This window comes from Lithobates pipiens, unplaced genomic scaffold (assembly GCF_037356315.1).
Source record: "Lithobates pipiens isolate NorthernLeopardFrog02 unplaced genomic scaffold, aLitPip1_a1.2 Scaffold_22, whole genome shotgun sequence".
Taxonomy (NCBI): domain Eukaryota; kingdom Metazoa; phylum Chordata; class Amphibia; order Anura; family Ranidae; genus Lithobates; species Lithobates pipiens.
The window spans coordinates 192264377-192408555 of NW_027507784.1; the positions used below are offsets into that span (position 1 = coordinate 192264377).

The 144179-nt window shown below is 44.1% G+C and overlaps 2 protein-coding genes across 4 annotated transcripts in view; one reads left to right on the forward strand and one right to left on the reverse strand.

Moving 5' to 3' along the window:
- Positions 1-19334: 19334 nt before the first annotated feature.
- On the forward strand, positions 19335-69525 carry ZC3H15 (zinc finger CCCH-type containing 15). The gene is made up of 10 exons (XM_077448758.1): positions 19335-19500; positions 34304-34396; positions 34547-34646; positions 36385-36537; positions 36626-36717; positions 50290-50472; positions 51749-51895; positions 52348-52449; positions 63199-63325; positions 69045-69525. The coding sequence occupies exons 1-10, from the start codon at positions 19426-19428 to the stop codon at positions 69227-69229; spliced, it is 1257 nt and encodes a 418-aa protein (XP_077304884.1). The 5' UTR covers positions 19335-19425; the 3' UTR covers positions 69230-69525.
- A 30401-nt stretch (positions 69526-99926) lies between these two features.
- ARPC1B (actin related protein 2/3 complex subunit 1B) overlaps positions 99927-144179 on the reverse strand; it is a 91523-nt gene continuing 47270 nt past the window's right edge. For all 3 annotated transcript variants that reach the window (XM_077448760.1, XM_077448761.1, XM_077448759.1), the window contains 6 exons: positions 135567-135674; positions 132228-132434; positions 122747-122822; positions 111714-111910; positions 103274-103364; positions 99927-100687 (listed from right to left, as the gene is read on the reverse strand). In XM_077448760.1, coding sequence (XP_077304886.1) covers positions 100649-100687; positions 103274-103364; positions 111714-111910; positions 122747-122822; positions 132228-132434; positions 135567-135674 — 718 coding nt within the window. In that variant the 3' untranslated portion in view covers positions 99927-100648. The remainder of the gene's footprint in view (positions 100688-103273; positions 103365-111713; positions 111911-122746; positions 122823-132227; positions 132435-135566; positions 135675-144179) is intronic.

Consider the following 144179-nt stretch of genomic DNA (forward strand, 5'->3'; position numbering starts at 1 on the left):
TCTTGTATCGAGCACCCTAACGCCACGGATACTAGAAACAGCCTTTTGCCCAAGACTACTATCTGACCACAGCCCATACTGGACCTCACTGAGCATCCCCGTGGGTAAACCCCCAAAGCCCTGGCGCCTAAACCCATTTTGGTTGTCCCTGCTATCGGATGATGACGAGCTCCCGAACCTATGGAAACAATACTTCGCGGACAACGACCAAACTGCCTCTATTGCGGCGATTTGGGACTTGTTGCCTTATGAGTTTATGTGAAATCTTCATTAATATCTGTAAAATATTGCAATTAGAAATAGATCTCATTTGGCTGGCATCTATGAAAGCCAGGTAAAATGCCTCCCCCCAGGGGCTTGTTAAGAGCAGACAATGCGGGGCCGAGACTTGTATATACCATATGGAGAGCCACTCCCATTGTTCTACACCTACTCACTTCAAAGGACCCCATGCTGGGGTATGCAATGAAGGGAGGCAACCATAATCAATTGCTAAGTTCCTGGGGAAATCCAATTAAATCTTCTTCCTAGTCACAAAGATTTGCATGAAAGGGGGCCGACTTTTGTAGTAAGCCCTCCAATCATGCTCGAGTTAAGGCAGCCAATGGGGCATCAGTATGAAGGAAAGATACTCCGGGCAGAGGGAGAAAACGGTCTCTTTTTGGGAATCAGTGATCGGAGTGGGAACTCTGTAAGGATGGGTAATTATGGTTAAGGTGTTGCTTGTAACTAAATATGCTTGTATGCTTGTGACTAAATATACTGTCTTAGAGAATATACTTTGTATTCCTGCATGTAAATATTATATTTCAACCTAGTATTTTCTTCCTTGATGTAAGACCATAGATAGAGATTTGTGTGTTAGCTAGACTTTCAACTACTTTTAATAAATGGTGTTATGTTAAACCTTTCTTTCCCTTGTCAATAGAATTCTCTTTTAAACCCATATCATAGCTTCTGATTAATAAATCAGAAATATAGATTTTAACCACTTGCTTACTGGGCACTTAAACCCCCCTCAGTCCCAGACCAATTTTCAGCTTTCAGCGCTGATGCACTTTGAATGACAATTGCGCGGGCATACAACACTGTACCCAAATGAAATTTTTATCATTTTTTTCCCACAAATAGAGCTTTCTTTTGGTGGTATTTAGTTACAGCTCGGAGTTTTATTTTTTGCTAAACAAACAAAAAAAGATGCAAAAAAAAAAAAATCATGTTTTAATAGTTTGTTATAAAATTTTGCAAACGGGTCATTTTTCTCCTTCATTGAAGTGCGCTGATTAGGCGGCACTGATAGGCTGCATTGGTGGGCACTGATGGGCTGCATTGGTGGGCACTGATGGGCTGCATTGGTGGGCACTGATAGGCTGCACTGGTGGGCACTGATAGGCATAGTTAAGGCGGCACTAATAGGCACAGATAAGGCGGCACCGATGGGCACAGATAAGGCGGCACTGATGGGCAAAGATGGGCACAGATAAGATGGCACGGATGGGTGGCACGGATAAGTGGCACGGATGGGTGGCACGGATGGGCACTGATAGGTACCACAGATAGATGGGACTGATGGGCACTGATAGGTGGCACTGATAGGTGGCTCTGATAGGTGGCACTGCTGGGCACTGATGGGCGGCACTGCTGGGCACTGATGGGCGGCACTGCTGGGCACTGATGGGCGGCACTGGGGTGCAGCACCTTTGAGGCAGATTTTGGGTGGCACTGTGGGTGGCACTGCTGGGTGGCACTGTGGGTGGCACTGTGGGCACTGCTGGGTGGCACTGTGGGCACTGCTGGGTGGCACTGTGGGCACTATGGGCACTGCTGGGTGGCACTGACAGGGGGGCACTTACTTTATTTCAGGATGGCACTGCGGGTGGCAGGTGGGCACTGGCAGGGGGCAGGTGTCCGTTTAAATTGCTGGCCGTGATCGGGACTGATGTCCCGAACACGGCCGCCGGCGATCGGCTTTTTTTTTTTCTCCTCGCGCTGTCAGCGCGAGGAGGAATACTAGCCGATTACCGGCTCCGTTTTATCACATGATCAGCTGTCATTGGCTGACAGCTGATCACATGATAAGGGGTCGGGATCGACCCCTTACACGGATCGGTGATCAGGCGAGTCTCACGGACTCGCCGATCACAGAGCGCGCCGCGCGCGCCCCTCAGGGGGCGCGCAGGCCGCTCGTAACCGGGACTACGTCAATAGACGTAGTCCCGGAAATGTGGGTCCGCGCTATTGCCGTCATTTTGCAATAGCGCGGTACCCAAGTGGTTAAAGGTTAACAGACTCATTCAAACTATACACGCGCGCGACCCTTACCTCCCACATAAATGTAATTAAGACAAAATCCGCAGATATCTTTGACAGGGCGCTAGCAGAACTAACCTCCACGGAACGGGAGTATGCCATTAATCCTACCCCAGAGATAGCAGCTCGACTCAAGCTGCAATCCAGAGTGGCAACTCAACTTCAGTTTACAAAGGCCAGACAAAAACTGTTTTTCACGAAGCAGAAATTCTTTGAGCATGGAGAAAAGGCAGGCAAGCTGTTGGCTTACCTGGTACATAGTGAGGATAGACCCCCAGTGGTCATCACGCTACATGGACCAGAGGGCCATCAGATAACAGATCCTCAAAGAGTAACTGCTAGATTTAGAGACTTCTTTGCAGATTTATACAAGACAATAATAATCCAGATACAGTTTGTAAGGGTGCTCTGAACTTCAGGACCAAGCAAAAAAAACAGATGTCTTTATGAACCAGAGAGTCTATAATAGGGTATCTTCCACACTTAGGGCTGCACTTATGGAGAGAAGCAATCTCTGAATAGGAAACAGAAAGCAATCTCTAAATAGGAAACAGAAAAACAAAGAAAAAGCGCCTCTAAGTGTAGAATTAAAAGCTGTTTAATTTCCCCAAAAAGGGTTAAAAACACTTACAAGATATGTAGACTGGCAGAGCATATCATTAATATCCATGTAGGTGGTCCGGCATGAATGCAGTCGTCACTGGCATATACCAGTTCTTTAGGCTGTGTGTGTCCAGTAGCAGGGAGGTCCAGGGGATGCCAACAGGAAAAACAGTTCTCTTGGAGCTCCCTGCTGTTTTTCCTGTTGGCATCCCCTGGACCTCCCTGCTACTGGACACACACAGCCTAAAGAACTGGTATATGCCAGTGAGCACTGCATTCATGCCGGACCACCATATCTTGTAAGTGTTTTTAACCCTTTTTGGGGAAATAAACAGCTTTTAATTCTACACTTAGAGGCGCCTTTTCTTGGTTTTTCTGTTTTATACAAAACAATGACTACAGACCCAACGGACCAGAGAACGGCCTTCTTACATAGCATTACCCTCCCTCAACTGACGACAGACCAGCTTGACCTTCTTGAGGCACCCCTCACTACAGACGAAATAGCCACGGCTATAGCCAGTTTTGCCAGATCCAAATCCCCTGGTTCAGACGGTCTCCCAATCGAGTTTTATTCTCAGAACAGTGAACTTCTTACCCCGAAACTGCTCACGCTATACAACCACCTGTTTGAAACCTTTTCCTTACCACCATCCATGAGAGAGGCAGTAATAGTACTCATTCCCAAACCAGGGAAAGACCCGGGATATCCGGAATCATATCGTCCAATCTCCCTACTCCAGGTAGACATAAAAGTTCTCGCCAAGGTACTATCCCTAAGATTGAACAAAGTTATCCTTTCCTTAATACATGTCGACCAGGCGGGATTCATGCCAGGTCGCAACACATCCTTTAACCTACGCAAATTGTTCATCAACCTACAGGCTACACACATGGAGGCAGGATCTAGGGTGGTGGTGACTTTAGACACGGCGAAAGCCTTTGACTCGGTGGAATGGGAGTACTTATGGAAATGTCTGGAGGGGTATGGCTTTGGCCCTAAATTCATCAAATGGGTACAACTGATGTATCAGTCGCCCACAGCCAGGGTGATGGCGAACGGATGGCCCTCCGAGCAGTTTGACCTCACCAGGGGCACAAGGCAGGGCTGTCCTCTCTCGCCGTTGTTATACGCCCTGGCTGCTGAGCCGCTAGCCATATCCATCTGGAATAATCCAGAAATCAAGGGACTATGCTCAGGTAATCTGATTGAAAAAATTAGTATGTACGCGGATGACACCCTTTTATACCTGGCAGATCCGGGTTCCTCCTTGCGGGTGGCACTACATACAATCGAACAATTTGGGACCTTCTTGTCAGTACTAGAATCCCTTTAGGACCCAGCACAACTCACCTGACACAGCCTGTGTCTGGGAAACAACAGTGATTGGCCAGCTCACGTTTAAATCACCTGTATCAGCATTCAGTCAGTGCTCGTGTTAGAGTTCACTCGTGTTTGATCCAGCTGATATTTGCTCTGTGACTTTCGTGTTTGACCCGGCTTGTTTTGACCCTCCTTACTTGCTTCTGATTCGGTACCGTTTGGATTCTGATCTACCTGTGTATGACCCAGCTTGCCTAGACTACGCTTTTCCTGATTCTACTAGGACCCTCATCTGCAGCAGTGAACCACAAGGTCCAGCAATCATCTATCCTCATCTACAGCAGTGAACTACAAGGTCCAGCAATCATCTACCTTCGTCTGCAGCGGTGTACTACAAGTCCCAGCCGACCTGCTCTGCTTAGACCTGCTCATGGTATGTGCTTTGAACTCTTTGTATAATCAGCACACCTGAACTGTTACTTGTTATCTGCTCCTAGCCTGACACTTCTCTGGTTTAAAAATTAACTGGGAAAAATCGCAAATATTACCAATAGACAGTTTCCCACCAACCGAGTAACAGGCCAGTCTGCCACTTCAGAGAGTTAGTACCATCAAATATCTTGGGATCCATGTATCCAGAATGTCGACAGACTTTGTACATCTCAATATTGAACCCCTCATGTCCTATGTAAAAACTAAGCTGAGGACCTGGGCTCGCTTGCCACTGGGGGTATGGGGCAGAATAAACTTAATTAAAATGGTTCTAGTTCCCAAAGTATTATATGTTTTATGGCACTCCCCAACATACTTACCTTTGAAATACTTCAAGACTCTAGAAGCCCTCCTCAAACCTTTCGTATGGGGTCCTAACAGACACAAACTGGCATGGCAGACGCTAAAAAACCCACCTGACCTGGGAGGTATGGCACTACCAGATTTCAACCTATACTATATTTCGTCCCAATTATCACAACTATACCTGAAAGACATTTTGTGCTCTACAAACTATTATTACCTTGTCTCTTCCCATAGTTATCTAGTTTATACAACCCTATAGGCACACTGATATAAAGCTACTTATGAAAACACACACACTGCTGCTAGTAAAACACTATCTTATTTATTTCCCAAGAAATTAGGAAAGCTAACATAAAGTATTAAAAAGACATTACAATATCACACAGCTTACAATCAGAACATATAATACAAGAATATGAAAGATACTTATCACACGGTCCTCCGTGAGGGTTTGCTGCATCGGCTAGGCTCAGACCAGGAGAGGGCCTTCACCATGAGGTTTAGGCCGGAGCCATCACCCAAAGTAGGCCGAGATCACCACATGGCAGGGTCTAGCAGCAAGAACAGAGAGCATTGTCTGTGTGTGAGCCTTTTCATTCAAACATACACACCCACTCGTAGCCACCCCCATTTGCCTTCCATCCAAAAGATTTCTCCAAGAGGTATTCCTTCACATGTATGTCCATTCTTCAGGAAGCATGCTGTATTGTCCACTATTGATCAGTGTCTCTAACGATGAGCCATCCAGCTCGCTCTTACTCCCTTTGAAGCCTGCAATCACACACATCACAGCAGGTGGGTCTGAGTCCAGCTATTGTTCTTCTGATTACAAAGCTTTCATGTGCTTTATTCAACTGAGGCTAAGTGGCTACCTCAACCATGAACAAATACCAGAAGTATTATATGAATTCAATCCAACATAAGCCGCTTTGCGCCTGAAAGGCGCATACCACCATTTTTCAAACACGGCTCCTATTGAACAGACCATACCCGTCTTAACGTGTGTCGCTCCCCAACCTGTGTCCGAACCAGTACCTGTGGCACAGTCCTTAGCTTGTGTAACATGTGGTTGTTTTCAACATCCCCACGGAAGAACGAGGGATCTCCCCAGCATCACAGCAGAGACAGCCCAAGAAGCGACACAGTGGCTTATACTGTGGAGGCTGATCCACCCCGGACGGGGTCATATCTCTGGTGAGAGCAAAATTCATAAACGTTCACTGCAAACGTTCACTGCGAACGAATATCGAAGTCACTCCCTCCACTTATCTCTTATATATAGAAGACCTTTTTCACCATCAAATATTCGTTTCATGTTTAAATATTAATTTTTAAACTTTATTCAATTGGACTTTCACATTTGACTTGTCACCGCAAGATTTTTTCACTTTCTGGACTTAATTTTTATTCTTATCTTTATTTATTTTTCTAATTTTTCTATTTTTATATTGTGCAAATTTTGGCATGTTCTGAGATTTGACACAGTGTGTTTACACCCACAATTCCACTAGTATTCACGTCTGTATAATTTTGAACAATTTGGTTTGTTGTTCCCCATTATGGCCATTCATTTGGTTGTGCCATAATCACAGTCACAAGCACTTTGAGTAGTTTTCACTATTGAATATTGATTGATTCATGGTATTTTTACTAATTATTTATTTATTCATTTTATCTAATTTTTTGTGGATTGTACAGTTTTATTTCATTTTACTAACCAGCACGCTGGAAAATTTATATTCACTTTGCATTCACTATTTAATAAGGACTGACCCCCAGCACTTTATCATTTATTGATTTTATTATTTAGTCCATCTAATGCCCCGTACACACGAGAGGACTTATGTCCGACAGACCTCCAAAGGAGTTCCGCCGGAGTTCCGACGGAGTTCTGGCGGACTTTTCGACCGAACGGACTTGGACACACACCATCACACCAAACTCCGACGGAGTCGAACGTGATGACGTACGACTGGATTCGAATAAGGAAGTTCATAGCCAGTAGCCAATAGCTGCCCTAGCGTCGGTTTTAGTCCGTCGGAGTAGCATACACACGAGCGGATTTTTCGAAGGGGACCGGGTCCGGCGGAGTTCCGTCGGGAAAATTTGAAGCATGCTTCATTTCTAAAGTCCGTCAGACTTTGGCGAATCAAAAGTCCGTTGCAGCCCACACACGATCGAATAGTCTGACGGACTCAGTCCGTCGGAGTTTGGATGTTGAAAAGTCCGCTCGTGTGTACGGGGCATTAGTCTATCCCTGTTTTTTAAAATATTAGCCAGCAAGCTGGAAAATTTGTAGAGTTTTATTTTATGATATATATATTTTTTTAGTGAGTTTAACAAGGTATAGCGCCATATCTATTCTCTTTCCCTCACCTATTTCACTGTTCCATCCATCTGGATGGAAACATAATAGAGGCTGCTCTTACCTACATTACACTACATACTCTCTGTATAACAAATTCCATAGCGCATCCTATCCCTTTGTTTTTATTTGTTTTCAACGAGCGCTCCAGAGACATCTCCCATGGAACAGTACACAATTGTCTTCTTTCAACATGTGCAGAAACAGGTCCTATGGAGCAGTCCATAATTGTTTTACCATGTGATGCTTCCCAACATGTGCCGCTTTGCCACTGTGTGACACATCACCACCATTCTTCAGCGACAGCTTCCATGTCACCATTCTGTAACTTCAGGACGGCAGTACAGGCAAGGGGTGTCCATTCATTCACCATTCACCAGCATACGTTCAGAGCAATATTTCATCTAGCTCCCAACTACTGAGTTCCGATGAGGGCCTTTCTTGCCCATATTACTAGCCTACACTACACATAGGTCACACTCTACCACAGAAATAAATCAACTTATTACCCTAATATATACATACATATGTGTCCCCTCCAATTATGCACCCTGCTCCCAACCTCCTATAATCTATTACTGGGAATATGGGTCGAGATTCGGCACACTTGCTCGCAGCGTTGTTGCAGGGCTTTGACTTGGCAGCAAAGTCTCCAACTTGTACACAGAGAGCCTACCGTCAAATCGTCCCTCAACTTGCATAGACAAATGGGAGACCCTTCTAGATAAATATCGCTTAAAGAGGAAGTAAACCCTTCCAAACAACTTGGACCTATAGGTAAGCCTAGATTAAGGCTTACCTGTAGGTCCAAGCAATATCTCCTAAACCTATATGGTTTAGGAGATATTTGCCCGAAAATGGGCACCGCTGTCTACGGCGCATGCGCCGTAGACAGCGGCGCGCATGCGCACTAAATGCGGCAAATCCAAGAATGGATTTGCCAAATTTGTCGACTCCCGTGCGCATGCGCGGGAGTGACGTCATCGCGGCTTCGCCGTATGACAGCGGCGGAGCTGCGAGGCGCGACTCCCGTGCGCATGCGCGGGAGTGACGTCATCGCGGTTGCGCCGCTGTGATTCGTCGGAGCTGCGAGACGCCACAAGCAACATGGATGCGGCGGACTACAGGGGACAGCGGCGACTTCGCTGGCTCCTGTGTCAGGTAAGTGACACATAATGAGCTACTATGCGATGCATAGTAGTCCATTATGCTTTACCTTTGCAGGGAAAAAAAGAGGAAGTAAACCCATCAGGGTTTACTTCCTCTTTAACTACATATATAAATTGACAACAATGACCAAACCCACACAATTCCACTCCTGTGCCTGGATTTCAGAGATCATGCCCATGGTATACCATGCACCTCTACCTATGGTTAGGCTCAAGGAACCCTCTAGTTCCATGACTAACACTACACCGGTATTCTTTAGGACAAAGAAACAAACTCGCCTATGTCCTAAATAATACCCGGGTGCCTCCTTCCCAGCAATGATCTCTTCATCCAGAACACAGAGAGAAATAACTTCCCCACATTATTAGTTCATCCCCACGTATTGACCTGGCATACAAAGGACATCATGGTCATGCTTCCGACAAAGGGAAATATCCACCTGCCTCCAGCGTTCATCTTCTCTGATCACATGTGTGATATAGCCTCAAATGCAACAAGATAGAATCCCCAGTCAGTAAGCCCATTGATGCCACCAAATATACAGACCGAGTCTGCACTTCTGTATATGAGAACATACAGCATAACACCTTTCACAATCCAACTTAGTACAGCCCATACAGGCATTCGACCACTACTTTGGATTAGTGTAAGTAACATGTTTTGGCAAAATCTTACTGAGCGGTGATGCTAACTCATCAGGCCACTGCCCCTCATACAGAGACGGTACAATCAGCTTGATGTTGGCTGATATTTCCACCTGCCACAGAGTGCACGCCAGAACCAATGACAGGTTTCTGTCCTCTCTACCAACCTCTCAACATGGTTGACAAAATCCAGAGCCATTCTAACCTGAGTGTTTCTGTGACTTCATTGAATGTTATCAAGGATGCCACCAATCTCCCGGGGTAATAAAGTCACGCTCCTTCTCTGAAGCTATGGCTGTGAGTTTGTTCCTCAGGAGGCTGATGTCCCCTCCATTAACAACACCCATCCCAGCTATTGTTCCCCCCCCAATATAGTGCTGAATACATCCCTCCTCTTTCAGGTTACTCCTCAGAAATAAGCATCCTGCATGGACTTGATCGCATCTCTGGGAGTAAGTCACTGGTACAATGACCGCACTTGATTCAGTGTATACTCAGCACATATAGGGTGATAGGTTTTTGTCAACCACCGTGAAATGTTGCAGCGCCATGTGGTGAAGTCCTACGGTACACTGGTAGCCAGCGTTTGTTCCCTTTATTTTAACGGAGCATGCTCCTGTGTGTATTCACTGGCATTATCTGTGCAGGGTTTCAACCTCTCAGGTGAGACACCAACCAGGCGTATCTTCCCCATGTCTAGTTCTGGTGTCCCGCATGTCCAGTAACCGAAAGCTTCTCCCTAGGACCGATAGGATTGAGACACCACCCCTACGAGGAAGTTTTCACCCCATTGATGTGTCACCTGGCACTCTTTAGTCTGGCCAACAGCTACCTTATTATGCATAAGTGCCAGCCTGCCTCCTTGGAACCTGCACCATATTAACTCCGTTACATCAATACATGCCATGTGCTTTATTCAACTGAGGCTAAGTGGCTACCTCAACCATGAACAAATACCAGAAGTATTATATGAATTCAATCCAACTATACCACATTGACAAGACAGACAGGGAGAGGTTCCTCCAGCTGATGTGCCCCAAGTGGGCCAGATACACTAACGACCCTATTTATGCTATAACAATAAACACCGGAAATACTGATTTGAGGACTGGTGAGCTGGCCCTACTGCATCAATATAGACGCATATGGGACATTGCCTCCGCTAAACTAGAGATTCCCCAATATAACGACTTCACCCCATTATGGCACAACAAGGTCCTACTTGAATTCTTGCAAATCCCTGATGTAGATTGCTGGTCCACCTATGGAATCTTCTAGCTCCATCATTTACTTACCAATGGGACTCTTCCACGCACTCCAAGAGGAGTACAATCTTCCCAATCATATGTTCTTTAGATATCTGCAAGTCAAGCATGCAATCCGCACTCAATTCCCATTGTCCCCCCCTAAGCCCACTTCAAATGTCGCTATGGCAATCATCAAAAACACTGATCCTCAAAAACTAATTTCAACCTACTCTCCACCCCAGTAGCAACTAAAATAGCTTATGGACTTAAGCCTCGCTGGGAAAGGGCGGTGGGACCTATCGAGGACGGGGAATGGGAGGAAGCTCTGGAATTCTGTAAGGCAGTTTCGCCAAAACTGTCGGACAGGCTGACCCAAATTTACATACTCCATCAAGCGTACCTTACCTTAGGGTTGCCAGGTACAGAGGCTCCAAGTCCACTTTGTGCCAAATGTGTGGAGGGGAGACAGGAACATTCATTCACTTACTGTGGTCATGCCCCAAAGTACAGGGACTATGGACACAGATAGTAAGATTCCTCCATGACGAAATGGGCTCTCCGGCCACGCTGGACCCAAAAATGTGCCTTTTTGAACTCTTGCCAGACTCGACGGACAGGTACATGAAGACATTTCTACACGAGACGCTATTCACAGCACGAAAGACAATAGCTAGGAAATGGATGAGGACTTGTCCCCCGAGCATTGCAGAATGGAAAGCAGAAATAAACAACACCCTCCCCTACAAAAAATTTATATACACCAATAGAGAATGTCCTGAGAAATACTACAAAATCTGGGACAGGTGGCTGCAGGAGTCTAGCACTTGTTCATAGCCTGCTTATGCACAATACATAGTAATGTAAATGACAAGTAGATCTTCCGGCCCATGGGTAGTGAAGTAACCCAAAACACTGACACAAGGTACCTTTTTGCTTTGTTTATTTCATGCATAAAACGTGATGTGACATTGAAGATTTTAGATGGTTATACAATTGTTATTTGAGGATTTGTACGATATGTACCATTTTTGTAAATGTAATCTATAACATGTATGCACTGTAAATGGAAATAAACCTGGTTGATTTAAAAAAAAAAACATCAGCTAGCACACTACATGCATACCGTTGCGTTGTACTACAGGAATGTTTTTACATTTAACATAAACCTCGTACAAAGACCCTCTAGGCTGTATTGACCAGGGGTCTACAGAGGACAGTAATATAGACTCTGTCCCCAGCCAATACACCTATCCCTCCCAGTACAAATATTAATCCCTGTCCCTGTACACAAAGAGTGAAAATGCAAAAAGGAGTTCTTTTGCTAAGCGGAGTTGCCTGCAACAGTGAGCAGAGAGACCAGATGCTGGTTTTAGGACAACACAATTTTAAAAAACTGAAATACAATCTTACAGTCTTACTACACTTTTCTGGCCTTTTCCTGTCCCAAAACCAAGGACCCAATCTCTCCTCTCAGATCGCTGTGGTGGAACTACCCTTGGCTCCTACCTGGCTCACCAATTGTCATGGAAATTTTCTTGGGCTTTGTACACAAATCCACACCATGCCAAAATGCACACAAAGCACAAAACAATTCCTTCATGCTTAAAAGCAGGTTTGTATCAAGCTCTTTGACATAAGGAAATTGAAGTACTTCAGTGGCACCAGATAGAATGAGAAAAGATGCTGCTTCCCACATAGCAGTAATCCCGAAACCAGAGAAAGACCCCTCCCTGGTCACCAACTATAAACCAATCTCACTTTTGAACGTGGGCCTTAAGTGGATTGCCAAAATACTAGCCAACCGACTTCTCCCCTTACTCCCCCAACTGGTAAGTCTTGACCAAGTAGGTTTTTTTCCAGGCAGAGAAGCAAGGGGCAACACAGTCAAGGCCATCAACATTTACCACTGGCTCACATTCAATCACTGTCAAGGTTTCCTTCTCTCCCTTAATGCGGAGAAGGCATTCGATAGAGTGCCCTGGGACTACATGACGGAAACACTAAAATCCATTGGCCTTCCTCACCGACTACTAAATTTCATACTCACACTCTACTCCAATCCCACAGCCAGAGTTTGCGTGAACAGCCACCTATCGGTTGCCTTCTCAATATTGAACGGAACTCGACAGGGATGACCCTTATCCCCACTGATCTTTTTCCTTACCCTAGACCCACTACTGAGACGCATTAGAGCAAATCCTGATATCAAAGGGATCGAAATAGGCCAACACACATACAAACTAGCCACCTTTGCGGACGGCATCATGCTTTTCCTCACTGAACCATTGAAGGCAATCCCAAACTTGCTTAAAGACTTTACCACCTTCAAAGCTCTAACCAACTTACAAATCAACTTCACAAAATCCAACACCCTCAACGTTACCCTACCACCAGACATCCAGTGACAATGGCAAGCAAACTTCCCCTTTAAATGGGAAAAGCATGCTATAAGATTTTATATGGAACACATCACGCCTGAGATTGAGCTACTCTAGACTCACCATCCCTAAACTCAAAGGAGGTATTGGTCTCCCAGACCTACGAAAATACCACCAAGCATGCCATCTATCGGGAATTATCGATTGGAACATTCACTCCCAGGTAAAAGCTTGGGTTCAACTAGAAAATTACATGACCCCCATCCCTCTATCTCAAACCCCATGGATAGCCCCAAAACACACCCCTCTCAATTTCAAAAACCACCCACTTATTCACCCAACGTTAATCTCTTTTTGTGAATCTTTCCGCAAATACAAAATATCTTCACTCCTAGGCCCCATGACTCCGTTATGCCATAATCCAGACTTTTCACCAGGAACCTCCACATCCTTTCTAGCAGACCTATGGCCACACCATACTGTTCGAGTAGAACAGTGTGAGGGCTTACCTAGGTTGGAGTCCATGGTGCAGAGATGTACGCTCACCCTTGCAAATAGACACAGCCCACAGTAACAAACAGATAAGCTACCTGGGCTGTGAATCTGTGCACGGGAGCTTGACAGGAAAAGCCAAGGGATCGTCGAAGAAAGCCGTTGTCTGGGATTCCAGAAGTCAGCATAAACGAAATACAAGCCAGGGTCAGAAACCGGGGTAAGTCTTGGAACACTGTAACTTGGAACACTGTAACTTTGAACACAGGAACACCTCTGGTGACAAGAGACAATGAACTGACCCAGCCCTCAGAATGAGACAGAGTTTTATACCCAGCTAATTAGGTAACCTGCCACAGCTGATCCAAGTGACAGGTACAAACAGAATTGCCCACAGTTCTAGAACTGAGGTGTTGCTCAGAGGTAAAGAAACAGGAGAAAAAATAAACAGTCATTAGTTCAATACCACCTAGAGCCACTTGGGGCGCGACCACGCTTGGCCATCTAAAAGACACGGTAGGGACCGTGACCAACAGTTCTTCGAAAAAGGCCACCTCATCACTCAATCCAAACTAGTCACACTGAGGGTAAATGGCACATTTCCTTTTTGGACCTTTGCACAAATCGGGCACTTTCTTGACAAACCTAAACCACAACCTGACTGGTCGAGACAACATACCCCCTTGGAATCACTATGCTTACAAACAGAACCCCAAAATCACTTAATCTCCTCAACATACACTTTACTTTTCACAAACCAAAACTCCAAATCTAACTGGTCCAGCCATAAATGGGAACTAGAATTCTCAATTGATCTATTAGATCAAGACTGGGAAAAAATATATACATGCATACACAAAGGAACACGCATTCAAAATATTCTCAAGATGGTATAGAACTCCCCTTAGACTACATATAATCTATCCTTCACTTTCCTAAAAATGCAGGAGGTGTGAGGGGGAGCTGGGATCCCTTTTACATATCTGGTGGGCATGTCCCAAATTACAAACTTTCTGGAAAGAGGTTCACCGACTGATTGCCCAGATAACCACTTACAGACTCGAATACTCACTAGCACAATTCTTACTACTCCACTCCTCAACCCCCAAACACAGCCTACCCTCGCTCACTCGCCATGCATATGGTAAATGCAGCTAAGATGTATTTTCCAGCTAAGTGGCATTCTCCAGAATGGCCTTCTGTAGAAGACGCATACAAAAAAAAAAAAAAAAAGAAGAAATGGAAGAACTGATCCATCAAGCAAAAGACACGCCCTCCAGATTTAGCAAACGTTGATACTGCTGGATATACTTTACCACTACAGACGAATACAAGCAGACGCTGCCCTTATGGGGCCTCGAACGCTGTGGAGGAGTGGCAAACTGGATAATGCCCCTCCCCGCCAACACTTTCTTCAGCATCATTCCAGTCCGGTGGTGGAACTCCAGGGTGTGGTCACAGTTATGACCTTTGTGAGCCCTGTAGTTCCACCACTGGTATCAGTATTTTTTTTTAATAATTGTTAGGTGCCCCATTGGGGGACTGTCCCTAGGCAGGATGGGGTCCCCTTCCCCAGAAGAGATGAGGTCCTTTTCTCCAGGGCAGATGAAGTTACTGCCCCCAGGTGGGAAGGGGTCCCTGTCCCCAGGGGGAGATGGAGGGGGTATGTAATGGTGTGTGGGGGATGGGGTCCTCTCACTCACCATGACCAAGCTGTAGGCCGCACACTCATCCATGTTGGCCTGGGCTCCATCCAGTGTGCTGGACAGGTGATCAGCATATCTCCCAGAAAGACCTTTCATCATCTGTGTATGACGGGGGAGGAGGGGGACTGGCAGACAAGCCTGCAGTGTCCTCCAGGGAGCCGGCTCTCATAGGGCTGAACCGTATCTGTGTGCTTAAAGTTTATTTACCCGGGAGAAGTATGCAGTGCAGTGTGGTCTGGACTCGGGGGGGTGGGACTCTGGCTGGGGAGAACAGACATCGGACTGAGCGGCAATGCATGGAGCAGGAGAGGGGTACTCTGAGGAGCCGGCTGAGGACACAGGTCATGCAGGGAATGCACAACTAAAGAGCAGCCAGTGCGATAGTCGAGCATGGAGCTCTGCTAGTCACCTTCCACCTCCAGCCACCCGTGTGCATGGTGCACTGGTACCCCTAGCTGCCTATGCTGCTGCCGGCCATATGTAGAGGGGGCTGCATGGACCCCCTGCATCACAGGGCCCGGGTGCGGTCGCGACTGCTGCACCCCCTATAGTTATGCCCCTGCCCCTCCCCCATCTCTTTCTTAACCCCCAATCACAATCTACTAGATCCCCACACCAGAATACTAGTTCAAGACCCACTATATAAAATAATAGACATCAGACCACCTGTTGATACCTAAATGACCAAAGACACATCGACTTAAACTTGATGAGACCACTTACCTAATACACAGTGATAAATGATGTGTTTCTATATGAGCATTCTCTCTTGAGCAGCTATATTGTTCTATGTGCGTATTGAGCACAGCAGCAACATCCGCGTTTGTGCTCATATATGTTACATCTGTCATATTCTCAATGTTTTGTTGAGCAACACAAATGGGTTATGTATATATACTATTGTGTTATCTCCTCTAGAGATACTCCCATTTTGGAGCTTTAATATGTAGTACTCATTATGTTACATGTGTTGACCCCACCTGTTCCTTGATATACCGACTATGTACAATTTATAGCAGTTATGTACAATTTATTCCAATAAAGGAGAGGGCATCCACAGGAGTGGGGGGGGGGGGGGGTGTGCACATGTCTCACCCACTTGAGGCATGTACACTGCCCCCTGCCCAGCCACATGCATGCACATCCACCATCCAGGTCAGCATGGAGCCTATTCAATGCTGCTCAGAGTAACCAGTATCTAGTAAGATCATTCTACTTGTTCTGACTGCACCTTCTGAATTCATGGCCTTCGCCTACTGTCAGAAACCATGAATCAGACCGAGACAGAAGTACAATTAATCACACTTGTTTAATAATAACAAAAAGTTAAACAGAGTAAGTGCAGTCAATATATAGCTAGAGTTCAGTAACCAGATCAGGTAATCAGCCAATGCCAATGTCAGAGAGCCAGAGATCAACATAGTAGTACAGCAAGCAGGATAAGGAGCCAGAAGCGATGTCAGCCCTGCAAGTCTTCAACAGGAACGCAGGAGAAAAGTCTCTGAGATGTGACCATAGGTGAAGGCAGAGATGAAGTGAGCTGGGTGGCTTTAAGTAGGCAGGACTGACGAGCAGATCAACAACAGCTGAGTCACTGTGGAGAGAAAGGAGCTGCCAATTAACTGACATCTGAGCGGCCAGGTCAGAGAAGGAAGGGCTGAGTCCAGCATTGACAGTAACCTTACCTGGGTCTCACTTTGTATGCTGTTAGGTTTGGCTATGGTAACAGCACCATATATTGGTAAGTGGTATAAGGGTACAACTAATTAATACTTACCTAACTAATACTTATACTTTCTCTTCTTCTGTCCATCTTTATGTAGAGCAACATTTTTTTTTTTCAGATCGAGAGGTCAGAGAGGTCTTTACAGTGAGGTGTCATGTTGAACGTCTATTGACCAGTATGAGAAAGTGAGAGCGCTAACAAAAAATTGAACACACCTGTTCCCTATTCACACCTGAGACCTTGTAACACTCATGAGTCACATGACACCGGGGAGGGAAAATGGGTAATTGGTCCCAATTTGGACATTTTCACTTAGGGGTGTACTCACTTTTGTTGCCAGCAGTTTAGACATTAATGGCTGTGTGTTGAGTTATTTTGAGGGGACAGAAAATTACACTGTTATACAAGCTGTACATTCACTACTTTACATTGAAGCAAAGTATCATTTCTTCAGTGTTGTCACATGAAAAGGTATAATAAAATATTTACAAAAATGTGAGGGGTGTACTCACTTTTGTGAGATACTGTATGTCCCCAGAAGGTACGAAGGTGCTCCTTGGATTTTGGGTCCCTCTATAAGGCTAGGATGTGAAAAAGTCTCACACATGAGGTATCACCATACTCAAGATGAATAACAGTTATTACACTGTGGTGTAAAGCTATGTATGCCCATGATGTCTATGACATATCTTATTAATTGACAACTTTACATTTTCATTTTCTTTCTCATATTTTCCAGAAACTTGTGGCAAAAAATTACATTTTCAAAAGACTCACTATGCCTTTCAGAAAATACCTTGGAGTGTTTGCTTTCCAGAGTGGGGCATTTTGTAGATGTTTCCACTGTTCTGGTACTCCAGGACCTCCAAAAATTAGATAGTCAGGAAATTAGATGAGTAATTTTTGCTCCTTGAAAGCTCAGAGGTGTTCCTTGGCTTTTCTGCCCCTCTGTGCACCTAGGCTGTGAAAAAGCCTAACACATCTGGTATCTTCATACTTGGGAGGCATAGCATAGGTTTTGGGTGTAAATCTAAGTATGGCTATGCTGTGTTTGAGAAATAACTTGTTAAAATGCCAACTTTGTGAAAAAAAATAAAAAATGTAATTTCTTTATTTTCGAAAAAATTTGGACAAAAAATTACAACTTCAAAAAACTCACCATGCTTCTTATTAAATACCTTGCCTGTCTACTTTCCAAAAGGGGGTCATCTGGTGGATATTTATCCCATCCCGGCTATTTAGGGCCTCAAGAAATGAGACAGGCAGTTTGTACACAGGACTGATCAATTTTAAAATATACTAAAGGAAAATCCACTTTTGACTGAAAGTGCACTTGGAAGTAAAGTCTCTATAGATCTGAGGGGGACATGCAAGGAAAATAAAAAACAGCATTTTAGCTTGCACATGATTGGATGATAAAATCAGCAAAGATTCTGCTTGTTCACCAAGAATCGATCCGCTGAGCTGGTGGATGACAGGTCTGTCTCTGCTCACTGTGCAAAGACAGACCCGTCAGATCTCCACTCTCCTCAATGAGGAGATCGGATTAAAAGGGTCTGTTTTCAGCCCATGTGATCCGCCAGACAGATGAAAAATAGGGTTTCCATCTTTCTGGATTCAGCAGATCGGAGCGGATGTCTGTGGACATGTCGCCGCTGACATCAGTCGCTCCATAGAGGTACATGGAGAGTCCATTCAGGTCCGCCTGAAAAAAATGACAGGCCTGCATGTGTGAAAGGGGCCTAAGCCACTGCAATATATTACAGCTTTATAAATAAAAACAAGTTTTATAAACAAACTAAAATATTGCTTTTTGACAAGTAGAAGTACAACTTGAAAATATAAAAACCCCAAAAAACTGTAAACGCCATTGGCTGTAATGTCATTGCACATATTACCTGAATATATTAGCAACATTAAATATTAAGAAAAGAAATAAAAGCCTTTTTCCTATTTTTCTTTTGGTAGCTTAGTAGATGCCCGTATGTATTCTTATGTGGTAGTGCAGTGTTCATTCTGACATCACATTTCAATTTAGTTTTAGTCATAGTCTTTTGAGTAAAATGCCCTTTTTTAAGTCGTATTTTAGTCATCTGAATTGTTTTTGCTTTAGTTGACTAAAATAGTACACATTTTGTTGAAGAAAATATTTTCGTAGACGGAATTAAAACTAGGCACCTGCTCCCCCCAAAAACGGGCCAAGTGGTAGGGGAGGGAGCAGATAGGCAGAGCTTACACTTTTGTGTGGAGCTGCACTTTAAGCTGGCCATAGACGAGTCAAAAAAGCTTATGTTCTGCCAATGGGAAAAGGTAAATAGTGTGTAGGATTGTGCCATAATTTGTTTCCTGTTTCGAAAAAATCCATCATTTACTGTCACTGCAGATCGTAGCACTGCCGCAAAATGTCCCGCTGGTGGTGAAGAGAAGGGATTTTAAACGCTGTGATGCAGCGTAAGGCAGCTCCAAGCCCCCCCTCCTCTCATTCTACCATCCTGTCAGACTTTCTTTCCCTACATCAACTAATGCCGAGCAGCATTCTGGGAAATGTAGTCCGGCTCACCGGCACTCTCGCGCGGTCTATGAATGGTGACATCACTGCTGCTGTAGCCGTAAAGTGAGGCCTCGTGTGCGGTGGTGGTGGACCAGCGCTTCTTCTATCGCAATGCCACCAAAAAAGCCTCCGGCGCCGCAGCCTGCGAAGAAGACGGAGCAGAAGAAGAAGGAGAAGATCATTGAGGTGGGCTCCTATCCTCCGCTCGGGGCCGGACGTCAGGCGGTGTGATCCTCCTGGCCTGCCGGCTGCTTCCTTCTCATCCTTCCCGGCTACTCTGGGCCCAAGAGTCAAACCACTTCCACAGTGCACACAGGGCGGCCTGGCCGGGGGCTGTGTGTGGGATCATTGGATGGAAGTGATCAGCTCCATATGGGGACATTAGTCACCGGCCAATGGACGTGTGTGATCACAGTGACAACGTGTTGCAGATCTCACCCCTGCCATGTGTCACTTGGAATTATTCCCATCTTTTTATCTCTCTATCCCATCATGCCCGGTGTTTATTCTTCCTTACTTGTACTAACCTGAGCCCCCCCTATCCAGGTTCCTCACCGATGCTTCCCTTGTGCACGGCCAATAGTCCGGTAGCACAGGTTAAAGTGGAGCTAAAACCCCATGTACACGGGGCGCTGGGGCAAACCCCTCATCTAACGTGAAACCGGTGTTTAGAAATGCCCATTTTACTGTGTTTTGCCCCTAGAAGCGTTTATTGATGAGCTCATTTAATGGTGCTGCTCATGAGATCATTTATGGCACCACTTATTTTATGGCTCTACAGTTATCGATCACAGCATGCCTTGAATGTTAAAGTGGAGTTCCACCCAAAAGTGGAAGCTCTGCTTATCCGACCCCGACAACCCCCCCCCCCCCCGCCTCATTTGGCACCTTTCAGGAGGGAGCTGGTACCTATCCCCACTTCCGGGAGATTGTGGCCCCATCACTCGGAAGTTCGACAACCGCCCCCCCCCCAACGCCAGGCTGTTCAGAAACCGCAGTGCACCTCAGACTGCTCTCTGCTAAAAAAAACGGGTCACAGAAGAGCAAGTTGGACTCCTGTGACCCATAGGAGAAGCCCAGCCTTAAAAGCTCAGGCTGGACTTCTCCTTTAACTGCTTTGGGAAACTGTTAAAGCGGATCTTCAGTCTTCTTCCTTTTTTTTTTTTTTTTTTTTTTTTTTCTCCATCTTTTAAAACTTCTGCTCTTGTTGTTTTTAACTTTGGATAGTAAAACATATTTTTTTTTTTTTTTTTGTATGCCAGTAAATACCTTATTCAGCCCACTTTCTTGTCTGGTCATAAGCCTAGGCTTATGACATCATGCACAGCTCTCTGCCAGGGAGGGGCGGTGAATCATAAGAGGGCCAATGAAAGCTACAGAGCTGGAGGTGTGCCTCTGTGTAAATCCAGGAAGTCAACAGGCAGCAGCTTCAGCTGCCCACAGTTAAAATAGCTGCAGCCAGACTTCGTGGAGGGATATTTCTGCAGCATATTTGGTAAGTGCAGAATCGCAGTGTGTGTGTGTGTGTGTGTGTGTGTGTATATATATATATATATATATATATATATATAATATATTTTTTACAAATTATGTGAGCAGACTGCAGTTCCTCTTAAAGAGGAGTTCCCCTTAAAAGAAAAAAAAAAAATTAAAAGTTGGCAGCTACAAATACTGCAGCTGCTGACTTTTAATAATCGGACACTTACCTGTCTCAGGGTCCAGCGATGCTGGGAATGAAGGTCTGCTCGGCGGTGCCGGCATTATAACTGTGGGCACCCAGCTGCTCGAGCGGCACTGTGTGACGTGATTGGCCGTGCAGTCATCTGGGACCTGTGACGTGTCCCAGATGACTGACAGGAGGGAGGGGGCAGAGCTGAGCCCTTGCTGCGCTGAGGGGAAGTAATGTCACCAGCCCAGGCACTGAAGGAGGCAGACTACGAGGGACCCCCTAGCAACAGGCGTTTAGATGTGACATAAAATTTCTTTTATTTTTATTTTTCCCCCCAAAATTTTTTTAATTAGATTTTTTTTTTTTTTTTTTTTTTTTTTATGTGCAACACCACTTTAAAGCCCTTCCTGCTGCTGCCTCTTGGCCCTTTAAAGTGGTTGTATAGTCTATTTTTTTACTTTTACCTACAGGTAAGCCTGTAATAAGGCTTACCTGTAGGTAAAAAAAAAAAAAAATCTCCTAAACCTGTATGGTTTAGGAGATATTCTCCTGGCATTGAGCTGCTGACTGCAGTGGCGCATGCGCACAGGGGTTGAAAGCCCGGTAGATGCCAGATCCAGCCGGAAAGAATTCTCTCGCGCTTGTGCGGGAGTGATGATCTCGCCGCTCTGGCCACTCACAGCGCCGGAGCCGCGATATCTGGAAGACACGCCGAGGGAACGTATCAGCTCCCTCAGCGTGTATCGGGCGATCTGCCGGGGCCTCGTTCTAAGGTAAGTATTTCATAATGAGCTGGTATGCGGTGCATACTAGCTCATTATGCCTTTTTCCTTACAGGTATGAAAAAAATTTCAGTGGGTTTACTACCACTTTAAGAGGTTCTAAATACTGGGAGGTAAACATTCCGATCATTTGATTAGCAGTCAGTGCAGTCACATGATTGGAAAGCGCCGGATTGCAAAAATGCATCAGGAGCTTTATGTTACCTATCAGTTATTGTGCCTGGTGTGTGCAGGGAGTGGGCACTCGGCACAGTAATGTGTGTACATAGGGCTGCATATGTCTGGTGGGAAGAGGTTAAAGGAGAAGTAGGGCCAAAGCTCTTTTGGCCCTACTTCTCCATTCGGTCACAGGAGAAAATAGGAGTTCTGCACTCCTGTGACCTGAATTCAGCTGATGTCGCTCCGGTGCAGACTCCGGAGAGATCCCAACTTGAAAGTGAAACTTAATAATAATTTTTTGTTAAATAACAATTCTGTCATACTTGCCTGCTCTGTGCAATGTTATCGCACAGAGCAGCCGATCCTCCTCTTCTGGGGCCCCCCCATGCCCCCATAGCATAGATACTCGCTATGGGAACGCTCTTAGATGCTCGCTCCTAAGCCCTGCTGTGTGTCCATTGATGCACAGAATGAGCCAATGAGGGGGGTGAGAGCCGGGAGAGCAGCCACTCTCCAGCACATCTTTGGATCAAGATTGGGCTCAGGTAAAGCCTGGTACACACTAGTTTTCTTTTTTGTTCAACCCAGCAGGACTGAATGAAAAATAACTGACAGCTCAGGAGAGGAGCCACTGTACTAACTATGGGATGTTAGTACATCGATCTCCCCTGCTGTAGTGTTCTGTAGTGTTGACTGCCAGATTGGAGATTGTCCATAGCAACCAAAACTGTCCCTTTACATCAAAAGTCGTTTTAGACCAGCTAGAAAACAGTGATATTAAATTAGAATCACTCGCAGAATTGAGCGATAATGATTTGTGGGGAGATCCATCATCAAATACTGAAAAGTAATGACAGTGACAATTCTTCAACTGAGCAAATTTCAGTATTTTTTTTATTTGATTACATTATTGAATAATTTTTATTATTTGGTATAATTATTTATAATATATATATATATTTTAATTTATGATTTTGTTTTTCAAATTTTATCATACCCGGAATGTCTACTAGACTCTGGTTTGAACAGATTTAAGTGAGATATTCCTAAGAATTGCAGGCCTACAATATAAAACGCCAAATTTCCATACAAAACATTGTACCGCTTTCAGTACCTAAAATCCGACATAATCATGCCTCCAGGGAGCTTAATGTCAGTAAGCTGATGCCACTGAGAGCCTGAGCCAACCATCTCCACAGCCCAGTGCTCTAATGAGAGCTGGAGGGTCAGAGCAGAGAGCCAGAGTGAAAGTCACCAGCTCACTGAGGACCGAGAACTGAGCAATTGGCGGTCTTTGATCACTCAGTTCTCGTTGTGGAAGTGGACAGATACAGCATCGGACTAATGTTGCATACAGCTATGTGAGAATTTTTTTTTTTTCTTCTCAAAACCTGCACTTCTTATAAAACATAACTAAACCTATTTATCTCTGGGTCCAGAGAGAACCAATTTGAATTGTCCACATCATGCGGTCAATGACTTAGACACTCTGAAGACAGACCCATCCAAGACATAGACAGAAGGGAACAGGACCCAGAGCTTGTATGATCGCGTGGTTGTAAACCCTTACAAACCACTTTGACCTACAAGTAAGCCTAGATTAAGGCTTACCCGTAAGTCCAAGAAATATCTCCTAAACCTACACGGTTTAGGAGATATTTACAAAAAGACAGGCACCGCTGCCTGCACCGTAGACAGCGGCGCACTGGGCACGTTGCTGCTAATAGCGATATGTGGCGGCTCCCATGCGTGGGAGTGCCGTCATCGCTGCTCAGGCGCTGTGAGTGGCCGGAGCAGCGACACCCGGAAGAAGATGGACGCTCCGTACTACAGGGGACAGCGGTGACTTCGCTGGCTCCTGTGTCGGGTAAGTGACACATAATGGGCTACTATGAGATGCATTATGCTTTACCTTTGCAGGGCGACAAAGAAGTAAACCCATTAGGGTTTATTTCCTCTTTAAGATAAATGAAGGCTTGGATTTAGAAAGTGTTTTGACTTTTAACACGGCAAACTGGGTGGGTGGAAGGGTACTTTACTGTTATCCTACAATTGGGCTTTAAAGCTCCTGCAATTGATCGTTCTTGCATATTTACATGAAGTTCTAAAGAGCATTTACAGCGCTACTAGTGGAAATATATAAGCTGCCAGCACCAACAATAAGATTAACTGTAAATGGAAATGTGATTAAAAAAAGTGCAAGAGTAAAAAGTGAACGTGCACAACATCAATTGTGCTGTAATGTTTTTGGAGAAAAAACGTGCACTAATCGATAAATCTTATCGGACTTGTAGTTCTGCAACAGCTGGAGGTCCGCTAATTAAATTTCCTTGGCGTAGACCAAGTAAAGATGAATTTTTATGGCATCAAATCGCCTCAAAAAAATCTCACCACATCTACCCTAAGCAAATTGCATCGCCCCCAGAATATCAAAGCACATCACATCGCCCCCAGCAAATCACCAATCAAGTTTAGCCAGTTGTGCCCCTGTCAAGTTCAGCCATTTACCTACCACAGGGTCCCCAGAGAGACCCCCCCCCACTCCTCAGCCAGGGTTCCCAGAGAGAGAGAGAGAGAGAGAGGGCAGGCAGCAGAGACATGATGTAATCTCTACTGCCTGCATCTCTGCATAGTGAGGGAGGAGATTCTCCCATACTGTCCGCTCGATCTCCGGTGCTGTCCCCTGGCTCCAGTATTACAGAAAAACTTTCACTTCCTCCCGCCTGATGCATGAACTCCTCCCATTCGCGTCATTTCCTATCTGCCAAAAAACATGAGATTTCGGCAATAGGCAATTCGCAAGGACTCCTGGGGTACATGACGATGCTATCCCAAGAACCCTTGCAAATTGCCTAGTGACTTAATCGCTTAGGCGATTAGGGGCAGAAGTGATGGACAAGAAACGCAAAATAAGGTATTTACAAGAAGAAAAATTAAAATAAATGATCATTGTCAAAAGTATAATCTAAGGGCAGGCAGCACAGAGGAAGTTCTGAAAATGGGTGGAACTCTGCTTTAATATGTATTAAGGTTGATTTAATCACTGATATCGCTCCATTTTGGTATAGTATGTATGTCTATCTAGTATAACTATGGCCTATGGGTCACTCACTCAGCGCCACCTCAATCCTACAGTGCCAGCAGCAGGTAGATGTGTTAAACTATCATATATCGATGTCTCAAACTTTAAAATCAAGAAAATATAAAATCTAAAAAAAATATAGATAAAGCAAAAAATAAAGATATAAAATTACCAATATAAAATAGAGATGAAATCAAAACATAAAATAAAACTAAGCGGCTGTTTTAGATAAATATACAATTGCAGTAGTATCACCAGAGCTAAAGTTGCATCAGATAAATACTAAAATGGCGCTAAAAAGCAAATAAAAATATAAATAAAAAATTGATGGTAATGAAACCATAGGGCAATGGCAAACACCACGGCCAACAATCTTTATGTAGCAGATGGATATGTGGACTCTTAGCGTGCACTCACCACCAGAGTAAGAATGTAATTATCCACATCGTGATGCACACACCCCTCTGGGGTACAAACTCGCCAGACGCCGCTAGAAAGAGAGCTTTATATCAGTATACAAACACCGCTCTGTGCCAACACCCCAATTATCCAGAAGGTCCACTGGTATAGGTACTCTGATTGTATCATAAAACACAAGGATAGATGTACATAGCGTAATCCTGTTTGTTATAATGCAAAAATTCCCTTACAGCAGAAACCCCCCCTTAATCCTCGCTGCTTACATTTATAATGCAATCAACGACCATAAAGAAATAAAATAGAGGGCGCTATCACCATCTCCAACCGTCCGCTGGAAGTGTGCTGTTCCTTGCAGACACTGCATTACACTTCCAGGTAGAGGGCAGAGCGTGGTGGAGCGCACAACATCACTTCCAGTTTCCGTGCTGGTCACGCCCTGACTGGTTTTGTCATTCGACTTCAACAGAGGGCATGACAGCATGGCGTGATAGCTGATATATATACACATCCACCCACTCCTTTTTAGCCAATGAGAATTGCCCAGTAACTGGCGACACATATCTAGCCTCATCGGCCAATTGGACATCATCAGCATGTAGGAATCCACGGGGGAAAATAAGACACAATGGATACAACTTAAAATTGACAGATCACTGTCGGGTACAAACACTTATAAAAATGCATCATTAAGGTGGAGCCGGCACTTATGGGACCATATATGAGACGGATGGGTAATCAATAAGTATACACATTGTTGCTGGTAAAAAGTTATGTGTTATTTATTTATAATGGATCTGCTACATCACAGATTAAAAGCGGTGGGTTATTCGTTCTCCCACTAGAGCCCATTGTAATCGTTTGTGTCAAATATACATAGAAATATCAATAATATTATTTAGACCCCTTTCACATCACACCACCCTTTGCGTCGGCGGTAAAACGCTGCTATTTTTAGTGGCGTTTTACCGGCGGATTTGCGGCGCATTTCGGCCGATAGCGGGGCACTTTTACCCCCCCCCGCTAGCGGCAGCGAAAGGGTTAAAACCGCCGGCAATATGTCACAATAGCGGCGTTTTGCCGGCGGCATTACAGCGCTGCCCCATTGATTTCAATGGGGATCAGCGGTGGAGGAGCGGTAAGCACACCGCTCCTTCACCGCACCAAAGAAGCTGCTGGCAGGACTTTTTTTTCTGACGTCCTGCCAGCGCACCGCTGTAGTGTGAAAGCCCTGGGGGCTTTCACACTACACACAATGGTGCAGCTTCTTTAGGGTGGATTGCAGGCGCTATTTCTAATGCTATAGCGCCTGAAAAATGCCCTGCTGTGAAAGGGGTGTTATTCTCAAAGGCATAGTTTAAAAAAAAAAAAACTATATATATATATATATATATATATATATATATATATATATATATATATATATATATATATATATTTTATTTTTTTTATTTACAGGCATATATCACCCAGCATGTATTAAACATATCCTTATATATGTAAGGAGGACTGTTAACTAATAAAGTAAGGTAAATACCCCATGTTCAAAAGTATTTAGACACTCACGTACGCAGAAGAAAATCCGGACTAATCACCTATATTTAAAAAGAGACCCTTAAATACATCAAGCTTGGCACAGTGTGTTATGTACAGTATATCTCATACCTGATGCATTGCTGGGGAAGCTGACAATTTAAAGTGGTTGTATACCCAAATTTTACACTTTTAACTACAGATGAGGCTTACCTGTAGGTAAAATTAATGTCTCCTAAACCTGTACGGTTTAGGAGATATTCCCTATACATGCAGCCACTGACGTCAGCGGCGCATGCGCTCTGAATGCCCCAGCTGAAGGTCCGGCAGCATTACCGGACCTTGCCGAGAAGAAAACTGCTACTAAAATGTAATTTGTGACATTCAATAAACTTACAATGCAAAGCTTAGTTTAGCTTATTTTAATAACACAAGGCATAGTGTTACTTGTTCACAAAGGACACCAGCCTGCTTGCTAAAATGGACAAATATGGAGAGACCGCACCATCACCAATAAAGTGCTGGTTATGTGTCTTGGACCCTTATCATAAAATGTAATACAAAGCACAAAAATGTATTTGTAGATGTGTGTGTGTGTGTGTGTATGTATTATTAGAGAGAGAGAGATATCTCACAAAAATGAGTACCCCCCCCCTCACGTTTTTGTAAATCTTTTATTATATCTTTTCATGTGACAACACTGAAAAAAAATTACTACAATGTAAAGTAGTGTGTACAGCTTGTATAACAGTATACATTTTTCTGTCCCCTCAAAATAACAACACAGCCATTAATGTCTAAACCGCTGGCAACAAAAGTGAGTACACCCCTAAGTGAAAATGTCCAAATTGGGCCCAAAGTGTCTATTTTGTGTGGCCACCATTATTTTTCAGCACTGGCTTAAACCTCCTGGGCATGGAGTTCACCAGAGCTTCACAGGTTGCCACTGGAGTCCTCTTTCACTTCTCCATGATGACATCACAGAGCTGGTGGATGTTGGATACCTTGCGCTCCTCAGAGGTGGGGTTCAGGTCTTGAGACGTGCTTAGCCAGGCCATCACCTTTACCCTCAGCTTCTTTAGCAAGGCAGTGGTCATCTTGAAGGTGGGTTTGGGGTCGTTAGGTTGGAATACTATCCTGCTTCCCAGTCTCTGAAGGGAGGGGGATCGTGCTCTGCTTCATTATGTCACAGTACATGTTGGCATTCATGGTTCCCTCAACGAACTGTTGCTCCCCAGTGCCGGTGTTCTGTTGGAACTTCTGTATCGAAGTGCCAGAGCCGTACAGAACTGCACAACAGCTCATTTCACAATCGGCTGTTGGGACAATCTTATTGTTGGATTTTGCCATGCGCTCGTGGGGCGTGTTAATTTCGGTGAAGGGCGAGTTTGTCAAAACCTGCCCTTCACTAGACTAAACGCATCCAGGAAAAATAGCATACAAACATTTCCTTTGCAGCACTGCCCATCATCCGATAAAAATCTGCCCTCACCACAATGAAGATGTCCAAACCTGCCCTTCACCGAAATAAGTGCGAGGCACAATCTGACAATAACATTGCCCTGACGGCTATTGTCTGCACAGGCACCATCTTACCGTTGCAGCAGCTGATCCTGAAATCAGCTTTTGTGCAGTTACAAACGGCGCATGCGCATTGCTGCTCGGGCACTTCTCAATAGCGGGCACTATCTGATAGAACACCGCAGCCCCAGACCACACTCCCACCACCATGCTTGACTGTAAGCAAGACACACTTGTCTTTGTACTCCTAACCTGTTTGCCACCACACACGCTTGACACCATTTGAACCAAATAAGTTTATCTTGGTCTCATCAGACCACCGGATATGGTTACAGTAATTCATGTCCTTAGTCTGCTTGTCTTCAGCAAACTGTTTGCAGGCTTTCTTGTGCACCATCTTTAGAAGAGGCTTCCTTCCTTTTAGAAGAGGTAAGCTGGTTGGTGGTTTAACTCTGCTGTCACGCTAATTTTATATGCTCCTGGCGTAGCAGGGTTGCATCTGGTGGTGTTATTCGGGAGTCCTGAGGGTTGTCAGGACCTCTGCTTGGGTGGGGGGAGATGTCAGCATCCTACGGCTGCCATTGTAGGTGGGCGTATTGGTAGGCCCAGTTGTCGTCTGTTCTCATTGGCGCATTAATTTCTCTGTTTGTTACGTGGGGTATCATTCGTTTGGCACGTACGCCAGTATCCTTTCCCGTCGTCTTAAACGTTTCCATGTATCATCGTACTGTCTTCGCTCTGATATTGTTTAATCGCTTTTGCTTATGTTATTGTTTCAGAGCATGGTAGCACCATATATATTATAATATATTTTTAAATTTGGCAGCTACAAATACTGCAGTTGCTGACTTTTAAAATATGGACACTTGCCTGTCCAGGGCGCCCGCAATGTCGGCACCCCAAGCCGCTCTGGCTCTCGGGTGGAGGTGCCGCCATCTTCTGTGAGTGATTTAGAAAATGGAGCCTGATTCTCTACTGCGCAAGTCACGCTGTGCCCCCCCAGAATGGTGCAAAATGTGAAACCGGAGCGGAGGGGGGGGGGGGGGGGATTCTGAAAAGCAGAAGTTTCTTTTTTTTTTTTTTTTTTTTGGTGGAACTCCTTTTTTAATATGCTCTTAATGCCCATGCTACAATTTCTAGACAGTTTGGAGTTGATCAAAGCCGGCTCGGCTAGAAGCTAAGACCTCAGCTGGGCCCCCCAGCACCTGCTCCTGAATGTAATGTTGACATTTCTTTACCGTGGCAGCTCCTTCACATTTAGCAGTGTTACTGTCAGTGTCCCCTACCTATATCGGGTAGGACATTCTAGTAGGCTAAGATGTCAATCTGGCCTCTCTTCCAATAGCATCTCGGGACATTCCGGAGGCCAAAGCTTTTACTTATGGGGAGGTCTTGGTGGTGCTCGAAATGAAGGATCCTAGGCTTAGCCACAAACTTGGCATGGCGGAATTCTTTCTAGCATTTGGTATTTTGAGAGATTTCGTCTGTTCTGTCAGTCCTAGTAGGAGGGTGGATTTAGAGCTATACTTTCATTAGATGGTGGGTTCATTTTCCACAGTTGCCATCGGTTTTGCAGCAAAGGTGGCGGGCACTTGGACATAATTCCAGGTGGTGACATCTTGGAGCAGTTTTGACATGCAACTTTTCCACAGGCATTTCACCAACCAGGAATCCCCTGTGTGTCAACGGTCAATCAAATGGTCCAGTTCTTTCTCCACCTTTCTGCATGTGGAGGGTGAGGCCCATTGGGGTGTTCAGTGGCTATTTTTCAACCAATATCGGTAATTTTGTAATTTTTGTCTGTGCCTCATTCATCTTATATTCCTGGCCTCATTTCCTCATTCCCTCGGTAGAATGTTCATTGAAGTATTCGTCTGTGGGTCTGGCTGTCCAGCACATTCTACAGTTAGGCAGGGGTTCTTGGCTACGCAGGCTGATATTACCAGTGCATTCAAACTACTTTCTATCAGTCCTTCCTCTGGCAAGTTTGCACATACTTGGGCATTGTTCGTTATTTGCCCTATACTGACAGCAAGTGTGTGTGTATATCTCTATCTCTACCCTCTACCTTGTTGGCAAGTGGTTAATGAATGTGGGGCACAATGTAAATGGTAACCACCGTATAATAATGACTATAAAATGCAGTATCTAAGTTCTTCTTCTTTCTTTTTCCTCCTCCTCCTCCTTCTCCTTTTTTTTTTTTTTTTTTTTTTTTTTTTTTTTCTCCTTCTCCTCCTTCTTTTTTCTCCTTCTCCTCCTTCTTTTTTTCTCCTTCTCCTCCTTCTTTTTTTCTCCTTCTCCTCCTTCTTTTTTTCTCCTTCTCCTCCTTCTTTTTTCTCCTTCTCCTCCTTCTTTTTTCTCCTTCTCCTCCTTCTTTTTTCTCCTTCTCCTCCTTCTTTTTTCTCCTTCTCCTCCTTTCTCCTTCTCCTTCTTTTTCTTCTCCTTCTCATGAAAATGGAGTTGCTTTTAAAGCCCAGTATAGACTGCCCTGACAGCTTATGTGCACTACCTGGAAATCTGGTTCTACCTCTACTTCCGGCAGAGGCTTGCCACATAGGACACTATTAACTGCTATGAACAAACTAGGAAGCTGCTGTTAGGAGCCTTTTGGATCTTTGAGCCTCTCGCGATGCACAGGGGATCAGTTCATAATGTGCTCCACAACAACTGCAGGAGGGTTGGTAAAAGGTGCTTGTGCTTTAGGATGTAATGCATATACCCCGATTTTTGAAAGGCTCATATGGCTTTGTTCTAAACTCATGACAGCCATATTTGATGCCTGTCTAGCTTTTAGGCTGGGTTCACATCATTGTGCTGTGGTTTTGGTAGCAGCGCAGGTGTAGCTCAATTGTATCCACTTTTTACACAGTTCCTATTAATATCTATTAGATTTAGCATTTTCTGAAATCAAAGATGGCACATGCTGGATGTGCTTTCATGAAAACACAATGTTTAATAGAAGTCCAAGAGAAGGGCACCTAAAGTGTATAAATCGCGCTGCTGTAGCTCACTGGTGTAAACCCGCTCTTATAAAACTCTCCTCGCTGTTCCTAAATAATATGCTATTCATATGGCTGAGTGTGCAGTCATTTTCACATATGATGAACGTTATTTATTGTGACTGTCAGTATGTGGCAGAAGTACATTATGATATTGTTTTTATCTTTTTATTGCTGGATCCCCAAGTTTTTCAACTTGCCCGTGATTCTTGACTTGGTGTAGTCAGTGGATCTGTGCTAGCACTATTGGTAAATAAGGATGAGCTCCAGTGAGTTCACACAGCCCATGTGCAGAGCCTGCCAGGAAGTCAGCGCTGTGCTAATCACCGGCAGTGAGACATTCATCCAATATCTTGCTCTGCCGCCACAGACATGGGCCACCTTGCAGGTTTGGTGGCCACGATCCCTGTCCTGTCAGGTAGTGAGGTAGTTTTTGCAGCCAGAAAACGCCCCTGCCAAAAAATGCTGATCATGGCCTATGTGTGCATGGACACATAGGATAACATATGGGGGGGGGGGGTGGGGGTTCACTGGCTGCAGAAGAAACTCCTGAAGCTAAAAAACAGCAGCTGTAAAAACGTCCAGTATGCATGAGACCTTAAAGTGGTTGTAAACTCTCCCCCATAACTTTGCCCCATGTAAATCAGCCAGCCCATGTCTACTTTGTCCATCTATTATCACAACTTCCTACTGAAATCCCAGGAGACTGCAGAATCATTCAGCTTCCTCCTATACCCCATGTGACCCTTGACATCACATGCAGTGTAAAGCAGGGCATGGGACAGCATTACTGCAGTCTTATCAGCTGAAGCTGATAAGGCTGACAAGGCCAAACACTAGATAATCGGCACAAGTAAATACTCTGAAATAAAACAAATCGGCTATGAACAGGCAAGCAGGGTTGCCATAGAAATGTTTGAGAAGGAGGCTTGGTTAACAGTACAGGAAGTGCTCAATGTAAGGGTGGAAATAAACTCCACTGTAGACTCCGAAAACAATCCTTAGATGGTGCTGCCTAACCCCTGGAATCAAGTGTGTGTGTTTTTTTTTTTTTTTTTTTTTTTTTTTTTTTTTTTCTTTTTTACGTTTCTTTAAACAGTAATATGCTGTTTGGGCTGGATTACAGTGGCTATAGTTTGATAATTATTGTAATGGACTAAATGAAAAGAAGCATCAGAGTGGGAGAGTTTACTTCCTCTTTGAGAGGTGAGAGAGTTGGAAAGATCTCCAGCGGCAATGCTCACCGACTAGTAGTACCAGTACCCATCCAGGAGAAATGGTGCCTGCTCTCCAATGCAGCCCTGTATTCTCCTGTCTTCCAAGTCATGACCGCAGGGGAACGTGCACCCCCGGCTGCATAGCAAGTGACGTCACCTGGCAGTGCGCCCACTGTGCATACACAATTAATTATTGGCACCTAAACGGCACATTTTATTTTTATTTTTTTGGCAAAATGATGAAAACACAATTTTTGGCCACCAAAATTTTGATGCTATACTACTAAAAATAAATGAAATATAATGTGGAAATGAATATATGATTTTTACATTTTGGCCATTCAACCCCAGGAAGGACAAGGAGCTCCATTGCAAGGGTCTTTTTTATTTTTTCTTATAACCTGGATTTGGGCTTTACACTTGCTTTAACATGCATTTTTGATGCTTCAGTGGTGCTTTTTTGAAGTTTTAATGAAGCTTGGCAGATAGGTGTGTGTGTGTGTGTGTGTGTGTGTGTGTGTGTGTGTGTGTGTGTGTGTATTCTCATACCTGCAATACCAACAAAGAAAGCTAAAGCTGAACAAAAGCCTCTTAAAAGGTGCAGCTTCAATAATCAAGCTTTGCCATAGACTTCTATGGAGGCTTTGAAGCACCAGGGAAGTGACATGAGGTATAATTTTTGACGGGAAGTAAACCTAATGTGTGAAGAGTACTGTAAGCTAACCGTTTTATGTAGTGACATGGGGCTTTGATTGGCATTCAGAGCTCTTCAAAAAGCGCATCCTATGCCACATTTTGAAGCAAGCAACACAAACATTGATGTGATGGCTGGGCTCTCCGTTTTACTTCATAATGCAGTGGAAGCCCATTTGTTATTTCATTGTTCATTTTTCACTCCAGACAAAATCCCACTTTTTTCAAGTGCAATATTAGCTTTTTTCCTTTTTTTATATTGCGTGTGTAGAAGTGCCCCTTCTGTATATCTTGAGGAATTGTTTTCTTTTGAAAAGAAACCATTTTAGAGCCGGTTCACACAGCGGGCGAGGCGACACGACTCGCCTCGCTCTCGCAAGTCGCCCCCGTTCTGTACAATGGAACCGTTCTGAGAGGAGCGACTCGAGTCGCTCCGACTCAGAAAAAAGGTTCCTGTACTACTTTTGGGCGACCTCGGGGCGACTTGCATTGACTTCTATACAGAAGTCATTTGCAAGTCGCCGCTGAGGCCGCGGCAGGTCGCGGCGAGGCAAGTCGGAGTCGCCTCGCCTGCAGTGTGAACCGGCCCTTAGGCTTCCTGTACAATTGGCTGTCACTTACCGCAGTCATGGGAAAATGCAAAATTTGAGTTTTTTGCTGTTTTCCCCTGGCTGGTGGTCAAAATGTTCCTATCCTGAACGCGGTTCTTCCATGTTGAGGAGGAGGAGGTTGAACCTAACCGCAGCAGCTCCTAAATTGTGCTAAAAGTCTATGTGAACATTGATACATAGGCTTTTATGGTTTGGCAAAAAAAAAAACACCAAAAGCTCCTAAATTCAAGTTTGAGCTGGTAGTGTACATGAAGCCTTATTCCCAGCAATAAAATCTTTTAACATGGATGGTTTCTTTATTTAAAGGACAAAACATTCGGTCTAAAGAACAAGAAAGGTGCCAAGCAGCAAAAATTCATTAAGAATGTTACGCATCAAGTGAAGCAGACCCCTCGAGTGGTAAGTGTGTGTGGTTGTGTTTTTTGTGTGGTGGGGGTGTTTTTTTTCATTGCTTGCTTTTTGCTTAATTTTTCAGCAATTGTTGTAATGCAGTCTGGCTTTTGTGACATTCTTTGCAAAATAATCAATGCATGCCTTTCTTTTTAATAGGTTACACAGACTGAGAATGATAAGAAAAGCAAAAAGAAAGAACTTCTAGAACTGAATGATCTCTTTAAGCCGGTAGTAGCTGCACAAAAGGTCAGCAAAGGTAGATAATCTGCACATTTTTCACTAAAATTTGCATATGAAAGTTTTTTTTTTTTTTTTTTTTTTTTATATAGAGATAACGGGTGAAACCAGTCGGTAAGCTAGCAATGCTCTCCAGCAAATGCTTCAATGTTGTAAAAAAAAAACAGTTCTCTTAAAGTGATACTAAAGGGGTGTGTGTGTGTGTGTGGTGTCAGTTATTTTTAATTTGCTCCTGGCCTCTTCCTCCTGTTAAGTGCCCCCACAGCCAGCAGCTTGCTATGGGGGCACCCAAACCGAGCCGTAGCTCCCTGTGTCCATTCAGACACAGACCTGTGGCCCTTACTCACCCCCTTTCTCTGCGGACAACAAAGCAACATGGTATATGATCTATGCTGGGGTTGATCATTCTATTCATTTCTGGGGAAAAGAAAGTTGTGACAAGTCAGACTCCTGATAGAAAGTTTGGGGAAAAGACTGCACTACAACGTAAAACAATTCAAAAGAACAATCTGAGAAAAGAAGCTGCCAAAACTCAAAGTTCAACGTGAATAATAAAACAGTGTAGCTCTAGTATGCACACTAAAATAAAATGGTGTATGTGCCTGAATATGAAAATACACACACACACACACACACACACACACACACACACACACACACACACACACACACACACACACACACACACACACACACACACACACACACACACACACACACACACACACACACACACACACACACACACACACACACACACCCACCCATATATATATATGGCACCAAACCAATGGGGATGTGAAACTGATTGGCTGTAGTCACTCTCAGCAACACTTCGAAGGTAAGTAAATAAATACTCTTACCAACTGGGATGGACACACATGTTGTATGACAGTGGGTCAAAACAGGCTCGAGATCCTATGAGGTCTGGATCAGGTGCTGTACACGGGAGGTGGTGAGGCAGGGCCGATGTGGTATCCCCAACTCTTGGTCCCAAGACTCCACGGGCACTCTACAATCCAAATAGATGTTGCCTCAAAAGAGCACATGGGGGGGAAAAAAGGAGGGCTCCAGATAAGGCAGGTCAAACCAGATGGTTTCTTGAAATATGTCATATATCAGCAATGACACAATAAAAGTGATTACAAAAAATATAAAAAAGGGAATAAAAGCAGTGTGGGGTACAGTAAATGCCAGCCTGATGCATTTCGACACTAGAAGGTCTTCAACTGGGACTCTAATTGCTTCTTGTGGAGTGTTGTGTATAAGGTGACCACACATTACAGCTTGGTATGGTTTCATCCAAACCGACTAAAATGCTCGTTGGAGTGAATTTTGACAGTTTACAGTTTGAGTTACATACAATAAGGAGTTATTAAACATCCATATGAATGACTGAAACTATGCAATCATGTGCATACAAGAGATTACTGTAGGCTCCTGGTCCAGCCAGGGCACTGTAGAAATATCTACTGAAGCAATGTTTGGGTCAGCTTTTTTCTTTCAGAATTTTCTTGTAAGAGAACATATTTTTTTAAACCAGCCTTCTAAAAGCAAACACAAAAGATTTCTATATGATAAAATGGCTATCTGTGCAGTTGGCAGAGGTTTGCATTGAATATTCCACTTGAATGCTGTGGTTGCATGGTAACCACCTTTGCTGGTGTAGGATGGTATGTGGCAGCTTCTGTGCTGTCAGATTTGCATAATATATCTGACTTGTGTCCATATGTGGCTTTTTGACATTTCGTTTGCAGGTGTTGATCCAAAATCTGTTGTCTGTGCATTCTTCAAGCAAGGACAGTGTACAAAAGGCGACAAGTGCAAATTCTCCCATGACCTGTCTTTAGAAAGAAAATGTGAGAAGAGAAGTCTTTATGTTGATGGAAGAGATGACGAGCTTGAAAAAGGTAAGCTATGTTTAGTCTTTATCAAAAATACTAGCTGAGTGGCACAAGTAATGATGATGCATTCCTAAGATTGGCTTTTTGTTTACAGATACAATGGATAATTGGGATGAGAAGAAGTTGGAGGAAGTGGTTAACCAGAAACATGGGGAAGCTGAAAAGAAAAAACCCAAAACTCAAATAGTATGTCTGTCTGTGTGTGGTGGTGTGTTTTTACACTATGCAGTTATTACCTTTCATTCAGGCTGCACACTCCTGATTCTGAAATTTGTTTGCTACACTGCAAAATAACATAAGTAGTTAAAGCAGAGGTTCACACAAAAATTGAACCTCCGCTTTTTGGAAATGTAGCCCCCCCCCCCTCTGGTGTCAGATTTGACACCTTTTCAGGGGGTGCAGATGCCTGTCTAAGACAGGTATTTGCACCTACTTCCGGGCATAGACTCCCACAGGAGTCTATGCCTCTTCCTGTCCCGTCGCGCTGTCTGCTGGGACACACACGGGTCCCAGAGACAGCGCATACAATTCTCATTGCGCTGCATGCGCAGTAGGGAACCAGTAAGTGAAGCCGCAGTGCTTCACTTCCTGATTCCCTCACCGAGACTGGCCTTGGCTGCCGACATCGCTGGCCTCCAGGAAAGGTAAGTGTCCATTTATTAAAAGTCAGCAGCTGCAGTATTTGTAGCTGCTGGCTTTAAATAATTTTAGTTTAGGGGGACTCCCTCTTTTAAAGTGGTTCTAAAGTCAAAAGGGTGTGGTGTGTGTGTTTTTGTTTTTTAAAAACATTCCCTGCGTTACTGTAAAAAAACTGTCACTGGCTGTTCTTGCGTCACCTATCTAGAACCACATGGTCAGCTGAAGCAGTGCTGGTCTTTCTCCCTCATCTCAGGCAGCTGTCAATCAGATCCTGTGAGGAGGTAGTAGGGGCGGGGCCAAGCCACACTCTGTGTGGGTCTATGAATGCCCACAGCCTGGCTTGAGCTTGGCCACACGTGTGCCCCCTTAGACACATCATGCTGTGGGGTAACTTGGAGAAAAGGAGGAGCTGTTAGGGGACTCCAGAAGAGGTGGTAAGGAATTGCTCAATGCAGTATCCTTGCACTGTGCAGGTAAGTTCTCCCCAACCCCCCCCCCCCCCCCCCCCCAAATTGGACAAAAAAAACCTTCCACTCACTTTAAAAACGTTTAAATTTTTTTTAAGTTTTTGAAATTCCAGTTGTGTCTGACTCTGTATATCCAGTTCCAGGTAATTTGTTGCTTTGCTCTGACTCATTGAGGCTAATCTAGGCATGCAGGAATTATATATATTTTTTTGTGTAGTGCTGCATATTCTTTAACCACTTCAGCCCCGGACCAATTTTCAGCCTAAGGACCAGAGGTCTTTTTATAATTTCGCACTGCACTGCTTTAACTGGTAATTGCGTGGTCATGCAATGTTGTACCCAAACAATTTGCGTCCTTTTCTTCCCACAAATAGAGCTTTCTTTTGATGGTATTTAATTGCCTCTGCGATTTTTTTTTTTTTTTTTTTTATTTTTTTTTTTTTTTTTTTTTTTGGCGATATAAATGGAAAAAGACCGAAAATTTTGAGAAAAAAATATATTTTCTACTTTTTGTTATAAGAAAAATCGAATAAACTCAATTTTAGTCATACATTTAAGGCAGGGGTTGACAAATTTGCTTGGAATCTAGGAGCCAGCTTAAAAAGTTCGGAGCCAGGTCCGTGACGACGATCCGGACCTGTCCCTGGCCTGACATGGAGACGAGTGAGGGGAAGATAGCAGCGCCGTCGCCGCCCCCCCGTCTCCAAGTCATTGCCCATAGCTCTTAGAGGGACATTTTATTTTTTTCAAATGACAATTTTTTTTTTCAATTGCATTTTAGTGTAAATATGAGATCCGAGGTCTCTCTGACCCCAGATCTCATATTTAAGAGGACCTGTCATGCTTTTTATATTACAAGGGATTTTTACATTCCTTGTAATAAGAATAAAAGTGACACAACATTTTTTTTAAAAGAACAGTGGAAAAAAAAAAAAGTTAAAATAAAGCAGAAAAAATAATAATTTTTAAACGCGCCCTGTCCTGCCCGCATATAAAAATCGGTGTTCGAACCACACATAGGAGGTAGCGCCGTGATCGGTAGAGCGAGAGCAATAATTCTACCCCAGATCTCCTCTGTAACTCAAAACGTGCAACCTGTAGAATTTTTTTAAACGTCGCCTATGGAGATTTTAAAGGGTAAAAGTTTGTCGCCATTCCATGAGCGGGTGCAATTTTGAAGCGCGACATGTTGGGTATCAATTTACTCGGCGTAACATTATCTTTCACAATATAAAAAATAATTGGGCTAACTTTACTGTTGTCTTATTTTTTTATTAACTAAATTATTTTTCCCAACAAAAGTGCGCTTGTAAGTCCGCTGCACAAATACGGTGTGACAGACAGTATTGCAACAACCACCATTTTATTCTTTAGGATGTTAGAATAAAAAATATATATAATGTTTAGGGGGTTCTAAATAAAGGGAAGAAGAGGCAGGTAATATAATACAGGCAGAGGAATCTTCATTAACATTGCTGGTTTGTCATACCAACGGCGACCACAAGAGGGCGTCAGATTCCATAAGGAATCATAGGACCGCAGAAGGCCTCAAAGCCGCGGCCTAAATTTTCGGCCGCCGGCGGAACGGCCCGACGCGATCACGCTGGGGGGGTCCACAGACACAGGATACCCCCAGCTGTGCTGCCCCAGGCGCGAGGTCGCTATTTCTAGTCGCCAATGCGACCTGGCGACCGGGTTTTGTCGAGCCCTGTTTTAAGGCAAAATTTATTCAGCCACATGTCTTTAGTAAAAAAAAAAATGGCAATAAGCGTATATTTATTGGTTTGCGCAAAAGTTATAGCGTCTACAAACTAGAGTACATTTTCTGGAATTTACACAGTTTTTAATTTACGACTGCTTATCTCATTTCTTGAGGTGCTAAAATGGTAGAGCAGTACAAGCCCCCCCCCCCCCCCCCCCAAAAGACCCCATTTTGGAAAGTAGACACCCCAAGGAAATTGCTGAGGGGCATGTTGAGCCCATTGATTTTTTTATGTATTTTTTTTGTCCCAAGTGATTGAATAATGACACAAAAAATAAAAAATAAAAATAAAAAAAAAGTTTACAAAAAGTTGTCACTAAATGATATATTGCTCACACATGCCATAGTTATATGTGGAATTGGACCACAAAATATATTCTGCTGCTTCTCCTGAGTACAAGGATATCACATATGTGGGACTTTTTGGGAGTCTAGCTGCGTACGGGACCCCGAAAACCAATCACTGCCTTCAGGATTTCTAAGGGTGCAAATTTTTGATTTCACTCCTCACTACCTATCACAGTTTCGAAGGCCATAAAATGGAAAATAACACAACCCCCCCCCCAATGACCCCATTTTGGAAAGTAGACATCCCAAGCTATTTACTGAGAGGCATGTTGAGTCCATGAAATATTTTATATTTTGCATAAGTTGCAGGAATATAAAAATTTTTTTTTTTTTTTTTTTTTTTTGCACAAAGTTGTCACTAAATGATATATGGCTCACACATGCTATGGGCATAAGTGAAATTATTCCCCAAAATAAATAAATTCTGCTGCTTCTCCCGAGTACGGGGATACCACATGTGGGGGACTTTTTGGGAGCCTAGCCGCATACGGGACCCCGAAAACCAAGTACTGCCTTCCGGATTTAAATATAAAACGCTACCAAAGAAAACTGTTAGCGATCGCAGGGATCAGGCCTGACTCTGCGATCGCTGCAGTTATGTGTTTAGTGTTTTGTAAGTGACAGTGATCGATTGATACTGCACTTGGGTGGGCTGGGCGGAGGGGCAAAACGCAGGTGCTAGCAGGTATCTGGGCTGATCCCGCTAACAATGCGTTTTTTTTGGAACTCTAAACTGCTGGGGATGCTAGTATAGATCTGATCAGATATTGATCTGTTCAGATTCTATACCACTACGGGAGGTTTATGCTTTGCGCGTGTGTGTTAGCGGTACTGGCACTAACCTAGCGCTGCCTGGGGCGACGCAGACCCTGACCCTAAAACCTAATTGATATCACCCGCCGGGTGATCAGGGGGTTAAACCTTTATTGGGTAATAAATGGTGGGTGCCCTGATGCTATAAAAAGCAAACTAACCAGAGTCACCCGTAACATTTTATACGGTGATCACTGGTGAAAGGGTTAACTAGGGGCAATCAGGGGGTTCAAATTTTTATTAGGTAGTATATGGGGGTCCCTGGCGCTATATAAAAACCTGACGGGGAATCTAAATAACTAACTGGCTAACCAGCGTCACCAGTGACACTTATACTGTGATCGCTGGTGAAAGGGTTAACTAGGGGCAATCGGGGGGGGGGGGGGGGGGGTTAAAACCATTATTGGGTAGTATATGGGGGTACCTAGCGCTATAAAAACCTGACGGTGAACCTAAAAAAATAACTAGCTACCTAGCGACACTAATGCAGCGATCAGAAAAATGATCGCTTAGATACACTGGCAAAAGGTGGTGAAGGGGTTAACTCTAGGGGCAATCAGGGGGTTAAACCTTTATTGGGTGGTGGTAGGGGGGCTACCCTGGACCTACCACTAACTGCCCTGACAGTTTTTACTGTTACAACTGACACTGAATGCAGTGATCAGTAAATAAATGATCTCTGCAATCAGTGACACTGTGACTGGAGGGGGCGGGGGAGGGTTTGTGTACCTATGTGTGCCTACATGTTAGTGTAGTGTTGGTGCACACTTACTTTCACTTCTCCTCGTAGTCCGGTCCATAAGACCGCCCCGAGGAAAATGACATCACTTCCTCCCTGCCTGTGTTTACTATACACAGTGGGAGGAAGCTTCTCATTCGCCAGGAGCGATCGAGAGGGGATGGCCAGAAACCAACGGCCATCCCCTCATACTGGATCGCTCCTGCAGCGAAACGGACCACCGCATCCAGCGGGAGGGGATCCGATCGGACCCCCCACCCGCTGGAAGGCAAGCACGTGCTTGTGCCTGTACATGCCATTGTGATGACGTACAATGGCATGCGGCGGTCCTTAAGTGGTTAAATTATGTTTTTTTTTTTTTTTAAACTTTCATTAGCAGTATTTGTTTTCAGATTAACTGAAATTAAGTGGTATGCTCTTTTGGTGGCTTTTTTTTATTTATTTTTTTGTGTGTGCAGTAAGTTTACCCCAGCAGTTGTTAATCGGAGTTTGACTTCACTAATGGCCAGGGGAAAGTAGGATTAAAAACATGCAGAACGGAAATAATTTCACCATTTTCACTTTTAAATATTTGAAAGTTAATTGAGAAAACATTGCAAATGAAAGTACGCTGTTGGTTCGGAAGGCTCCCTAGTTTTCAAAGAGGACTTAATTCCTGTTATAGGTAACATTTAGGAATGTAATTGTCTAATCATTACCGTAGAAAAATTGTACTTTCTCATGAAAAAATAGGAGCGTGCATCCTGATATGCAATTATACTTAGACATTTCTGTGCCTACAGTCTTATAGCTGTATATCTGCAGTGTCAATTTTAGGCATTGCTACCTGAGCTAGTCCCATGAGATTTGAGTAAGATTTTGGTGATGTCACTACTGTACTAAGTTCTTTTTAGGCCAGTTTCACACTGCTGTACACTATGGTTTGCATTGCGGGGTGTGTGTATCATAGACCTTACTCCTTTTCCATTTTTGGAGTTTCTGAACCCAAAAGTCCTGCATGTGGCATCTTTGGTGCGCTTTCAGAAAATGCACCAAAAATGTGCAACCTAAAAGAATACCTAATAGGACTGGGGGCAAAATGTGTGAAAACCATGGATGCGCTGTTCTGGGATCGGCAAGAATTCCCCTACTAGTACACACACGCACACACCACTAAACGGTTATTACATTTGTGAAATTCCTTACCATTGAAGAGAAAAGTCTAATTGAATTTTCAGAAAGCCAGCTCTGTAATGCAAAGAATGCATCATGTGTTCTCCCAAGGAGGAGCTGTTAGAACAGTGATTTGCATCATATCCTCCTGCTGCTTTTTACACTATTATCAAACTACATGTCCCTTCATGCTTTGCAAATTGAATGTGGGAGGGTACACTTCAACATAAATCACACCCCTCATTCTGCAGCCAGCCATGCTGCTCCGTAACACACAGCAGGATAGGTAGGCTACAGACTTATAAATGCAAAGCATGTTTGTGCTCTCCCCCTCCAGACACAACGGGAAATAAACATATTGCCCTTACTTTATGTAATCGTTACTGAGCTGTAGAAGCAGGCCCATAACACACACACACACACACACACACACACACACACACACACACTGTACTCTGCTGTAATTCAGTATTAGAAATATTCCTCCTCATGCTGCCGCTTTTGAGATCTTTCTAACGGCAGTCCAGTGCTTGTATGGTGTATATGAGCACACCCCTAGCCGCAACACAGAAAGAGCCGCGACTTGCTGTTTTATATCGGCTCGGCATGTGACACAAGGAAATGTCGACATGAGATAAAAACAAAGTGCAGTGCTAACAATAATGGTGAAACCCTCTAATGTATGGAAATCTCAATAAGCTTCAATATTACCACAATAGCGGTCTCTCTGATATGTAACCTCACATATAATACACATCACACTGAAAATAAGACATAAAAAATGACTGCTAACTTTGCAGGGATGGTGTTAACCTCCTACAGATATTTGCAAGTGGACGGTGCCCACTGCTCACCAGTGCTCATATGTGTAATCATATCAGATATTAGTGCCCGTTAATGCAGTTTATCAGTGCAATGGGTAAAACTTTGTGAGCTGCCACACTTAGCCTAAATTAACCTAAAATAAAAACAAGATACTATAATCAGCTGCCCGCATGTCTCACATGTCCCCAGATTGTGATAATGCAATATATAACACACTGTGCAGTGCTGATATATATGGAAACAATACTAATATAAATCTACCAATCCAATAAACACTATATATAACATGTCTAAAACATAACGTATAAATAAAGTTCTCTGATATTGCACTCGTTTCTCAATGAGGATATTAAACTAAACAGCAACCGTCCATATATATGAAATTAAAGTGCTCGTGCTCCGTGACTTTCAATTTAATCCTTGATGTTTGTTTAACCACTTAAGGACCGCCTCACACCGATGTACGTCGGCAGAATGGCATTCCTGGGCACAAGCACGTACCTGTACGTTGCTTTTTAAGTGCCCAGCCGTGGGTCAGGAGTGTGCCGCCGCCGGCGGCGCGCTCCTGACCCGGTCCTGTGCTCCGTGACCGTGGTCGCGGGACCAGTGGACCCGATCGCCGCTGGAGTCCCACGATCGGGTCACAGAGTTGAAGAACGAGGAGAGGTCTGTGTAAACAAACCTCTACCCATGCTTTCCTGTGTGGCTGTCACCGATCGTCTGTTTCCTTTTTTTTTATAGGGAAGGACGATCAGTGATGTCACATGCCAGGCCACGCCCCCTACAATAAAAAAACATAAGGTCATACATAACACCTACACTGCCCCCTAGCGGTTAATTCCTTCCCTGCCAGTGTCATTTACACAGGAATCAATGCATTTTAAATAGCACTGATTGCTGTATAAATGACAATGGTTCCAAAAATGTGTCAAAAATGTCCGATGTGTCTGACATAACGTCACAGTCACAATAAAAATTGCTGATCGCCACCATTCCTAGTAAAAAAATAAATATAAAATAAAAATGCTATAAAACTATCCCCTATTGTAAATGCTATAACTTTTGCGCAAACCAATCAATCGCTAATTGCAATTATTTTTATTTTTTACCAAAAATATGTAGAATACGTATCAAAATTATCACTCTATTTTTGTTTATAGCGCAAAAAATAAAAACCACAGAGGTGATCAAATGCCACCAAAAGAAAGCTCTATGGGGAAAAAAGGACACCAATTTTGTTTGTGAGCCACGTCGCACAACCGCACAATTGTCAGTTAAAGCGACGCAGTGCCGAATCGCAAAAAGGGGCTTGGTCCTTTGGCTGCAAATTGGTTCGGGGCTTAAGTGGTTAAACGAAATGGCAAAAGTCCATATTAACATCAACCATGTAATAATTGTGTCTTCATGTGTTGTGCACACACAATCCCCACCGGGTGTACCCTCACCTTAGGGGGCTTAAAAAATAAGCCTGTAGTTGATAGCAATAGCCTGCAGAGATCCTCTTTCGCTTCCTTTTTATCCTATGCAGGTTTATGGGACACTTGTATGGAACACAGACCACCTGCTGCTTCCAATAATAACCCAGCTCATAGGTCACGATTTTCTCCTGGTATGTTCAGAGACTCTCCTCATATATTTCTCATGCGTGAAATGACAGAGCCATGCAATAGCAAAAAAAAAAAATGTTTAATCGCAAACAGAACTCCATACGTATACAACTCACATTTCAAATAAATAAAAAAAAAAACTCCTTTTTAAAGTGCTGAGGGGTGATAGCCCCCTGTGGTCTGGTTCTGCAGCCCCAGTTTTCACGGCGTTCCCCCCTGCCCTATGCCAGCTCTGCAACACTTCCTGATACCTCTCTCGTCAGCCAATCAGGCTCCTTGGAATCTTGAAATGTGAGTTGTATATGTGTGGAGTTCTGTTTGCAATTAAAACTTTTTAAACGTTCTCACGCTGTTGCATGCCTCTGTCATTTCCCACATGCGATGCATAGGAGGAGAGTCTTAAAAATGTACATGATGCAGGAGAACTGTCTGTTTGGAACTGGCTGCATTTGGTGTCCTCTCCTCTTAAGCTGGTCATGCACTAATAGAATTTCAGTTGATTCTTCTGGATTGGCAAATATTCTACAGTGTATGATCAGCTTTAGCTGTCCATATGTCTGGTTTTATTTTTATTTCTTCCCAACCAGCTGGTTGAATGGGGGGGAAAAAAACGGACTCAGTTCCCCCAGCCACACATTCTCAAGGTAAATGGGGCAATCCTCCCCGCTGTATTTTTTTGACAGTAGGGAGACTACCCTGCCATCAGAATACACAGATGAACGCTACAGTCTATAGTCTGCAGCACTGATCAAGCAAATTAAATCTGACAGTGCGGTTGAACAGAAGTTGATCGTGGATCAACCACAGTGGCAATACTTGAATCCGAATTGGCTGATCCCTGCAGAACCAGCCAAATTTCTATCTATGTATGGCCAGCTTTAGGGTTGGCCATTCACGCTGCAATCTGATTCACTTCACCCGCTTCTGTAGCAGAGTACTACCCTTATCGATTTAGTTCACTTCCATACTGGTAATGCACTGGATCCTAAATGTCTGACACCAGTTCTGTGGGCCTATTCAGTTCTCCATCCACTAAGCCAACATTGACCGCCTGGATTGATCTTCCCTGCTTGAGTCTTCATTGGCTCCATCCAGAATGGCTTTTTATTTGTTTTCTGCTGCTGTGAGGAGGTTGGCCATGTTCATTCTCTATGGTCCCACTGTATTTAGGAACATAGCCACCTTCTATGCTTGCTTCTGAGGTGAGCTAGGGGCTATGGGATGTGTAGTGTGCATAGAGCAATGCACAAGACCGCAATTGACTTAATCTGCTTGTTCCTAACAAACAGAAGTTTGCAGGGACAGGAGCGTTTGTGTAGCTCACAGAGGACATTCTAAATGGGTACAAAAGTACAGTAAATTAATTTAATGGAAAATTGGGTAGTGGATGCGTATGGATTATCTTTAGAGAATAAGATTTAGGGCCTCTTATGGGATACCACCTCATTGCCTAATGATACCCTGTTGAAGAGGTGTTTGTCAACACCTGGCCTTCCCCACCGTTGATATGGCCCTTTTTATTTTTTTGAAGAAAAAAGAAATTATAAAATCTGACCCTCCCTGTACATTACATTCTTGTGTTTTTAAATATCTGATTGATTTAACGACTAGAAGTCTTTTAGAATTCCTTCCCCCTTCAAATGCAGCGCAGAATTCTATTTAACCACTTCAGCCCCGGAAGATTTTACCCCCTTCCTGACCAGAGCACTTTTTGCAATTCGCGACTGCGTCACTATAACTGACAATTGTGCAGTCGTTTGACTTGCTTTCTTTTGGTGGTATTTGATCATCTCTGCGGTTTTTTTATTTTTTGCGCTATAAACAAAAAAAAGCATCAATTTTGGAAAAAAAAAATGTTTTGTACTCTTTGCAAATATGTATTATTAATGTATTATTGCAAAGGACTCTCATGTTAATTTGCCGAACAGCAGGTAGAATACCTTTTTTGGGTTTCCCTAGACAGCTTTATTAAATGTCGCTGCAGAAAAGGGTATCCTTTGCCCCCCAGCACAAGAATGTGAAGGCTCATTCTGGAAAACCTCCTCCCGCTGGAACTAAGCAGAGTTCCTTTTTTGTTGGCTTATGGATAAGGTTCCATCTGCCCGTCAAGCACATTCTAGATTAGTAAGTGCTCCTTGGGCTTTTAAGCATTGGGCATCTGTTTTTAAATTTTGCAAGGCTGCCACTTGTTTTTTCATTCCATTCCATTCACATATTCTCGATTTTACTAGATGGATTCTCAGGCCTCTGCTGATTGTAAGCTTCAGGAGTAAGGTTCTTCACGCAGCTCTTTGAGCCACAAGTAGACTACACTTTTACTCCACTGTAAAATCAAGATCTTGGAGTTCATTAGGGGCACCGGGTCAGAAGGAATTATGAGATGCTGGGTTATGCTGCTTCCTGCTCACTAGAATTGTTTAAAAAAATATCCAGTTGCAGTCTCCTGTACAGAATTATTTCAGTAGATGGAGGAGTAGAGCTAGAAGCCACTCATATATTCTGAATGCTAATGGACAAGAACATGATGATCGGAGAACGTAGCAGAGTTAAGGGATGACCATCAGTCTGATGCTGGTCCTTCATCCCCATTCAGCATGTTTGATGCGGACCTTTTTTTTTTTTTTTTTTTTTTTTTTTTTTTTTTTTTTCTTCTTCTTCTTCTACAGACTTAAACTGCAGCAGAGGAAGTGGTGCAATCCACTTGGTCAAGCTCAGAGCTTAAAAGTGGTTCTAAGGGCAGAAGGCTTTTTTTTTTTTTTTTTTTTTTTTTCTTTTCTTTTCTTAATGCATAATAATACCTAAGCCCATCTTGATCCAGCATTGTTTTACAAGAGACTCAACTGTCTGGGACTCTCCCTCCTGATTGGCTGAGACACAGCAGCGGGCTCCGCTGCTGTCAATGAGCCAATGAAGAGAGAGAAAAGGCAGGGCCCAACTGTGGCTCCATGTCTGAATGGACACATGGAGCTGTGGCTCGGGTGCCCCATAACAAGATGCATGTTCAGCGGGAGGATCTGGGCTGCTCTTTGCAAAGCCAATAAACCAAGCAGGTAAGTATATACAGTGGTGTGAAAAAGTGTTTGCCCCCTTCCTCATTTCCTGTTCCTTTGCATGTTTGTCACACTTAAGTGTTTCGGAACATCAAACCAATTTAAACAATAGTCAAGGACAACACAAGTAAACACAAAATGCAATTTGTAAATGAAGGTGTTTATTATTAAAGGTGAAAAAAAAATCCAAACCATCATGGCCCTGTGTGAAAAAGTGATTGCCCCCTAAACCTAATAACTGGTTGGGCCACCCTTAGCAGCAACAACTGCAACCAAGCGTTTGCGATAACGTGCAATGAGGCTTTTACAGCGTCCTGGAGGAATTTTGGCCCACTCATCTTTGCAGAATTGTCCTAATTCAGTTACATTAGAGGGTTTTCGAGCATGAACGGCCTTTTTAAGGTCATACCACAACATCTCAATAGGATTCAGGTCAGGACTTTGGTTAGGCCACTCCAGTCTTCATTTTGTTTTTCTTCAGCCATTCGGTGGTGGACTTGCTGGTGTGTTTAGGATCATTGTCCTGCTGCAGAACCCAAGTTCATTTCAGCTTGAGTACACGAACAGATGGTCGGACATTCTCCTTCAGGATCTCTTGGTAGACAGCAGAATTCATAGTTCCTTTTATCACGGCAAGTCTTCCAGGTCCTGAAGCAGCAAAACAGCCTCAGACCATCACACTACCACCACCATATTTTACTGTTGGTATAATGTTCTTTTTATGAAATGCAGTGTTCCTTCTACGCCAGATATACTTGGACACACACCTTCCAAAGAGTTCCACTTTTGTCTCATCGGTCCACAGAATGTTGTCCCAAAAGTCTTGGGGATCATCAAGATGTGTTGTGGAGAAATTGAGACGCTTTGATGTTCTTTTTGCTCAGCAGTGGTTTTCTCCTTGGAACTCTGCCATGCAGGCCATTTTTGCCCAGTCTTTTCCTGATGGTGGAGGCATGAACGCTGACCTTAACTGAGGCAAGTGAGGCCTGCAGTTCCTTGGACGTTGTTGTGGGGTCTTTTGTGACCTCTTGGATGAGTCGTCGCTGCGCTCTTGGGGTAATTTTGGGCGGCCGGCCACTCCTGGGAAGGTTCACCACTGTTCCATGTCTTCGCCATTTGTGGATAATGGCTCTCACTGTGGTTCGCTGGATTCCCAAAGCTTTGGAAATGGCTTTATAACCCTTTCCAGACTGATAGATCTCAATTACTTTCTTTCTCAATTGTTCCTGAATTTCTTTGGGTCTCGGCATGATGTGTAGCTTTTAAGGATCTTCTGGTGGACCTTACTGTGTCAAGCAGCTCCTATTTAAGTGATGCCTTGATTGTGAACAGCTGTGGCAATAATCAGGCCTGGGTGTGGCTAGAGAAATTGAACTCAGGTGTGGACAACCACAGTTATAGTATGTTTTAACAAGGGGGGCAATCACTTTTTCACACATGGCCATGATGGTTTGGATTTTTTTTCACCTTTAATAATAAACACCTTCATTTAAAAATTGCATTTTGTGTTTACTTGTGTTGTCCTTGACTATTGTTTAAATTGGTTTGATGTTCCGAAACACTTAAGTGTGACAAACATGCAAAGGAACAGGAAATGAGGAAGGGGGCAAACACTTTTTCACACCACTGTAAGTATAACCTGTTTTTTTTTTTTTTTTTTTTTTTTTTTTCTGTAAAGCCTTTTCTGCATTATTGGGGGGGGGGCGGGGGCGCGATCGGTTCCAGTCCCCACCCCCATCCCTAAACACTTACCTGAGTCCTGTCTAATCCAGAGCTGTTCTGGCTGCAGCACTACTCTGCTCTTCTCCTGGTCTCACAGGAGACGCTGGCGGCAGTGGGAGTCTTGGGCTTCTGCTGCTGTCGGTCACACTTCTTCTGTGAGGAGGGACTGGGGGTGTCTGTTTCTGTGGACACACACAGCACAGATTGGGAGCCCCAAGGCTTGTTAAGGATCAAGAAAGGGTGCCAGCAGGGGACCAACAAAGAGGAGAACAGGTAAATATAACCTCTATTTTAGCAAAAAAAAAAAAATTCAATCCTTTTTTAGTATCGCTTTAAATCCGTAATCCTCTTTCTGTTACAATGTCCATTGTTGGCCTCTAGCTCACATATAATTTATTGCATATGATTATCTTGCATGCACGTATTGGCCACTCTGGAAAACTTTTGCTCCTGTGCTTTTTATGTATTTTGTCGTTTTTGATTTTGTTTGAACCTTTGGGGGGGGGGGAAAACACATAAAATGTGTAGAAAGACCTTTTATGTTAGCAAAAATGCTAGAAACTACCTAATCTTAAGCATGCTTTTTTTTTTTTTTTTTTTTTTTTTTTTTTTTTTTTTTTTTTTTTATATAAAGGTGTGCAAGTTCTTCCTTGATGCTATAGAAAATAACAAATATGGGTGGTTTTGGGTATGTCCTGGTGGAGGGGACACCTGCATGTATCGCCATGCTTTACCTCCTGGATTTGTGCTGAAGAAAGACAAAAAGAAAGAAGAGAAAGCGGAAGAAATTTCATTAGAAGATTTGATCGAGAGAGAGGTATAGTAGGGTGTTAGTGTTTTTTTTTTTTTTTTTTTATTTATTTTTTTTTTTTTAAATGTACAAAGCAAACTCTTCATCAAATTTGTGTGTGTGTATACAATATAAATATAAATATATATTGTATATGTGTTTGAGAATAATTTTCCTGCACTGTATTTAGGATTGAGTAATTTTTAAATGATATATTTTTAAGATGCAGGATCAATCAAATATGAACAAAGACTAAAAACAGGAGATTTATTCATACATTACATGAAATCAAAATACATATTTTGTGCTGCATACAATTAAGCGTTTCAATTGACACACCCACTAATGGGAGTGTTGTACCTTTTTGAAATGACACAGCAATGATTAACTTCCCAGACATATAACCATACAAAATAGTTTTATATATACATAAAATTAAAATAAATGCTACATAAAAGCTTGAATATTAAGTGAAACGCCCGCTAAATGGGAGTGTAGTACCTTTTTGAAATTACATGGCAATGGTAAACTTCCCTGTAGAATCAATAACCTTGTAAAAATAAAATAAGACAGAACATGTGTGGGCTTTTATTTTTTTATTTTTTATTTTTTTTCCCCCTCATGCTATGGGCGCCTGTGTGACTGGGCACATGAGGGTGCGGGGCATGTACCTAGAGGGTGGTCCTTTAGGTCCTGGCAGGGGGCTGCGCTGGGTGTTAGGGGTCCGTTCGTCCTCTTCCCTGTTTCTGGGCCACAGTGGGGTGTTTGTGCTGTGTCCTTTGCCAAGTAAATTGCGCCGCACTGAGAGGAGACCACAGCCGCCAACAGTTTAGCTGCCGCTGATATGAACAGCGAAAACCCAGTCTCATTGCCACTTAAGCCTGCCAGGAACAAATAACCAGGAGTTTGGAAGCATGCCACCCCAATTACGGTTTTGGCACCATCTTTACATGCCACCGGAAGTGTCATCGGATGCCATCTTGGTACACCCAAGGCAGGGAAAAAGGAGCAGCTTCCAAGTGCACTCAGGCTAACCACAGGCGCCTTTTTGGGGAGATGACGTGTGTGTGTGTGTGTGTGTGTGTGTGTGTGTTCCTGGAGTGTCCAGAAATGCAACGACTGAGGGTCAGATGAAGGGTAGGGCTTTTGAAAAATTGACCCCCCCCCCCGCGCTGTAGTGTCCACCACTGCAGTGACCACTTGTACTGCAAAACTTTTACATGAATATGTTTTTACTGTTTTTTTATCCCTTTTTAATCAGCATTGCAACACAGTGACTTATACTACTTTTCTGTCTGTTTAGCGAGCAGCTCTTGGACCAAATGTTACCAGGATCACCTTAGAATCTTTTCTTGCGTGGAAAAAACGAAAAAGGAATGATCGAATAGTTAAAGCTGAAGAAGAGATGGAAAGAAGAAAAGCAGACTTTAAAGCTGGAAAATCCTTAGGGGTATACTTTCCACTCAAATAATATAAGTTATGTATAGGGAAAATGGTTTGGCGGGATTTGTAAGGGTGCCAACACAAGTCATTACAATGCTGGACAGTAAGTATGTAAAATTGCAAGAATTTTTATTGTTGCATACAAAACATAATTTATATTGTAAATTTTTAATTATGTGCACATGTTCAAGGATACATCTAAGAATTTAAAACAGATGATACAATGTAATCACTGGACACTCCAACGCTAAACCATTTTCCCTTTTTACGTTTACATACAAGGATGTTGGTGCCTTTCATCTTGTTTGTTTGCCACCCACCCGTATTGCCATTTTCCAATTTAAATTGTTAGTTTTGTGTTTTAAAAGTGTGTATATATATATATATATATGTGTGTGTATGTGTGTATATATATATATATATATATATATATCTCAATTTTTTTTTTTTTTTTTTCAGATCAGTGGACGTGAAGTATTTGAATTCCGACCTGAGCTTGTAGATGATGATGATGAAGAAGCAGATGACACTCAGTATACAATAGAGCAGGATGCAGATGAGGTATTTATTCTGTTTTGATAATATCCAATGAGGTTATGTGATTACCATTTTTAAAACTTTACTATAGGGACTAAATGCATAGATTAGTACATTTCTTTTCTTTTTCAGGTGAAACTTGTACATCCCAAACCCCCCCCGAACACCCCCCCCCCCCCAATTAGGGGTTGCAGTGGCTTTTTATTTTCCTATTTCCCCATAGATGTTCTTTTAAATTTCCCTCGCCTCGCCTCGCCTCTCCTCGCCTCTCCTCTCGCTCAGAGCATGTCAGCCATCCGCGATCTAAGGGCTAATTTTAAAAGGCAGAGGGAAGATGTTGGTTGATGGAGGGGGAGTGGCTAGGGTGCAGCGCTGTTTGCAGGACGTAAGTACACGAGGCACATGGCGCCGGAGACGGACTCTCACAACTCAACAGCTGCAGCGTGGGCACGTAAGGGATGCAGACATTTCCAGTACAGGAAATAACATGATGAACAACTAAAAAGCTGAACTTTATTAGCATTGTGTTGCTAAAACTATTTTGCTCAGCGAGTTGTGCATTTAAAAAGTGCCTCTGTTTTTTTTTTTTTTTTTTTTTTTTTTTGTGCTTAGCACTATGGCTCCCAAAAAAGACACCCAAAGATACCAAAAAAAATCCACTCCCTGCGCTGGGAGTTCCTGTCGTATGTTCATACTGTCATCCTCTCCTGAGTTACCAGATATGGCAAGCCAGGGTGAGTCATTGGGACCAATTGGTGCAACTGCTTCTCACATTTCAGCCCCTGTATACGTGACTGAAAATGCGTTTTCTTCTGCCCTGCAGCGCTTAGAAGAATGATTAGCGACTTTATTTGTATCCGCTATCCAAAAGGGTAGAAAGCGTGTTAAATCCCCCCTCTCCCACATAAGACCAATTAACAAGGCAACAGTGGGTACAGGATGAGGTCTTACCCCCAGGGGAATCAGGAAGAAATACAAATGGTTACTCCTCTGCAGAGGAAACAACGGTAGATGAACCTTTTTCAGCCTCTCAATTCGTACCAGCAATTTCTTAATCTCTTACAGAGATGGTTCGTGCCTCTTTCAAGCTACCTCTAGCAGAATTAGCTGATATGTTTCTTTTAGGTTCCTTTAAAACCTTCGCAGCCTTTTCATGCGTTTCCTGTACATGCATTATTAGAAAAGCTTATTTATACTGAATGGGATTGCCCAGATAACGATTTATTTATTTTTTTCCCTCCAAAGATTCACAGCACTCTATCCCATGGAGGAGAAATTCTCCAAAACATGGAAAGTACCAGCAGTTGACGTGATTTCCAGTGCGAATAATAGTCTAGCTTGGCCAGTAGACAATGCACAAATGCTTAAAGATCCAAAATTGGGTTTTCTGTTTTTAAATCTTTTTTTTTTTTTTTTTTTTTTTTTTTTTTTTCCTTGGCAGATGCGGTTACTCGGCCTGCAGTCGCTGCAATAGGTGTCTGTCAGTCCCTAAGGGGCCAGTTTAGATAGGCCCTTAGAGAGGTTCCGGCACAGTAGGCCCGGGAGTTTGCCGAACTACCAAAGGCGCTATGTTTTGCCATAGACGCCATGAAAGATTCTATTCACCAGGTGTCCCGCCTTGCGCTTGTGCTAGTACACATGCCTAGGACCATGTGGTTAAAACCTTGCAAAAGGCTTCTGACTAGTTTGCCTTTTCATGGGGATCGATTTATTTGGGGAGGATTTGGACAAATACATCCAAACGATTTCTAGTGGTAAGAGTACTCTTTTGCCAGTCAAAGTATAAATGTCCTTAATTTAAACTGACTTTCCCCTGCGCCAAGGGCATCTGCCTCTGGGCAGTGGCTACGGCCTCCACTGTCAGACTCCAGAGGAAAGCCTCAGGGTCAGGCACAGAAGAAGACCTGGGGCTGGAAATCTGCAAAGAATACTAAAGCCTCATCGTGAAGAGGCGCACCCCCCCCGCCAGAGTGGTTGAAAGACTTCTGCAATACTCGGAAGTCTGGCAAATTGAATTTTAGGACAGATGGATCATCCCCCCCCCCTCTAGGATACAAACTAAAATTTTGCGAACTTCCCCCATCTCTTTTTCTGAGATCAAATGTTTCCAAAGATCCAGGGAAAAAACTGTCTGTTTCAGGCATTGGACTTATTACTAGCTCAAGGGGTGATCATGCAAATCCCCACAGAAAAGCAAGGTTTGGGGTTTTATTCAAATCTCTTTACGGTACCAAAACCAAATAGAGATGTTAGACCCACTCTAGATCTAAAAAATAGAAATCGGTTCCTGAAGATCCGCTCCTTTTTGCATGGAGTCAATCAGGTTGGTAGTTTCTGGCGTCCCATCAACATCAAGGATGCAGATCTGCATGTCCCTAGATTTCCCGCTCACCAAAGGTTTCTGTGGTTCAAAGTAGAACAGCAGCTCTTTCAGTTTATAGCCTTGCGGGCTAGCCACAGCTCCCCGGCGGGTTCACAAAAGTAATGGCCACACCTCTAGCCAGGTTAAGGGCACAGGGCATAACAGTTTTGGCATATCTAGATCTATTGCTAATAGACCGGTGTAAATCAGTGGCTCGTTTGGAGCAAAATGTACTCATTACAGCCGATTTACTTGAAAAATCTGGGTTGGTTTCTCAACCTAGAGAAGTCTTTCTTGAAACCCCTGAAAAAGCTAGAATATTTGGGTCTGATCGTAGAAACAGAGAAAAAGGTGTTCTTGCCTCAGGAAAAAATCAACTCCATAATAGAATTGGTGCTGATGGTCAGGTCGAAAGGAGATTCCTTCCATTCATGAGGTTGTTGGGAAAGATGGTGGCTTCATTCGACACAGTTCTCTATGCCCAGTTCCATTCGAGACTGTTCCAAGCTGATGGAATACCGTTTTGTAACAAAAGGGTGTCCCAAAGCTTCAATTGTTGGTTACTAACCCAGAGTATGCTGAAAGGAAAATCCTTCAGACCAGTTATCTAGAAAGTGGTAATGACAGATGGCAGCCTTTCAGGCTGTAGTGCAGTACTAGAAAACACAACTGTCCAGGGACAGTGGTCAAGAGCCAAAAGAACCTTGCCCATCAATATCCTAGAAATTCGGGCAGTGCGTCTGGCACTCAAGGCCTGGACTCCCAGGTTATGGGATTATCCTGTCTGGATCCAATCCGACAATGCCACAGCGCTGGCTTGTATCGACCACCAAGGGGGGCACCAAGAGTCTTGCAGCGCAGACATAGGTGAGCCATGTTCTAACTTGGGCAGTAAGGAATATTCCGTGCCTATCGGCAGTCTTCATTCCGAGAATAGAGAATTGGCAGGCGGACTACTTAAGTCACCAGCAGTTATTCCCAGGGGAATGGTCTCTTCACCCTGACATATTTTGCGCTATTTGTCAAAGATGGGAGACTCCAGATGTAGATCTTCTAGCATCAAGAGTCTACATGAAGTTGGTCAACTTTGTGTTTAGGACAAGGGATCCATTCGCATGCGGAACAAATGCATTGGTGACCCCGTGGGATCAGGTCTCACTGATCTATGCATTTCCCCCTATTCAAATTCTGCCTCGACTTCTTCTTTGCCGGATCAAGCTGGAAAGATTTGAAAATTTTGGTAGCAGTAGCCTGGCCCAGAAGATCATGGTATGCAGAAATCCTAAAGATGGCAGTGGAGGATCCATGGTCCCTTCCACTACGGCCAGACCTACTTTCACAGGGGCCGATATGCCATCCTACCTTACAAGCGCTAAATTTAATGGCTTGGCTATTGAAACCCACGTTCTGAAGAAACTTGGGCTTGGGCTTTCCTGGTCGGTTATCTCTACTTTGATTAATGCAAGGAAGCCAGCTTCCAAAACTATCTATTGTAGAGGTTGGAGGGCTTATGTTTTCTGGTGTGAATCCAATGGTTGGCACCCTCGGAGATATATCATAGGCAGAATTCTTGCCTTTCTACAATTAGGGGTAGAGATGAAGTTGGCTTCGAGTACTATTAACAGCCAAGTCTCAGCCAGTTACATCACCTTTGAACCCTTGGGATTTGAACTTAGTTTTGTCAGTGTTACAAAAACAACCATTTGAACCGATGCAGCATATTCCTTTAGTCCTTCTGACAAGGAAGCTGGTGTTCTTGGTTGGAATACCCTCAGCAAGGAGGGTTTCAGAATTGGCTGCTCTTTCTTGTAAAGAGCCATACTTGATTATTCATGAGGACAGAGTGGTGTTACGTCCTCGTCCAGATTTTTTTACCAAAAGTGGTTTGAGGTTTTCACCTGAACCAAGTTATTTTCCTGCCATAGTTTTTTCCAAAACCATGTTCTAGGGAAGAAAAGTCACTGCTCAGATTCAAAAGACCGATGTCTTATTTATTCTGCCAGAGGGTCCTAAGAAAGGACAAGCAGTGTCAAAATCAACTGTCTCGAAGTGGATTCGGCAAGATAAGATTACCCCTTTTCAAGTCAAGGTGCACTCTACCAGGTCGGTTAGTGCTTCTTGGGCAGTGCGTCACCATGCCTCCATGGCTCAGATCTGTACGGTCGCAACTAGGTCTTCAATACATACATTCACAAAATGTTATCAGGTGGCTGTAAGGAGGTATGAGGCTATTGCCTTCGGGCGCAGTTTGCTGCAGGCAGAATTATAGGTCCTCAAGTCTGGGGGGTACCCTGCGGGTTGTCTCTCCCTCCCCTAAAATAGCATTGTTAAGGGACGTCCCATGATGTACGATATAGAAAATAGGATTTTTATAACAACTTACCTGTAAAATCCTTTTTCTTGGAGTATATCATGGGACACAGAGGTCCTGGCCTTATTTTTGGGGTTTAGATATATTGCTCTGCTACAATGAGGTACTCTTGAAAGGAGGACGGGTTGTATAGGGGAGTGAACTTCCTATATTGGATATACCAGTGTCCATCACCTGAAGGTGGCCTATAACCCATTAAGTAATTTACTTAGGGCTTTGTGTCCCATGATGTACTCCAAGAAAAGTATTTTACAGGTAAGCTGTTATAAAAATCCTATTTTTTCATTTATGATTTTGGTTTGGCTCGCCCTCATGTAAAAACCTTTGCACCTGGACCCCATGACTTGGGGACATCCTGTAATGATGCCTTGGCCACTGGATCCTACATGGTTGCTCACAATGGCACTTGTAGTCAGCCACGGTGCTATACAGGTCCCAGGGTCAAGGTCTATCGCTATTGGAACTTGAAGACCCCCCTCAGTTATGCCCAATGTGGTGGGCGAGTTTATATACAGTCCAAGAAAGACCGGGTCTGGCAGTTACTGTTACTGTAAAAACTGGGGCTTTGTTTTGGAATGTGTTCTTTTACAGTGTAAATTTTTTTTTTTAAACTTGATTGGTAATATTCCATAACTTGGAGCTTAATCTCAAGTAGATGACCAGATTTTGCATTAAACCACTGGTCGCAAACTTTACCGCCACTTCTGCCTAGAGCCCTTTATATAAGGGTGCTTTCTCCTGCATTTTCACCACAAGGATTTATTACAGGATGAGTTTCTGCATACTCACTATAGCCCTATATTCCTCACCCTTCTATGTGAGTACCCTACAGGGTAATACTTGCACCTGTAGCTATGGCAGAAAACAGGCAAAAGGCAGCCATGGCTAAACCCCAGGCAAACATTCACTCTCAATCTCCTAGTGATGCTTCCCTAGCACCAGACCAGGAACCACATTTTTTATTTTTTTTTCTGCTTTTTTTTGAGGCATGCAACAAGTCGTCTCCTGACATAAGCAGAATTTTCTGCATCTGTCATAATTTGTTGGACAACGAATAGCCTTGGTACATGTAGCCTTGTCCAGGACTACAAGACGCCACTACTGTTCCATTATAGGAGGGCTGTTACAGTTCCCCAGTCTAAGTCGGATGGCGATATGCCTGTCCTAGAAGATGCAGGTTCAGAAGGAAAGGAGGTTATACAGTGCATCCAGAATTTTTAGTGTTTCACTTTTTCCACATTATGTTACAGCCCTATTCCAAAATGGATTAAATTCATTATTTTCTTCAAAATTTTACAAACAATACCCCATAATGACAATGTTAAAGGGGTTTGTTTGAAATCTTTGCAAATTTTATTAAAAAGAAAAAAAAAAAATATGTACATAAGTATTCCCAGCCTTTGCTCAATACTTTATTGAAGCACCTTTGGCACTAATTGCAGCCTCAAGTCTTTTTTGTGTATGATGCTACAAGCTTGGCACACCTATTTTTGGCCAGTTTCTCCCACTCTTCTTTGCAGGACCTCTCAAGCTTCATCAGATTGTCTGTCGGAGCGTCGGTGAACAGCCATTTTCAGATCTCTCCAGAAATATGTGAAGTCTGGGTTCTGGCTGGGCCACTCAAGGACTTTCAGAGTTGTCCCGTAGCCGCTCTTTTGTTATCTTGGCTGTGTGCTTAGGGTCGTTGTCCTGTTGGAAGATGAACCTTCGCCACAGTCTGAGGTCCAGAGAGCTCTGGAGCAGGTTTTCATCAAGGATGTCTCTGTACATTGCTGCATTCATCTTTTCCTCGTTCCTGACTAGTCTCAGTTCCAGCCGCTGAAAAACATCCCCACAGCATGATGCTGCCACCACCATGCTTCATTGTGGGAATGGTATTGCCCAGGTGTAGAGCAGTGCCTGGTTTCCTCCAGACATGTTTGTCGTTCAGGCCAAAGGGTTCAATCTTTGTTTCATCAGAACAGAGAATTATTTTTTTTTCTCATGGTCCGAGTCCTTCAGGTTCTGTTTTTGGCAAACTTCAGGTAGGCTGTCATGTGCCTTTTACTGAGGAGTGACTTTCCTCTGGCTACTCTACCACACAGGCCTGACTGGTGGAGTGCTGCAGAGATGGTGGTTCTTCTGGAAAGGTCTCCTCTCTCAACAGAGAAACGCTGGAGCTCTCTGTCTGACCACTGGGTTCATGGTCGCCTCCTTGACTAAAGCCTTTCTCCCCTGATTGCTCAGTTTGGCTGGGTGGCCCGCTCTAGGAAGAGTCCTGGTGGGCCCAAACTTTTTCCATTGGGGCCTTCAATACTGCAAAAAAATGTTTCTATACCATTCCCCAGGTTTTTGCCTTTATACAATGTCTTGGTCTACACAAAATTCCTTGGACGTCATGGCTTGGTTTGTGCTCTGACATGCACTGTGGGAGCTTGTATAGACAGATGTGTGCCTTTCCATATCATGTCCAATGAACTGAATATACCACAGGTGGACTCCAAGTTGTAAAAACATCTCAAGGATGATCCGTGGAAACCGAAATGCACCTGAGCTCAATTTTGAGTATAAATGACAAAGGCTGTGAATACTTATGTACATGTGATTTACATATATATTTTTTAACGAATTTGCAAAGATTTCAAACCAACTTCTTTCATGTTGTCATTTGGTGGTATTGTTTGTAGAATTTAAAATGTTTGGAAAATATTGAATTTAATCAATTTTGGAATAAGACTGTAACATAACAAGATATGGGAAAAAATTGAAGTGTTGTGAATACTTTCTGTATGCACTGTAGAAACTATTAGGCTGCTGAAGATTTTTTTTTTTTCTCTCCCCACACTTTTACAACTGAAGCAGGAGCATCACGCAACATGCTTGCTTATGTGGTTGTTGTTTGGTGGTAGGTTATGGTAGTAGCAAGAAATATAAAGTTAGTTTATATATAATATAATATAATATAATATAATATAATTTTTTTTTTTTTTTTTTTTTTTTTCCTTTTTGATAAAATAAAAAATAAAAAAAATCCAAAAGATAGTCATTAACATTTAGCACCAAATGAAAGCCCAAATTGTCCTGAAAAAAAAAGTATAATCCTCCTGGATGCACAAAGTCTTTGATCTATACTGTTTTCCGAACACTTGTCAAAGTTGCAAAATTGGGCTTGGGTATTAAGATTTGTTTTACCCTTAGGCGTGAAAAGCATGCCATTTAAAAAGTGGTATAAGTGCCATAATATACCCATTTTACATTATAGCAGCTGCCAAGTAATTGTAATATCCTTTGAACATTCGTGCTGAAAATCACAAACAGGGAGCTCTAAAATCCTCAATGTCTCAACATTGCCCTATCCACATCAACCATGTCCTCGCTACGCTCCAACTATTCCTTTCAATGGCAGAAAAAAGCATCTCCTATCTAGGCGTAACGATCCCCCATTAATCTCTCTAATCTCTTCACACTAAATTATATCCCCCCTCCTCTCCCATCTCAGGATTTGGCCTCCTGGGGGGAGTATGGCTCTACCCTGGTTTCCAAACCATTCCCAAATTTTTCTCTGCCCTATGCTCTCTTGATCTGTTTTTGTTATGAAATAAGGGACTCTTCAGAGTTGAATACAAGTTGCTCACATGCCCAAAGCTACCCAGTGGCACATGCTTACCAGATTATGAGCTTTATTATAAAGCCACTCTCATGTCCCGTACCCCAGAATGGTTCTCACAAACTTTTCAGAAGGCCTCAGTGATGGTCGAACAAGATATGTCCCCTGTTGATCTACAGGCTCTTCTCTGGGGTTACAAGATCTGTCCCCTGTTGATCTACAGGCTCTTCTCTGGGGTTACAAGGGCAACTTCCCTGATTTTATCATCCTCCTCACCCCTAACCATAGCTATCCTTGTGCTCTAGTATAGGAGAGGACTGTGTGAGATTCTCTCCTCAGATTTGTTTATTCTCCTTATTCCTCTCATTGCAGATCCACTGCCATTATCTGAATTTGAATATCTATAGGTTCCCTCCAGGAGCTACCCAGACATTTGCTCTCCCACATTTACAACTTGATCCAAGCCCTCACCCAAAATGACCTACCCACTTACACCAGGATGTGGTTGGCAGACTTGGGAGAGACCCTCCAGAGCGGAATGGCAGATTGCGTTCCGCTTTGCGCACAAGTCCTCCATCTCCTGTTACTCACAAGAGAAAAACTTCAAAATTATGTCCAGATGGTACAGGGACCCCCGCTATGCTACAAAAAATATTCCCAGCTACCTCAGCCTCCTGCTGGCAATGCAATGCAGCCACGGCCACTTACCTTCAGGTTTGGTGGGAGTGTGATCGAATTGGACCTTTCTGGAAACCGGTATTTCAGGTATATGATAAAATATATAAAGAATCTTTACAACTGACCCCTGAGATAGCTTTTCTCTCCATGCTACCAGGATCAATAGCCTCCCAAAAAAATACTTGTTTTTCTATCAGCGGCCCGACAACTCCTTCCCCTTTTTTTTGGAAAACGGGCACTACTCCCCTGCTATCTCTTTGGGTCTCCACTATGAATGACATCATGTAAATGGAGGAAATGTTGGCGCTTGACAATAACTCCTATGACAAATAACGTTTTATGGTCTGTCTGCGCTTCTCCTTGGATACCCTGGCTGACATACTCCCTGTCTCCCCGAGCTCAACTCCACTCTTACCCTGATCACTAACCAAATTCAGAGGTTGATCCTCAACCGACAAATCAATCTCTCTCTTCCCCAGTCTCTCCTAGAGGATACTCTCCCTTCCCCCTCCTCCTCCTCTGATCCCTTTTTTTTCTTCATCTTCCTTATGCTCTTCTTCTTTTTATTTTATTTTTTTATTTTTTTTTGCTTGACATAAATTGAATTTATGACTACACAAAATCTTAGACACAAGCGCTGCTGTAGGCGGTAGCCATTTGGCGCGCTCAATGACACTTTTCTGTAAAACAATATGTCAATTGTGTTCCTAATATTCTGTTTATCCTACCAATAAAAATGTATTCAACCCTAAGCTCCTCAATGCCTGTCTTGGACTACAAGCTTACTTCCTCAGGAAGAACATGGGAGCAGGATAGCTACATTAGTTAAGGATAGTTTTACATATAAGTGTAGGCGGGGGGAAAAAAAACTCCAATAGAATATCTGGATTTTAATGTTAAAATCACTAAAGGCATCACCATTTTCGGCCGATATTTCGGTGCATCCCTACTTTTAACCCTTAAGGTGCTGGATGTTTGACTGAGGAGGACTAGGAATCTGTGGAGAGAAGATTTCTTAAGGACCTGCGGGACATGGGACATAATTCATTCACTTCATATAAGTTACCCTATTGCAGCTGTAGTGCAAGTGCAACAAAGAAACTACAGTTTTAAAAGAATCTGTAAGGTTACCAATCAAGGTCAGCAATGGCAGCTCCCATATTTGCTAATCTGAGCTTCACTAGGGGCTTTGCTGCTTCTGATAATAGCTGTGTGAGCAAATTAATAGGATTAGATTAGAGTTTGAAGGTTTTCGCTTGGAGAACCAAAAGAAATAAGGATGTACATATCGGCACTAACAAACAGTTGCTGGATGTTTCAAAATACCTTGCATTTTCCTTTTTGCTCTTCAAGGTGAATCTGCCCTTTTCTGCCCCCGGGGTAAAAGAAGGTTCCTTTTATAAGTAACAAGTTGCAGCTCCAGAGAGTTTTGATTCATTACTGTCAGATGGTGTAATTTGCATGCAACTTCATACCCAGATATACCAGTTTTTCTTTTGGCCACTGATGTCAAGGAATGAAGCACTCCCAGTAGCATTTATTTGTGTACATAGTAGACTCCTTTATTGCCATTTTTTTTTATTTTGGAGGAATAATTATCGCCTAAAATAAAGTCTCTCCAGAGTGCCTGAACGCTATGAAATTACAGAAACATTTCACTAATTGTTCTGATTTTGAAGGTACCCTTTTATTCATAAATGTGTTTATCTGTGAAACCAAAATTTTCAGGAAGATCTTCTTCACAAGTGTTTTTTTTTTTTCTTTGTTTCTTTAAAGACTGACACTTCAGATGTTCAGGATATTGATCTCAGTCGATTTGTCCTGAAAGATGTTGACGAAACTGGAATAACCGTAGCCAGCAGTGAACGTTTCAGCACATATATTGCGTCAACCGATAGAGAGGGTAAGTTTAATGGTAATCATTCTGTGTTTGTTTCAGCCGTTCTATCCTTAATTTACAGAATTTGCAATAATGTCCCTTCTCCAACCATGATAAGTTAGCATTTTCCCTTTTTACACGCACCCATTAAGATTAATGTAGAGGTTTAGAGATCTACTTTTTATTTATTTTTTCTGTGCCCTTGATCTCAGAGCTTGTGGACTTGTAGGATGTTGTATGTTAACCACTTCTTGTCTGTAGGAGGTCCTATGACATCCTTCAGTTGACGTGGTAATTTCTGAATGATGCCTGCAGCTACAGGCATCATTCAGATATCTTTCTTTTCAGCCTACGATTCCCTGTAAAGTAAAAGCCATTCTTGTGGCTATTCAGCCACTGGTTTACTTTTACAGGCAGTGGGAGGGGATGTCCCTGGCCTCAGGTGCCTTTCCAGGCTCTCCCGTGAGATCGGGAAGCCAGTTTGCTGATCCACCAGTGAGGCTGGACTACCATTGAGCTGGCTGTGGACAGGATGGTCCCTAGCCATCTCCATGACATGGCTTCCAGCCTCCCAGGGTCGTCATGTCCTTTCCGGCTCTGGCAGATGTAAACACTGCCATATTATTATTTTTTATTTATTTTTTTACAAAAAAAAAAAAAAAAAAAGCTTTTCATCTCTTGCTTTCCAGGGTATAAGGAGGACCTGTCATGCCTCCTTCTTCTTTTTTTTATTTTTTATTTTTTTTTATTTCAAGGGATGTTTAAATTTCTTGAAATGGGAACAAAAGTGATATCCAAAAAATACCCAGAAGCGAGCGCATAGGTAAACTGCGTTTGTCCCACACGTGAGTTATTGCTGCAAACATTAGAATGAGAGCCCGAAGTTCCAGCAACTGGTAACCTGTAAATAAAAAAAATAAAAATAAAACATTTTTTAAAAGTATGCGCCAGTGACATTTTGGGTACTTATTCAGGGTAATATCATCATCTTTCACATCTTATACAAAAAAATTGGTAAATCGTGTTCGTTTAACCACTACAGCCCCAGAAGATTTGGCTGTTGAATGACAGGGCCGTTTTGTCTTTTGTTCATTGACGGACACAGCTCCTTCAAATCTTGACTGTAGGGTTATCACGCCACCTTCAGGTGAGGACTAGGCAGAACATGTAACACATGTAAAAACAGCAGAACTGCATAGTTCCACCCAGGGGGCGGTCCCTCTGGCTATAACCCCTCAGCCTGCTTCCTGCAGCTCCGTGTTTTTTTTTTTTTTTTTTTTTTTTTTTTCTTCCTGCCTAGTGAAGAAGGATCTAGGCTCCCTGAAGGGACCATTGGTCCTGGGGATTTTTTTTCCGCAAGATTTTGATCCTGTGATCTTCTATCAACAGCTGGCTGGATAATATAGATCCTTGTAGTCTCCCCAGCCTGGCCATCAAGCATCAGCAGGTCCTAGCTACGCGCTGGCTGACACGACATGCCCCTTCTGCCCCAGGGGCGACCGGTGAGCTATATGCTCCGGGGCACATATATGAACGGGCTACTGCTGTCTGTGTCAGTGTGCTGCTTGGGCGATGGGTCTGTGATGGAATGCCTCCAGCTATTCCGACCAGACGGGCAAGTACAGCTCTCCATGCCTCGGCAGGACAGAGCAGCTGGGCATTCCCTGGGAGGTCTCCCTTTCCTCTCACCCTGTTTTTCCCTCCTCCTCCCTGCGGGGAACGCTGCATGACTGGGCATGAGGTGCGGTGTGTGTACCTGGGCTGGGGGGGGCTCTGTACCTTGACAGGGACTGCGCTGGCTGTTTGGGTCCGTGTGTTTTTTTTTCTGTGTCTGCGGTGCCTGTGTAAACTTTTCCTCAGCATGTGCTGGTACCACTTTCCGGTGGGCGCCACCATTTTCCCTTCGTTTCTTTGCAGAGCATGGCTATCAGCCATTTTCTAGAGGTCCGGTGGCCATTTTCCTGGTGTTTTTTGTATACAAGAACGGCCGGCAGCCATTTTCTTGTAGCCTCAGAGTGGTTTTACGTCCAGTGCTGGGTCATTTCACCTCAGAACAGCGCGTTTTTTTATTTTTTTTATTTATTTTTTCTTCTTCTCTCTGGGCACCTGTGACTAGACACAGAACTCAGCGGCAGCGCAGCACTTGGTCGGAGTGAATCCTGTGGTGGGGCCCCTCAGTCTGTGAGAAGCTAGGAGGGTGGGATTGTGTACCTTTGTCCTAAGTCCCCAAGTGTGGCAGACAAGGTGGATCAGCATGGCGTCAGAAGCTGGCGCTTCTTCCCAGACATCCCTGTAGTTGCAACTGGCTCATCTACAAATAATGCAGTGCCTATGGATGCTTTGTCCCCACTCCTGGAAAAGTTCATTGTCAGGGTGGATGGGGGGGGGGGGGGGGGGGTTTTGGGGTAAAAAACGTCTGATTCAGACTCTGGCCCCACAGTGTCAGGTGGCCCCTGTTCTGACATGTCAGAGGATGCAGAACAGGACCGTTCAGACAGTGAGGATGATTCTGTGTCTGGGTCAGCGCAGGAAAAAGCTCTAGTTGGAGCACTTATCACCGATGTGCGGGATATCCTGAGGATGCAGCAGGATCTTCTGCTGATGTGTCGGTCCATTTTGGGTCCTGTAAACCGACCCGTACACCTAAAGGTGTTTCCATATTTGACTAATTTTGATAAGTTCATCTACAAGGAATGGGGAAGCCCACAACGGGCCTTTTCAGTCCCAAGAAGCGTGGCAGTGCGTTGGCCCTTTGAGGAGAGCCTCCTTAAGAAATGGACGGCTCCGTTGACACCTCCCCCCCCCCCACTACCACCACGGTATCCAGGTTGAATAAAGTAACCACGATTCTGGTAGAAGGGACTCCTGCATTCAAGGACCCTACCAACAGGAGACTCGAGGCAGTGGTCCAGTCCATGTTTACGGTAGTGGGGGTCAGCATTAAGACCTGTACTGGCCACGGCCTTGGTGTCGCAGACGCTTACTGAGTGGGCAAAGTTAGTGTACTGTGAATTGGTGAAGCAACAGTCTCCCCCAGTCTGCATAGAACTGGCAGACCAGTTTGTGCACAGCCTTATGTATGATTGTGATGCTGCCCTGAATACAATTCCCCCTGCTCTCTAGAGCATCTGTATCAGCAGTGGTGCTACGGCGCCTGATTTGGCTGAAATTCTGGTCTGTGGACCAAGCATCTAAAAATGCTCTGGCGGATTTGCCCTTCCTTGGTGAGAGGCTATTTGGAGCTTCGCTGGATGACATTCTTAAGAATGTTACAGGTGGGAAGAGCATGTTACTCCCACAGTCCAGGAAGGGTAAGGAGCCACGCCGTAGGCAAGGGCCCTCCTTTTCCGCTCAAACGTCTTTTTTGCCCACCCGGGACGACAGTTAAGAGCTCCCAGTCCGACAGGGCGTCTGCTGAAGGACAAAAGTCCCTGGTTTCGCAAGCCTGCAAGCAAAAATGCTACCGCATGAAGCTTTGCCCCCGCCCGACACTCGATGGGGGGGGGGGGGGGGCGCCTTCTGGAGTATGCAGCTCGGTGGACCTCACTGCTGTCTGACCAATGGGTCTTCGAACTGGTTTCATTGGGCTACAAGATAGTTTATTTTTTTGTTCACCAAACGGATTTATTTTATTTATTTTTTCCCCCTCCAGCATACCTTTTACTCCCGGCTCACCGGGAAGCCCTGTTAGGAGTAGTAAAGGACCTGCTCATGCGCAGGATGATGGTGCCTGTTCCGAAGCTGGAACAGTTTCAGGGATTCTACTCTAATCTGTAGTCCCCAAAAAGTAAGGAGTACGTCCAATCCTGGACCTGAAAGCCCTCAACTGCTTTGTGAAAGTACAAAGGTTCAGAATGGAATCGGTTCGCTCTGTGGTCACTGCGCTCCATCAGGGGGAATTCCTGGCATCTCTGGATATCTAGGATGCATACTTGCATATACCCCTATGCCTCAGGCATCAGATGTTTCTGCAATTTTGCAGTTGGGGAAGAGCACTACCAATTTGTAGCTCTTCCTTTTTGGCCTGGCGTCGGCACCCTGAGTCTTTACCAAAGTGTTGGCTCCAATTCTGGCACTGTTAAGACAACGTGGAATCAGTCGTGGGTTACCTAGACGACCTCCTTCTGAGAGCAGCTTCCGCCTCAGAATTAAGGGAGGATGTGGCGATTTACAGGAGTTTGGTTGGGTACTGAACCTAAAAAAGTCGGTGCTCGTGCCAACCCAACACCTGGAGTACCTAGGCTTATTGCTGGACTCCATGGAAACAATTTTTTTTTTCTCCCTTCAGACAACCTGCAGACTCTCCGAGCTGCGGTGATGTTGTTGATGAACCGCAGGTGGTCGTCGCTGTGCTTCTGCATGCGAGTTCTGGGCCTCATGGTAGCCTCCTTCGAGGTGGTACCGTACACCCAATTTCACACTCGAGTCTTGCCGAAGGAGATCCTGTCAAAATGGGACAAATCTTCATTAGACCTGGATCGTCGGATTCGGGTGAGCCAGTTAGTCGGGGATTCCCTCCTATGGTGGCAGAGGTCTCCAGCCCTTCGGTACGGGAGATCGTTCCTTCCTATCTATTGGACGGTGATCACAAAAGATGCAGCCTTACCGGCTGGGGTGGAGTGCTGGGAGTATGTCGACAGAGTCTCTGGTCGTGGGAAGAATCCCAGTTGCCGATCAATGTGCTGGAACTTCGGGCGATCAGGCTATGCTTCTCCACATGGTCAACCAGACTTAAACACTGCGTTTGATACAGGCAAAACCCACTCTGCAACAGCGAAGCAGAATCTGGCAAGTACGCTTTCCCTCCGCTTTTTGCATACGGTCGGATAATGCCTCCAATGTGTGCATGCACTGTGTTGATCAACATATCAGCTGGAGTGGCGTGCGTTCGGCTGGATTCACACCTATGCATTTTTAGTGATTTTTGCATTTTGCAGATTTGCACTACAGAACATGTTCCATAGGAAACCATGTTAAATGTAAACATGCAGCGCAAATCTGCAAAATGCACTAAAACTGCATAGATGGGAATCCAGCCTTCCTGTGCATGTGACCCAAGACATTTTTTGCCGGCATTTCCTGATAGAACACCGGTGGGGACCCCAGAAGAGGAGGATGGGAGCTGCTCTGTGCAAAACCCTTGCACGGAGGAGGCAAGTATAACATTTTTAATAAAAAAAAAAAAAAACTTTTTACTATCACTTTTAACATTCACTCCCCTTAACCCCAATGAAAGGTACCAGTCTTGCATGATTACCAGCCCTGTCATCTTGGCACTGCAAACTGTTGGGTTTAAAGGCTTTGTTCAATTTTGTTACTATATTTTGTATGTATGTTTGCTACACCCATATGTAGGGTGTGACTTAACACATGGTCACATTCCCCAATCCTCTCTCTCAAATTGCTCCCCATTTACCTAAATCATGAGGTTGCTGTCCCTGCAGCCTTCCGTTTTTTTTTTTTTTCTTTTGAATTAGTTGCGGCTCCCCCCCACACAGATTCATTCATAGGATTTGTGAATGGAAAGCCACTGTGGCAGATGGATTTATGGATTTCGATGCTCTGATGCAAACTTTTTTGTAATTGTGAAGGTTCATTTATTATCATTTTGCAAAAGGTAGACTACACCCTTATTTATACTTACTGTTTGCATATTCCTTTAGAAGACCTTATTGCAAGACATTACATTTAACCACTGCTGTTTGAATAAGTCTGTTTACTCTCAACCTATTTTTTTCTTCAGACATAAAGTTAAGTGAAGCATCAGGAGGAGAAATGACAAATGGTGAGCATAGTGACTATGAAGAAGAAAGTGATGCCGAGGATCAAGACGATAATTTGATCAATGATGTGCCTGTTGATGAAAACCTTTTTACTGGAGAAGATTTGGATGAACTTGAGGAACAGCTAAACACACTTGAGGAATGAATCTCACCGTTCACATTTTACATCACTAGTGAGATATTCAGACTGCCAAGCTCTTCAATTTTTTTTATTATTTTAAACAACAAAGTTTAATTGTTCCCTTACTGCTTCTGAAGTGCACATCAAGAAGAAAAATAAACTAATAAAAATCTTATGGTGTTGTCATGAGATTTGCAGACTGATCAAACTCTATGGGAATGACAAAGATCTCTTTGGGTGTAGTGGTATGTGATGTCTTTTACTATAACGCAAATTTCTGTGTTGATTTGTAATGATTTAGTAAATGCATCCAGCAAGAACCTATTGCCTGTTGAAATTTTGACTGGCTGGAAATGCTCTTCATTTTTTACTGTTGCAGCACAAATGTGCACACAGACTTGTTGTGGCCATACACTAACTGTCCTAACTGGTGATAACTCCTTAATAGTGATCACCTGGCAGAACAGGGTTTCAAAAAATTTCTTGAATTGTCTAGGTGAATGGAGAGCCTCTGCTACCTTGTGCTCTTGCTCTCTATGGCTAAGTGGTAAAAATAAATAAAAGCACACATAAATATTCAGCTTTACAAGTCTGGCAGGCTAGTACTCTTCCCAACATTCTCACCAACCTGAACCAGGAAATTCCACAAGGCATGCGACTTAAATTGAGTAGTAGTTGTGCCCTATGTGAGCTCTGCATTGATGATAAAAATGTCAGAAGACACTGTTCACTGTAACATCTGCTGATATCACTGGCCCAGGGTGTGGCTGCCATGCCATCAGGGTTAAATGACAATTTCTATGAAATCTATATACTTAATCTAAAATGTTAAATGTATGTTTGTCCTAATAGACCTGCTTTCTTGCTCTCTTGTTTGAAGACAGTGTGACTTTATTCCATTGACTTGTGACTATCCATTGTAATTTCTAATTATTTTCTTAATTGACACCCTTAACCCGAAAAATTATTATGTCTACCTAGTAGTAGAGTGAATCCTCCATAACCATGCCACATCAGTTGTCTTGTTTGATGGGATATGCGGTGGAGAGTATTGCTCCTGTCTCAACACAGCCATAGCTACCCAACCCATGACCACGTGTGGGGGGTTCTACTCCCCAACAGCAGCTGTCGCTTTTGAAATCTGCTCTGCTGTCCAGGGCTTTGAACAATCGTGTCATTCATTCAGATCTGTGAATGAAGGAACTCTAGGAACTCTAAGTCCATCTCTTCTACTGCAGCAGACGGGCTTCTAGTTCTCAAGAGAACACAAATATTTTTTTATCGAGATTGTATGATGGTTGTGGCGATGCAAATTAAATTTGGACTGTGTAAATCTTGCACTAAATCTGTTTTTGTTTCTAGAGTAAGCATGCTGCTGTGTGAGCTAAAGTATTTTTCTCCTAACTAGAATTAGTCTGGTAGATGAGGCCAAGTGTGTGTGGTTTTTATTATAATATTTTATTAAATTTTTTTTAAATTTTTTTTTTTTTTTGTTTTTTCCTTAACCAGTAGGTTGAACAAAAAAAAAAAAAAAGGATTCTCTTCCCTACTGAGCTATTGTATTCTGACAATGGGGAGACCCCCCCCCCCCCCCCCGTCAGAAAACAGTGATCTGCATTGTAGGCTATAGCCTGCAGCAATGATCAAACAGGAAAGATCTGATAGCATGGTTGACTGAGAGCTCCATGTTCGTTTTTTAGGTGGCCAGATGTAAACAGACTTGAGTCTGTCCAGGTCTGACAAAAGTCCCCCTGCTTTTCTGTTTTCCTGGAGCTAAACACAAGTTTGTTTGTGGTGTGTGTTTGTTAGTTTGTTTTTTTTTTTTTTTTGTTTTTTATTATTTTATTTTTTTAAACTGGCCACCCACATTTCCAACATTGGTCCAGAAAGCTTTATTTTGTAAATGAGGAAAAAAACAATGGATGTGACTGTCAAACATGACTTCCATCGCAGAGGCTGGCATGGATGTTTGTTTGTTTTTGTTTTTTTTCTCCCCAATGCCCATAATTCTCCTTTTTTAATCTGCTACCAAATTTTAGTCTGGCCCTGATGATTTATTAATGGCTGGAAATCAAAAAAAATTACCCGCAGATGTGTAGGGGTTTATTTACTAAAGCTGGAGTGTGCAAAATCAGGCTCACTTCTGCATGGAAATCACTGATGTAATCCAACCCCCTCAGCACAATTGGCTGGAGGAGCATTCTTTTTAAAGGATGATACTTTGTCCATTCTCCTGGCAGGGTTTGTGTCTAGCTTAGAAGTGTATTCGTTTTCATTACAGCTTTGGCCTTTTGAGTGTCTAATCATTTACTTAAGTCACTTTTATGTAATACTTTTTTTCCTGTGTAAATGATTTGTCCAAGTATAGATATTCTGATTTTCATACCCTGTATTATGTCAGTAATTGCGTATCGGTGTTGATTTGCTGTACTCAATGTTATGAAAAGTCTAATTTTAGCAGCCTCCTATATGTATAGCTTTAATTGTACAGCACAGGACAAAAGCTCTGCAGTTAGACCTTGGATTATATGTGGCCTCCTTCACGTCATAGGACACTGGTAAAAGGTTTGTTGGGAATGCCCTTTAGTGCACCTTCATTTAACCCCACCCATGTTCCATAGGACTCCAGTGTTTTGATAGTGTTCTTAGGTTATGGGCCTCTTCCCCTCCTGGAAAAGTTTTTTACTGCAATATTTACTACTTATTGTCTAGATTTGCTAGCAGTATCTGAAGTAATTGCCCTTGATGTACATTCTGGGAACTGTATCCGGACCCCACATTAGTGGGGCTGACCTGCAGTGTTTGCTTTGTGCATTGGATCCTGTACTCGGCATTCACCCTGGCATATGGCGCAAAAAAGTGGGTGGCCACAGGGTTCTATACAGGTCCAGGGTTGTGATCTCTTCCTATGGCATTCAGACCCTGATGCCCACTATCATGGGTGAGGTTTGGTACCCTCTGGGAACCTTCAGTGTGGATAAGGTAAGACAGGGATTCCCTGTAACTGACTTAAATGTGGGATGTTTCTTTACTTGCAGAATGTCTCCAACTCGCCAGCAAACTTCAATGCACTGTTTTTAATTGGGCAACTATGTGGCAAATGAGGCTCAATGTTGATAAATGTAAAGTTATGCACTTGGGGCATAAAAATATGTATGCATCATACATACTAGGGGCAGAACAATGGGAGGAATCATGGGTGGAGAAAGATCTGGGTGTTCTGGTAGACCATAAGCTTAATGGCAGCATGCAATACCAAGTTGCAGTTTCCAAAACATGCCAAATGCTTTCTTGTATTAAAGTGCTAACCTTCAGGGTTAACTTTACATTATCCTCTTTGTTGATTTAATCTAAACTATATACCTTGTTAACTGATCGCAGATCAGCGATCATGTGACATGGCAACTCTCTTGGCCCAACAGATGCAGCGAACGGGGCCGTGGATCCCCTACTGACGTCCTTCAGAAAGAGAGGTGGCCCCACCCACTGCAGCTTTCATGCGAGAGAAGAGGCTGCATGTCACATGATCGCTGATCTGTTGCCCAGTAAACAAGGTATATAGCTGCATTTTTAATAATGCACAGTCACAGGGGGACATTCAATTAATCAACAAAGAGGATAATGTAAAGTTAACCCTAATTTGAGCAGCAGGACAGAAGGAGGCAGTGAGTACACGGAGCAGACGGGAGGGGGAGAATGGAGGAGAGCACACAGAGCAGGGCTGCTGATGACGGAGACACATATGCTGATGACTGGTGGCAGAGCTCAGCAGCCCTGATATATCAGATTCAGCGGCGAGAGGGGAGGGTAGAAACTGTCGGCTCAGCCAGGTATTACAGGGGGCCAAATAACACAGCACAAGCGCTCTACTGTATAACCTGCTTTAAAGGAACAGGATTTTTCTTTTTTGGTTTAAAGCGGGAGTCCACCGTGTGGGGTTTTTTTTTTTTTTTTTTTTTTTTTTTTTTTTTTTTTTTTTTCTTAAAGCCAGCAGCTACAAATACTGCAGCTGCTGACTTTTAAAATAATGACACTTAGCCGCCCAGCACGCCCGCAATGTCGGCACCCGAAGCCGATCTCTCGATCGTCTCGGGTGCTGCCGCCGCCATCTTGGGTATGGGAATCAGGAAGTGGAGCCTTTCGGCTTCATTTCCCGGTTCCCTAGTGTGCATGCGCGAGTCGCGCTGCGCAATAAGGATGGTTCCCCGCTGTCTCTGGGATCCGTATGTTTCCCAGCAGGCAGCGGGGGACCTTCGCAAAGGGGTGTAGATTCTGCGGAAAGGGGCTTACCTTCTGCAAAATCTATGCCGGAAGTGGGTGCAGATACCTGTACTGTACAGGTACCTGCACCCCCCTCCCCCCCCTGAAAGGTGCCAATTGTGGTGCCGGGGGGGGGGGGGGGGGTTCCAATGAGCGGAAGGTCTACTTTAGGGTGGACCTCCGCTTTAAGAGGTATGGACTGCACAGAGAGAGATCATTTTGCCCCTGTACAAATCATTAGCAAGACCTTATCTGGAATATGCAGTTCAATTCTGGGCACCAGCTCACAAAAAGGATATCGGGGAACTGGAGAAAGGTACAGAGAAGAGCAGCCAAACTAAAGAGGCATGGAGGAGCTTGGCTATGAGGAAAGATTGGAGGAACTGAATTCTCTCTTGAGAAGAGGAGATTAAAGGGGGGGGGGGCCATGTGGATATGATCAATGTGTATAAATAAGTGGTCCATATCGTGAACTTGGTGTAGTGTTATTCACTTAGTGTCCCCACTCGTCCTCTGTGATGACCTTTAAAGTCTGGAGGAAAAGAGATTTTATCTCCAAATATGAAAAGGCTTCTTCACAGTAAGAGCTGTGAAAATGTTGAATAGTCTCCCTCAAGAGCTGGTTCTGGCCAGCTCAGATTGTTTGATGCAACCGATGCATTTTTATTTTTTTTTCATGCTTTTTGAAGAAACGCAGCAAAAGCAGTGCAGAAACGCTCAATCCATATATGTGAATCAAGCCTTTTAGTCCTGGTTCACATTTGGTGCAATGGCACTGTCTGAAATCGATGCGGCATCGCAGCAATTAGAAGTTGTTTCTTTACTACTTTTTGTGATTTCGAGCTGCAATTTACATTGATATCTGCACCGATGTCTCTGAGAAAACGGCCAAATTCAGGACTGACATGCTGGAGTGAAATTGTGCATTGAGAACGAGCCCAGCTGCTGTCCTGGTCCTCATTGGACAGATTGATGGCAGCAGTGCCCCCATGGAAAGCGGCTCTCTGTGGAGGCACTCTAGAAAAGCACAGGACCCCAGAAAAGCAGGCTTGGGGTAGCTCTGCAAAACCCTTGCAGAGAGCTGGCAAGTATAAAATGTTTGTGAATTTCTCTAATTCATTGGTGGAAGGTAACCTTTTTATGTTTTTAAATTTTGTAAGGTTTTTCACATGAAACATTGCAGCTAGATGATGAAGTAGTTGCAACTGCCCTCCAATAGAGCTTTCTTATGATATTTCATCACCACAGTTTTTTTTTTTTTTTTGTGTGTGCTATAAACAAAGACTGACAATTTTGGGGCAAACAAATTTTCTACTTTTCTGCTATAAAACGTATCCAATAAAAATATATAAAAAAAATTTAATTTCTTTATAAATTTTGGCTAATATATACTTGCCAAAGTTTCCCCCCCCCCCCTTCTTCTCTCTTCTCCCCCCGTGGTCCTCACTGTTAACGTTACGGTGACAACACCTCATTGGTGAGTGGTTAAGTAGTACCCTCCTCCTGGTTTGCGCAAAAGTTTTGTGTCAGCTGCCGTAACATATCAGCCGAAAATTGCCTTTTCGGCAATTTGCCAAAAGAGAATTCTTGCCATTTAATGGCATCGAAAATATAATATATTTTCACACTCTATATGTATACGACCTCATATTTTTTTTTTTTTTTTAACCACTTCCTGACCAGCGCACAACGATGTACGGCGACAGAATGGCACGGGCAGGCATATTGGCGTACATGTACGTCCAATCTTCAATGCCGCCCTGCCATCGGGAGCGCGCCGCCGGTGCATTTATAGAGCAGTGATTACTGTATAAATGACAATGGTCCCAAAAATGTCCGATGGGTCCCCTACAATGCCGGTGGCGCGCTCCCTCGCTGGTCGGGACCCCCATGAGTCCGGTCGCGGGAACCGCGGACTTAATCGCCGCGGGCATCCCCGCGATCGTCTCAGGGGATGGCTGAATGGAGGAAATGCTGTGTAAACAGCATTTCTCCATTCTGCCTAGCAACTAGTGACGCTGATCTCTGCTCCATGTGATTGGAGCAGAGATCAGTGTTCACTAAATGAAAGCCCAACCCTCCCACAGTTAGTAACACACCCCTAGGAACACTTAACCCCTACACTGCCACCCACTGGTTAACCCCTTTCACTGCCAGTGTCATTTACACAGGAATCACTGCATTTATATAGCAGTGATTACTGTATAAATGACAATGGTCCCAAAAATGTCCGATGGGTCCCCTACAATGTCGCAGTCACAATAAAAATCGCTGATCGCCGCCATTACTAGTAAAAAAAAAAATAATAAAAAATGATTAATAAAATGCTATAAAACTATCCCTATTTTGTAAACGCTATAACTTTTGCACAAACCAATCAATCGCTTATTGCGATTTTATTTTTTTTTTTTTTTTTTTTTTTTTTTTTTTACCAAAAATATGTAGAAGAATACGTATCGGCCTAAACTGAGGGAAAAAATTTTTTTTTAATATATTTTTGGGGGATATTTATTATAACAAAAAGTAAAAAAAAATGTGTTTTTTTTTTTCAAAATTGTCGCTCTATTTTTTGTTTTATAGCGCAAAAAATAAAAACCGCAGGGGTGATCAAATACCACCAAAAGAAAGCTCTATTTGTGGGGAAAAAAAGGACGTAAATTTTGTTTGGGAGCCACGTCGCACGACCGCGCAATTGTCAGTTAAAGCGACGCAGTGCCGAATCGCAAAAAGTGGTCTGGTCTTTGACCAGCAAAATGGTCCGGTCTGAAAGTGGTTAAACTAATATTGGCGACTTATAGCGGGCAATCGGACATGAATTGACACTTTTTGGGAACCAGTGACACTAATACAGTGATCAAAATATGCACTCACTGTACTAGTGACACTGGCTGGGAAAGAGTCAAATCTCTAGGGCAGTGATGACAAACCTTGGCTCCCCAGATGTTTTCGAACTACATTTCCCATAATGCTCATCTATACTGCAGAGTGCATGAGCATCATGGGAAATGTGGTTCCAAAACATCTGGGGTGCTGAGGTTTGCCATCACTGCTCCAGGTTGTTAAGAGGGTTAAATGTTTACTTAAAGCGGTTCTGCACACATTTTTGTATCCTAGTGCTATTGTTTTTCCTAACCTCCACATATTGCACAATGCCCCTTCATTTTTATTTTTATTTCTCCTACCTTTCGTTCTATGCACTTGTTTTCTTCTTCCCCTGCGGCTATGGGCGGGGTTTATGCGGGGATCAGCATCACTTCCGCTGATTCCCGCACTGTCTCCTGGGATCTCGTCCGAGTAATCCCAGGAGTCATTGCGGCTAACACTTGCGAAATCTCGCGAGATTTGGCCGACGTGACGTCATCACGCCGGCCACGTTTGGCTTCACATGAGAACGGGGGCGGTAATTTGCTATGTTGGAACGCACGGCGCGAGTGTTTGGAACGCATCGCGCATGCGCAGTACGCAATTTCTGGCGGCAACGTCACTTCCGCAGCATCCTGTGATAGGCAGCAAAATGTGACACTACACCGCCCGTTGTCCTAACATTCTTGAATTACACCGCTCGTAGCTGTAGCTACTGAGCATGCACGGGAACCGGCAAAGCATGCTGGTTCCTAACAAAGGAAGAAAGGCGGAAGTTATTGCTTGTGGGCTTCAAATGCCCACAAGAAAAATGACATCTGCCGAACAATAAGAATAAAAAGCAAACTTTGGACTAAAAACGGACATGCTTCACTGACAAATGCAGGAAAAGTAAGCGGTTTTATTTAAAGAGATACATTTTAAAGCTTAAACATAAAAAATATTTTTTTTCCCCTCAGTGCAGAACCACTTTAACGTGTGTGTGTCCCTTTTACTAGGGGAAGTAATGGATATTCTTTCCCGCAGACAGGACAGCTTTCTCCTGTGTGTCTTCCTGACGATCATGCATTGGCTGGCATCTTTATATATATATATATATATATATATATATATATATATATATATATATATATATATATATATATATATATATATATATATATATATATATATATATATATATATATATACATATATACACACTCAATCTATATCATTAATACAATGAGTATTAAAACTTAAAGAGGGATTCCACCAAAAAAAAAATATTAAAAGCCAGCAGCTATAAATACTACAACTGCTGACTTAATAAATGGACACTCACCTGTCCCGGGTTCCAGCGATGCCGAGGCCGATCGATCGCTCGGCTCTCGGCTGCTGCCGCCACCATTCTAGGTGAGGGAATTAGGAAGTGAAGCGAATCAGCTTCACTTCCTGGTTACCTACTGCGCATGCGCGAGTCGCGCCGCGCAATAGGAAATCTCTGCGCTGTCACTGGGACCCGTGTGTGTCCCAGCAGACATCGCGGCAGGGCAGGAAATGGCGTAGACTCCCACGGGAGTCTATGCCCAGAAGTGGGTGTAAATACCTGTCTTTGACAGGTATCTCCACCCCCCCCCCCTCCCCCCTGAAAGGTGTCAATTGTGACACCAGAGGGGGGGAGGGTTCCGATCAGCGGAGGTTCCACTTTAGGGTGGAATCCCGCTTTAACTACTTAATGTGAAATTTTAGCTTGCTTGTCTTCACCTGACATTAGACTATTTTAGGTTCTTGATGCTTGTTAAAGCTCTGTTTCCACCTATGCCCTTTTGATTTTGATCCTTTTCTGTGGTGCATTTTTGCCTTTTTGGCCAGTTTTGTTGTTGGATGAATAAAAAAACAAAACAAAAAAAAGCTTAGATTTGAATGTCTCAGAGGAAACTGTTTTAAATGGACTGTAGTGGGTTTCTGCAAAAAAAAAAATTAATAAAAATTAATAAATTAAAAAAATTTAAAAATGCGTAGGTGGGAACCGAGCCTCAACAAGATAAAGTTTGTTCACATATTTAAAGTAGAAAACATTTGCTGCTTTTCCTGTGAATAGCAGCATACTTTTACCTTTTTTAAGTTATTCAACTAGGCAGAAAAACCCAGCCATACACTTGTAGTGAAAGGTTTGAAAAATAATGGTCAATTTTGTTCTGCAATATATACAGGTGGGTTTTAATTGGATGCAAAACTTGCTGATAGTCTTCCTAAAGCTGGATACATGCTGTACAATTTTCTTCCTTTAAGGCCCCTTTCACACTGACGTCCCATTCAGGCCCGCCTGTCAGTTTTTCAGGCGGACCTGAACGGGTGCTCCATAGAGGTCTATGGAGCGTCGGATGTCAGCGGTGACATGTCCGCTGACATCTGACCCGCTCCGATCCGAAAAAGTGTAACGGAGGAAAAAGCTATTTTTCCATCCGTCATCGGATCGGGTGACGACGGGCACTGCGGTCCGTCGTCATCCAATCTCCCATAGGGGAGAGCGGCGCTGTGACAGGTCCGTCCCTGCGCAGTATGCAGAGACGGACCTGTCATCTCCCTGCTCAGCGGGGATCGGCGGAGTGATCCCCGCTGAGCAAACGGATATCCACGGGGCGGATCAGAACTGATCTGCCCCGTGTGAAAGGACCCTTAGACTTTACAAAGCCATATAATATGAAGTCAAATTGGAACGCTTTCAATTTGAAAGCAATCAGGCAAGCCCTTGCACTACATAGCTGAAGGTAAATCTAAAGGAAGCAAACAACAAAAGTTGTATAGTGTGTATCCAGCTTTACTCTCGTGCACAAGCAACAAAACATGCCGAGATTTCCAATTGCACCATGGCTTTTCAAAAGATTCAGCTCTTTTAACTGCTTGACCTTTTGGAAGGTTCTACTCCCTCCATGCCCAGACTAATTTTTGCTGTTCCGTACTGTGCTAGTTTTTTTTTAAAACAAAAATATCCCAATAAATGTTAATTGGTTTGTGTGAAAGTTATAATGTCTATAAACTATGGTGTGTGGTACGTACATACACACTGGAATTTATGTAGCTATAGACCCTATACTGTGATGGAAGTGATCAGCAACTTATAGTGGAACTTTGATAGGGAAGCTGGGAGGGTCACTAACTGACCAGTGATAATACTGACAATGTACTAATGACACTGGCTGGGAAGGGGTTAACTGTGTACCTAACAACAATGTGTAAAGTGTATAAACTTAAAACCAAAAATGCAATCTGCAACCACAATTAATTATGAAACCTAAATGTCTAATATAGTACTTATTAAATAATTTTTGTTGCCACTCAAACACTTAATAGGTGATTCCACAGCACCTCCCTCTCATGGAATTACACTCATTTTGCATGTTATCGCAACAATCTATAATGAATGCAATTAATAGTGTGTGGCATCCAATTTTCAGTTGCTGTTATAACAAACACCACCACTGTGTAACACAACATAAATGGTCACTCTGCTTTCCGTGCCTCCACCATGTGGGTGAAAAACCTGCTCACCTCCTTTTAAGATCACATAAACTGGTCATTGCTTGTCACACAGTCTCAAAAAACTATAGGGTAACTCTGTCACTTCTCCGTGTTTTCCAACTTCAATCGATTCTGTTCTGCACAAAGCTTTGGTATCACAGAATTTAGATAGCATAAAACAAGAAAGCAGAACCAAAGTGCTCGCTCTTTTTTTTCCCCTTTATTCTTATACCTAAAATAGATAAAAACAGTCAAGTTCATAATCCTGTATTGTTCATGGTTCCTCCACATGAACTTCCAAGATGGCCGTGGGCTGTGGGTGCGTTTGGAGGACAGGAGACAGGTCTGGCAGAGATCCTCAGCAGGGGTATTCGAGATCCCTCACACACTATATGTTATAGTGCAGGGGTTGACAAATTTGCTTGGAATCTAGGAGCCAGCTAAAAAAGTTAGGAGCCAGGTCCGTGACGGCGATCTTGACCTGTCCCTGGCCTGACATGGAGACGAGTGAGGGGAAGATAGCCCCCAGCCCCCCACCTGTCTCCAAGTCATTGCCCATAGCTCTTAGAGGGACATTTTATTTGTTTTTTTTTCAAATGACGATTTTTTTTAAATTGCATTTTAGTGTAAATATGAGATGTGAGGTCTCTCTGACCCCAGATCTCATATACAAGAGGACCTGTCATGCTTTTCTATTACAAGGGATTTTTACATTCCTTGTAATAGGAATAAAAGTGACACTTTTTTTTTTTTTTTTTTTTTAAAGAACAGTGAAAAAAATAAAAGTTAAAATAAGAAAAAAAAATGTTTTAAATGCGCCCTGTCCCGCCAAGCTTGCGTGCAGAAGCGAACGCATATATGAAAGCAATGTTCAAACCACATGTGAGGTATTGCTGCGATCGGTAGAGTAAGAGCAATAATTCTAGCCCTAGACCTTCTCTGTAACTCAAAACGTGCAACCTGTAAAAAATTTTAAACGTCGCCTATGGAGATTTTAAAGGGTAAAAGTTTGTCGCCATTCCATGAGCGGGCGCAATTTTGAAGCATGACATGCTGGGTATCAATTTACTTGGCGTAACATTATCTTTCACAATATAAAAAAAAATTGGGCTAACTTTACTGTTCTCATTTTTTTTTTATTAAATAAATTATTTTTCCCCAAAAAAAGTGCGCTTGTAAGTCCGCTGTGCAAATATGGTGTGACAGACATTATTGCAACAACCACCATTTTACTCTCTAGGGTGTTAGAATAAAAAAAAAAAGTGTGTGTGTGTGTATATGTATGTGTATGTATGTATATATATATATATATATATATATATATAATATAATGTAATGTAATGTAATGTTTAGGTGTTCTAAGTAAATGGAAGGAGATCCATTAGCATTGCTGGTTGTAATTCCAACGGCCACCACAAGAGGGCGCCAGATTCCAGAAGGAATAGGATCACAGAAGGGAATAGGATCACAGAAGGCCTCGAAGCCGGGGCTCAATTACCGGCTGCCGGCGGCGCGGCCCGACGCAATCACGCTGGGGGTGTCCACGGAGACAGGATACCCCCAGCTGTGCTGCCCCAGGCGCCAGGTCGCTAATTCTTGTCGCCAATGCGACCTGGCGCCCGGGTTTTGTCGAGCCCTGTTATAGTGTATCCGTGGAGTGTGTCTGTGTAGTGTGAGTCAGTGGCAGATATATAGGGGCCCTCAAGGGCTCCCTGCAGCAAGGGGCCCGGTCGCCATGGCGATCTCAGGGACCGGGCCCCTTGTTGCAGGGAGCCCTTGAGGGACCCCTGTACTCTTCGATAGGAGGAAGGCAGGGGCAGTTGAGAAGAGCTCCCCGATTGTCAGCCGAACTATAATTGGCACTGTGCAGGGAGCTGTCAGGTTAACCTAAAGTGAAAACACAGTGTGTGCTGTGCTCGTTGTCTCCCCCTACAATGCAGTACCCGGCAGGAAGAGCTAAGGTAAAGGACTACCGGGTTTGTTTTTTTTTTGTTTGTTTTTTTAAATAAGACTATCTACTGTGTGTGTGTATATATATGTATGTATGTATATGAGTGCATGTGTTTCTCAGTGGTGATGCGTGTATATAAGGGTGCACAGGCACCGCCCCGTCTCTCTGGCCACCCCCTCTACGACCAAAGGATAGATTCATGCATAGCATGAATCTATCCATGGCCACCACTGCCACCCCCATATTTAGGTGCCCGGCCCTTTTTCAGGCACCAGGCGCCTGAATCACAGTGGTGGGGGGGGATGTTTTTTTGAAGCACCTTATTAGAGCCATAGGCTTCAGAATAGGTGAACTGTGAGGGCCATGCTTGCCTTCACAGTCCACCCAGGTGTTTTAGAAAAGCAAATGAATATTCACTTTCCTAACACTGAACCGCCTCTCCAACAAACAGGTGTGCGGGTCTGTTACCCATCACCTGATTGGCTGAAACGGTATGCGCGGCTAATGGACTCCTATCGGGAGATGAGGACGGCAGGAGACACAGGGAGGACCCCGCTCATGGACGTCACCCGCTGCCCCACGGCGACAGAGTAAGGACCGGGCAGACGGCGAGCGGGGAGGGGAAATCACAGTGGCAGCATTTGATGGCACAGTTGCAGCATTTAATGGGCACGTGCCAGCGCTTGGAAAATGCTGTTCTGAGCATGGATTGCTTTTCAGAGGCATTTGACAGTCGGTAAAGAAGCAATATGTCCTGATCACCTGTTTTAACCTCTTAAATGCATCATCACTATGCTGCAACTGCATGCAGTGCACATAGTTGCAGTGCAGCCCTATTCACCTAGGGGGTATACTTCAAGGATGCCCTGACTGGAAAAAGATTAAGAAACAGCGGCATAGAGGAACCAATCTCTCCATTTTCCTTCTGCAGCCGCTGAATGCCTGTGGGAGGGAGAGGAGGGGAAGCAACCCACTTGCAACCAGGCCCTGGTGTTCTGCCACTGGGCTTGGAGAAAAGGGCCCTTCATGGTTTCTTGCATTGGGGACCTGAGGGTTTTAGTTACGCCACTGGTGTGAGTACTCAAATTAAAGTGCACCAAACCCCTGTTTACATTGATTAAAGTGCATCTATGTACAGATTTCTACTTCTTTACATTTGCTTACAAGCACCGCCCCCTCCCTCCCTCCTTATAATGTCTGGGAGGACAAGTAGAGGCAGATCTTCCCTTGGCACTGTAAGGGGGCCAGAAACAAATGTGTCCACAGGCAAAGGTGGACGGGTTGGTCAGTCCTCAGGCAGGGCATCATTTCCTCTGTTTAGTGAATTTGCCCATGCTATCCAGCCACAGCATGCAGAGGAGGTGGTGAACTGGCTTACTAAACCTTCATCATCCTCTGTCACATAAGCAGAGACAAGTGTGCAGTCCCCTGCAGTTGCCAGAGTGGATAAACCTGCCTCTTTGTCCACATCTATTCCTGCCATAGCCCCAACACCAGCCATTGCGGATTCAGCTGAGTTATTTGACCACAGCGTCAGACACTTGCGCTTTGATGCCCATCCAGTACAGGATTCAGATGTTGGTTCTGAGGTTGAGGATGACAGGAACATGAGCATACAGAGAGGGAGGAACACTGGTAGACAAATTCACATTCATGTTCCCGAAGCAGCAAGGTATTCCCAAGTTGTCTCCAGTGGTAATGACGATGATCGCGACTTGGGTGCCAGATAGAGCAGAGTAGGAATCTGAAGGTGAGGCAGCACACAACCCCAAGGAGGCTGGCATCAAGAAAGAGTAGAGAGCAGCCACCCTATTCCATCACATTCTGCAGCTCTTATCTCTTGACCCATTCCCCAAAGCTCAGCTGTCTGGGCCTTTTTCAGCACATATGCAGCAGGTCGCACTGTTGCTATCTGCAAACTGTGTCTTAGGAACATCAAATGTGCAAAAACACCAACCATTTGGGTACCACATGCTTAACAAGGCATTTAACGTCCAACCACTCAGCACATCAACAAGAGCACCTAAAAAACACACAAGAGGGGCACAAATCTGTCCCTCCTCCTTAACCACTTCAGTCTGCCCCTGCTATACTAAATCATTACCTCTCAGCAGCCTCCACTGCCAGGGATGATGGTATAGCACAGGGTGTCCCAGGTCCTAGCAGCACATCTGCCAGCAGCACAACACCAGCTGTTGACTAACAGCAAATTTCTCTGCCCCATTTGCTACAGTGGAATAAAAATACAGTCCCTGCCTCCCACATGCCCAGCATCTAAGTGCAAGCTTGTCAAAGCTGTGGGCTCTCCAACTTCTGCCTTTCAGCCTGGTGAATTCTGCCCCATTCCGTGAATTTGCACGATGTGCTGTACCACAATGGCTGGTTCCCAGACGCTACTACTTTTCACGTAAGGTCGTTCCAACTCTACCATCACATGGAAGGGGATGTTCTGGCATCATTGGGCAAGGCAGTCAGCCGCAAAATGCTGCTTGCAACTCGGAAGGATGCAGGACAGGGCTCGGTTCTGCGGCTTGTTATGCCTCCACGTCTGCATACAGCTGGTGGTGATGATGCCAGACCTGTTTGATCTACCCCCTCCTCCTCCTCCACCACCTCCATGCCCTCCTCTGCAGAATTGTCCTATGAACATCAGGTACCCCCCTAAGCATTTAAAGGACTATTCCCAGAGACAGGCTAAAAGGTGCCATGCAGTGCTTCAGCGTTTCATAAATACGTACCCAGGGTTGCAAGATTTGCTAAAGCTGGGCAGAAGAGTATGTAGCCATTTCAGGCAGTCATACACAGCCAGTACTCGGTTGGCTGAAATTCAGTGGGAAATCGACCTGCCCATAAACCGCCTGATTTGTGACATCCCACCAGGGGGAACTTGACTTTGTCAATTCTGCAGCGGTTATACATGCAGCAGAGGACCGCCAATGAGTACCTGTGCGATTACGGCACAGTGACAGGCTCAGGCCACCTCTGCTTCCCCCCCCACCAATGGCTGATCATTAAGGATGCATGCACTGTATTGTCACCATTTGAGGAGGCCACAAGGATGGTGAGCCGTGACAGTGCATGCATCAGTGACACAATCCCTGTTGTGTTCCTGCTGGAGCAGACTCTGCATGGCATTATGGACTGGGCACTGGAGGCAGAGCAGCAGGAGGAAGAGGACTTCCTTTCCTCTCAAGGCCTACTTTATCCAGACACCATCATTCCTATGTCACAGAACACACGGGGGGAGAGAAGGGAGGAGGATGAGGATTCTGACACTTTCATAGGCTTTGAAGAAGAGAAAGAAATGCGTCAATCTGTAAGCGAGGGCTTTCCAACCCCAGGACCCTTGGGAGTAGTACATGGCTGGGAGGAGGAAGTTCCAAATGCTGTCACCCTGAGTGACCCAGAGGAGTCTGCTTCTCAAGCCTCTGCAAATTCTAGGCGCATGGGCAACCTCATGCTTCAAAGCCTGCTAAAGGACCCAAGAATACATGGCATAAAGGAGAAGGATGATTACTGGTTGGCAACCCTCCTCGACCACCATTATAAGGGGAAGGTCTCAGAACTCATCCCATCCCCACAGAGTGCAAAGGATAAAATCTCTTGAAGACACATTAAGGAGGATTTTATTGAACGTTTTTCCTGACTCCAGTAAGTTACAGTGTCCTGCCTAAGTGAGGCATTTCGGAATTTTTTTTAGTCCTCGCCGCTCAGGGCTGTGAGCTTCCACATCCCATCGGCAGCATCTGCATCACATGGTAGACAATAACATCAGGGCCAAAACAGAGATGAAGAGCTTTCCAACTGACGATCTACTGACTTACTGGGTCATGAGATAGACCAGTGTTTCTCAACTCCAGTCCTCAAGGCACACCAACAGGTCATGTTTTCAGGATTTCCACTATTTTGCACAGGTGATTTGATCAGTTTTCACTGCCTTAGTAATTACCACAGCCATTTCATCTGAAGGGAAATCCTGAAAACATGACCTGTTGGTGCACCTTGAGGACTGGAGTTGAGAAACACGGAGATAGACCACTGGCCAGAACTTGCCTAGTATGCTATTGAGTTGTTGAGCTGCCTCGCATCCAGCGTGCTTTCAGAACAGGCATTCAGTACTGCAGGGGGTTTCGTTACTGATCATAGAACGCATCTGTCCACTAAACTCTTAAATGAATCAGTCCTGGATTACCAGCCTGATGCCGATGTCACTGGTTAAAAGTCTTTTTGGGATGTGGAATCTCTGCAGGACTTCGAGGCTGCCTAGCTTTGCGGGTGTTCAATCATTTCATCTGGAAGAATGTTTTTGGTATAGGTTTTATGGGCACAATTAACACCCAAAGACCAATTTTTCAGCACCTATTTGACAGGTGCATATCATTGCAATTGTTTTTGCCTTCAGCAAGAGCACATCTATAAGGTTACGGTGGGAAGGTGCCACCGACACTCAAAGACCAATTTTTCTGCACCTGTTTGACAGGTGCATATTATTGCAATTTTTTACAGCAAGGCCAAGTCTTGCTTTTATCAAGATTACCTCTATAGGATTATGGTGGGAAGGCGCCAGCAACACCCAAAGACCAATTTTTCTGCACCTGTTTGACAGGTGCATATCATTGCAACTTTTTACAGTAAGGCCAATCCTTGCTTTCATCAAGATTACCTCGATTGGGTGTCGGTGGCGCCTTCCCACCGTAACCCTAAGACCAATTTTTACGCACCCGTTACTTATATACAAAGTCAAACTGAATGTAACCTAAAAAAATCTCTAATCTTGTTCCCAGTGCACTACATTGTGACCTCATCATACACACTGGCTCCCCAGCTGTTGCTGAGCAAAATAAAGGCAGCTCGCAGGGAAAATTTCATTTTTCTTGGCTTTATAAATGCAATTATTGCTGCAGCAGAGTCTAGAGATGGTACAGATCTGCCACTTTACAAGGGGACCCGCCAGGCACTATATTGGAAGGGATTTTTCATTTTCAGGCCTTCACTTTAAAAATAAAAAAAAACACTGCTCATTTAAAAATTATGTTTTTCACAAACTTTTTTTTTTTTTTTATTGATACATGTCCCCCAGGGCAGGACCCGGACCCCCTATAACCATTGTCTGCCCTATTACTTGCATATAAGTCTTCAAAATGGGCACTTTTGATTTTTGACGTTCGGGTCCCATTGATTTTAATAGGGTTCCTTTATTCGGGTCCAAACTTTTGCAGTGTTCGGAAGTTCTGGTGCGAACCGAACAGGGGTCCGTACAGCCCATTCCTAGTCACCAGTATGGTATTTGTAAATTGAAATCATATCCCCTCTCAAGCGTCTCTTCTCCAGAGAGAATAAGTTCAGTGCTCGTAACCTTTCTTCATAACTAATATCCTCCAGTCCCTTTATTAGTTTTGTTGCCCTTCTCTGTACTCGCTCCATTTCCAGCACATCCCTCCTGGGGACTGGTGCCCAGAACTGGACAGCGTACTCCAGGTGATGCCAATATTCTGTTTGCTTTGTTAGCAGCAGCTTGGCATTGCATACCATTGCTGAGCCTATCATTTACTAGGACCCCCAGGTCCTTTTCCATCCTAGATTCCCCCAGAGGTTCTCCCCCCAGTGAGTAGATTGCATTCATATTTTTGCCACCCAAATGTGTTATTTTTTATTTTTCCACATTCAACCTCATTTGTCATGTAGTTGCCCACCCCATTAATTTGTTCAGATCTCCTTGTAAGTTTTCCACATCCTGCAGAGAAGTTATTACCCTGTTTAGCTTAGAATTGTCTGAAAATTAGATTGAACTGTTTGCCCCATCCTCCAGGTCGTTTATGAACAAATTAAATAGGATAGGTACCAGGACAGAACCCTGGGGGACCCACCTTCCACCCCTGACCACTCTGAGTACTCCCCAATTATCACTACCCTCTGACTGGTCTGTAATTCCCAGGGATGTATTTTGGCACTTTTTTAAATATTGGTGCTACATTGGCTTTTCTCCAATCAGCTGCTACCATTCCTGGCGGTAGACTTTCCATAAAAAGTAGGAACAATGGTCTAGCAATTACTGGCAAAAACAGCATTTAATTGCAATCACTTTACCAGAAGCATCAGGGAGCTATAGACACTCACATAAATGCCCATGAATTTACTTTTTCACAAAGATGAGCCTTCTTTAAATGGTTCCTCCCTAATGCTACTTTCAGACTGGGACGTTGGGGGCATCGGTGGTAAAGAGCTGCTATTTTTAGCAGCGCTTTACTATCATTTCTGCGGCCCTTTTAGGCCGCTGGCGGAACGCTTTTAACCCCTACTAATGGTCGAAAGGGTTAAATGCCCCCGCAAAACGCCACTGCAGCAGGACTTTTTTGGCATCCTGCCAGCGCACCGCTCCAGTGTGAAAGCTCTCGGGCGCTATATCGCCTGTAAATCGCTTCAGTGTAAAAGCAGCCCAAAGGTATTCTTGCTTTTTTTTACAAAACAATATTACTCCTTTCTGTCCACAGACCCAGAATTATAAACTTTAAAAATCAAGAACATTTTAAAATTTATAACAATAAATGTAGGGAATAGATAAAGAACTTTTCATTTAATTTCAAAGCACTGGAAGAAATGAAGGCATCATGCATACTAGATGTTTCCCTAAGGCGATGTTACTGCAATTTCAAGGGATGTCTGTGTAAACTTAAGGTCTATGGACTTCAACTCGCATCAAAGGCAGACTAAAGTAGTACAGGGACGACTTTGAATGGGGTACGTTTCAGGATTTGTTAAAAGTTCACTAAAATAGTTAAAGAATTATGAAGTCCCCTTTATATATAAAATGAAGCAGATGTAAAATGTAAGATTGTCCATCATAGAAAAAACGCTGCAGATAGTAATTCAAAACAATCGCTAGACATGTGCGCCGTCAATAAATTTATTTTGTTCTGTTTCGTGTTAGTCGTTAATTTATATTTAATTCGTGTCCGAAATTCAATTTGGATTCATACGAAATACGAATTTTCGTTCGTAATTGTTACGAAAAGTTAACAAACCTGACGTTCGTTATGATGACTTTAAAAAGCAAAAAATACCTTTCTCAATATGGCAGTCGTTGACTCATTATGAGGGGCTCTCACCATCCCTATGCTGTGCTGACTTCCTCCTGGAGCTGTACCCCTGCTGTGCTCATTATGAGGGGCTCCCACCATCCCTGTGCTGTGCTGACTTCATCCTGGGGCTGTACCCCTGCTGTGCTCATTACGAGGGGCTCCCACCATCCCTTTGTTGTGCTGACTTCCTGGGTTTTTTAACCTCATCATAACGAATAATCGTAATTATTATAACAATAATAAAACGATATTAACGAACATTCTTATTTTGTCTGATTCTGAATCTCTCATCGACTACCAATACCAATCTCCCACTCCCATATTAAAAAAGGTAATTTTCCCAACCCTTACTCAGCAGCAGAAGAAAACCTCTGATTGGTCATAAAACACCAGTCACATTTTGGTTGTAACAGAATTTGGATCAGAAATTTGGCAACAAAATTTCGTATACAATTCTGAAGCATAGAAATTTGTATTTCAGATGCTTCCAAATGTACAAATTTTCGGAAATTCGTACAAAATGAACCGCACATGTCTAACAATCACCTCCTCCACACTGCACATGTCACAATCCCCCTAGGACAGTGATGGCGAACCTTGGCACCCCAGATGTTTTAGAACTACATTTCCCATGATGCTCATGCACTCTACAGTGTAGCTGAGCATCATGGGAAATGTAGTTCCAAAACATCTGGGGTGCCAAGGTTCGCCATCACTGCCCTAGGAAATGTACTTACCAGATGGGTCATACACTTATCTGTCAATGGATGATGTCTGATTCAAAATAAAAGATGTAACAATGTATCAGAAGTCGATATACCAGACTACCTCTTACTGCTCCAGCGGTGTTCCCGGGTAAGGTGAGCAGGAAAGCCAACAATGGTCGTACCCGGGAACACCGCTGGAGCAGTGAGAGGTAGTCAGGAATATCGACTTGTGATACATTGTTGTTACATGCTCTTATTTTGAATTCCAAATATAAGTGTGCAATCTTAAGGAAACCCAGGGCTTTTTTTCCCTCAGAGAATAGGTGCAGGAACTCACCCCTTATGAGTGACCCTTCGTCTCTGCCCCCACCCACCTCAGAGCACTGTCTCTTGGCTCCACCCCCTACCCACCTCCCAGTACCACCCCTTTTTAGAGAATACAGAACAAAGTATCATTTTGTGCTACTAAATTGTATGGAATTTGATAGACCCCACCCAAGAAGCAACAGACCCCAACACAGCAACAATAGATCCCCCCCACACACAACGACAGACCTCCTCGCAACAAAATACCACCCCAGCAACAATAGATCCCCAGTGACAATAGATCCCCCAGCGTTCCCGCTGAAAAAAAGCCCTGAGGAAACTATAATAAATACCTTTTAGTACTGGATTATGCTATGTGTATCTTTGTTCTCTTGTGACAAGCAAACCTTTAGCTGGATTACATGCAGAGAGCTGACAACACCCATTGCAAGCCAAGTGTATAACCCAGGATCATCTGACGGAGTGTACGCAGTGAGCAGACATCATTCATTGACAGAGAAGCGTATAACCCAGTATCATCTGGTAAGTGCATTTCCTAGGGGGACTGTGACATGTGCAGTGTGGAGGAGGCGATTGTTTTGAATTACTATCAAGGGCTAGAAGTCTTTTCTTCCTTTTCCCTTTTCTTCTATCTCCATTTTTATTTGTGTGGTTGTTTCTTTCTCTGTGAGTCTGGAAAGGCGCTGTCCCTCCTTGTGCCACTGGTGTATTTGTAATGACAGATTTGTCTGCCTTTGACCCCTATAGTACACCTCCAACAATATGGCAAAAGGTATCCAAAACTGTTGACAGATTCAGCGCGACAGCGGGCGCACATGAAATGATGTCCAGACTCTACTTCCGCTGTCTGGATTGCAAAAGTAACAAATATGGGGTGAGTTCCATCTGCCGCCTATAGGTATTGCAGCACTCTGAGGTAAATGATGGTGCATAGTATAGTATGAAGTTTAAGAGAGATAAGATCTATTCCCTTGGATGGTTGATTTGATATGGTCTCCGCTGGGTCAGTATGAATGCCAATGCGGGTACCTTTTTTGCTACTGTTGTTTTGTTTGAGTTTGCTCCCTGAGATCTTCTGTGTACAGGCGATTGTGCATAATCTTTGCACACATTTTGCTTGTACACGTGGCCATATGTGTGGGGGCACAGGACTGGCTATCCATGCACTCTGGTATGTCACCTCTTGTGTGGATCTGCTAGTATGTGGTTTTGCTGTGCATATGGGCTAGTTTGGCAACAGGGGTGTTAGATGAGCACTCTTGGGTGCAAGCATGTGCTTCTGTTCTATGCACGGATGCCTTCAACGCATTCGTATGTGTGGGTGTGTGTATGCATATACAGGGGGTTTCCAAGGTGCTGAGCCAAGGTCCGCCTGCAAACTGCCTACCTACATGGGAGGGGCACTGGAGTCAGTCTGATTTGTACCTCCTAGATGAGCACATGTATTCAAGTAGTTGTAAGAAATGAACACTGTTAGGATCTGAAGAAGAAGGTGTAACCTTCGAAACACGTCAGAAGGCAATGGTTTGCACGTCCTCTTCTTAGGATCTGGAGACTGCTATCAGTGGACAGACTGTCACAAGTCAAAGACTATTTTAAGTGTGAATTTCCATTTACCTTTGTGAGTAGTTTTATTATGTTTTTTCTTAGAAAAGAGGGGATGCACCGGCCTTGTGCATTATCCTTTAACAAATTTATTTGTTTTCTTGTTTGATTGCTAGGATATCCCTAGGATAGCCCTATCCTAGAGGGCAGCTAGGCCGAAAGCTATTGTCCACCCTGAACTCTGAACTGTCTGGCTAACACATTGTGTGCAAGAGTATTTGTTTTGTTGTACTGCTTAAGCTAGAGAGTTGACTGAGGAGCTGTCATCCGAAGATTTAGTCTGGTATGACTGAAGAAAGGTGTTGCATCGAAGTTGAAAGGAGGCAATTAACTTTCCGTGGACTTTTGTGAGTACAGATTGATGTGAGAGATCTTAGAGACTTTTTGGCTGCTGCTACACCTCTTGTGCTAGAGCATGGGTGCTCAACCTGTGGCCCTACAGCTGTTGCAGAACTGCAAGTCCTATGAGACATTGCAAGTCTGCTGTAATTGCGCTCAAGGAAAAATCTTGTGTGCTTTAACTGCTTCAACTATAAGATAAATCAGCAGTTTGCTATTACAAGGACTTCTGCATCAGCTTTTTAGAAAGAAGTTTACTGTCCTCAACCTGTACATTGTTCTAATTTTTGGAGTATCCCACTCAATTCCCTCAACCCTAAATCAGTCACTCCAAAAATAAAAAAAGAACATTCCTAGATTGTTTTTTGAGGAAAAGAGTGATTGTGATCCTCGCTGTGGGGGCAATCTACTGGGAAAAGAAGCTGGGTAAATTTTCAGCTGCTCCTTCGGGGGTAGTGCTGCAAGAATACTATGGACTAGTGTCAATAGGCTTTTGTTTGCTTCAGTACCGATATTCTCCCTATACAAGTCTATGGGAATGCTAAAGCAACTTGAATAAGGTCAGATGCAGGTCAGAAGAAGGTCAACAAATGCACCTGCAATTAATTCTGATTGACTTCAGAATAGGGATGAGCTTCGAGTTCGAGTCGAAGTTCGACTCAAACATTGCCTGTTCGGCGAACAGTGAACAATTTGGGGTGTTCGCAGCAAATTCGAAAAGCAGCAGAACACCCTGTACAAGTCTGTGGGAGAAATCTAAATTGCTAATTTTAACGGCTAATATGCAAGTTACTGTCCTGTTTGGGGACCTGGGTCCTGCCCCAGGGGACATGGATCAATGCAAAAAAAAGTTTTAAAAAACTGACGTTTTTTCGGGAGCAGTGTTTTTAATAATGATTAAAGTGAAACAATAAAAGTGTAATATTCCTTTAAATTTCGTACCTGGGGGGTGTCTATAGTATGCCTGTGAAGGGGCGCATGTTTTCCGTGCTTAGAACTGTCCCTGCACAAAGTGTCATTTCTGCAGAAAAAAAAAAAAGTCATTTAAAATCACTGGCAGCTATAATTAATTGTCGGCTCCCGTAATACAGAGAACACTCATTGAAAGTCATTGATAAAAAAAAAAAAAAAAGAAAGCGTGGAGTTCCCCCAAATTCAATTACCAGGCCCTTCAGGTCTGGTATGGATATTAAGGGGAATCCCACATCAAATAAAAAAAAAAAAAATTGACGTGTGGGTCCCTCTAAAAATCCATACCAGACCCTTTATCCGAGCACGCAACCTGGCAGGCCGCAGGAAAAGAGGTGAGGCGAGAGAGCGCCCCCCCCTCCTGAACCATACCAGGCCACATGCCCTCAAAATTGGGAGGATGCTTTGGGGTCCCCCCCAAAGCACCATGTCCCCATGTTGAATGAAGACAAGGGCCTCATCCCCACAACCCTGGCCGGTGGTTGTGGGGGTCTGTGGGCGGGGGGCTTATCAGAATCTGGAAGCCCCCTTTAACAAGGGGACCCCCAGATCCCATCCCCCCTGTTTAAAATGGTAAGGGGGTACAAAAGTACCCCTACCATTTCACACAGAAAGTGTAAAAAATAGTTAAATAAGACACACACTTTAGAAAAATTTCCTTATTAAAAATAAGTAAATAAAAAAAAAAAAAAAAAAAGAAGATTCCAGCGGTGGTAATCCACTCTTGCTATCCAGTGATGGATGATCATCTCTTCGGGGTCCAGCGATGGCTGCTCTGATCCAGGGACGGGTGATCTCTCAGTCCAGCGCAGTCCATCCATACATCCTCTGTCTCCACTGTCGGAGACACTGTGGGATCCCGGCGGCCTGACGTTTCTTATATGAGGAGGGTGGGCCACCCGTCTCCTGACCTTACCCCCCTCTGACGCTAGTGGAGAAACCGGGCTTCCCCAATGACGTATGGGTGACCCCGCCCCCCTCTGATGTAAAGGAAACCTGCGTTATGCATGGATGGACTGTGCTGGACTGAGAGATCACCCGTCACTGGATCAGATCAGCCATCGCTGGATCCCGGAGAGATGATCATCCATCGCTGGATAGCAAGAGTGGATTACCACCCCTGGAATCTTTTTTTTTTCTTTCTTTTAATAAAGGAATTTTTCAAAAGTGTGTTTGCCTTATTTAACAATTTTTTACACTTTCTTTGTGAAATGGTAGGGGTACTTTTGTACCCCCTTACCATTTCAAACGGGGGGGGCCGGGATCTGGGGGTCCCCTTGTTAAAGGGGGCTTCCAGATTCTGATAAGCCACCCGCCCGCAGACCGCCACAACCACCGGCCAGGGTTGTGGGGATGAGGCCCTTGTCCCCATCAACATGGGGACATGGTGCTTTGGGGGGGACCCCAAAGCATCCTCCCAATGTTGAGGGCATGTGGCCTGGTATGGTTCAGGGGGGGCACTCTCTCGTCCCCCCCTCTTTTCCTGCGGCCTGCCAGGTTGCGCGCTCGGATAAAGGGTCTGATAGGGATTTTTAGGGGGACCCCCACGTCAATTTTTTTTTCAATTTGACACGGGGTTCCCCTTAATATCCATACCAGATCTGAAGGGCCTGGTAATTGAATTTGGGGGAACCCCATGCTTTTTTTTTTAATCAATGACTTTCAATGAGTGTTCTCTGTATTATGGGAGCCGGTGTTGTGCCATATAGTGTCCGGCCATCATATAGCATCCGCCCCGTACTGCGCATGCGCAGTACGGGGCGGACGAAGCTTCGGAAAATCTCTGAAGTTGAACGGCGCCTGCGCCATGAGTGGAGGTGGTGGCCCCACCATCCAAGTGGACATAGGGTTGTGAATATTAGAGGGCTCCTCGCGGGCGAGCTTCGCTCGCCTCGCTGCGCTCGGCTCTTTTATATTCCTACTCTATGTCCACTTGAATAGTGGGGATGGAACCTGGACTCACGGCGCAGGCGCCATTCATCCTCGGCAATTTTCGGAATCTGTCTAGCTGTGTACTGCGCATGCGCAGTACACAGCGGACACTATCGGATGGGGGACCTTATATGACAAGACACCAGCAATTCATTATAGCTGCGAGTGATTTTAAATTACTTTTTTTTTCTGCAGAAATTACACTTTGTGCAGGGACAGTTCTAAGCACGGGAAACATGCGCCCCTTCACAGGCATACTATAGACTCCCCCCAGGTATGAAATTTAAAGGAACATTACACTTTTATTTTTTCACTTTAATCATTATTAAAATCACTGCTCCCGAAAAAAACGCCAGTTTTTAAAACTTGTTTTTGCATTGATACATGTCCCCTGGGGCAGGACCCAGGTCCCCAAACACTTTTTAGGACAGTAACTTGCATATTAGCCTTTAAAATTAGCACTTTAGATTTTGAACATTCGAGTCCCATAGACTTTAATAGGGTTCTAAAGTTCACACGAAGTTTAGGTCTGTTCGCAGGTTCTGGTGCGAACTGAACCTTACTTCAGAAGCGTTTTAAACTGCATGCTGGATTTGTCCACCAAAGCCTGCAGACACTGACCCTATAGAGACCTATTTATGAAGCAGTCTTTAGCTTGGCACTGGCAAAAATCCTTAGACATATTTATAAAGCACAGACATATTGTTTACAAAAGTGTTTTATGTCATCTTCTGATGTGAAATGAAGCCCCATTAATTTTAATGAATTTGTGGGGAGCCTGGGAGGTAAAAACAAAAATGGTCACGTGACTTGGACAGGTCATGTGGCAGGGCTCTCCTATACTATTTGCATGTCAGAAGCGTGTAATGCTTCGGTTCCTTGATAGCTGCTGGTCTCATTTCAGCATCTGCAAGGTGACAGTCTCTGGATAGAGACCAAAACCTGATTTAAGCCAGCCAAGCCTGCAGTCTCATGCTTGTAATAGCGTGTGTAATACCTGATCAAGCTCCCCGTTTGTCTGCCCTGCTAAATTGGATTACCTCGTTGACAACCTTGGATGGGATCAGGGCCGCTGATAGAAATCATGGGGCCCCGTACAACCTACCTGATGGGGCCCCCTTCAGCTCCACCCTGGCCCTGCCCCTGGTCCCTCCTTCAGCCCCACCCCTGGCCCCACCCATTGCCCCTTCCCAGACCCCGCCTTGAAACAATTGGCGGGGTATGTATTGCAGAGTATTGGCGGGGTATGTATTGCAGAGTATTGGCAGGGTAAGTATTGCAGAGTATTGGCAGGGTAAGTATTGCAGAGTATTGGCAGGGTAAGTATTGCAGAGTATTGGCGGGGTATGTATTGCAGAGTATTGGTGGGGTATTGGCAGGGTAAGTATTGCAGAGTATTGGCAGGGTATTTATTGCAGAGTATTGGCAGGGTATGTTTTGCAGAGTATTGGCAGGGTATGTATTGCAGAGTATTGGCAGGGTAAGTATTGCAGAGTATTGGGTATTGGCAGGGTATGTATTGCATTTGCAGATGTTGAACTTCAATCCCCCCCAAGCAAGCATACACCTCACCTTGTCACCTGTAATTGTCCACAAGATCTCGACTCAATCGATTCGCCCGACCCCTGCTCTCTCTGCTCGCCTGAGTCGTCTCTCACTCTGCTACTAAGTTCTTGTCACGCGGAGAGAGAGATAGAGGATTGGGAATATCACTCCGCAACACCATAATATTATATGCTGGCTGGGACTTGTGCGGTGTGCGGAGCAGGTGCAGAAGACGTATTCTTCCGCGCCCGAAATACAGCAAAGAGTCCCTCCCCTGCAGCCGCATACTGGAATGAACACAGCGCAATGAGCGCATAGCACATTTAAAAAACAAAACAAACAAAAAAAACTTTACCAAACAAGGGGGGGGGGGGGGGAGATGGGCAGGGGCGTACCTAGAGCATTTGGCACCCGGGGCGGATCCTATATCTGTCACCCCCCCCACCATAAAATGTAAAAACACCCACTGTGTCCCCTGCATACCTCTGCATCCTTCAATATCTTTTTGTCACTACTGTGTACCCCCCTCTCCACAACTGCACCTCTGGACCCCTTTAAATTACACAGCACCCTGCACCTCTGGACCCCTTTACATTACACAGCACCCTGCACCTCTGGACCCCTTTACATTACACAGCGCCCTGCACCTCTGGACCCCTTTACATTACACAGCGCCCTGCACCTCTGGACCCCTTTACATTACACAGCGCCCTGCACCTCTGGACCCCTTTACATTACACAGGACCTTGCGCCTAAGGACCTCTTTACATTACACAGCACCCTGCACCTCTGGACCCCTTTACATTACACAGGACCTTGCGCCTAAGGACCTCTTTACATTACAGAGCACCCTGCACCTCTGGACCCCTTTACATTACACAGGACCTTGCACCTAAGGACCTCTTTACATTACACAGCAGCCTTCACCTCTGGACCCCTTTACATTACACAGCTCTTGTACCTCTGCACCCCTTTACATAACACAGCACCCTGAACCTCCTGACCCCTTTACATTACACAGCCCTTGTACCTCTGGACCCCTTTACATTACACAGCACCCTGAACCTCTGGACCCCTTTACATTACACAGCCCTTGTACCTCTGGACCCCTTTACATTACACAGCACCCTGCACCCCTTTACATTACACAGCCCCTCACAGCTCTGGACCTCCTGCATGTTACACAGACCCCCTACAGTGCAGACCCCCCCCTCCCTACCATACAGACCCCCATCTACAGTGTAGACCCCCCTAAAGTACAGAACCCTCCCCTACAGTGCAGACCGTCCTACAGTACAGGCCCCTCCACCCTACAGCGCAGACCCCCCTACAGTACAGACCCCCCTACAGTACAGACTCCCCTCCAGTGCCGAATCTTCCCCTACAGTACAGACCCCTCCCCCTACAGTGCAGATCCCCCTACAGTGCAGGACCCCTTCTACAGTGCAGGACCCCCCTACAGTGCAGACCCCTCCTACAGTGCAGACCCCTCCTACAGTGCAGACCCCCCCCTACCGTGCAGACCCCCCCTACAGTGCAGGACCCCCCCCACAGTGCACAGACCCCCCCCTACAGTGCACAGACTCCCCTAAGGACCCAAGGCAGCGGCATTGCAGGGGGGAGGTGCGAGCAGCACCCCAGTAGAGTGACACCTGTTGGCTCAGTGATCCGGGACCCGGCACAATAATCCCCTTGTCTCTGTGGTCACGTCACTCACAGCCGAGCAGAGTGAAGCCGCCTCCCCCTCCTCCTTTATGTCTACACAGTGATGTGCATGCAGGAGGGGGAGGCGGCTTCACTCTGCTTGGCTGTGAGTGACAGCCGCTGCCGAGACTGATCAGAACGGCCGCGCGACGCGACCACAGAGAGAAGGGGATTAGTCCCGGATCACTGAGCCGACAGGTGTCACTCCACTTTGGTGCTGCTCGCTCCTCCCCACTGCCAGTGCCTCGGGCTCTCTGTGTGGGCTGCGAATCCGAGGCATGGCGCGGTCTCCTCTTCATTTGAGGAGGGGGGCGCTGGGGGGGGGGGGGGGAGGTTGTAGGGCACTGATCGTGGAGGAGGAACTTTTTTTTTTTTTTATACATAAAATTTTGCAGTTCAGGTTGCCCGGGCCCCCCTGCTGGTCAGGCCCGGTACAGCAGAGCCAGTTGTACTGGCCTATCAGCGGCCCTGGATGGGATATCAAATATTCCCTGAACTCTGCCTGCTTTTTGACTGTGGATGTTGACCCTGATTATTATGAACCTTGCCCGTCTGCGAACCACAAGAGCCTGTTGGTTTTGCTTAGTTGCGCATGCCCTGGCATGGTAGCCAGACACTATAGCATTGTGTATAAGACCTGGGGGCAACCGAGTATCAGTAGGCCTGCTTGCCTTATGGGAAAGGGGGCTGCTATAGGTGAAGAACACATAAGCTTGCTATAATATCTGACCACCTACATTAGGAGTAAGCGTGAAACTGCAGTTTTATTAATCCCTTTGGCAATCATGGGACTACTGTCACAGTGGTAACTTGATTGGATGCATATGTGTTGCGTGGTGTGCGGGCATTGAAGCTCACCTTTTTGCCCTTGCACATATGTGTCGGATGGCCATAAATAGGTTAATTGGATAAAAAATGCAGGTGCAGTATGAAGTATTTACTGCAAAGTCCTGCGAAGAGCAGATATCACATTTCCTAAGAGGCCTTGCTCTATACATAATTACCAAGGTAGTTTTAAGAAAAAGCAATACACTTTTTTTTTTTTTTTTTAAACAGTTTTACTTAAAATGTACACATTCTTGTTTACATATGTAAACATTTGTCAAGAAATTTAGTACAATGTTTTATAAAAATGCATATGGTTTTAAGAGCATAAGCTTTGCATAGCTGCATAAGCTATATTTATTCCTAATGCCACTAGTGGTTGACATATTTCTGATTTCTTGCTAGGGATGAGCCTGATGTTCGAGTTGAATGTAAGTTCGACTCAAACATCGGGTGTTTGCCGAATTTAGAATATTATGGGGCGTTTGCAGGAAATTCGAGCGCCCACCATAATGAACTGCAAGACAGTCAATCCACTGCGAGATCGCACTGCATTGACGGCTGCTGACTGGCCAAAGCATGCACCTGACCTGCATGCTTTGGCCAATTACAGCGCGCTCTGCTGTGAGAGCCATGATTGGCCAAAGGCAGGGTGCCTTTAGCCAATCATGGCTCAAGAGGCTGAGTCCATGCCCCACACTATGTAAGTCTGCTTACACGGCAGGGGGCTTCCAGATTCCGATAAGCCCCCCACCCGCAGACCCCCACAACCAAGGCAAGGGCTGTGGGGAAGAGGCCCCATTTATTAAAATCACTGCTTTTGAAAAAAAACTTGTGTTTTTAAAACTTTTTTGTGCACTGATACATGTCCCCTTTGGCAGGACCCGGGTCCCCAAACACTTTTTATGGCAATAACTTGGATATAAGCCTTTAAAATGGGCACTTTTGATTTTTCATGTTCCTGTCCCATAGACTTTAACGGTGTCCGAATAAATATTTTGCCTGTTCGTAAGTTCTGGTGCGAACCTAACCGAGGGGTGTTTGGCTCATCCCCTATTTGTTGCTATGGGTTCATAGCTAATTTCCACTAATTGTAGTGCAGTTTTTCTCTCTTTTGAAAAAGGTAATCCACATGCCAAGTTGATTATCCATAGCAAAAATCAGATATTTGCTCCCACTTTATATATCAGCCCAGACTAAAACTTCTCACATTTCAAATGATGCATATGTTATTTGTGCAGTATTAACCACTTTAGGGCCAGAACTTTAGCAGTATAATTCTGTAAGGTTATCATTTTATAGGAGTTTCTTTTTTTTTTCTGTGGAGCGCATTTGATTCAAAATGCGTTAATTTGATAATGCAGATAATGCTTTTTATTTAGCAGTTTACAAAATGCCCTGTTTACCAGTAGCGCATAAAAAGCTTGACACAAATGCACTCAATAATAAGGTTTGTAGCACAGTGACACACCTTGCATTAACAGGTCCAGGAACACATGTAACTCACACACGGCATGAATGCAACTGCGTTTTGGAAAACAGTTAAATCTGTGGGTTTCATTCTGCTTTAACAGGCAGCAATAGGGATCACTGTTCCACAGGTTTGCTTGGGGTGGCAAAAGCAACCCTGTTCAGATATCTCATATGTGACTGTCTGTACAGCCAAACACTGGATATGATATACTGTATATACTCTTTCAATTGTCCTTAAGTGGTTGATAGATCAAAAAACATATGTATCAATTTACACTGGCCAAAATTAAGCACTGCATATAGAAATACATTGAAATGCCAAAGGATAGTCTCGTATGCATTGTTTTATTTCTTGTCTTGATCACTTTATTTTCAAACCTTTCATTGCAGATTCCAGACTCTAAAAAAAAAAAAAAAAAAAAAAAAAGGAGAAAATGACACTGTTACAATCACACTCATCTACACATTTGTATTATTTTTGGGGTGTAAAGCAAACTTTTCAACCTCATTCTTTTATTAGCAAAGAACAGTGATTGGCAGCACAATAATTTCTCTTTCAATTCAGGTGAAAAGATTTGCAGCTGTGTTGCAGGTTTTTTAATGCTACAAAATTGGGTTCTTCATTTATTTTGCTACATGGGGGGGCCCATGGAAGCTGTCACTTGGAGAAAAAAACTTGTACCTAAAAAAAAAAAAAAAAAAAAAAAAACTTACAGCGGTTTTCAAAACCTTTATATTGTGGCCAAAGGACTCTGGGGTAGTCCAAGTGTTTCCATCTCCAAACATTCTGATTGGCCCATCACTATGGCTGACTAAGGTCAACTCAAGCCAACAAGTTTTTGCTTGTCATTTCTGCATAGAGTGGAGAAGTGTTAAAACTTGGGTTACATTTTTATTCCCGTCTCACCATACATTTAATTTTAAACCACACATTTCATTTTGGCCCTGTTCACATCTGACCGGTTTCGAATTGGGGGCAGAATCGTACAATTCTGCCCGTTCTTCCAGGTCTCCCTAAAAATGCACCAAAACCCTGAAAAATGGGCTTGATTGCCATATATTGTTAATGGCAGCCCAAGTATGCTAAAGAAACAAGTGTTTTGTCATGTGACAAACTCACTGAAACATCCCCAAAATATACCATTCAAAAAGAAGCCAAAGATGGTTACAAAAATGTGTACAAGAGCTACTTCGGTACGTTTTTGCAGAGGAGGCCAACCCATTCAAGTGAATGGTGTTGCTCCAAAGACGCACAAAAACATGCAACGCTCCTGTGTTGCTCAGATGTGTACGGGCCTTTAAAGTGGTTCTAAAGGCTGAAGTTTTGTTACCTTCATGCATTCTATGTCTTAGACCCCTTTCACACTGAGGCGCTTTGCAGGCGTTATAGCGTTAAAAATAGTGTCTGCAAAGCTCCCTGAAACAGTGGCTCCATTCACTCCAGTGTGAAAGCCTGAGGGCTTTCACATTGGAGCGGTGCACTGGCAGGGCATCAGAAAGTCCTGCCAGCAGCTTCTTTGGATCGCATTAGATGCAGTGAACTCACCGCTCCTAAAGCACCCCTGCCCTTGGAAAACAATGGGGCAGCGCTGCTATACCGCAAGCAAAGCGCCGCTGCAGCGGCGCTTTGCAGGCAGATTTAACCCCTTTTCAGCCACTAGCAGGGGTTAAAACCACCCCGCTAGCAGCCGAATAGCGCTGCTATTAACGCTTTACCGCTGATGCCCGGGGTGGCTCAGTGTGAAAGGGGTCTTATGGATGCATAAAGCAGCAGAGCAAGCAGCCTTCCCTAGGGGCACTTCTCAAGGGGGAGGAGCACCAGCGGGGAACCTGAAAAGAAGAGGGATGGAGAAGCTCTGTGCAAAACCACTGCATAGAACAGCTAAGTATACCATGTTTATTTAAAAAAAACACAAAAAACTAAGCTTTATTACCAATTTAAGCTCACACATGTTACACTCTGACTGCGCAATCTATTTTATTTACATAGACCTGACTCATTAATTGTCTACCTGCAGACACACTCACACTCAGTAGGTGTGTAAACACTGATTGAGTTGTGTCTGCCTGGTTTAATTTGATGTAATTTGTTCTGTCAATGTAAAGGGAGTGAGGCTAAGTTCATAATAGCCCGTACCATAGAACGTACCATGCGGGCAGCTGTCATAGTGAGCTTTGGTAGATAGTGATATGATGAGTGTTTCAGTGCATCACACAGATTTTTTGTACTTTATTTGAAGTATCACATAGTGACAAAACTTCATTCTCGTCACTGCACAGCAGCTTGTTGCATTGTGCTGTAGTGTGGTGATGTGTAGTTCCATCCAGTGAAATGTGGTCTTTTTTCCCATGCTGCACTGCACATCACACCAGCATTGTGGTGTGAATGGGGTACATAGAAATCATTTATTTTCTATGGGCCCTAGCGGTGACCTCTCATTTATCCGGTGTGGAAAAACACAGGTCACCTCAGAGTGAACGAGCCCATATACTAACCCCCTTCTCCCACAAAAGGCTAACAGCTTAGAGCCACCTCCCCATTGCTCAACCTTTGTACCACAATAGCAAAATCATACTATATATCACAACCACACGAAGCAGGCCGGGGCTGGGAGCAGAGAAGCTGAAAAAGACAGACTGCTTACTCTGAGATGCAGAACAGACAACTAAACGAGTAGAGTGAACTGTTGTCCGACTCTGCTTTTAAGCTGTAGGCATGTTGAACAAGAGTAAATATACTACACTATAAAAATGCAGAGGCTTTGCACAGTAAGAAATAATGAGAGGTCTGCCAATGGTACTGGCAGCCAGGGTGGCAGACCTTCCATTATACACCAGAGGCAGCTGAGAATTGGTGCAGCTGGTGGTGCTGACACTTATTACAATGCATTCAAAAACAGAACAAAAACATATTTGGTTAATTCATAATATATGATTATAGTAAAATATGTACCAGGTACATAAAAGATAAAAAATTATTGCTTACCTTTATGTCCCAAATACACATCCCTCCATCCATTCCAGTGGTGCAGAACTTGGAGCATTTTGCTTTTCCCCCATTCAGCACAGAGATTTGACTGAAAGTAAAAAAAACAAAAAAAAACAAAGGGTCTTTTTATTTAATCTTGTGACCAGTCATTATAACTAAACCATGTAACTCAGTGAATGGATCTCCATAGGATTACTTCGCACCTGAGGATTTTTAAAGTGAAACCCAATACAATGCCATCAAGTAAAAGAAGTTACATAGGCTGCCTTTTCTTTTTAAAAACCTGTTCAATTTAGTATATTGGACGTGCTTCCGCTAGCAGCTCCACTTTTTTTCTGCTATTATACTGTTCTGGATTTAGTAATACTGGGTTACAAGCGTTTGTGAACTAATGTGATCTCCTGGGAGAGGAGAAGACATTTCCCAGTAACTTCTACTAAACTCGTCTACATTTGTTTGGTTATCAAGTATTAGTACAGGTAAAAGCAAGCTCCAGGATACTTCTTTTGCTTAAAGTGGCGTTCCAGCATGGGGCAAAAAAATAAATGTCAGCAGCTACAAATACTGTAGCTGCTGACTTAATATAATGACATGTACCTGTCCAAGGAGCAACTCTCCTGCCAAAGGCAAATAAGTAGAAGATTTAGGAGACTGTGATCACAGGTCAATTGGCTTCAGTATAAATCACACAAATAGGAAACATAAGGGGAATACAAAGACACCTAATTTCAAAAGAGCCAACTTCCCTAAACTACAAACTTTGCTAGAAGATATAAATTGGGATAAAATCTTAGGAACAAAGAACATGGAGGAGAGCACCAGTATTTAAAAAGGGCCCAAAATACATTCCTGGGAATTACAGACCAGTTAGCCTTACATCAATTGTATGCAAGCTCTTATATTGGATGATAAGGGACTATATACAAGATTTTAGTAATGAAAACGGTATCATTAGCAGTAATCAGCATGGATTCATGAAGAATCTTTCTTGCCAAACCAATCTATTAACATTCTATGAGGAAGTGAGTTGCCATCTAGATAAAAGAAGGCCCGTAGATGTGGTGTATCTGGACTTTGCAAAAGCATTTGACACAGTTTCCCATAAACGTTTACTATACAAAATAAGGTCCGTTGGCATGGACCATAGGGTGAGTACATGGATTGAAAACTGGCTACAAGGGCGATGCAAATATACAGTATCTCACAAAAGTGAGTACACCCCTCACATTTTTGTAAATATTTTATTATATCTTTCCATGTGACAACACTGAAGAAATTAGACTTTGCTATGATGCAAAGTAGTGAGCGTACAGCTTGTATAACAGTGTAAATTTTCTGTCCCCTCAAAATAACTCCGCACACAGCCATTAATGTTTAAGCTGCTGGCAACAAAAGTGAGTACACCCCAAAGTGAAAATGTCCAAATTGGGCCCAATTAGCCATTTTCCCTCCCTGGTGTCATGTGACTCGTTAGTGTTACAAGGTATCAGGTATGAATAGGGAGCAGGGGTTTTAAATTTGGCGTCATCGCTCTCACTCTCTCATACTTGTCACTGGATGTTCAACATGGCAACTCATGGCAAAGAACTCTGAGGATCTGAAAAAAAGAATTGTTGCTCTACATAAAGATGGCCTAGGCTATAAGAAGATTGCCAAGACCCTTAATCTGAGCTGCAGTATGGTGGCCAAGACCATACAGCGATTTAACAAGATAGATTCAGAACCGGCCTCGCCGTGGTTGACCAAAGAAGTAGAGTTCACATGCTCAGCATCATTTTCAGAGGTTGTCTTTGGGAAAGAGACGTATGAGTGCTGTCAGTATTTCTGCAGAGGTTTAAAGGGGTGAGGGGTCATCCTGTCAGTGCTCAGACCATACGCTGCATACTGCATCAAATTGGTCTGCATGGCTATCGTCCCATAAGGAAGCCTTTTCTAAAGATGATGCACAAGAAAGCCTGCACACAGTTTGCTGAAGACAAGCAGACTAAGGATATGGATTACTGGAACCATGCCCTGTGGTCTGATGAGACCAAGGTAAACTTATTTGATTCAGATGGTGTCAAGCGTGTGTGGTGAAAACCAGGTAAGGAGTACAAAGACAAGTGTGTCTTGCTTACAGTCAAGTATGGTGGTGGGAGTGTCATGGTCTGGGGCTGCATGTGTGTTGCTGGCATTGGGAAGCTACAGTTCATTGAGGAATCAATGAATGCCAACATGTACTGTGATATACTGAAGCAGATCATGATCCCTTCCTTTCAGAGACTGGGACGCAGGGCAGTATTCCAACATAACGACCCCAAACACACCTCCAAGACGACCACTGCCTTGCTAAAGAAGCTAAGGGTAAAGCTGATAGACTAATAAGATACATACTGATCCTGCGCAAACAATAGTGTGTAATAAAAAGATACCGTATTTGCCGGTGTATAAGGCGACCCGGCATATAAGACGACCCCCTAATCTTACAGGACAAAAATGCTTTTAAATCTGTACTTACCGTATAAGACGACCCGGCTTTCGAGGCTTCCGAGGCTTCATATTTCTTCCTTCTTCCTGCATTTGCTGGAGCCAATCACGGCGAGCGATGTATTCTATTAATGAATACAAAGCCTGCTTGGATTGGCAGAGGCTGTAACATCATCAGCCCGCGCCGCTCTGACTCTCCAAGCCAATCAGAGCAGGCTACAGAGTAGCCTGCTCGGATTGGCAGAGGTCGTTACTCCAATCCGAGCAGGCTTTGTATTCATTTGAATACATCGCTCACCAGGATTGGCTCAGCGGTATATACTGTATGTAGCCGAAGCTACATACAGTATTACCGAACACCCAGCCGGCATCCGAGGAGCTGACCCGGCGTATAAGACGACCCCTGCTTCTTGGCCAATTTTTTTTTACGTGTAAAAGGTCGTCTTATACGCCGGAAAATACGGTATGTATAATAAAATAAATAAAAAATGATTAAAGGCAACACGGAATAAGTCACTGGTAATAATTCTAAATGATATAAAAAGTATGCACCATCTCATCAATCCGGGTATAAAAAGTCTCTCAAATAATAAATCAAAAGGATGTCTCAGTGAATGTGATAGACTGGCCAAGCATTTCTCCTGACCTAAACCCTATTGAGCATCTGGGGGGCATCCTCAAACGGAAGGTGGGAAGCACAAGGTCTCTAACATCCACCAGCTCTGTGATGTCGTCATGGAGGAGTGGAAAAGGACTCCAGTGGCAACCTGTGAAGCTCTGGTGAACTCTATGCCCAAGAGGGTTAAGGCAGTGCTGGAAAGTAATGGTGGCCACACAAAATATTGACACTTTGGGCCCAATTTGAACATTTTCATTAGGTGTGGAATCACTTTTGTTGCGAGCAGTTTAGATAATTAATGGCTGTGTGAAGGTAAAAAAAAAAGACAGCTACCTGAAATGATATGACGTGAATAATAAAATAATACTTCAACACATAAAATAATACAACCAATAACTGATCATTGGAAAGTGTAAAAATATTAAATCAAAAAGGGAAAAAAAATTGATGTAGTCCAACCTAAAAAGGCAAAATGAATAATAACAAAAGTCTATCATTTCAACTAATCCTATATAGATAAAAACGATGTGTAATGAATCCAAAACAGTTCAATCTTATTCCAACACCGTTGTGTCTAAAAATTGTGCTCCAAAAGAAACTGTGCTCCACCCAAAGTGAGAAAATCAATTACGCTCAACAGAAGTAGTCAGCCACAAAGTGACCATCATGCATAGATATAGAGAAGATTGCTCCCATCCCCGGATTTGCGGTGCATTTTGGCCACTAGCGGGGACGCTTTTACCCCCGCTAGCGGCCGAGAAAGGGTTAAAACCACCGGCAAAACGCCGCAATATTACACAGTATTACAGCGCTGCCCCATTGATTTCAATGGGGAGCAGCAGTGGAGGAGCGCTAAACACACCGCTCCTTCACCGCTCCAAATAAGCTGCTGGCAGGACTTTTCCCTGACGTCCTGCCAGCGCACCGCTGTCTGTAGTGTGAAAGCCCGAGGGCTTTCACACTACAATGGTGCAGCTTTTTTAGGGCGTTTTGCAGGCACTATTTCTAACGCTATAGCGCCTGCAAAACGCCCTGGTGTGAAAGGGGTCTAAGAATGGCTCCACCAATGCTATAAAGAGGCAGATGATCATGTAATACCCTTTACTTTAGACAAAGTTAAAACAATGAAGTATTGCACTCCCATGCTGGCAGTAAATAAGCATCAAGTCAAATTCAGCTCTAGACCAAGGGTGCCTAATCCGCCTGCTCTGTGATAAGCTGTATTCGCTGTGAGCAAAAACAACGCGTTTTCCACCCGGCTTAATAGCTGAATTGGGAGGCTCCATTACATGTGTGTCTCACCCTTATTAATGGCTGTGTGTTGAGTTATTTTGAGGGGACAGCAAATTTACACTGTTATACAGGCTGTACGCTCACTGCTTTATATTGTAGCAAAGTGTAATTTCATCAGTGTTGTCACATGAAAAGATATAATAAAAGATTTACAAAAATGTGAGGGGTGTACCAGGGGCGTTGCCAGGTCTACAAAAGATCCGGGGGTAAAGCCCATAGCAGCAAAGTAAAGAAAGTCAAACGCTTGGTTGGGCATGCACATGTATATTATATATATATATATACACATATACACATACATACATACATACATACACACACACACACACACACACACACACACACACACACACGCACACACACACACAGTGCCTTGCGAAAGTATTCGGCCCCCTTGAACTTTTCAACCTTTTGCCACATTTCAGGCTTCAAACATAAAGATATAACATTTTTATTTTTTGTGAAGAATCACCAACAAGTGGGACACAATTGTGAAGTGGAACGAAATCTATTGGATTTTTGAAACTTTTTTAACTAATAAAAAATTGAAAAGTGGGGCGTGCAAAATTATTTGCCCCCCTTGCATTAATACTTTGTAGAGCCACTTTTTGCTGCGATTACAGCTGCAAGTCGCTTGGGGTATGTCTCTATCAGTTTTGCACATCGAGAGACTGAAATTCTTGCCCATTCTTCCTTGCAAAACAGCTCGAGCTCAGTGAGGTTGGATGGAGAGCGTTTGTGAACAGCAGTTTTCAGCTCTTTCCACAGATTCTCGATTGGATTCAGGTCTGGACTTTGACTTGGCCATTCTAGCACCTGGATACGTTTATTTGTGAACCATTCCTTTGTAGATTTTGCTGTATGTTTGGGATCATTGTCTTGTTGGAAGATAAATCTCCGTCCCAGTTTCAGGTCTTTTGCAGACTCCAACAGGTTTTCATCCAGAATGGTCCTGTATTTGGCGGCATCCATCTTCCCCTCAATTTTAACCATCTTCCCTGTCCCTGCTGAAGAAAAGCAGGCCCAAACCATGATGCTGCCACCACCATGTTTGACAGTGTACCGCTGTGGCCCAAGCACCGCCAGCATCTGTCGGAGGAGGTGGGGTAGATGGCGTGAAGAACATCCGGGGTCATGTACCAGAAAAATAAAATTTTATACGCATTCTCCCTGTAGAGCGTGCATAGGGAGCTTTTCGAGGTCTGGGACCAAATCGTCTGCCACTGCTCCTCCGTGATCACCTCACCCAACGCCTCCTCCCACTTGAGCATATAGGTATGCTTGCCCTTCAAAGCTATAGGGGGAGCGTTGATTATTTTATAAATGGCAGATATCAATCCCCTTTGGGCTATGCCCGCTAGGATTACAGTCTCAAAAGCGGAGGGCGGGGAGAAGCGCAGGTCAGAGGATATGGTCTGAGCATAGTGTCGTATCTGTAAATAACTGTAAAAACTCTGTCGCGGTAGGTCGAATTTAGATTGAAGGTCGGCATATGACAGCAGTCTCCGCGATCTGGGGTCCACCAGGGTCCCCAGATGGAAAACACCCCGGGATGACCACGGATGGGACATCGGGTACGTCAGGCTATATGGCACCTTAAGGTGGTATAAAAAGGACGTCAGGAGCGACTTATCCTCGATTTTGGTTTCATCTGACCAGAGCACCTTCTTCCACATGTTTGGTGTGTCTCCCAGGTGGCTTGTGGCAAACTTTAGACGAGACTTTTTATGGATATCTTTGAGAAATGGCTTTCTTCTTGCCACTCTTCCATAAAGGCCAGATTTGTGCAGTGTACGACTGATTGTTGTCCTATGGACAGACTCTCCCACCTCAGCTGTAGTTCTCTGCAGTTCATCCAGAGTGATCATGGGCCTCTTGGCTGCATCTCTGATCAGTCTTCTCCTTGTCTGAGCTGAAAGTTTAGAGGGATGGCCAGGTCTTGGTAGATTTTCAGTGGTCTGATACTCCTTCCATTTCAAAATGATCGCTTGCACAGTGCTCCTTGGGATGTTTAAAGCTTGGGAAATCTTTTTGTATCCAAATCCAGCTTTAAACTTCTCCACAACAGTATTACGGACCTGCCTGGTGTGTTCCATGGTCTTCATGATGCTCTCTGCGCTTTCAACAGAACCCTGAGACTATGACAGAGCAGGTGCATTTATACAGAGACTTGATTACACACAGGTGGATTCTATTTATCACCATCAGTCATTTAGGACAACATTGGATCATTCAGAGATCCTCGCTGAACTTCTGGAGTGAGTTTGCTGCACTGAAAGTAAAGGGGCCGAATAATTTTGCACGCACCACTTTTCAGTTTTTTATTTGCTAAAAAAGTTTAAAATATCCAATAGATTTTGTTCCACTTCACGATTGTGTCCCACTTATTGGTGATTCTTCACAAAAAATTTAAATTTTATATCTTTGTTTGAAGCCTGAAATGTGGCAAAAGGTTGAAAAGTTCAAGGGGGCCGAATACTTTCGCAAGGCACTGTGTGTATGTATATTATATATATATAAAATATCTTTACATATCTGAGTGCAGAATCCCCCTTACATCAGGGTCCACAGAGAGCCCCCCCCCCCAACTTACTTCAGGGTCCCCAGAGCCCCCTCCCTTACATCAGGTTCCCCAGAGAGCCCCCTGCCTTACAGTGGGGTCCCTAGAGAGCCTCCCCTCATTACATCAGGGTCCCCAGAGAGCCTCCCTACTTACATCAGGGTCTCCAGATAGCCTCCCTACTTACATCAGGGTCCCCAGAGAGCCCCCTCCTTACATCAGGGTCCCCAGAGAGCCCCCTCCTTACATCAGGGTCCCCTGAGAGCCCCGGGGCTCAGGAGTTGGCTCCATAAAGAATGCAGGGCTCAGCTGTGCCCATCTATGCAGCCTCACTAGTGCCGAGCAATGCAGCCTCACCAGTGCCCAGCAATGCAACCTCATCAGTGCCCAGCAATGCATCCCCCACTGTAGTGTCCTCTGTACCGTAGTGTCCTCTGTCCCCTGCACCCCACCGTAGTGTCCTCTGTCCCGTGCACCCCACCCCACTGCAGTGTCCTCTGTCCCGTGCACCCCACCCCACTGCAGTGTTCTCTGTCCCCTGCACCTCATCATAGTGTCCTCTGTCCCCTGCACCCCGCCATAGTGCCCTCTTTCCCCTGCACCTCACCTCACAATAGTTTCCTCTGTCCCCTGCACCCCACCCCACTGCAGTGTTCTCTGTCCCCTGTACCCCACCGCAATGTAGTGTCTTCTGTCCCCTACACCCCACCGTAGTGTCCTCTGTGCCCTGCACCCCCCCCCATAGTGCCCTCTGTCCCCTGCACCCCAGCCCACAATAGTGTCCTCTGTCCCCTGTACGCCACCCCTCTGCAGTGCCTCTGTCCTCTGCACCCCACCGTAGTGTCCTCTGTTCCCTGCACCCCACCTCACTGCAGTGTCCTCTGCCCCGTCACCCCACCCCACCCCACTGCAGTGTCCTTTGTCCCCTGCACCCCATAGTAGTGTCATCTGTCCCCTGCACTCCACCACACAAACACACACTGTGTAGGTTGAACTCTCCTACCTTACACAGGTGTACAACAAGCAGAGCATCTGAGATTGGCATCACGGGGCTGGATGGGGGTGGGAACTACGGAAGTTAACTTTTCACATTAACAGGCTGGTGATTCGTTTCTAGGATTGCCTGGCAACTAATCGCCTGCTGTTTAATGAAAAAAGTTAACTCCTGCGTTCCCGTTCCCATCCAGCCCTGTGATACTGGCCACTCGCCGCTGTCCAATGAAGAAGAGAGCAGCGAAAATGTCCGCGGGCTGGGTGCACACATTCAGTGGTGGTGGGCCGGGTGCTGACCCCTGCCCTAGAGACTTGGGGCTATGGGCCCCAGATTCGGGGCTATAGCCTCAATAGCCACACCCTAGCGATGCCTCTGGAGTGTATTCACTTTTGTGAGATACTGTATATCTTCTGGCAACCAACACTGACAACAGGGTATAATAATTATTCATAGATACAAACAGTAATAGAGGGGTGATCATATTCTTGTCTACATATCTCCTTACCTAATGCTATTTTTATGCAGAGAATCCAGTGTTCCATTATTGGTATCAGAGCTGGCTTTTTTGTCCAGGTTCTGAAATCTCTCTCGTGCGGTCATTCCTTTCTGTGCGCTCTGCTTAGGGATGTCCAGCTTTCCTCCAAAGCTCAGACTCCCCTGGTCTTTATCATATGTAAACAGCATAGGATAGCAGTCATGACCCTGGCAGGAGATAGAAATAAGAACTTAAAGAAAATCTAAATCTAGAATTGTGTCTATAATATTAGGTTAATATTAAAAGCATAATATAAAATATAGAAGAATTTAAGGGCCTGATAGTATGATTTTAGTTGTTGGATAGTAAAGTGGGTACAGTTTTCTTTTTTTTTTTCAAAGAGAAACGATGCCGTTATTTCAAAGGTTTCTTATGTTGTATAAATGAAGTGTGTGCACTATTCACATTTACTTTTTTCCAGTAAGTTTTCAGCTCATAGAAGTGCAGTGTTTGTGAATTTAAAGATCGATCATGTTTTCTGAAGGCTCACTCACCTGCTTTTCAGACCAAAAAAAATCATAGCAGTCCTGAATGAATAATTTTTATTGAAGTGAAACTTAAACATCACACATCCAATATGTATAGGCAGGGGTCAAATCCTGGGGAAAGAAGTGTGGGAACTCCCACTCAAGATCCACTCCCCCACCAAAAAATAAATAAATAAATGATACGCTCATATGCACAAACACTTCAAAAGTGGTATTTTTCATCCAATTTTCGTATTGTGTGTATGAAGCTTAACTGTTAGTACATAAAAAAAAACAATCCTCAATAAACACAAATACGGTAACTCTCTGAATAATCAGCATTCATTTATTGTGTTTCCATGGAAATGTGAACATCATGTTCTGATCTTTATTGGGTAATGTTATTTTGTATATAGAGAGTGTTTATGTGGTGAGTTTACACTTTTCATTGAACAGAGTTTGGATAACACAGGGTTAAACTGAAAGGTCATAAATTAACTGGACATTATCTGGACAGAATGCTTGGAGAGATAGTGATGTGTTCCTGCTTAGGAGATGTATGTTAGCTTGGGGGGGCTGAAAACTCTGCAGGGCTCCAACACACACTTGCTGCTATTCCAACCCTTCACATACTTCCACATAAACTTCCCTCCTGGCATTAAACTTTGACAGGTATTGTGCTCAGCTTACCACCCCAAACTGATGTTCCTCCCTCAGCTCACCTCTCTCCCTGCATGTCCTGTGAGCAGAATAGCTGTGCTCTTCCTCTGGGTTCTCTCATCATATGGTACTGAAGATAGAGGAGGGGGGGATTCAGCGGGACACACAGAGCAAGTATGCAGGAGACTGGGGGGGGGGGGATGAGGAGACAGGAAATCAGGAGGGGCCGGTGGGGAGGAGCGCATCACGAGAGGTCTGACTAAATACAATCTCTTAGCAGCAGGGACCTGATCTACCCGTCAGCTAGCTGTGATTGACAGGTAGATTGAAGCGGAAGCTGTCATGGGGCCCCCTACTGGCAATGCCTAAATGGTCAGGTGTGCGGCACTTACTATTGTGAGCTGTGTCAACGGCTGCTGGTATAGCACCTGCCACACAGCTCACATACTTCAAAGTCTTGCAGGACGCGGCTGCTAACGGGAACCGAGTTCCTGTTGTGGCAAAAGTACAGGAACTCCGTTCCCATGCGTTCCCACAGGACTTGAGCCCTGTGTATAGGTTATTTAAAAAAAAAATGAAAGTTTCTTGAAATGTGATAGAATATATTCATGTTTGACAAAGCCTGGTTCATCCAACTTTAGCAAATCATCCCTATAGACAAACAGTCATGGGAACAACCAGAGCAGGGGGTCCTCCAAATTTTTAAACGTATGCCACATACTAATGGTCGGAAAAAGCTGATAATTTTTCCAATGGAATTCTGACAGGATTCCGCTGAAGCTGTCTTGCATACACACGGTCACACAAAAAGAATGCAGTGATGTACAACACTACGACGAGCCGAGAAAATTAAGTTCAATGCTTCTGAACATGCGTCAAATTGTTTCCGAGCATGCGTAGGAATTTTTCACCTCGGAATTTGTATAGACGATCGGAATTTCCGATCAGAACTTTTTCCGACTGAAAAAATTGAGAACATGCTCTCAATCTTTTGCTGGCTGAAATTCCGCCAGCAAAAGTCTGATGGAGCATACACATGATCGCATTTTCGGAGCAAAAGCACCCACCGGACTTTTGCTGGCGGAATTTCCAATCGTGTGTATGGGGCATTGGGTCCAGTACCGTATCCATTGGGCTGTAGGTGGTTGGACTGTTGCCAGTGGAAATTTAAAATATCCCAACATTGGTAGACAGTATGTGTAAAAAAACATCCCAGCATCTTTGGTAGTAAGAATGCCCTGACATTAACGGGCCCTGACATTAGCAGAAGTTAAAAAAATGTTCTAGCATTGGTTGTCAGCATGAATAAAGATGCCCTTGTGTTGTGGGTCAGTGGAGGTAAAAATGCCCTGACAGTAAGTGGGAGGAGTAATGCCCCTCCACTGGTGTCAGTGAGGGGAATAGTATCCCAATGGTGTAATTGGGATTCTGAGTGTTTTTCCAGCACTGGTGTTAAAGGATTACCTAACTTTTTAGACTCGCTGTGCCTCCCCACTTCTCCTCTACTGGCTAGATGATGTCACAGCTAGAACTATGTAGGCAAAGTCAGACAGAAGATTGCTCAGCCCAATGGGGAGAGATAAGGTTTATTGTTTGTTTCTTGAATGCTCTGCATTCTACCACTTGTTACCTACTGCCACTCTGCATACAGCTGCACCAGAAAGCATTGAAAAGATTCTGCATGCGTGGCCTTCTCATTGCAGGAATTTGTAAACAGTGCTCCATGAGCCTTAAGCTGGCCATAGAGGGATCAAAATTCAGCCGGTGCAGAAGGATCTGGCTGGATTTCAATCCATATGTGGCTGCTCCTGCTTGACAGAAGACTTATTGGAAAGCTGATCAGTGTATTCCGACAGTGTAGAGCCCCTCCTGTCAGAATACAATGTCTCAGCAGGGAGTAGTCCTTCATCCACCTCGAATGTATGGACGGAAGAATCCATATGTTTTTTTGCATTCAGCCTTGTGGCTGAATGCAAAAATAAAATCCATCTTTGGCTAGCCATAGTTTAAAGAATGCAAAGTTAGGAGTTATCCTTATAATACAAGGCCAAAAAATGAAATTGGTTGTAAATCCTTCTAACATTGCTTAAAAGTGAAAAGATCAGTGTGACTACAATACTTCTCATCAGGGTTAGAAATTTAGGAATGGTGTTCACAAAAGATACACCAATTACTATTTACACAGGTGGCAACCTTTGTACTGTTAGTTTAAAGTCATACTGAAGGCAGATTTAAAAAAAACAAAAAAAACAAACGTGTCATACTTACCTGCTCTGTGCATTGGTTTTGTACAGAGCAGCCCCAATCCTCCTCTTCGCTAGTCCCCAACCAGTGCTCCTGGCCTCTCCCTCCTGCCAACTGCCCCCATAGCAAGCAGCTTTTGAGTTGCTGCTCTGTGTATCCATTCACACATGTAGCACGGCTTGACCCTGTCCCTGCTTTCTCCTCATTGGCTCACTTGCTCTGACTGACAGGCTCCCACTACTGTCTCAGCCGATGAGGAAGAAGAGACCTGGGAGAGCTGCTGCTTCTGTGCACATTGCTGAATCAAGATGGGGCTCAGGCTGCTGCTCATAGAAGTTTTTTTTTACTGTCATGCAGTCAAAAAAAGCCTTGTTTTGTTTACAGGCATTTTTCATTTTTGGCCATTTTGAAAAAAAATTATAAAATAGGATTTTTATAACAGGTTACCTGTAAAATCCTTTTCTTTAAAGTAAATCACGGGACACAAAGCCATAGTAGTTACTATGTGGGTTATAGGCCACCTTCAGGTGATGGACACTGGCACACCCTAAGACAAAAAGTGCCCTCTCTATATAACCCCTCCCACTACTGGGAGTACCTCAGTTTTGTGGCCATCAATACACATGTATACCAAAGAAGGGAAGGACCTTTGTGTCCTGTGATGTACTTCAAAGAAAAGGATTTTACAGGTAAGCTGTTATAAAAAATCCTATTTTCTTATCGTACATCATGAGACACAGAGCCATAGTAGTTACTATGTGGGATGTCCCATAGCAATGGCAACTGGCTTTGCAGATCTGAGCCATGGAGGCCTGGTGATGCACTGCCCAACAGCTCTGGTGGAGTGCGCTTTAACATGAAAAGGAGGAATTTTCCTCTTTAGACCATAAGCCTGAAAAATCACTTGACAAATCCATTTGGAAGTAGTAGATCTTGATGCTGCCTGACCTCTTTTAGGACCTTCTGGTAATACAAACAAAACATCTGTCTTGCGAATCTGAGCGGTCACCTTTAAATAGATTTTGACCACTCTCATCACATCAAGGGAATGTAGTGACCTCTCTTCCATAGACGGAGGTTCTGGGAAAAAAGAAGGTAGGACAATATCCTGGTTTAAATGAAAACTGTCACTACCTTTGTTAGGAATTAAGGATTAGGCCTTAATACCACCTTATCCTTATGAATAATCAAATATGGCTCTTTACTAGAAGAGTATTGGAGTTGGTGGCTCCTTCTTGTAGAGGATATGGCAACCAAAAAAATTCCTTTCCTTGTCAAGAGGACCAAGGGAATATCCTGTATAGGCTCAAAAGGAGGTTTTTGTAAAGCTGACAGGACTAAATTCAAATCCCAAGGATTCAGGGGTGTCCTGACTGGAGGATTAATCCGCGTTACCCCCTGAATAAAGCTACAAACCAGAGAGTGAGAAGCAAGAGGCCATTGAAACAATACAGATAAGGCAGAGACCTGGCCCTTGATAGTACTCAAGGCCAGCTTCATTTCCAATCCCATCTGTTGGAATTCAAGGATCCTACCTATGACATATTTTCTGAGGTGCCACGAGACATATGCCTTCCAAACTCTATAGTATATGACTCTGGAGGCGAGCTTCCTAGCATTAACCAAAGTAGACACTACTGAAGGAGACAGCCCATGGTCTTTTAGAATGTGGGTCTCAATAGCCAAACCGTTAAATTAGCGTTTGTAAGGTTGGATGGAATACCTGACCTTGCACGAGAAGGTCTGGCAACAGTGGCAGGTTTCAAGGGTCCCCTACCGCCATATTTATGATCTCGGCAAACCAAGATCTCCTGAGGCACGCTGCGGCCACCAGAATCACCTCCTTCCCTGCCTGCTTGATCCAGCAGCAGAACCGGAGGGAATGCATAGATCAGTGAAAACTAATTCCATGGAAAGACCAAGGCGTCTGTTCCACATGCCAGTGGATCCCTCGTCCTTGACACAAAGTTGTCGACCTTGTTGTTGAATCTGGACGCAAACAGATCCACGTCTGGAACACCCCATCTTTGACATATCGACAGAAAAAGGTCGAGGGGAAGGGATCATTCTCCCGGAAACAATTGTTGGCGACTCAAGTAATCCGCCTGCCAATTTTCTATCCCTGGAATGAAAATCGCAGATGGGCAAGGAACGTTAGTTTCTGCCCAAGATAGAACATGATTCCCCTGTCTTTGGGCTGCACAACTTTTCGTGCCCCCCGGTGATTGATGTAGGCCACCGCCGTGGCATTGTAGGATTAAATCCTGACAGGACAATTCTGTAGACTGAGCATCCAGGCCTCTAGGGACAGACGTACTGCCCAAATATCTAGAACATTGATGGGCAAGGTCATTTCTGACTTGGATCACTTTTCCTGGACAGATTCTTCTTCCAGGACTGCTCCCAAGCCTAGAAGGCTGGCATCCATTGTTACCACTTTCCAGGATAGAAAGGATCTCCCCTGTTGAAGGTTGCTGGATATCAAGCATCAATTGAGGCTCTGACGCACCTCAAGGGATAAGCGCATTGGAAAGTCCAAAGCCTGGATCTTCTTGTTCCAAGTTGACAGAATACCGTTTTGCAGCAGTCATGAATGAAACTGCGCATAAGGAACGTCCTCGAAGGAGGCCACCATCTTTCCTAACAACTTCATGCAAAGCCGAATGGAAGGATTTTTCTTTGTTTTGATAAGCCGAATCAGTTCCCTTAGGGAACTGATCCTTCCCTGGGGTAAGAATACCTTATTTTGAACTGTATCTATGATCAGCCCCAAGTACTGCAATCTCCTTGATGGTTTTAAGGAGGATTTTTCTAGGGTGAGAATCCAGCCTAGGAATTCTAGGTAACTCACGGCTGAGATTAAACTTTGGTTTAGACAGGTAACTGACTGATCTACTAAGAGCAGATCGTCTAAGTATATAATAATTGTTATACCCTGAGCCCTTAACCTGGCTAAAGGAGGAGCCAGGATCTTTCTGTATACTCGAGGTGCAGTGGCTAGACCGAAAGGTAGGAATAGATAGGAAATGAATCAACAGATTGGTGGAGGATTTAGTGATCCCAAACCAGAGGTGGGCTCATCGATTGACTGCGTTCTAGGCAGTAAAAAAGTTGAGCGGACCAACTTAGTGAGGGAGTGTACCAACAGTCTCTCCTGTGAGGCCGATCCCTCCATATTAGGATCTTCGGAAGAGGCGTTATCAGCCTCTTCCTGATCTTTCAAGAGAACTTCATGATCTTTCGTCCCCTGTTCCTCAGTATGAGGGTCCTGATCAATGGACTGGGATCTGCTACGCTTAGGCCCACTTCGGGAAGCGAATAAAGCATCAATCTTCTGTTCCAAACTTAAAATGGTAGAAATAAAAACCTCCTGAGTGATATATATAGGGGCTGTAGTGTCCAGAGCTGCTGCAACACCAGCCCCCCCGATGGCTCACTGTGACCGGCCACATCACACTCACAGGAGGATGCCATCTTTTTAGATATGGATCTAGGTTGTTGTGAAACAACAGACCCCCTAGAACCCTTTGAGGTTTTCCTTGTCCCCCTTCCGCTAATAGCCTGATGCGCAAAGCAGAGACACTACCAGAAGGAATGCATACACTGCTTGGTCTATAGTCCAGCACAATTACTGCTATTAATGCCCAGCCTAATGCAGCAATAAAAATGTGTGAAAGGAAATGCCTTTGTCACCAAACCTGTTAACGCCACCTTTTGCTCGTGTCCCTCCACAGCCTGCAGTAACACACAAATGTGCCTACGATTCTTCCCCTTCTTTAAAAATAATGCCTTTCCTGTGAGAGCGGTGGACTACAGGTCCTCTCGGACCTTCAGGAGAAAACAGCATGGTGCGGGGAGGGGGCTGCAAGACCGCACCAGATTCTTTGCTTTTTTTTTTTCAAAGAAAACTTCTGAGCACTCCTTCCCCCAAGAGGGGAAGACTGTCAGCACAGGGGGGTGATAAGCGGGGAGAAAACCCCCCCTCAAGTTACTGGAGGTCCTGCTGTCTGGCTGGCGGAAGAAGCATTTCAGCTCTCTGACACAGTGTGTTCTCAGCATAAGGCAGTGAGTGCTCAATACAGCCCCCAGTGGTGACACATAGGCATGACAACATTTTACTGATCTTTAAAGGAGACATTCATAAGAAAACTCCATTTACCTTTCCCGCTGCAGGGTTTTCTGTGGTAAACCAACAGACCCAATCTTCACCCTTCACGGTGGGTTCCATTAAACTTTCAGGAGCTGGGGATCCTGGACCTGCAACAGCACCCCGCCAGTAAAACTTTATGGCCTTACTACCAAAAAGTACTGGAGCGCGGGGTCCATCTCTCTAAAAAGAGAAGCATTCACAGGCAAAACCTAGTTTCTTTGGATACGAGGCCCGGGTACCATTAAATTTGGCCAGAAGAGACACTTTGAATGGATCTGGTCAGCATGACTAGCCCCAGCAAGGATTGCTCCAGTGGAGCTCAGCACAGCATATCTTTACTTGTGACCAATACCTTAGACACTGGCGAAAAAAACTGAGGTTCTCAGTAGTGGGAGCGGTTATATAGGGAGGGCACTTTTTGGCTAAGGGCATGCCAGTGTCCATCACCTGAAGGTGGCCTATAACCCACATAGTAACTACTATGGCTCTGTGTCCCGTGATGTACGATAAGAAAAAATAATTGTTTTCAAACACTTCTGAAGGGGGGCAAAATGCCGCTAGACGCCGCATGTAAACACAGCAAAACTGAGGTTTTAAACGTGGGTCACTATCTGTCAAGTTAAATCATTCAGGAGAGGTTGTAAAAACGTCCCCTGTACATTAAGCCTCATTGTATGTAACAGAGTCCAAAAATGGTGGTAGTCCTGAAATGGTCAAGTCCCCAGCAGGGTGTTGTGTATCCCAGCTGTCCAGCAGAGGAAAGCCGTGTGACAGGAGACCAGTGAGGGAGCTGCCTTGCTGTTGTGACCCAGCATTGAATGCGGGACTCGTGAATGATGTGCGTCTGGAACCAGCGTGGAATGCACGGTCCCGGAAGTGATGTCTAAATGGCAGGAAATACCTCCCGCCATTTAGACGTCACTTCCCGGGTCCGCGTGTTCCACGTTGGTTCCAGGCGCATTTCTGGTGACATCATCTTCGAGTCAATGCTGGTTCACAACAGCACGGCAGCTCCCTCACTGGTCTCCTGTCACATGCCCTCCCTCTGCTGGGCAGCTGGGATACACAACAATCTCCTGGAGACTTGACCATTCCAGGACTACCACTATTACTGGACTCGGTTACATACGATGAGCCTTTTTACCACAACCTTCTAGTATATTTTTTTAAATCCTTTTGGCTAATAAAGTCTCGTTGTTCTGCACTTAGAGGTGCCTTCCTTTTTATCTTAGCTCCCTCTGTTGTGTGAATTTTAAAATATTTTTAGCTTGCCACCATAACTATGATCAATAACATCAATTAATGTGGTATTTGTTATTTTATATGAAATTTGCACTTAAAAATGTTAAAATCATAAAAAGAAATACTGCATTTGCATGAAACTATCATTTAACTTAAGTCTCAATTTGCCCAAAACTTGCATTTTATCTCATTATTTGTTATTTTTTTATTACCTCAAATGGTTCCTTCACTGTCCTTCCTCAGTGGAGGCCTCACAAAAATTAAATGTTAATTTCTGCCAGAAGGTGGTCATAGTTTTAGCAAAAACCTGCACAATAATGTTTATGAAATGACTTTTACATACAAAATAATGCACAAAGGGTGAATATAACGTGCATGTGGTAATTTAAGCAGACCTGTGCAATAAAGTGAATAAAAAAAATGCACAGCAATAAAAATACTGCATGCGTAGGCTTTTTTGAAGGAACATTTTTTTGTTTAAAAGGACTTAAGTGTCTGCAACAGAGGGTGTCCCAAGTTCACAGCAGTGAATTCAATATCTTCATATTGTGTTTATGGCAATTCTGAAAGTGTATCTATACATAAATCTTTATTTATTTAAGTTTTGAATAGACTGGGGAACCCCAATCAGGTTTTACTGCTATCTAGGGCTCCGTTACAGAGATTTTCTTTCACTTTGTGTTCTGGGAAAAAATTTTTTCCTACCAGACAGGAACTGAAGGAATCTCTCCAACAGAGGCTTTGACTGCAGTGAAACCTGACAGGAGTACTAATCCACTCTATCCCCCCCCCCCCCCCCCCACCAAAAAAAAAAAAAAAAAAAAAAAAAAAAGTTTTGGGTATAAATACACTTTAAAGAAAACCTGTGGGATCATTTAGGCTTGGTTCACACTGGTGCGGTGTGGAAACCCTGTGAATCCAGTGCGGGTTACCGCATTCCATCTGAATCGTCTGCGATTCACACTGCCATATGTGAACTGATGGGAGTGTCAATACAAAGTTAATGACACCCCCAGATCGGTTGGCAGATCCCAGTGCGAACTGTGAATTCACATAGGAATCGGTTTGCATCGGTGTGAACACCCATGCAATCCGATTCTTGTGTGGACAAAAAAAATGGTCCTGCACGAGTTTGGTCCGAATGTGATGCAAATTAAGCCATACAGTTTATATGGCTGAATTCGCATCGCACAGAAATCACATGTGATCTGCACAGCAATGCAGGGTGTTGCGAATCACATGCGATGTCTGGCATCGCAGCAGTGTGAATCCACCCTAAAACTACTAAACTAACACTTGAAGGTAGGAGATGACAGTATACGTTTTAGAATTTGTCCTTTGTTTCCTACTGCTATTAGTGCCTGGGACCTTTCCAGAACAGATGCAGATTTCCTCAAACTCAAAGAATGTTTTTGCAAATCTACAAGCATGCACATTGCCCCCACATGACAATACATGGGTCTGTTGGTTGTTCATGCACTATACATTACATTGTGGAATTGGGCCTCATCTCCGCTATGAGAAAGTAGATACACTTCTGGAAAGTTCCAAGCATTGAGGCTGGGTTCACACTGGAGAACGCAGTGCCTCACAGCAGGAGTCCAGTGCGTCTCCATTCACCATTTCAGACAGAATTTTTTGGCTGAATTTGGACTGAATTTTGTATACACCGCTCCTGCCCATTGTAATGGCGCACTATACGGGTCTTTTTCGGCCACTAGCAGCCGGGGTTAAATGCGGCCCGCTAGCGGACGAAAACCTCCGAAAATACTACAGTAATAGCGCTTTATCACCGACGCCCCAGCGTGAAAGCAGCCTAAAAGAAAATGTATATTCTGAGTTTATACTGTCATCTACCTCGTGCAACTGTTAGGTAAGTAGTTGTTTTGTTCCTGAAGGTTTGCTTTAAAAACATTGAAAGCAGACTTAGGGGTATATTTAAAAAAGCAGGTTAATGTGGGCGCATTCATCTGCATAGATTGGCTTGCAAATGCTGGCCATTTGCTGGTGTTTGCCCTGTAGAATATTAATAATGTAAATATGCAGTGATGCTGTAAATGGTTTACAATTATAAAGAAAGATGCAATTAGTAGTCAAAGGCAAATATTTGTCAAACCAATAATTGGTTAACCAATTTAGCTTGGTCAGCTTAAAAAATATACCCCAAAGTGTCATGCATGTTTTTCATCCTGAAATGGCACGATTTGTTACAGTGAACAAAAAATACTTTTTTTACTTACGGCAGCAACTAAGCTGTTTTCTGTAATAAATGTCAAACACAGGAGAGGCAAAGTATCTGTGGTTAGAGTTGCAACCCTGCAAGCAATCGATTATTAAATAGTTAATAACAGTTTCTCATATTATAAACCAGTATTTATTTAGCACTGACATATGCAATATGGAGACGAATCAGTGCAAACAATTTGCTTAAAGCGATATTAAAACCAAAACGTAATATATTGTAGCCTACCAATCCTTAGATGTGGTGGCTGCATTCGTTTTTTTCCCCCTCTGTAATTACTTGGTGATCTGGCCAGTAACACACTGTATTAGAGTGGCCCACTCTGGATGAAGAAACACATAAGGGAGTAGTGTTAATCTGGTGAAACTTTTAGATGTACTAGCAGATTTAGAATGATTGAAGCTTTTTTTCCTTTTGGGATAAAGGTTAAACATGAATAAATAAAAGGTTACCATTGTAAGCACCCCTGTTGGTTGTAAATGGTTTGTCTCAGCACTCTAAACTCCTATATTTGGAGGAGACCTTGTTCTGCTGAAAAACCGGAAAATTGTATACTTACCTTTCCGTAATTTTCCTTTCCTGTCGCATCTTCATGGCAGCATACACTCTGGGTTGTGACTCCGCCCCCACAACCTGATAGGACCACATAGCTATAAGATGAAGATACGCCCCCCGCCCCGGTATTCTCTGTATATATGAATCACCTTTGTGGGTGGGATATTGTATGCTGCCATGAAGATGCGACAGGAAAGGAAAATTACGGAAAGGTAAGTATACAATTTTCCGGTTTCCTGTCGCATCATGGCAGCATACACTCTGGGGATTAACTCGCAGACTGGGTGGGAGATGCAAAGGTAAACGTTTATTAGCAAGGAATAGAAGAGTTGGCTTGAATAATGGACTTTCCAAATTCTACTGTTGATAGCCGAGCTGAGTCCACCTTGTAATGAGAGATAAAGGTGTTCCTGGAGGACCAAGTGGCCGCTCTGCAGATGGTTTCCGCTGAGACCCTACAATACGCTGCCCAGGAGGTGGCCACTGCTCTGGTGGAATGAGCCCTCAGGTCTTCAGGAATTTGCAGCTCACTCAGCAAGTAGGCTTTTTTAACGGTCTTCACCAACCAGGAGGCAATGGTTCGGGCCGATGCTGCTTGACCTCTCCTAAGGCCGTAGGGAATGATGAAGAGGTTCTCCGATCTTCTAAAGGATTCGGACATGGAAAGATATTTTATGATGTTGCCCCTTACATCCGGAGGATGAGGGTCGCCGTGGTCTGTGTTAAGAGCTGGCAAGTTGATTTCCTGGTTGAAGTGAAAAGAAGATGCCACCTTTGGGATAAAGCGATCCGAGGGTCTTAGAACTACCCTGTCCGGATGGATGATCAGATACGGCTCCTTAGTCAGTAATGCTTGCATCTCTGAAACTCTCTTCGCTGATGTGATTGCGACCAGGAAGGCAACTTTTAGTGTCAGGTGCCAGAGGGAGATGTTTTCCAGCGGAAAAAAGGGTTCTTTGGATAGTACCTCTAAGACGACTGATAGGTCCCATGTTGGAAAGGAGGGCTTCCTAGGTGGTCTTAGTTTAAGACAGGCCTTCTGAAATTGCATAACAAGGGGATCATGAGCCCATTTTACCCCTGTCAGGGCGGATAGAGCTGACACCTGAACTTTCAGAGTACTAGAGCCAAGACCTTTGTCTAAGCCTGATTGCAGGAACTCTAGGATCAGAGGAGCCGAAAGGGAGGATAGATCCCGGCCAAGGTCCTGAGAGAAGGAAACAAACCTCTCCCAGACCCTGCGGTAGGTGCAGTTGGTGGTAGGTTTTCTGGCCTGGAGCAGGGTATCAACTACCTTCTGGGAGCAGCCCTGACCTAGATACCTAGCCCTCTCAGCCTCCAAGCCATCAAGTGTAGCCTCCCCGGATCTGGATGTAGTAGCTGGCCCTGGGAGAGCAAGTCGGCTGACAGGGGGAGAGCAAGAGGGTCTGCTGTGCTCAGTTGTAGGAGGGTGGTGAACCATGGCCTCCTGGGCCAAAAAGGAATCACTGCTATCACCAATGCTGTTGATCTCTTGAGCCTTAAGAGAAATCTCGCTATCAGGGGAGTCGGAGGGAAGATATACCCGAGATGGAAATTCCAGGGATGCTGGAGGCAATCTGTCCCCTCCGCTGAGTGAAAGGGAAACCTCGACAGGAACCTTCGGCACTTGGAGTTTGCCGGAGTCTCAGCAAGGTCTATGTCTGGTTGACCCCAGGTCTGGCAGATGAGGAAGAAGGCCTGAGGGCTCAGGGACCACTCGTTGTTGGAGGGGAACTCCCTGCTGAGCTTGTCGGCTAAGATGTTTTCGACCCCCGGGATGTAAGTCGCCCTCAGGTCCGACAGGTTCAACTGTGCCCATTCCATCACAGGGAGAACTTCCTGCATCATGGAGGGACTCCTGGTCCCCCCCTGTCTGTTTATGTAGGCGACAGCAACCTTGTTGTCCATCCTTAAGAGGACCTGCTTCCCCCCTAAAAGGGAGCTGAAAGCCAGGAGAGCCTGGAGGGCCGCCCTCATCTCCAGCACGTTCGATACCAAGTCCCGTACTTCGAAAGGCCAACGGCCCTGCACTACATGGGACTGGTAGTGGGCTCCCCAACCTTCTAGACTGGCATCCGTGGTCACTACCTCCTGAGGAGGGATGACTATGTGTTTGTAATTGTTTAAGTTGTGGGGACGAGTCCACCAACGCAATGAGCGCCTGACTGTCTCTGAGATCCTGATCGTCTGGGTCATGGATGAACCATCCCACTGATGTAGGAAGGAGTTCTGCAGAGGTCTGGTGTGCCACTGCGCCCAACGGACCATAGGAATGGTCGCTGATAGGGAGCCTAGAAGGCTGAGGCATACTCTGGCCGACAGGGATCTTGCTAAAATGGCCTTCTTCACCTTCCGAACCAACAGGGAAGACTTCTCCGGAGGCAGCTGCACTGTATTCAACTGGGTATCTAGTTGGGCTCCTAAGAAGATCATTCTCTGGGTGGGCCAAATCTGGCTTTTCCCCCAGTTTATCAGCCATCCCAGATTCTGCAGAGTGGAGATGAGGATCTTCCGACGTTGTAACAGCGACTCCCGGCTGTCTGAGAGGAGGAGAATATCGTCCAGATAATGGTGGACTCGCAGCCCCCTCTCCCTCAGATGCGCGATAACGGGAAGAAGGACCTTTGTAAAGGTCCTGGGAGCCGTAGAAATTCCAAACGGAAGACTTCGGAACTGAAAGTGTCTGTGGTTTAGCGAAAAGCGGAGGAACTTTTGGAGTTCTGAATGGATAGGGATATGGAGGTAGGCGTCCTGTAGATCTATGGAGAGCATCCAGTCCCCCAGATTTATGGCCTGGAGGATAGACTGGAGGCTCTCCATTTTGAAAGCTTCTACCCGGATAGAGCGGTTTAATTTTTTTAGATCCAGGACCGGACGTAGGTCCCCCGATTTCTTTTTTACTAGAAATAGAGGGGAATAGTACCCCTGACCTCTTTGGGATAGGGGCACCTCCATAATTGCTTCCTTTTGGAGCAGATCCTGAACGTATTGAGCCAAGGCTAACCTCTTTTGCCGGGATGACGGGAGGTTTGTTGGGCAAAAATAGTCCCCCGGGGGAAGTCCCCTGAATGACCATCTGTGCCCGAAGTGAATGGTGGCTAACGTCCAGGGGTCGCTTATCATTTCCGCCCAGACCAGCGTGAACTTTGACAGTCTGGCCCCCACCACTGCTGGCTGGGCGGACGCACCTTCAAAAGGACTTCTGGTCAGTAGATGCCGGGGTCCTGGGCTTCTGGAACTTCAGGAAGGATGTTTGAGGGGCCTTCCAGTTCCTTCTGTACTCCCTACCAGGCCTGTAGGACTTGGCATCCCTGTACCTGTCCGGGAGGTTACGCTTAAAGGGAGGAGGCCTCTGAAGCTTTGGCTTTCTATCCGAGGGGATGAGCCCTGATTTTCCGCCAGTAACCTTAGAAATAGCAGAGTCCAATTTGGCGCCGAAAAGATTCTCGCCATCATATGGGATGTGGCACCAATTGGACTTGGAAGCAGGATCTGCCGCCCAGGGTTTGAGCCAGAGAGCCCGTCTGGCCATTACCGAGGACAACATAGCCCTGGATGCAGACTTAATAGCATCCACAGATGCCTCTGCCACAAAATTCCCTGCAAGGCTTAGTTCTTGCAGGGCCCTAACTATCTGGTCCTGATCAGCGCCTTCACATACAAGCTTTTCTGTGCTTGCTGACCAACTGGCAATCGCCTTACCCACAGCTGCAAGAACCACTGCTGGCCTGCATACGCCTCCTGCTGCTAGGTAAGCTCTTTTGAGATCAGTATCAATCTTCCTATCTAGGACGTCCTTGAATGACACGGCGTTCTCGATAGGGAGCGTAACGTGCCTGGCCAGGCGCATGAGGGATGCATCCACCACTGGCGGTGACACAAGAGATTTAATTTTAGCCTCCTTTAGAGGATATAGTTTGGCAAGCCAATTGTTAAGACTTGCTTTCTTCTCGGGTCTCTGCCACTCGTCTCTGATAAGTTCCTCCAACTCATCAATGAAGGGGAAGGCTTCGGGTTCTCTCTTCAGGTACGGGAAATATTTTCTCTTTTTGGGTTGGGCCTCCTGGGGTTCCTCCCAGCTAATGGCCTCCTTCACTGACCTCACAAAAGGCTCTATTAGGGAGAAATCAAAGCCAGCTGAAGCCTCTAGTTCTTCCTCATCTGAAGGAAAATCATACTCTCTGGAAGTACTTGGGGGAGCCGGCGAAGCACCCCGTGGAGATAACTCCATGTCCCGAGCGACACGTGGGGCAGAAGACTCCGTGAGCTCTCTGTGTTCTTGCCCTTTTTCTCTGGTGGCTTCTTCAAAGCACCTGCGGCATGCCAACCTGTCTGGAAGGGCTATGGCCCCGCATACCCAGCAGGTATTTTCAGAAGGATGGGAGTGGTGTGCTGGTGAATGGCGCCTCCGGTCAGGGGATCTTCTTTGGCGGGAATGGCTGCGCCTTGAACGAGACCTGGAGCGACTCCTCATGCGACTCCCTTTCCCTGAGCGACTTCCTCCACCCGAATGGCTCCGCCTTTGGCCAGAGCGGCTTCTTCTATGCGAGGAATCTCTGCGAGATGATCTTGCGGACCTGATGGGGCTAACCATTTAGGTAGCGTTAGTGCGTCCTGCTCTCTTTTTCGATCTTCTCTACTTACCAAACTCCTCCCCTCTTACCTATTATGCTGGTGGTGATCTGCTGGAGCAGTGGTCTCCATGGATAGGGAACAGAGGAAGCCTGAAGACACAGGTAACACAAAAAGGGTAAGGAAGATAAAGCCACAATAGAAACAAGAGGGGAATAGAGAGAAGAAAAAATACAGGGAAGATACTTACCAAACAGAGAGGCAACACTGGGGCAGAAAAAACAGAAAAGCAGCAGTCATGAAATTCAGCTGAGCACAAAAACAGGCAAAAAAGGCATCTGCATTAAAAAAAGGCATCTTCCCCTTTTAAAATTGGAGCCAGGTTCACGACCCGCCCGCACATGCTCAGTAGCGCCATGCGGCCGCCGGCGCCATCTTGGAAAAGGGAAAAGACATAGATAGACATACACAGGCTGCCCAAAGTGCACAGTGAGCATGTGCAAAGCGGCAGAGTGACCAGGAAGAATGCTGATGCTACTATGGTACTACAGAGCTCAGGAAAAGGTAAAATATGGCAGAGAGGCAACACTGGGGAAGAGTATGCTGTCAAGCTGCAGACAGAGTGACACCAGGGAGGAAGAGGAAACCGGAGACCACCGCAGGTACTAAGCCTGTTTAAGGCTTAAAGACCAATCTTTTTGTTATATGCCTTCAGCCTGTTTAAGGCTTACTTCCAACGGCTATAGAGGCAATGCTCTGTTTGCAGAGAAAAAGTATTCATACCCCTGAGATCACCAGAGTGGTGTTCCTTCCATTTAGCTTCCTTTAGAGGCTGTACCGGTAAGGACTTCCACCCAGGAGAGGCTAGAACCTGGCTGGGGCGGAGCGGTAAGAGGGTGATGATCCGTGTGGTCCCAACAGGTGAGGAAAAATAAGAGAATACCGGGGCGGGGGGCGTATCTTCATCTTATAGCTATGTGGTCCTATCAGGTTGTGGGGGCGGAGTCACAACCCAGAGTGTATGCTGCCATGATGCGACAGGAAATAAGATTACTGGACAGATCACCAGGTAAAAATAAAGGAAAGAAAGCCTAAAACAGAAAACGAATGCATCACATCCAAGAATCGATAGCTGCAATTTGTAGTTAATACCAATTTAAAAATATACAATCTGAACTGTAAGCATAACAAATTTGTACCTTTTCAACAGGAATGGTATATTTTTTCATAATTACATTGGTCCAGCTTGGATCAATGTAACTATGTAAATACTATACCTAGCTGATCCCCCTAGCTGGAAATCACTGAAGAAGACTCCGCTACTCCAGTGATCTTCACTTGCTTTTAAGACCCCTTTCACACTGGGGCGTTTTTCAGGCGTTTTTCATGCGCTTTAGCGTTAAAAAAAGCGCCTGAAAGAAGCCGCAACTGCAATCCCAATGTAAAAGCCTGAGTGCTTTCACACCGAGATTCCTTTCACACTGGGGCGTTTTTCAGGTGCTTTAGCGTTAAAAAAAGCACCTGAAAGAAGCTGCAACTGCAATCCCAATGTAAAAGCCCGAGTGCTTTCACACTGAGGCGCTGCGCTGGCAGGGCATCAAAAAAAGTCCTGCAAGCAGATTCTTTGCAGCGCTTTTGGAGCGGTGAATACAACGCTCCTAAAGCGCCCCTTCCCATTTAAATCAATGGGAAGCGCCTGTAAAACGCCTGAAAAACGGCTGAAAAACGCTATTGGCAGCAGCGTTTTGTGGGCGCTTTTAACCCTTTATTTGGCCCCTAGCAGGGGTTAAAAACGCCCCAATAACGCTCGAAAAAAGCTGGTAAAGCGCTGCTAGTTTAAGCGGCGCTTTACGAGCGTTTTTCGGGCGCTGACATTGTGAAAGGGCTCTTAAAGCACTTGGGCTTTCACATTGGGACTGCAGATGATCCTTCTTTCAAGCGCTTTACATGCGCTTTTTTTAACGCTAAAGCAACGGAAAAACGCCTGAAAAACGCCCCAGTGTGAAAGGGGTCTAAGTCCCATGCTGAGCTGCTAGCCTGATGCATTGTGAACACAGAAAGTCAGGTTGAGTAACTTTCAGATAATACATTTTCCAAATGAATACAAAAGGTTCCCTGATTAGATAACGTAGCATAGAGCATGTAACGTCACCTGAGAGAGACTGAAACTGAAGGAAATACAGGGGGCTGCTACTGCTTACTGCCTTCCAATTCTATCTGGCCAACTTTATCAAGAATAGAATACAAATTAATGAAGCTCGGAACCCCAGATTTGTTCCAGGTCAGTGACCGGATCAGTATAACAAAAAGAGAACTAGCATTTTATTATAGAGAGATCAGCCTTGCCATCCTAAATATTCAGTGTAGAATTCCTTTCAAGCCTTGTAGAAAGATTATGGCACAGCAAGATGAGGCATAGCATGATGATATAATCAAAATTTGCCCATAACATTGCTGCAAGCATAGAAAAAACAATTGACCCTGGAGACTATTCTATTAACGTATTCTTAAATAATAATCTCACCTCTTTTAATATATAACACACCAGTGAAACCCTGATACTGTACTGTAAACAACACAGTGGGGGTTATTTACTAAAGGAAGATCCACTTTGCACTGAAAGTGCATTTGGAAGTAAAGTCACTGTAGATCCGAGGGGGACATGCAAGGAAAATAAAAAACAGCATTTTAGCTTCCTCATGATTGGATGATAAAATCAGCAGAGCTTCCACTCATTTCAGATCTACCCCTTAGATTTAGAGCGACTGCACTTCCAAATGCACTTGCAGTGCAAAGTGGATTTTCCTTTAGTAAATAACCCCCTCTGTGTTTTATCATTTTATTTTTATCTCAACTAAAAGTTCACTTTTCAGTAACTAAACGTTAACTTCAAAAAAAAGCTTTTTTGATATTCATTCCCTTCTTCCAGCTAAAGCTATACTGATAAACAGAGGTTTAGTTGTAAAATAAAGAAAAGGGGCACACCAGTCTTGCTCATTACCCAAGTAGTATCTTTAAAGCGGGGTTCCACCCTAAAGTGGAACCTCCACTGATCGGATCCCTGCCCCCCTCCGGTGTCAGAATTGGCACCTTTCAGGGGGGAGGGGGGTGGAGATACCTATCAAAGACAGGTATTTACACCCACTTCCGGGCATAGACTCCCGTGGGAGTCTACGCCATTTCCTGTCCTGCCGCGCTGTCTGCTGGGACACACATGGGTCCCAGTGACAGCGCAGAGAATTTCTATTGCGCTGCGCGAACAGGTGAGTGTCCATTTATTAAAAGTCAGCAGCTGTAGTATTTATAGCTGCTGGCTTTTAATATTTTTTTTTTTTGGTGAAATCCCTCTAACAATACAGTAAAAAGAAGTATACTCACAAACAACAAAGTGGTAAAAGCTTATCAGAGTCCACAGTATACACAAGGCAACCAGGTCACAGAGACTAATCTGAGGGCTCTGAGGAAGAGGGGATCTCCCCTCAAAAATGCAACAGCCATCTGGAAGGTCCTCCGGCTTGCTTGGATTCATTTCGGTGACCTGGTTGCTTTGTGTATACTGTGACTCTGATATGCTTTTATCACTGAGTTTGTAAGTATATTTATTTTTATTGTTTTATTAAAGATACCACTTGGGTAATGAGCAAGGCTGGTGTGCCCCTTTTCTTTGTTTTACAGTGTTTCTTCTGGGTTCTCTCCCGATCCTTTAGGGGGCATCAAAACCTGTGCCTTTATTTGAACTATCAAGGACCTGTGATCCATCCACAACTGCTAAACCACTCTTGAGCGCAGAAAATTGCTTTTGTAAACAGAGGTTTAGACCAGTTATAGTGGCAACATTAGAACTGTTTGGGCAGCATTGCATCTAAAAAATGTACATGTTACAGGTACATGGTTCCCCAGGTTTCTCCTGAGCCTGGAAAAACCTTTTAAAAGAGACAGGCATACATCCGATCTTTAAAATAGTAATTGCTCACTGAGTGCTCTCCAACAGAGTGACCCACTTAACACCCTATGTATAATCACCTTTATACCATTCTCCCCTTCATCCCCTTCTTTTATTTAGGTCTCCATGCAAAATAAAAACAAATGAATTCCTTTTCTCTTGCACTTATTACTGAACTATCTCATTTTCACATGTCTTGCCTCATCCTCAATTAGGAAATCCCTGAGATCAATATTGAAGGTATTTGGTTATATCCAATTTGTGTTCGAATTCACAACCATGCTTGTATCTTCGTGAAGCCACACCAACTTTCAGTGGTCATGCTCAAAAAGGTCAAAAACCATTAAGGTTCTTGCTAAAGTATTGGCAGTCAGGATTTATGTCTTACCTCATCTTCTTTGTGGCATCAACAACACATATGGTGCTGTCATGGCTGACCCAGGCCATGTGGTCTCCACTGTTGGAGAAAGAGACACTGTGCACCCAGCCACAGCTGCTACTTGATTCAAACATCATCTCACCAAATGGCATTTTGGATCCCCAAGGGGTAGGTGCAGGACGTTCCTCCATTTCTTTAATATAGGATGAGAAGATCCTGTTGGAAACATGTTTTTTACATTTACATTATTGTTATCACTGTACTGCTTATTACTTAAGGATTTCAAGCATTAAGAGAAATATAGCAGAATAAGGTTAGGTAAATAGCAAGCTATGACAGAAGGATGGAAATAAAAGGTTGAGTGACAAGGTGTACTATACTTCAAATAAATTAGCTGTGGTTTGTTATAATAAGCCTATACAAAGAGGTATTGTGCCTGATAAAAATAGCATTGTTAGTTGGCAGAATAGTGCTAAATTAAATCACAAAAACTATTTCTAACTTGTAGAATGTACTTAAGATTGCAGGTAGGAATGAGAAATTGAGTAACCAAAAAACTTTGATAAAAATTAAGACATTTCTGTTACATTTTGCAATTGAAATGGGGAAGACACAATTAGGTGATTTTTAATGGTCTAATGAGTTTTAAATAGCTCCTGCGGGTTACAGAACTTTCTTTCAACTACCTCAAACCTATTTTTGGCCAAAAATTATAGGCCCATATAATTTATGTTTTTTATTCAAAGAAGGAAAAAGTAGAGACAAGGTAAAAATAAAAAGATAACCCTTTAATTTCCTTGCTAGCTGTCTGGCTGTGTCTTTTAGGCATTATAAACTTTTATTACATGCACCCTCTGTATTTTTGTCTTTTTAGCTGCATAAGATTTGTATTGATCATGTAGTTTCATGATGTCATTGGTTTGCCTGTACGTAAATCTACACTAGAGTAAATCTACATGTGTTGGTGTCAGGAATTAGTGTTTGTGTTCAAGCTTGAGGCAGGTGGCACAACGCTGCACAGGTTAATGCATGACCTCTGTTAGTAGTCTAAGTATGGACACTTCCTGTGATGCAACTATATATCCCACAATCCCTGGGTCTCTCAGTCTAGCACTGGTGCAGACGCAGTAATTACATCAGACAGACACAAGCAGCCTTAACAACGAGAGTAAGAGATGTGTTTAGATCACATTTTTTTAAGCAACACAGAGAAATGGCAAGGCATTGATTGGATGCTATGTGACCCAGAACTAGTTTGTCCTTTGGCGATTAGGGGCAAGCTAGATGAATTAATACATGGATAAAGAGAAATTGAATAGCTATGAAACTACAAACTACAGCCACAACATGGAAGCCTATCTTTACAAGGTAAGGGGGAAAAAAAACGAAATATAACTACACTAATACCTAGATAAAACAACAACAATTGAAAGTGTATAATGCCTTCAAGTACTTTTGAGTGATAAGCTTGGAACATGCAAGCTGTAAATGAGTATCAGAAAAGTGTATCTTTATACCTGTTCCAGTTCAGAAGCTCAGACAGCATTGAAAGGAAAGTATCAGTATCAGAGCCAAGGAACTAGCACAGTCAAAGTGTTCATTCATTGGTAGCCTCCATAATCTCTCATAGTGCATACGTATGAGTCACTATGTCACAGTTGGGCTTGGAGGCCAGTAACTATAACAGTAGAGCAGTACCCACCAACAAGCAGGACAGGTATACACGTAGGTCACCCTAGCAAACCATGTGGGTTCACCTGGGGTGCAGGGTCTAAATGCTAACTGGTATTTACCAGAGCTCCTGATTATGGTGATGGATTTTGCTGTGTGTTAGTACCAGGTCACAGTTTGGGCATGCCAGGGTCCAGTAGTAGATAAAGCAAGTAGGCATAAGAAGAAGTGCAGTCAGTCAGTAAACAAGCCAAAAGGTTGGCAACGAATGGTTGCAGGTTGGGATTGGGTAGGAGAGTAGTTGAGGAACAAGGAAAAATAAAATTTTATGATTTTTAATGCACACAAACACAATATAAAACCCCTTTTTTTTTGGTAAAATATAACAGGTGGTGTTAAGCCGTGTAGATAGATATCTAACCTAACATAACGTCTGGTGGGACAGAGACCAAAGAGAGGCACTGGCAATCGGCGCAAGGGGAAGGCGACCCCTCCTGCCACCTGTAAACGAAATACAGTGGCTAATTGGCTGCTCAGAAGGCTTTTATATAAAAGCAGACAGCTGCAGGCATCATCCCAGTATACCACTTGAAATACGCAAATATAGGTATTGCGGTCTTTAAGTGATTAAGAAGCAGATGTTAAGTGCAAACCCTACTGGCCAATCACAGTCCTTGTTCTGGAGATCAATCAAATGGCAGTATCTGCAACAAATCTTGTGAGGAAAGTTGAGGAAAGTCAGTTTTGCTGTTTGTTCTGTAGAAGAAAGACTGTTTGCTGCGGAAGTGAAGCGTAATTGTAGATCACAGGAATATTGTTAGTATTTCTTTAAATTTAATCTGTAGATAATACTGTATACAAACTATATACAAAACCAGCCCTTCCAAATACAAGCGTTTATGGAGTAGGAGAAATTATATATATATATATATATATATATATATATATATATATATAATCCCTGAAATGGGTCAAAAATCGTAGCCAATTACGGCTGAAGCTGCTACCACTCAATCTGCTACATAGCAGGTAAAAAATGCATACATAAAACGAAACAAACAAGGCAGCGCTACATATAAGTGAACACAATATGCTTATTACAGGTGTGCTCTATCATATAAAGCGCATGTGAAAAAAAGTCTGTTGTAATTTTACGATTAATCCCAAATATATATATATATATATATATATATATATATATATATATATATATATATATATATATATATATATATAATTTTTTTTTTTTTTTTTTTTTTCAATTTTAAGTGGATATGACTTTAGGGCTTCCAATGACATGCATGTTTTTTGTGAAGTTCATGCACTGCTTTTAAATTGGAATAATTTTCTCTAGAAGCACTGCTAAACATTAATGGGTCTTATGTATCAGTGTAATCTTACTAAGCTTTCCCCAAATCCACTAATTAAAAAAGAAGAAAATGATGAATACAATGGCAGGGAGAACTGTCATCGATATAAGGGATAATAAATATCTGCATGTATAATACTTACAGACTGCAAAGCATGCATGTGCATAATCTGAAAAAATATATCTAACAGTAACATTTCGTACATAACATCAGCCATTAAGAAAAAAGGCGATATTCTATTATATTTATTAGGTTTCTGGATGATTAGTGTTTAAGTGCTATATAGGCATAAAAACTGTCAGCTTACCTGCTTTTAAAATCACTTGAACCTGCTGCGAGTAGGACATTATTTGGATGCCAATCCAAGCTAAGGATAGTAGATCTTATGGGCTTCTTGATATGTTTGCACACCCACCTGTAATAATTAAGTCACAGCACAGAAACATTATCGTTATAGCCTATTAAGAACTAAAGCATTTTCTACAGTGAACAGTTAAAAAAAAATATCTAATGTATGGTAGCTGTAAATAGTTCTGGACTACACTATATTACCAAAATTATTTGGAAACCTGCCATTACACGCACAAACTTTAACGGCATCCCAGTCTGAGCCTGTAGGGTTGTATATTGAGTTGAACCACCATTTGCAGCTATAACAGCTTCAACTCTTCTGGGAAGGCTGTCCACAAGGTTTAGGAGTGTGTCTTTTGGAATGTTTGACTATTCTTAAAGAAGCGTATTTGTGAGGTCAGGCACTGACGTGGACGAGAAGGCCTGGCTTGCAGTTTCCGCTTGAATTCATTCCTAAGGAGTTCTATCGGGTTGAGGTCAGGGCTCTGTGCAGGCCAGTCAGGTTCCTCCACCCCTAACTCACTCATCCATGTCTTTATGGACCTTGCTTTGTGCACTGGTCCAAAACATTTGATGGAGGGCACCGTTTTTCAGGGTTTGTGTTTGCCCTCTTAGTTCACACGTCACTACTGGAATTCTATTTGAATATATACATGCGTGTGATTGGTTCTTTTAAAAGAATACAAGTGTCTCCAATACTGCCTATTTTTTATTTGATAAGCGCTTGAGTAACTATACAAATGTAAGTTTGTTACTATTTTTAATAAATCTTATTTTAAACGGTATCACACTATTTTGGCCATATCTTTCTGCCCTATGTGGATTTCGGTTGGTGTCGGAGATCTCTTTTAATTGGTAAAGATCAAGTACATTTAGGAATTGGAGGAAGACAAGTCCCGGATGGCTTAAGCCCAATGCAAAAGTTCATATAAAAGCAAAGGAGAAGGCCTTCAAAAAAATACGAGGCTGAGGGATCATCATCAGCATTCAAACTTTACAAAGAATGCAACAAGAAATGTAAGGGTGCCATTAAGGTGGCTAAGATAGAACACGAAAGACACATAGTGGAGGAGAGCAAAAAAAAAATCCCCAAAAATTCTTTAAGTATATAAAACAGTAGAAAAGGGAGGACAGAAAATATTGGCCCCATAAAGAAGGAGGAAGGAAATCTGGTTACAAAGGATGGGGAGATGGCGAAGGTATCAAATTTATTCTTCTGTCTTCACAAAGGAATTGAGGTGGCTTCAGTAACCAAAACTGCAGTGTTTATCCTCATGACACATCACAGGAAGCACCCTCATGGCTAACAGAGGACAGAATTAGAGATAGACTTGGAAAACTTAACATTAATAAGTCAACGGGACCAGATGGCTTGCACCCGAGGGTCCTTAGGGAACTCAGTCAAGTAATTGCCAGACTATTCTTCCTAAATTTTTGCCGACAGTCTAATGAATGAAATGGTACCAGCTGATTACAGAAAAGCCAATGTAGCACCAATATTTAAAAAAGGGCCAAAATAAATCCCTGGGAATTACATACTAGTTAGTTTAACATCAAGAGTATGTATGCTCTTGGAGGGGATGATAAGGGGCTATATACAAGATTTTAGTACTGAAAACGGTAACATTGGCCAAACCAATCTATTAACCTTCTATGAGGAGTTGAGCTGCCATCTAGATAAAGGAAAGTGTGGTGTATCTGGATTTTGCAAAAGCACTTGACACAGTTCTCCATAAACATTTACTGTACAAAGTAAGGTCCGTTGGCATGGACCATAGGGTGAATACATGGATTGCAAGGTGAGTTTAGAGGGTGGTGATAAATGGGGAGTACTTGGAATGGTCAGGGGTGGAAAGTGGGGTCCTCCAGGGTTCTGTACTGGGACCAATCCTATTTAATTTGTTCATAAACAACCTGGAGGATGGTATAAACAGTTCAATCTCTGTATTTGCAGACGATTCTAAGCTAAGCAGGGCAATAACTTCTCTGCAAGATCTGAACAAATTAATTGGGTTGACATCTACATTGCAAATGAGGTCTAATGTGGAAAAATTTAAAATAATGCATTTGGGTGGCAAAAATATCAATGCAATCTACTCACTGGGGGGGGGAACCTCTGTGGGAATCAAGGATGGAAAAGGACCTGGGGGTCCTAGTAGATGATAGGCTCAGCAATGTCATTCAATGCCAAGCTGCTGCTAACAAAGCAAACAGAATATTGGTATGCATTAAAAAGGGGATTAACTCAAGAGATAAAACGATAATTCTCCCACTCTACAAGACTCTGCTCCGGCCTCCCCTGGAATATGCTGTCCAGTTCTGGGCACCAGTTCTCAGGAAGGATGTACTGGAAATGGAGCGAGTACAGAGAAGGGCAACAGCTAATAAAGGGACTGGAGGATATTAGTTATGAGGAAAGGTTGCGAGCACTGAACTTCTCTCTGGAGAAGAGACGCTTGAGAGAGATATGATTTCAATTTACAAATACCATACTTGTGACCCCACAATAGGTATAAAACGTTTCCGCAGAACAGAGTTTAATAAGACAAGTGGCCACTCATTAAAATAAGAAGAAAAGACACACACTGACCTACCTACCTGACATACACTGGCCTACCTGACATAATTACACTGACCTACCTACCTGACATACACTGACCTGACACACATTGACCTACCTGACATACATACACCGACTTAACTACCTGACACACACTGATGGTAGTCACACACACTGACCTACCTGGCCAGGAGACAGACTGTGTGTGTCCTGCAGCAGCAGCTCAGCCGTGGTGTGTGGTGCACCCATCATCACAGCAGACAGCCAGAGGAAGGCCCCAGAAGGAGGGACCTGCTACGTGACCCGGCTGCACTCGGGTTTAGATCGGTCCTTGCTCAGCAGCTTCGGGGCTACTAAAACAGTTCTGCATGCCTGAGACCCGGGGGGGTTTTGGGACCCATTCGGGGGGTCCAGCCCCCCCCTCTCCTGAAGCCACTGTTCAGGCGTTTTGCTTCAGATGACGAAACGCTCAGATGTGAACAGGGGCTATTGAAATGAATGGGATTTGTCTTGGGCGTTTTTGGAGCTAATACTTAGAGCAGAAAAATGCCCAAAAATGCTTAGGTGTGAACAGGCCTGAGGCTACAAAACACTAGAAGGGAAAAAAATCTATTACACTGCAAAACGCTTGAAGCCAGAAGCCCCAAAACGCCTGAAGCTCAAACAAGTTCTGGAACATTTTTTTAGATAGATTAAATGTGTTTTTCTGCTTTTTATATTGGTGACCTTTTGACCTGTACAAAATTGCATCAAAATCGCACAACTTTCTGCCTGAAAATGCTATGCTCAGGTGTGAATGGGGCCTTAAGGTTTCTTTAACCACTCTCAGACCGGACCATTTTGCTGGTCAATGACCAGAGGTCTTTTTACAATTTGGCACTGCGCTGCTTTAACTGGTAATTGCGCGGTCATGCAATGTTGTACCCAAACAAAATTTGCGTCCTTTTCTTCCCACAAATAGAGCTTTCTTTTGATCATATTTGATTGCCTCTGCGATTTTTATTTTTTGCGATATAAACGTAAAAAGACCGCAAATTTTGAAAAAAAATGATATTTTCTACTTTTTGTTATTAGAAAAATCCAATAAACTCAATTTTAGTCATACATTTAGGCCAAAATGTATTCAGCCACATGTCTTTGGTAAAAAAAAAAGTCAATAACTGTATATTTATTGGTTTGCGCAAAAGTTGTCACATCTACAAACTAAGGTAAGTTTTCTGGAATTTACGCAGCTTTTAGTTTACGACTGCCTATCTAATTTCTTGAGGTGCTAAAATGGCAGGGCAGTACAAAACCCCCCCAAATGACCCCATTTTGGAAAGTAGACCCCCTAAGGAAATTGATAAGTGGCATGTTGAGCCCATTGAATATTTTTTTTTTTTACCTCAAGCGATTGAATAATGACAAAAAAATATATATATATTTTTTTTTTTACACAAAGTTGTCACTAAATGATATATTGCTCACACATGCTATGGGCATATGTGAAATAACACCCCAAAATAAATTCTGCTGCTTCTCCTGAGTACGGGGATACCACATATGTGGGACTTTTTGGGAGCCTAGCCGCGTACGGGGCCCCGAAACCAAGCACCGCCTTCAGGCTTTCTAAGGGCGTAAATTTTTGAGTTCACTTCTCACTACCTATTACAGTTTTGAAGGCCATAAAATGCCAAGATGGCACAAAACCCCCACAAATGACCCCATTTTAGAAAGTAGACACCCCAAGCTATTTGCTGAGAGGCATGTTGAGTCCATGGAATATTTTATATTTTGCCACAAGTTGCGGGAAAATTACAAACTTTAATTTTTTTTTATTTTTTTTTCACAAAGTTGTCACTAAATGATATATTGCTCACACATGCCATGGGCATATGTGAAATGACACCCCAAAATAAATTCTACTGCTTCTCCTGAGTACGGGGATACCACATGTGTGGGATTTTTTGGGAGCCTAGCCGCGTACGGGGCCCCGAAAGCCAAGAACCGCCTTCAGGTTTTCTAAGGGCGTAAATATTTGACTTCACTCCTCACTACCTATTACAGTTTTGAAGGCCATAAAATGCCAAGATGGCGCAAAACCCCCACAAATGACCCCATTTTAGAAAGTAGACACCCCAAGCTATTTGCTGAGAGGCATGTTGAGTCCATGGAATATTTTATAATTTTGCCACAAGTTGCGGGAAAATTACAAACTTTTTTATTTTATTTATTTTTTTCACAAAGTTGTCACTTAATGATATATTGCTCACGCATGCCAAGGGCATATGTGAAATGACACCCCAAAATAAATTCTGCTTCTTCTCCTGAGTACGGGGATACCACATATGTGGGACTTTTTGGGAGCGTACGGGGCCCCGAAAACCAAGCACCGCCTTCAGGCTTTCTAAGGGCGTTACAGTTTTGAAGGCCATAAAATGCCAAGATGACACAAACCCCCCCCAAATGACCCCATTTTGGAAAGTAGACACCCCTAAATTTAGGGGTACACTAGTGAGACTAGGTAATAAATGGCGGGTGCCCTGAAACTATAAAAAAATAACTAACCAACCAGCGTCACCTGTAACAGTTATATGGTGATCACTGGTGAAAGGGTTAACTAGGGGGCAATCAGGGGGCTTTATGCGGTAGTATATGGGGGTCCCTGGCGCTATAAAAAGCTGCGGCGAACCTAAATACCTACCTGCCTAACTAGCGTCACCTGTGACACTAATACAGCGATCAGAAAAACGATCGCTTATTAGGCTGGGTTCACACTGGAGCGATGCGGGAACGCCACGAATCCGCGGCGGGTTCCCGCATCGCATGCCTCCCGGCGGCAGTTCACACTGCCCTATGCGAACTGCTGGGAGTGTCAGTGAAATGTTAATGACACCCCCAGATCAGTTCGCATATCGCAGTGCGATCTGCAAACTCGGATCGCATGGTGTGAACACCCATGCGATCCGATTCTGCTGCGGACCAAAAAAAGGGTCCCGTGCGAGTTTGCGGCGGGTGCGACACGAATTCAGCCATACTATCTGTATGGCTGAACTCGAATCGCACAGAGATCGGATGTGATTTGCACTGCAGTGCGGTGCGAATCACATCCGTTCTCATAAACCGCTGCAATGTGAACCCAGCCTTAGTGACACTGGCGACGGGGGGTGATCACGGGGTTAAACCTTTATTGGGGGGGTTAGGGGGGTACCTTAGAACTAAAGGGGACTAACCCTAACTGCCCTAACAGTTATTACAGTCACAAATGACACCCGCCGGGTGATCAGGGGGTTAAACCTTTATTAGGTAATAAATGGCGGGTGCCCTGAAACTATAAAAAAATAACTAACCAACCAGCGTCACCTGTAACAGTTATATGGTGATCACTGGTGAAAGGGTTAACTAGGGGGCAATCAGGGGGCTTTATGCGGTAGTATATGGGGGTCCCTGGCGCTATAAAAAGTTGCGGCAAACCTAAATACCTACCTGCCTAACTAGCGTCACCTGTGACACTAATACAGCGATCAGAAAAATGATCGCTTATTAGGCTGGGTTCACACTGGAGCGGTGCGGGAACGCCACAAATCCGCGGCGGGTTCCCGCATCACATGCCTCCCGGCGGCAGTTCACACTGCCCTATGCGAACTGCTGGGAGTGTCAGTGAAATGTTAATGACACCCCCAGATCAGTTCGCATATCGCAGTGCGATCTGCAAACTCGGATCGCATGGTGTGAACACCCATGCGATCCAATTCTGCTGCGGACCAAAAAAAGGGTCCCGTGCGAATTTGCGGCGGGTGCGGCGCGAATTCAGCCATACTATCTGTATGGCTGAACTCGAATCGCACAGAGATCGGATGTGATTTGCACTGCAGTGCGGTGCGAATTACATTCGTTCTCATAAACCGCTGCAATGTGAACCCAGCCTTAGTGACACTGGCGACGGGGGGTGATCACGGGGTTAAACCTTTATTGGGGGGGTTAGGGGGGTACATTAGAACTAAAGGGGGCTAACCCTAACTGCCCTAACAGTTATTACAGTCACAAATGACACCAATGCAAAAAAAAAAAAAAATGCAATTGGTGTCACTGTGACTGGGGGGGCAGGGGTAATTGGGGGGGTGATCGGGGGGTGAAGGGGGGGGTGTGAGTGTGCCTGGCATGTTCTACTGTGTAGTGTCGTGTTGGTGCAACTCACCGATCCTCTCTCCTCGGTGCCGGTGTAGTGTCACATTTTGCTGCCTATCACAGGATGCTGCGGAAGTGACGTTGTTGCGTACTGCGCATGCGCGATGCGTTCCAAACGCTCGCGCCGTGCGTTCCAACATAGTTTCGGCAATACAGTTCAGCGAAACCATCACATAATGTTACGGAAGTGATGTTACACACAACACAAACACGGCCACGTTGTTGCGTACTGCGCATGCGCGATGCGTTCCAAACACTTGCGCCGTGCGTTCCAACATAGTTTCGGCAATACAGTTCAGCGAAACCATCACATAATGTTACGGAAGTGATGTTACACACAACACAAACACGGCCACGTTGTTGCGTACTGCGCATGCGCGATGCGTTCCAAACACTTGCGCCGTGCGTTCCAACATAGTTTCGGCAATACAGTTCAGCGAAACCATCACATAATGTTACGGAAGTGATGTTACACACAACACAAACACTGGGCCGTTCGTTACAACACTAATACTTCCCTTGTTACCTAGTAGGTTTTGCATTGCTGGGACTTGTAGTGCCTATCCTGAGCTACATGCTTCAATGTTCAGTGTCCTCATCCCTATCCCCATGCTTCAATGTTCAGTGTCCTCATCCTTATCCCGAGCTTCAATGTTCAGTGTCCATCCTTATCCCCGTGCTTCAATGTTCAGTGTCCTCATCCCTATCCTCGAGCTTCAATGTTCAGTGTCCTCATCCCTATCCCCCTGCTTCAATGTTCAGTGTCCTCATCCTTATCCCTGAGCTTCAATGTTCAGTGTCCTCATCCCTATCCCCATGCTTCAATGTTCAGTGTCCTCATCCTTATCCCCGAGCTTCAATGTTCAGTGTCCATCCTTATCCCCGTGCTTCAATGTTCAGTGTCCTCATCCCTATCCGTGAGCTTCAATGTTCAGTGTCCTCATCCCTATCCCCCTGCTTCAATGTTCAGTGTCCTCATCCCTATCCCCATGCTTCAATGTTCAGTGTCCTCATCCTTATCCCCGAGCTTCAATGTTCAGTGTCCATCCTTATCCCCGTGCTTCAATGTTCAGTGTCCTCATCCCTATCCGCGAGCTTCAATGTTCAGTGTCCTCATCCTTATCCCTGTGCTTCAATGTTCAGTGTCCTCATCCTTATCCCCGATCTTCAATGTTCAGTGTCCTCATCCTTATCCCCGTGCTTCAATGTTCAGTGTCCTCATCCTTATCCCCACGCTTCGATGTTCAGTGTCCTCATCCTTATCCCTGTGCTTCAATGTTCAGTGTCCTCATCCTTATCCCCGATCTTCAATGTTCAGTGTCCTCATCCTTATCCCCGTGCTTCAATGTTCAGTGTCCTCATCCTTATCCCCATGCTTCGATGTTCAGTGTCCTCATCGAAGCAGGGGGATAAGGATGAGGACACTGAACATTGAAGCTTGCGGATAGGGATGAGGACACTGAACATTGAAGCTCGGGGATAAGCATGAGGACACTGAACATTGAAGCTCGGGGATAAGGATGAGGACACTGAACATTGAAGCTCGGGGATAGGGATGAGGACACTGAACATTGAAGCTTGCGGATAGGGATGAGGACACTGAATATTGAAGCTCGGGGATAAGCATGAGGACACTGAACATTGAAGCTCGGGGATAAGGATGAGGACACTGAACATTGAAGCTTGCGGATAGGGATGAGGACACTGAACATTGAAGCTTGGGATAAGCATGAGGACACTGAACATTGAAGCTCGGGGATAAGGATGAGGACACTGAACATTGAAGCACAGGGATAAGGATGAGGACACTGAACATTGAAGCTTGTGGATAGGGATGAGGAC

Bases quoted from the DNA above. Each gene is read 5' to 3' on its own strand.
- ZC3H15 (XM_077448758.1), top strand. From the start codon at position 19,426: ATGCCACCAAAAAAGCCTCCGGCGCCGCAGCCTGCGAAGAAGACGGAG. The intron at 19,501-34,303 runs GTGGGCTCCTAT...CTTTATTTAAAG, and splicing joins AGAAGGAGAAGATCATTGAG to GACAAAACATTCGGTCTAAA. The intron at 34,647-36,384 runs GTAGATAATCTG...TTTCGTTTGCAG, and splicing joins TGCACAAAAGGTCAGCAAAG to GTGTTGATCCAAAATCTGTT.